The sequence below is a fragment of the Rhinopithecus roxellana genome, chromosome 7 (assembly GCF_007565055.1).
Source record: "Rhinopithecus roxellana isolate Shanxi Qingling chromosome 7, ASM756505v1, whole genome shotgun sequence".
In the NCBI taxonomy this organism is placed as follows: Eukaryota; Metazoa; Chordata; class Mammalia; order Primates; family Cercopithecidae; genus Rhinopithecus; species Rhinopithecus roxellana.
Window position 1 is genome coordinate 59,145,140 of NC_044555.1, and position 108,513 is coordinate 59,253,652.

Here is a 108,513-nt window from a genome sequence, read left to right on the forward strand (position 1 = left end):
GTGCTATCTCAGCTTGCCCTAGCTAGACAAGATGGCTCTCAAGATGACAGTTACCGCGTCCAGTACAGTGTATCCTAGCGACCAGGGCCCAGCCCCTCATTGGCTGGGGAGCCGAGACCAATGGGCACGCACGTCCGGTGACGGGCACGCACGCGGTGACGGGCACGCACGCGGTGACGGCCTCACAAGGGACACGTCCATCAGGTGACCTCGGCGCTTTCCCATTGGCCTCGAGGGAGCAGGCCTGGGCCTAGAAGTGGCTGGAGGGCCATGGTGGGGGGAGGGGGAATCCCGCTCATGACCCTCTCTCTGCCAGTGGGAACTCACCCTTTCTACCGGATGGGAACATTGTGGGAAAGACAGAGGGGTGGGCGAGGGGAGAGTGGGTGCCACGCCTTCACAATGTTGCACATCCGTCACAACCACCTAGTTCCAAAACATTTTCAACACTCCCAAAAGAAACTGAAACCCCTGCACCTATAAGCAGTCACTTGCCACACGTCTCCTTCCACACCACCACTACCAACCCCCACACCCCGCCACACACACCCCTCTCCCCCCGCCCATACGCACGTTCCCGATAGCCCCTGGCAACCACTTGTCAATCTGCTTTCTGTCCGTAGAGGTTAGCCTGTTTTGGAGATTTCCTATAGATGGAATCATACGACCAAATGTGAGGCCTTGTGTGTCTGGCTGCTTTCACTTAGCATAATGGTTTCATCAGGGTTCATCCATGTTATTCACTGCTAGGGTACGGAAATACCACTGATTGTTGCAGGTTGATCTTGGGTACTGCAACTTTGCTGAGCGTGCTCAGATAGGGTGGGCGTATTAGTCCGTTCCTACACTGCTATAAAGAACTGCCTGAGAATGGGTAATTCATAAAGAAAAGAGGTTTACTTGCCTCATGGTTCTGCAGGCTGTGCAGGCTTCTGCTTCTGGGCAGGCCTCAGGAAACGTGCAATCATGGCGGAAGGCGAAGGGGAAGCCAGCACCTTCTTCACATATTGGAGCAGGAGGAAGAGAGAGAGAACGTGCGCGAAGGGGGAAGGGCTGCACATTTTCAAACAATCAGATCTTGTGACAACTCTGTCACAAGAATGGCAAGGGGGAAGTCCGCCCCCATGATTCTGTCACCTCCCACCAGGCCCCTCCTTCAACAGGTGGGGATTACAATTCGACATGAGATTTGGGTGGGGACGCAGAGCCAAACCATCTCGGGTTTGTTTTGTTTGGTTTGGTTTTTGTTTTTGCCTTTTGATGGACTCTTTAGTGTCCTCTATATAAGAACATGCCATCTATGCATGTATGAATAGAGATGGTTTTACTTGTTCCTTTCCAATCTGGATGCCTTTTATTTCTTTTTCTCGACTAATTGCCCTGACTAGAACTTTGAGTACGATGTTGAATTAGAAGTGGCAAGAGAAGACATCCTTTTCTCATTCCTGATCTTAGGGGGAAGTCAACCAGTCTTTCACCATTAAGTATGATATTATCTCTGGGTTTTTCATGGATACCCTCTATCAGGTTGAAGAAGTTTCTTTCTATTCCTGGTTTGTTGAATGTACTTTCATGAAAGGGTATTGCGTGTTTTTGTCAGATGATCCTTTTTGTACATGATTAAGATGACCATGAGTCCCCCCCCCCCACGCCCCCCGCCGCTCCACCATGCATTCTGTTAATACGGCATATTATATAAATTGATTTTCACATGTTGAACCAACCATTGATACGGTGTATTATATAAACCGATTTTCACATGTTGAACCAACCTTACATTTGTGGGACAAATCCTGTTTGGTCATAGTGTATAAAGAGTGGTCAATAAACATTTCGTTGAAAGAACAGGGGTGGATCTGGCAAGCTTCTTGGAGGACAGTGTGTGTGTTAAAGAATCTGTAGCATGATGAGAAGCCAAGGCACTGGTGGGAAGAGGGGAGTTGCAACCAATTCATTAAGGCTGGAGAGTAGGATGCCAGTGGAGTAGCAGTGGTTGATGTGGCTGGGAAAGAGGTAGGCAGGAGCCGAGACATGGAGGCTCTATTATACCATGCTCAGGTTTTAGAATACCCTGTAGGCTACACTGAACCCACTGTGGTCTTTCAGCTTGGGAGTGACATGGTCTGATTTGCCTCTAGAAAGATCACTCTGGAAGCTGCGTGGAGAATTGAACAGAGAGGATTGCGTGTGGAGAATAGAACAGAGAGGACTGAGATTGGAATTAGAAAGCTGCTGTATTATACCAGTCAAGAAATGACAGATATCTCAACTAAGACAATGGCATTGGTAGATAAGATTAGGGGACAGAGTCCATGCAAAGTTTAGGTAGTAAAATGGCACACAGTAGGCACTCACTACATATTACTCATACTGGCGAACCTAGCTGGAGACATGATAATTCATTGGCTCATTCTTCAAAAAATATTGAAGGGTAGTGCCAGGCATACTGTGTTAAGCTTTGAGACAACACCAACGAGAAATATAGATCAGATCCCTGCATGCAGTCTGGTGGAACATACAGACAAGGAACCAGTGTATAATTACACTATACTGTGATAAGTGCTATGAGAGGGGAAGTTCAAGGTGCTGGTTATAGTTTAGTTTGTTTGACCCCTCCAAATCTCATGTGGAAATTTGAAACCAGTGTTGGAAGGTGGGGTCTAATGGAAGGTGTTTGGGTCATGGGGTGGATCCTTCATGAATGGCTTGGTGCCAGCCTCACAGTAATGAGTGAGTTCTCACTTGATTCATTCCCACAAGAGCTGGTTGTTAAAAAGAGTGTAGCACCTCCCCCTCCACCCGCAACCTTGATTCCTCTCTCACCATGTGATCTCTGCACTTGTCAGCTCCCCTTCACCTTCTGCCACGAGTGGAAGCAGCCTGAGACCCTCACCAGAAACCAAGCAGATGCCAGCACCATGTTTCCTGTACAGCCTGCAGAATCATGAGCCAGATAAACCTCTTTTCTTTATAAATTACCCAGTCCCTCAGGTATTCCTTTATAGCAACACTGATGGACTAAGAAATTGCTGTAGGAACACATAAGAGGAGTACTTTACACAGACTTTTGGGATTGGGGAAATGTTCCTGGAGAAATGGTGTCCAATATGAAGCTTGAAGAATGAGTACAAGTTAGCCAATTGGAAAAATGGGGCATTGGTTGGCAGGGAAGGGGCGTGAAGATGGGGAAGTGAAAAAGCTCTAGCATGACTCCACAGGGGTAGAGTGAGCTGACCACAGACTTTGGAGTCATTCCTGGACAAATGGGATGAAGGAAGAGGTCTGCATATGGGTAGGAAGATGAGTTCAGTCTCGAGCATGTGAAATTTCAAATGCTTGTGGGATATCCATATGGAGATGAAGGATATTTGGCTTAGGAGTTCAGGAGCGAAGTCAATACTGAAAATATAGATTTGCGACTCATCAGGGTAGTTCTTGAACCCATGAATGTAGTTGAGACCATTCAGAGAGAGCACATAGAATATATAAGGGGACCAAGGACAACTTCTTTTAAGGGGCAAGCAGAAGAGGAACATCATTGGAAGAAGACTAGAGGAGTGTCTCCACAGATAAAGTTGGTGTGGGGTGGGTGGGTGGGGGGGCATGCTGAAAGATAATCAAGCCCGAAAGAGATGAGAGCAAAGGTTCAGAAGGAAGCCAGAGGAACTGAACAAGAAGTGACAAACTCAGAAACATTTGCTGAGTTCCAAAATGATAAGCATTAAAACCTGTTCACTGAATTAAGCAATGCAAGTGTTGCTGGGGGCCTTGGCAAGAGCAATTTCAGTGGAGGGGTTGGAGGCAGAAACTAGACCAGACTTGTACTAGGAGCTCATGAGAAATTCCAAGACATATCTTCCCAATACTGGGCAGCATGATAAATGTCCACATTAGAGAGAACTGGTGAGCAGGTCATGCTCAGCCAAGGCATTTTACATGCCTAATGGAATCTCACGTAGAAACCTTCTCCAAGCGTAGAGGTAAGCGTAGGTCTGATGGCAACAATCTAACTTACTTTTCCTTCATCTGCGAATGTCTTGATTTCCCCTGCATTCCTGAAGGTAATTTCGCTTTGTAGACAGGGTTGCGGTTCTTTTGTTTCGCCACTGAGAAGTGTTATGCCGCTTCCTCTGGCCTCCATGGTTTCTCATGAGAAATATATTGCCATTCTATTTGCTTTTGCCATATAGGTAAGGTTTCCTTTCTCTCTCTCTCTCTGCTTTTGAGACATTTTTCCTAGGTCTTTAGTTTTCACAAGTTTGACTGGGATGCTTCTTAGTGTAAGTTCCTTTAAGATTATTCTTAAAGAAGCTGATGTTCACTCAGCTTCTTAAATGTATAGGCGTGTGTGTCTTTTGCCATATTTAGAATCTTCCAGCCATTATTTATTTGAATACTTTTTCAGTCCCACCCCCTTCCTCCTTTCCTTCTGGCACTACGATGACACAAAAGTTAGCTCTTTTGTCATATTCCCACAGATCCCCAAGTTTCCACTCATTTTTCCCCCCGTCACTTAGGCTTAGGTCACATGTTCTGACTGGGGGTTTTAATGTTAGTTCCACTTCAAAGCCTTTCCAATGGTATTTGGTTCTGTTAAGCATGATCAGCAGTCTTGGAACTGGCGAGGTCTATATCCCTTACTCAGTGCAGTTCTCAAAGTCCTTTGTATGTTGTATAGGATCACATCTGTACATACACAGCTTGGGGGTAAGCCCACAAGTTCATACACAGCTTCATGGGTTTACTTTCCCAAGCACTTCCTCCCTCCCTGCAATCTCCCCAGCACTTTCTGGTTCCCTCAGCTTCCCCTTTTTAACCTTCTAGCCAGAAAGCTGTTGCTATCGCTTTAGGTACTCTTCTCTGCCACACACTTCCTGTGCCTTTGCCTTCCTCTGGTGTCATTCGGCAGGAAGACCAAAGAGAGAAAAAAGAAGGCATGGGCACCCTCTTGGGACCTACAATCAGGGAGGAAGGTTACTTTCCTTCAGAGTTTTAATCACCTGAAGGCCCTGGCGGCTGCCACTGTCACTGTCTCTACCTCTGTCACCACCACTGCTGCCACAGGATTGCCTGTGGGCTAGAACATGAAAGTACGAAGAAAAGAAGAAAGAAAAACTGGGGATCCCCTTAACTATCGCTGAGGGTTAGTATTCCCTTTTCCCTCTTCTCAAGTCAGAACCAGAGCTCTCTCTGTTCACACCACTGTCTACTTCTAACTTGCAGGCTACATTGAGCCAAGGATACTAAAGGGGGAAAATGTCAAATTCACTGCTGTTTCAGTGGTGCTTCAAATTGTAGTCTTTCCCTAGTCTGCCTCCTTCCATTTACTTTTCAGAGTCTTCAAATAGCTGGCCCATGCACTGTGTCCACATTTTATAGCTGCATTCAGTAGAGTATGCATGCTTCATCTCGCCCAGGAGCAGAAACATTCTGGAGATGTTACATTTTACTTTTATATTTAAGTGGAACAAATTTGTTCCCTTGTAAGTAATTGATTGTGTGTGTGTGTGTGTGTGTGTGTGCGCGCGTGCGTGCTTAGGTGCAGAAACAAATTCTTTGTTTTTGAAGTACCATAACACAACTAGAATATATCTCAATATTGATTGTCCTGCATCAATTTTTCCTGGTAGAGACTTTGTCCTTTTGAGGAGCAGGTTCAATTCTTCCTTTATTTCTGGAAACTTTTCACATACAGCATCTGTGGATATTTTTCTATTCCATTTATTAGGCTCTTTACTTAAGGCATGTAAATTATCGTAATGTTGGATAAGCATTAGCGTGACCACCTAAAGTTCTTCCTCCATACGCTTGTTTTGATTTGTATGCATGTCTCTTCTGCATCTTGCTCTTCCTAATTTACTTCTTTGATCCACCATGTGGTACTTTGGGTTCTCGGTTTCTTTTCTGAGCTCAGTAATCTCCTTTTAAATCAAATTTGGTTACCAATCATCTGGTCTTTGAAACTTTGTTAAGTTGAAATCGTATTTTACATGGCTTAGAGAAGTCTAGGATTATTAGTTGCATCTGTTCCTTGTTTTATGCATTCTTCCAGTCTGTGATGGTTATCTGTCTTTTGTATACTATGATGATTTCTTTCCTACTCTTCTTTGTTTTCTTTCTTTCTTTCTTTCTTTCTTTCTTTCTTTCTTTCTTTCTTTCTTTCTTTCTTTCTTTCTTTCTTTCTTTCTTTCTTTCTTTTTCCTTCCTTCTTTGTTTCTTTCTTTCTTTCTTTGTTTCTTTCTTTCTTTCTTCTTTCTTTCTTTCTTTCTTTCTCTCTTTCTCTCTCTCTCTCTCTCATTCTCTCTTTCCTTCTTTATTTCTTTTCTTCTTTTTCTTCCTTCCCTCCTCCCCTCTTCTCTTTTTCCCTCCTTTCTTCCTTCTTTTTTCCTTCCTTCCTTCCTCCCTCTCTCTCTCCTTTTCCCTCTCCCTCTCTATCCCTGTAGATTGTTAGCATCATTGCTAAACCATTTATTTTTATTTCAATTATGGAAAACATTGTCAGACTTTCTATTTGCTCTAACATTCTGAGGCTGATAATTTGAGGGCAGGCGGGATGTTGATTTCAATCTACCCTTTTTTCTAAGATCTTGCTAAATATCGTCTATCATGCTCCACTCCATCCATGCAAGGGTGTGTCTTACTCTGAGGGTTTTGTTTTGTTTGCCCAACTCAGCACAGTGTCTCGGAAAATGGAAAGAATTGGGAGCCTTCCTACCACTGGTGAAATCTAGGAGTGGCAATTGAGGGCTTCTATTCCCAAAGGTATTTACTTAATTTTTTTCTGCTTATTCTCTCAGTCCATTTCTCCTCAAGTCAGAGAGTCTTACATCCCATTCTCAGGATCTAACTGGCTCACATTGTTTTTCCTCAGTATTGCTTCCAGGCGGTGGGGACAGAATCAGAAGTGTGCTAAACCAGCCATCCTCCCCACTAGTGTGTGTGTGTGTGTGTGTATACACACACACACATTCCTGGGAAGCCACTTTCCTCCCTCTCTCCTTCCTTCTCCTGCTTCTCCTCCTTATTCTTCTCTTCCTCTCATTCTGCTTTTTACCATTATTTATTTATTTATTTATTTTTTATTTAGTACGAGAGGGGAAGAGAGATTCTTTTATCTTTCTTCACTCTACCATCTTTTACAAATAAATTGTAACAGTACTGACTCCAAGTTAGATAAAACCTTGCGTGCCTGAATATGATTATTGCTTTGCTTGAGTTTGTAGATTATTCACTAAAAATAGCCTCAGGAAAACAGGACCTTCAACAGAGACAAAAGAAAACACGCCAACCAGCAACTCTGGGAAGGGGCTGACCAGCCTGGTAAGAATAGGCTGACGGTGCCTGTAGAAGGTCAGAAAACATTGACCAAGAAAGCAGTGATTAACTGCCCACCTGAGACTGAATACGTTTTAGAAGAATGTTTTGATCATTATTTCCCCTACTTTCCCTGAAAAACCCCTAATCCAGAGGCACAACTCAGAGAGGTGATCACTGAACTCTAGTTCACTGACTCCTCCAGGTTGCTGACTTCTCAAATAAAGCTAACTTTCCTTTCATCAAAGCTCCTCTCTTTGAGTTTTTGGCCTTCAGGTGATGAATGGCCTGGACCGGAGTTCAGTTACAAAATCTCTGGTTTTGGAGGGTTATTTTTTTTATTCCTGGGATATATTCTGGCTGACTTGGAGTTAGTTTTAGATAAATGTAACCTTTCTAGTGGATCTGAATCCACACTAAGGGATATGAAATTTTCAAGGTCTTTTTATTTTTAATCGCAAACACTTCATTTTATCAAATCTTAATCGTCTCCAATTTCACCACAAACAATACAAGGACCTTGTCTTACAAGTCAATGCTGTCCAGTATTTAGTTATAATTTGGTCAGTTATATGGTTTTCATGCAGTGTTTTTTTTTTTTTTTTTTTTTTTTTTTTTTTTTTGACTCATAGCCATGGTTACTAGTTTCTTTGTTTACCGTTCCTCTGTTGCATCTTGCTTTGTTCTTTTCGTTCAATTTCCTTTTAATGGAAGAACATCTTTAAGTCATTCTTTCAGTGAGGGTTTGTGAGTGGTCAGCCCTCTCAACCTTTGTTGAAGAATACCTTTACTGGCTGGGTGCGGTGGCTGACACCTATAATCCCAGCATTTTGGGAGACCGAGGCAGGAAGATCACTTGAGCTCAGGAGTTCGAGATCACCCTGGGCAACATACTGAGACTTTTTCTCTACAAAATAATAAATAAATAAATAAATAAAAATAAATAAATAAATAAATAGCCGGGAGTGGTGGTGCTCACCTGTAGTCCCAGCTACTCGGGGGAAAAAAAAAAATTAGCCAGGCATGGAAGTGCACACCTGTGGTCCCAGCTACTAGGGAGGCTGAGGCGGGAGGATCCCTTGAGCCCAGGAGATCATACCACTGTACCCCAACCTGGTCTGTGAGACCTTGTCTCAATAAATAAATAAATAAATAAATAAATAAATAAATAAATAAATATTTAAAAATATATCAAAAAGAATATCTTTACTTCACTCATTCTTGAACTGTAGTTTAGTTGGGTATGACATTTCCCCCCATTCCCGAATGCATTAGTGATGTGATTCCATTTTTATTGCAGTTGGTGAAAAGTCTGCTGTCAGTTTACTATCCCTTTGATAGCACTGTCACTTTTCTTTCTAGTTGATTTTAAGATCTTTCCCCTTCTCTTTGTTGACCTGCACCGGTTTCCCTGTGATTCAGTTTTATTGTTTCTTGCTGTAGCTCATGCTTTTAGAATATGAGGAACTATGTCTGTTTTCAAATCTGAAAATTTCCAGCCAGTATCCTTTTGATTATTGGTTTACCCCTATTCTCTTTATTCTCTGATTCTGTCATTCCTATTAGAGGTTTTTGGACCTTTGCATCATTCCTCTGTATCTCTTAACCGTTTATACATTTGCTATCTTTTCTTGCTGCCTTCTGAATAATTTCCTTACTTCTATCTTCCAGTTCACTAAAGCAGATGAATCTGCTTTTAAACCCATCCTCTGAGCTTTTGCTGTCACTGGAAATAATGTATTTCATTTTTCGAAGTTCTACTTGGTTCTTTAAAGAAAGAAACCGGCCTCTTCTTTTTCCATAGAGTCTTGATCTTTCTCATATGTTTGGATTACTTATTATTTCTAAGTATCTTACACAAACTTATTTTATACTCTCGGTTGGCTCTATTCTCTGAAGGTTTTGGTAGTCTAATCCTGCTCATCATTGTGTTTGCTGATACTCAATCACAGGCGACTTTTTTTTTCCTCAGGTGTTTTATAATTTTGTTTGTGAGTTCAGGGATTTGTTCAGATGACTTCATCTCTGTGACTTCAGTGAGGTTTGACTGGGTGTGTATCTCTGGCTGTTATCTTTTTGATGTTAATTTGTAAGCTTGGGGTTTTCAAGACCTAAATAAGAGGTATTAATTCCAACCCTAGACCTACATGACAATAGCCTTAGAGTTACAAATGACCAGGGGAAGCATTTTATTTTCTCCCACCAGAACCCATGAAGAAACAAACTCTCTTGTCATCTCACCATGGTGGTGGGAAGACTTTTTTTACCTCGTCCATCCTTTCATTGACTGTGTAGCCCTTGTGAGGTACCAAGGCTTTTCTCCTCTCCCTGGTGGTTATTGAATCCATTCCCCTACCAGCCTAACATAAATTCAAATGCTCGTTGAGCTGCTCTTTAGGTTCCTCTTTGTTTTTTGATACCTGAGGGTCAATTTCCACCGTAAGTTCATCATATGTGCATTCAAAGGAATATTTATTAAATTTTATCCTGCCTTTTAAAAGGTGCTTTGTAACAGGAGGGTTTTCAGGTTATCTAGTGTGCCCTGTTTTCAGAAATGGAAATTAATTTTCCCTTTAAAACTCCCAGAGCACTAAGAAGCTCCCACAAATTTTCTGGAAGAGGAATGTGATGGTGGGGAAGACTTTTCATGAATATGTAGCCTCAAAGAAAGATTGGTGCTTTGGGGTGCCAGACACTCAATGACAGCTTAAGATAAGTGAGGAAGGGCCTAGGAGTTGAAAGAGCCCTAATCGCTCAAAGCCACATGTCACAAGAAATTTTGGGAAGAAGAGCCACTTTATGAGCTGGTTACCTTCATGGATTTTTCTTCCCTAGGCTCAGAAGTGGAAAAATATGAAGATCCATTGCTGATGGGAATCCTGCCCTAAGCAAATGGTGGTGAGACATGGCTGCTTTTAGTGCATTTATTATATGTGACCATTTAAAAGCAGGTACTGAAGGCTGCGGAAGAGTCACGAGGTGGTACTCAAAATATGGTTATATAGGTAACTGGGTGTGACTCTTCCCTGAGGCACAAAGAACTGATTTTTGTGTACTCTTTGAAAGGAAATGTATAAAGTTGGTATTATGCTTTACTCAGAACACTTTTAAGAGGGTTGGGAGTGATGCAGTCACTTTAAAATGATATACAAGATTGAACACTCTGCTAAACTTAAGAGTATCCAATTGCCTCTTGGACTTCCCTGCCTGGATGTTCTGTTCCACGTGTGCCTCAAACTCAAATATATCCAAGACTGAAAACATCTTCTCTCCAAGCTCTCTCCTCTTCTAATATATGCCCTGTGTGAATAAGGTGTGCCCAGTTGACCAAACCAGTAACCTGGGAGTCATCTTGTCACCTTCCTCTCCCTCAACCCCTCTCTCGCAATTAATTGGACACCAAGTTCAGTGGACTCTACCTTCAAAATGCCTCTCAAATCAATCCATGTCTCTCCTTGGCATTGCTGTTGGGCAGCAGGGCCCACGTTCCCACTCCTCTTGGAAATGACAGAGGTCTCGCCTCTTCTGCACCTTCCCCCGAGCTTGAGGAACTATCCTGTCCAGAGGAAATCCTTTCCCTTCCATATTTCTATAGAATGCTGTCTAACACTTTGAATTCCCTTCAGGCTCTGGGTTTCAGAAATCAACACAGAAAGAATGCCAGGCTATTTGTTTCCCTCCAGGATGAAGTTAGAGTCTTGAGGGCAGCGAGGAAGGCAGGCATATGCATTGTTGCAAACCTTCTCAAGTGATTCTGATGTGCAGCTCCGGTCAAGAGCCACTGCACAACGTGGTGAGCTATTTGAACACAGGGACCATGCCTTTCAACTTGTATTCATCAAAACACAACACAGCCGATACCTGATATAGAATCAGTGCTCAGTAAATGTTCCAGTGAATGAGTGCATACAAGAACTAAAGAATGATATGGTGCAAAGAAATGGATGAAAGGGATCTTACGAGCTACTTAGTGCAACCCCTTCATTTTTTTCAGTTGCCGTAGTGTTGGGATTGCTTGAGGCTCCTGGATGTTCACAGGATGTCATTTTTGGCAACCACAGACCACTAGTTACCCAGCTTTTTTAGGTGTTGTGTAGCAAGGAGGGATTTCGGGTTATGTAATCTGCAATATTTCCAGGAATGGAAATTATTTCTTTTTCCTTTTATGACTCACACAACATCAGGAAATTTCCACAAAATTCCCAGAAGAAGAACATGATGGAGGAAACCACTTTCCCTATATATACATATTTTAATGGAACTGCCAGTGAAGCAGTAGATGTGGCCAGAAGATGCCACTTTCCTGGTGTCTCCTGAGAACTCTTTTCTCCCATTGGTTATTTTCACCTGCCTTCTTCTGCAGGTTCCTTTTTGTTTGGGCTCATTTTCCATTTTCTATCTAGGTTTGTTGAAAATGCAGGAGCGAGTGCTTCCCAACCTTCCCTACTCCAAACGCCTATGCACACGCACCCACTTGCATGCGTGCACATACACGTACACACATATACACCCACACGTACATGCGTGTGTGCACACACACTCCTGGACTCTTGAGAAACTTTCAAAAGGAACTTATAGATAGGGTGAGGACTTTTATTATTATTTATTAATTATTATTATTATTACTTATATCTGAAATATAACATTTTGGACACATGGAGGTGCTCTAACCCCCAGATTCCTGTTTGTCTCTGGAAAGGAGCAGGCAGTCTAGGATGGGCAGGGACACGCAAGACAACTTATCTTTTGCCATATGCATTAGGCCTAAAGTATTTACAAAGCAAGAGAGGCAGCTGTGGCAAGGCAGAAAAATCCTGGGATTCAGAATTAAAGCAGCCGGGTTAGAGTCCTGGCTCTGTCACTTGCTCTCTAACTCTCAGTTTCCTCATCTGTAAAATCGGGGCAATGGTACTACTTCATATTAATACAACTGCAGCTGCAAAAGACTGGTTTAGGCACCCTTGTTCTGAGCTCCCACAGACTCCTTGTGCTTACCTGGTGTTAACATTGGCTGTTAATACATCTGTCTCCCATGGTACAAGGAGATCTTGAGGGCAGAAATTCTATTTGTCTGGCCTCCACTGTGCCTGCCCTCAGTACACAGCAGAGTGGTCAATGAATGTTGGTTGAGTGAAGGAAGAACAACTGGACATTTGCGTGTTTTTGTGTGTATAATTCCCATTTTACTATCATCGGTAGGCTACCAGGATAGTACAAATCTATTTTTATTGTATGTAAATTTGACATATAGACATTCCAAATTAACAGGAGTTGATTCGCTCCCCATGTTACCTAACAACTACTTTTGGAAAGTTGTTAGATCCCTTTAGGAGGATATTTCAGTACATTTGCTCCCCTGGTTAGGGTTAGGGTTAGGGTTGTGTTCCCAGCACAAGTGTCTCCTCAGTAATAAGCCTTTACATGTGTGCACCGGTACTTTAAAGAGGTTTTTTTTTTTTTTTTTTTTTTTTAAGGTGTTTTCGTGTACACTGACTCATATGCTCCTCACAAGTACCCCATGAGATAGGCAGGAAAGGTGTTCCTGCTACCACTTGATGGATGAAGAAACCAATGTTCAGAGACGTTAATTGAGTCACTACATACCATATCAAGAGCAAGTTTGTTTCAGAGCTGGGCCTAAAACAGAATCGGGTTTCTCATTTCACAGTCTGGTGTTCTTTACACAATCCATTTGTTCAGCCTGGTTGCATTTTGTGATGTAGCTTCAGTGATATTTTTTGCATCTCATCCTATTCCTGCTTCGCAACTGCACCTCCTACTACTTGCCTCAGCATACTCTCAACCGGGGCTTCTCAGGTGCTCAACCAGGGCCTCTCCCTCTACCCTGAACATGTCCTCTTGCAATTTCCTGCCACTGGATCTTCGCATCTGTTTTCACCTCTTGGTGGGCACCCCCTCCCCACCCCCATGTCACTGCAGGTTGAAAGAAATCCTAGGCATCCTCTTGGTTTCAACTCAAAGACCACCTAACTTCATGAAACCTCTGCAGATGGGCCCTGCTGGATGAGATCTCTCTGCCCTTGCAGAGCAGTCCATGTCTTGTTCTATATCCATTTCCATATCTGCTTCATTCCCTTCTCTACAGTGTCCCTTGCTCTGTGTTCTCACAGCCCTCTGTGCTGAGTTTTCACGGCACACATTGCCCTATGTTGTGAGCCTGCTTTCGCCCTGTGACTGCGAGCTCCTTGAGGACTGGAACCTTGTCTGATTCATCTCGGTATCTCCAGCACCCAGCACAGGGCCTGGAACACAGTAGTTGCTCCGAAAAAATGTTGGATGAATGAGTGGATGGATGAATGAACAGTACCCCACACAACGCCTTGGATAGAGTAGCTGCAAAATAATAATGGATTGAACTGAGTCTATAACCAGATCTCATTTCTTTTCATCCTATCTCAGTGCGAGATGAAGGTTCTTTCTTCTGACTCAGGCTGTCACTTCCACTCCCGCTCTGGGTTCCATCCTATCCTGCCTCCCCAGGTGCCTCACTCCATCAATTACCTCTTCTCTCAAGAATCTGTAATCTCTCCGTCTTCTCTGCCTGGCTCCTTTCCTTGCAGTAACTAAAATGCTCAGGTCTCTCCTCCTACTCCAAAAATAAGTACGCTCAACTGAATGGGTGTCTTCTTCCTCACAGTATCAAACTATGTACCTCACTGGGGAGTAACCCAGCTGAGTGAGCCCTTTACTGGGGAGCCTTCAGTGTCAGTCTCCTTAGATCTTTTTCTCTCAGGTTGGTCAGATGGCTCACAGAAGACTCTTCCAGCTGCGAGAATTTTAGAGGCAGGGGCAGGGAAGAAGACTGGGGGTTCACAGCTTTCAGGACACATGCTTCCACTCAACACCCCTGTTTTCAGTACAGAACCCCAGCCCTCAACTAAGTCTGGGAACTCCCCATCCAGAGATCCTCTGCTTTACCCTCTCTAGGGAATAACACACCAGACTTCTGTCAGAGCACGGGAGGGCCAGCCCCTCACTGGCATTGACAGCAGGAGGGGATTTGGCAATGAATCTACTTCTTAAAAGAGTTTTCAAACAGCCTTCATTATTTTGATTCCCACCCCCCTTCACTTCCAGAGGGAACTCCACTTCCAGAGTTACCTTGTTACAGCCTTTGAGGATTTCTGGAGGTGGGGAGTAAATCAAGTTGGCTTTTTGCTTTTCCCACTAAGGTCTCAGAATTCCTAGTTTGTGGCCTTCTTGGATCTGCTAAGTCAGTTGCCACTCATCCATCTGTTCTTCAGCATCCAAAATTTAGTTGCTGCCTCCTTTCCTGTTCTTCAACCCTTTTTATTTCATCTTCAATCCCATCCTTCTAATCCTTTCAAGAATCATATTTGCAGCAGTTCCAGTGGGGGTATTGGGAGATGGTGAAGTTAGATGTGGAAGTATGTGCTCCACCTTAACTATGCATCATCCCCTGCATGGGTGTCTGCCTGCCTGTCTCATTGATTCTACATGCCTTTGTTACCACACCACTCTCCCTAAAACTCTCCAGACTCAGCTTTTCTCATCTGGCTCTCTGACCTGCTCTCTGAGCATTCTGTTCTTTCACCTCTCAGCCTTCGGACTGCCAAAACCCCAAACTAACTTCCTATCCAGGAACCCTCAGGCCTAGAAGTTCAGATGTCTTGCCAATATATCTGTGCTTCACAACTTACCTACTCTCTCTGACCCCTAATATTTTCACATATTTTTCCAATTCTGACTGTCATAAATTTGCTGCTTCCCTCTAAGTAGAATGTTGATTCCTGTCAAACACACAGGAATCACACAGCCCTGATTCCTCCTCTTCTCTCAAATACTGATATTGTCAACAATGATAAACAACTACTATGTAGATTTTTATGTGCTGCTCACACTTTATACACATGTATAGATTCATTCTTCATCATAGATTTTTCAGGTAGCTGACATTTATTAGCCCCACTTTGCATAGGTAGAAACACAGGCTCAAGGAAGGAAAGCAGCTTCCCAAAGTCAGAGACAGAATTCAAGCCCAGATCATTCCAAGTTTGTGCCCTTCCTATGACATGACACTGCCTCAGTCAAGGCATCAGAGAGGAAGCTAGAAAGCAGATGGTGAGAGGATACTGAGTACCTGAATTGGAGGGAGTGGCCACCATCAGTGGGTAGACGATGGAGAAAGATGAGGCTAACAGAGAAAAACCTTCACTGAGTTCACAGGTTTACACAGCATTAGCCCTTGTGATCTTCAGTTGTGCAGGGCACGAATCACCGTGCCTGTCTGCCCACACAGAAAGTAAGCTAAAACACCACCACTAATCTATATGATATACACCAACATGGCTTAAGATGATTTATTGCAACTGTAAAAAATGCCCCCCCACCCCGTTTTTTTCCAGAAAGGAAGTGTGGATTGCATTAATCTAGCTAAAGACTTTTATACTGCTTTACAGTCTGACACAGAAACAGACAGTCATAAAGATAAGCCCGAATCATCAAGAAAGTGCACAGTCGTATTTTGCCAACCCAATTGAGGGAATCAGGGAAGAGTAAAATCCACATGGAAAAGGTTTCCCCTGACTTCCCATTCATGATGGTACAGTGAGTGCATGTTGTGGAACGCTCACTGCTCCAAACACATGGCAATGATGGACAAAATATAAAAAGGTAAACTCAAAAAGGCATAGCCAAGACAAAACAAACAAAACAAAACAAAAACAAAAGATAATTGTCTCCATGTTGAAGTACTACACTTGTTGCTCTGGAAGCAAACCATGGTAGCCAGAAGCTAAGCTCCTGCAATGTATAGCATTTCCAAAGTACCCTGGACAAGATGGAAGACAAAAGCCAGGCTCACGGATTAAAGCCAAGGACTAGAATGGAGCTACCCACAAACCCACCAACCCCTGACTGTAAGTCTGACAAAAAGAACCACCGCCAAACTCTGCCAGGGTCTTTGGTTCTGATGAGCTGCAGGCTTAGGGAGGTGAGGATGCAGACATGTTCTGGCCTCATAACTAAGAGTTGAGCTAATCCACAGCTGGGCTAAGTGAGTGGATTTCCAATATTCCCAAGAGCACCCTGGGGCCAGTGATATGGGTATGTTCTATCAAAGGGTTTTGAGCCTAACAACTGACTGGTATTTTGCAAGAGAAAAAAAAAGTACTGAATAGGTTAATTTCCTTCCATTCTTGGAAGAGGCAAAATTAGAAATGATGATTTTTTTTTTTTTTTTTTTTTTTTCCCCCGAGACATGGTCTTGCTCTGTTACCCAGACTGGAGTGCAGTGGCGTGATCATAGCTCACAGTAGCCTCGAATTTCTGGGCTCAAGAGAGCCTCCCACCTCAGCTTCCCGAGTAGCTGGGACGGCAGGCACTCGTGACTCCACCTAACTAAGTTTTCTTTTAATTCTACTTTTTGTAGAAACGGGGTCTCACTTTGCTGCCCAGGCTGGTTTCAAACTCCTGACCTCAAGCGATCCTCCTGCCTTGGCCTCCAAAAGTGCTGGGATTACAGGCGTGAGCCACGGCACCTGGCCAGATTTTGTTTTTAAGTTTGAAATGCTTCATTTAGAGTTTATTAACCACTAAATCTCTCTCTCTCTCTCTCTCTTTTTTTTTTTTTTTTAACTTTTAAGTTCAGGGGTACAAGTGCAGGTTTGTTACATAGGTAAACTTGTGTCATAGGGGATTTGTTGCATAGATGATTTCATCACCCAGGCATTAAGCTTAGTACCCATTAGTTGTTTTTCTTGATCCTCTCCCTCCTCCCACCCTCTGTCCTCCGAAAGGCCCCAGTGTGTGTTGTTCCCCTCTATGTGTCCATATGTTCTCATCATTTAGCTCTCACTTGTAAGTGAGAACATGCAGTATTTGGTTTTCTGTTCCTGTGTTAGTCTGCTAAGGATAATGGCCTCCAGCTCCATCCATGTCCCTGCAAAGGACATTATCTCATTTCTTTTTTATGGCTGCATAGTATTCCATGGTGTATATGTACCACATTATCTTTCTCCAGTCCGTCACTGATGGGGATTTTGGCTGATTCCATGTCTTTGCTATTGTGAATAGTGCTGCAATGAACATACACGTGCATGTGTCTTTGTAATAGAATGATTTTTAGTCCTTTGGGTGTAGACCCAGTAATGGGATTACTGGGTTGAATGGTATTTCCGACTTTAGGTCTTTGAGGAATCACCACACTGTCTTACTGTCTTCCACAGTGGCTGAACTTGTTTACAATCCCACAGTGTATAAGCATTCCTTTTTCTCCACAGCCTCGCCAGCATCTGTTATTTTTTGACTTTTTAATAATGGCCATTTTGGCTAATATTAGTTGGTATCTCATTGTAGTTTTGATTTGCATTTCTCTACTGATCAGTGATGTTGACCTTTTTTTCTTCATATGATTGTTGGCCACATGTATGTCTCCTTTTGAAAAGTGTCTGTTCATGTGCTTTTCCCACTTTTGTATGGGTTTGTTTGTTTTCCTGTAAATTTGTTTAAGTTCCTTATAGATGCTGGATGTTAGACCTTTGTCAGATGCGTAGTTTGCAAATATTTTCTCCCATTCTGTAGGTTGTCTGTTTACTCTGTTGATAGTTTCTTTCACTGTGCACAGCTCTTTAGTTTTATTAGACCCCCATCTGTCAATTTTTTGCTTTTGTTGCAATTGCTTTTGGCGTCTTCATCATGAAATCTTTGCCCATGCCTATGCCCTGAATGGTATTAGAGTTTTCATAGTTTGGGGTTTTACATTTCAGTCTTTAATCCATCTTGAGTTAATCTTTGTATCTAGTGTAAGCAAGGGAGCCGGTTTTAATCTTCTGTATATGACTAGCCAGCTATCCCAGCACCATTTATTGAACCGGGAATCCTTTCCCCATTGCTTGTTTTTGTCAGGTTTGTCGAAGATCAGATAGTTGTAGGTGTGTGGTCTCATTTCTGGGTTCTCTATTCTGTTCCCTTTGTCTATGTGTCTGTTCTTGTACCAGTACCATGCGGTTTGGGTTACTGTAGCCTTGTAGTATAGTTTGAAGTCAGGTAGCGTGATGCCTCCAGCTTTGTCCTTTTTGCTTAGGATTGCCTTTGCTATTCAGGCTTTTTTTGTTGTTGTTGTTCTGTATGAATTTTAAAATAGATTTTTTTTTTGCTCGTTCTGTGAAGACTGTCAGTGGTAGTTTAATGGGAATAGCATTGAATCTATAAATTGCTTTGGGCAGTATGCCCATTTTAATACTGATTCTTCCTATCCATCAGCATGGAATGGTTTTCCATTTTTGTGTGTGTGTCATCTCTGATTTCTTTGAGCAGTGGTTTGTAGTTCTCCTTGTAGAGATCTTTCACCTCCCTAGTTAGCTGTATTCCTGGGTATTTTATTCTTTTTGTAGGAATTGTGAATGGGAGTTCATTCCTGATTTGGCTCTCGGCTTTACTGTTGCTGGTGTATAGGAATGCTAGTGATTTTTGCACATTGATTCTGTACCCTGAGACTTTGCTGAAGTTGTTTATCAGCTTAAGAAGCCTTTGGGCTGAGACAATGGAGTTTTCTAGATATAGGATCATGTCATCTGCAAGCAGGGATAGGTTGACTTCCTCTCTTCCAATTTGGATGCCGTTTATTTCTTTCTCTTGCCTGATTGCCCTGGCCAGAACTTCCAATATTACGTTGAATAGGAGTGGTGAGAGAGCATCCTTGTCTTGTGCTGGTTTTCAAGGGGAATGCTTCCAGCTGTTGTCCTTTCAGTATGATGTTGGCTGTGCATCTGTCACAGATGGCTCTTATTATTTCGAGGCATGGTCCTTCAATACCTAGTTTATTGGGAGTTTTTAACATGAAGGGATGTTGAATTTTATCAAAAGCCTTTTCTGCATCTATTGAGATAATCACTGTGGTTTTGTCTTTAGTTCTGTTTATGTGATGAGTCACATTTATTGATCTGCATATGTTGAACCAACCTTGCATCCCGGGGATGAAGCCAACTTGATCATGGTGGATAAGCTTTTTGATGTGCTGCCGGATTCAGTTTGCCAGCATTTTGTTGAGGATTTTTGCATTGATGTTCATGAAGGATACTGGCCTGAAGTTTTCTTCTGTTGTTGAATCTCTGCCAGGTTTTGGTTTCAGGATGATGCTGGCCTGGCCTCATAGAATGAGTTAGGGAGGAGTCCCTCCTTCTCAATTTTTTGCAATAGTTTCAGTAGGAATGCTACCAGTTCCTCTTTGTACATCTGGTAGAATTCAGCTGTGAATCCATCTGGTCCTGGGATTTTTTTGGTTGGTAGGCTATTTATTACTGCCTCAATTTCTGAACCCATTACTGGTCTGTTCAGGGATTCAGTTTCTTCCTGATTCAGCCTTGGGGAGGTGTATGTCTCTGGGGATTTGTCCATTTCTTCTAGACTTCCTAGTTTATGTGCACAGAGGTGCTCACAATATTCTCTGATGGTTGTTGGTATTTCTGTGGGGTCAGTGGTAAATATTCCCCTTATCATTTCTGATTGTGTTTATTCGAATCTTCTCTCTTTCCTTCTTTATTAGTCTAGCTAGTGGTCTGTCTATTTTATTACTTTTTTTCAAAGAAGAAAACAGCTTCTGGATTCTTTCCTTTTTTGAAGAGTTTTTCATGTCTCTATCTCCTTCAGTTCAGCTCTGATTTTTGTTATTTCTTGTCTTCTGCTGGTTTTGGGATTTGTTTGCTCTTGCTCCTCTAGTTCTTTTAGTAGTGGTGTTAGGTTATTAACTTGAGATCTTTCTAACTTTTTGATGTGCGCATTTAGTGCTGTAAATTCCCTTTTTAACACTGCCTTCGCTGTGTCCCAGAGATTCTGGTACTTTGTATCTTTGTTCTCATTAGTTTCATAGAACTTCTTGATTTCTGCCTAAATTTCATTATTTACCCAAAAGTCATTCAGGAGCAGGTTATTCGGTTTCCATGTAATTGCATGGTTTTTAGTGAATTTCTTAGTCTTGACTTCAAATTTGATTCTTCTGTGGCCCAAGAGACTGTTTGTCATGATTTCAGTTCTTTTGCATTTGTTGAGGAGTGTTTTACTTCTGATTATGTGGTCGATTTTAGAGTAAGTGCCATGTGGTGATCAGAAGAATGTATATTCTGTTGTTTTGGGGTGGAGAGTTCTGTAGATATCCACCAGGTCCATTTGATCCAGTGCTGAGTTCAGGTCCTGAATATCTTTGTTAATTGTCTGTCTCAATGAGCTGTCTAATATTGTCAGTGGGGTGTTAAAAAGTCTCCCACTATCATTGCGTGGCAGTCTAAGTCTGTGTGAAGGCCTCTAAGAACTTGCTTTATAAATCTGGGTGCTCCTGTGTTGGGTCCATATGTATTTAGGATAGTTAGATTTTCTTGTTGAATTGAACCGTTTACCATTATATAATGCCCTTGTGTGTGTGTGTGTGTGTGTGTGTGTGTGTGTCTGTGTGTGTGTGTGTTTTAATCTTTGTTGATTTAAAGTCTGTTTTGTCAGAAACTAGGGTTGCAACTGCTGCTTTTTTATGTTTTCCGTTTGCTTGGTAGATTTTCCTCCATCTTTTTATTTTGAGCCTATGTGTGTCATTGCATGTGCGATGGTTCTCTTGAAGACAGCATACCATTGGATCTCAGTTCCTTATCCAGCTTGCTACTCTGTGTCTTTTAATTGGGGCATTTAGCCCATTTACATTTAAGGATAGTGTTGGTATGTTTGGATTTGATCCTTTCATCATGATGCTAGCTGGTTATTTTGCAGACTTGCTTACATGTTTGCTCTACAGTGTCACTGGTCTGAGTGCTTCAGTGTGTTTTTGAAGTGGCTGGTAACCATCTTTCCTTTCCACATTTAGTGCTTCCTTCAGGAGCTCTTGTAGGGCAGGTCTGGTGGTAACAAATTCCCTCGACATTTGCTTGTCTGAAAATGATCTTATTTCTTCTTCACTTATGAAGCTTACTTTGGCCTGATATGAAATTCTGGGTTGGAGTTTCTTTAAGAATGTTGAATATTGACCCCCAGTCTCTTCTGGCTTGTAGGTTTTCCACTGAGACATCCGCTGTTAGTCTGAAGGGCTTCCCTTTGTAGGTGACCTGGCCTTTCTCTCTAGCTGCCTTTAACATTTTTTCTTCCATTTCAACCTTGGAGAATCTGAGGATTATCTGTCTTGGGGATGTTCCTCTCGTGGAGTATCTTCCTGGAGTTCTCTGGATTTCCTGAATTTGAATGTTGGCCTCTCTAGCTAGGTTAGGGAATTTCTCATAGATGATATCCTGAAATACGTTTTCCAAATTGGTTCCATTTCCCCCATCTCTTTCAGGGGCACCAATCAGTCTTAGATTTGCTCTCTTTACATGAGCCCATATTTCTCGGACATTTTGTTCATTGCTTTTCATTCTGTTTTCTCTATTCTTGTCTGCCAGTCTTATTTCAGAAAGCCAGTCTTCAAGCTCTGAAATTCTTTCCTCTGCTTTGTCTATTCTGCTATTAGTACTTGTGATTGCATTATGAAATTCTTGTAGTGTGTTTTTTCAGTTCCATCAGGTTGGTTACATTCTTCTCTATATGGGCTATTTTGTCTGTCAGCTCCTGCAATGTTTTATCATGACTTTTAGCTTGCTTGCAATGGGTTACAATGTACTCTTTTAACTCAGTGAAGTTCATTCCTATCCATATTGTGAATTCTACTTATGTCATTTCAGCCATCTCAGCCTCAGCCCAATTCCAAACCCTTGCTAGAGAGGTGATGAAGTCATTTGGAGGAAACAGTGCACTCTGGCTTCTTGAGTTTTCAGCGTTCTTGCACTGATTCTTTCTTATCTTTGTGGGCTTATCTACCTTTTTTTCTTCTTCTTCTTTTAACAGTCTGGCCATGTTTCTGTAGGGCTGCTGTAGTTTGCTGGGCTTCTTCCCCAGTTCCTAGTCGCCTTGGATTTTCCAGTACCTGGAGCTATCACCAGTGAAGGCTGTGAAACAGCAAAGATGTCAGCCTGCCTCTTCCTCTGGGAGCTCCGACCCAGGGAGGTACCGACCTGTTGCCAGCCCAAACGCACCTGTAGGATGAGGCTGGAGACCCTGGTTGGGAGGTCTCACCCAATCAGGAGGAATGGGATCAGGGAACTGCTTAAAGAAGCAGTCTGGCCATGCTTTTGCAGATCAGCTGTGCTGTGCTGGGGCACTGCTTCCACCCCTCGTCGGTGTGGGCTCTCCAAAGCCTGGAGGCTGGAACAGCTAAGTCGCCCAAACAGCAAAGACGGTGGCCCCTCCCTCCCTCCCGGAGCTCTGTCGCAGGGAGAATTCAAATCTCTGTCAGCCAGAGAACACCAGTAGGGGTTGCTGGAGGCCTTGGTTGAAAAGTCCCACCCAGTGAGGGGAAACAGATTGGGCACCTGCTTAAAGAAGCAGTCTGGCCATGCTTCTGAAGAGCAGCTGTGCTGTGCTGTTCTGGGGTACCACTTCTGGGAGCTCTGTCCCAGAGAGCAGCCTGCCCCTCCCCCTGGGACCTCTGTCCCAGGTAGGTGCAACACTGCTGCTGGTGGCTGGCTGGAACTCCAAACCAGTGGGTCTTATCCTGTGAGGTGCAGTGGAAGTGGGGCCCGCAGATCGTTGCTGCTTGGCCCCCTGGATTCAGCCTCTTTCCTAGGGGTATGTACAGGGGTCTAATCTCCCGCTTTGCAGGAGTTGCAGTTACTTTTGCTGGAGTATGTAATACAGCTCCTGGGTCTCTGCACGTGCTGAAGCGGCTGCTCTGCTGAGACTCCACGTATCTCTGTGTGTCAAGTCTGACACACAGGCCCTGGTGGATTGGGTTCACGAGGGGATCTCCTGACCCAAGGGTTGCAAGGATCCATGGGAGGAGCGTAGTTTCCCAGGATCGTACATTCACTCACTACTTCTCTGGGTGGGGGAGGTTCCTCTGTCTCCATGTTGCTCCTGGGTGGGCTGTCATCCTGCCTTGCTTTTCTTCATTCTCTGTGGATCGAGTTGTTTCCTTGATTAGACCCAATGCAGGTACCTGGATGTTTCAGTTGAAGGTGCTGTATTTACTTGCCCCTTTCCTTCCTCTCCGTGAGAACCACTCACCCTAGCTGCTTCTAGTCAGCCATCTTGGCCACTCCCTCCCCACGCCCCCTCCTTTTTTAAAAAGTGCTTGAAAACTATTTGCAAAAGAAACCTAGAGATTCCCATGGTTCTTTTAAGATCTTGTTGGATGGACTGTGAAAGTGGGATTATTGTCTATGAATGGTCAGCTAGACTGTGTGTGTTTGGAAAGGGTGAGGGAATTAACATTTATTGAGCAAAAGGGCATGCTAGTTAAAATCATTGTTGTCTCTGGGGACAGATTTTTCTGGGTTTTAATCCAAACTCTGACATGTATTAGCCGTGTGACCTCTATTTTTCATTTGTAAAATGGAGATGGGATTGTCGCAGGGATTAAAAGCACTTAGAACAGTCCAGGATATACAAAGCACTGTGTAGGAGTTGGCTGTCATTATTAGTCATCAGTCATCTTACTTAATAATCACAAAATTGTTAGAAAATCCTGTGAGGTAGATATTTTCCTTACCATACCCATATGAGAAAACTTAAGCAATGAGAAGTCAAACAAAGTTACCAAAGTCGCACAATTACAGAGTGACAGAGCCTTTAGACGCTGCCTAGTCCAAGGCTTTCATTTCGCAGAAGAGAAAATTGAAGTTCAAAATAGGAGAGGTACATGCCTCAAGTCATTTAGTGAGCCAGTGCCAGAACTGGGCCTAGAACTCAGCAGCAGGACTCTTCCTGTCAGTAGTTCTCAAACTTTGTCATGTGTTAGAATCCTGCAGAGGGCTTGCTAAAACAAACTGCTGGTACCCCTGCCCAGAGTTTCTTACTTAGTAGGCGTGGGGTGAGCCTTGAAAATGTGCATTTCTAAGGAGTTCTCAAATGATGCCGCTGCTGGTGGTCTGGGGACCCTACTTTGGGAATCACAACACACCATAATTCGTACATCTTTTGTTCTTTTCATCACGGACTACACAGTCTGTGACCTACAAACACTTTCAAAGAAATGGGAACCAGTGATGAAAACCAAAGAAAACTACATAGCTAGCAGCAAGAAGGTACGGTGACTGACCAGCAGTCCTGGTTCGTGTGGGACTCTCCCTAGTTTTAAAATGGAAAATCCTGTAGTTCTGGGCACAAGAGGATGGTTGGTTACTCTAGATGAAAGTGAACAAAAGCCAGTGTCGGCTAAATGCCAAACAAAAAAGGACATACGTACAGAGAATGTGGTAACTTCTGGTGACTTTGTTTGAAAAGGACTCATTCATTTATTCTTCCAACACATCTGTATTATAAAACTACTGTCCATAAGGCACTGTGTTAGGTGGTGTGTTCCTGACCCTACAGATCCCATTCCACCATAGCAAAAGGTAAAAGTGACTCTACAGTGAGCTTGGTAGACATAGACCCATGCTTATATACTCAGGGACACCTGGAAGAGACGTAAAAAAAAGAAACATCTCACATAGGAAGTTTTCAATGCATCGTGATCAGGACTCAAATAATTCCCTTCTCTTTTTCTTCAATGTACCAAAGGGAGTACATTGTTGAGAAGGATTGGTTGCAAATTTCCAGAAAGGAGGGTAAAACAATTAATGAGTCAAGGTGTCAGGAGAGACAGAAGGTAAGGGGAGTCCTTCAGTAAGTGGGGAAATTGATTTGTTTTGTGTCCTCATCTCTCCAGGGCCATGATCATGTCCTTTGCTGGCCGTAAACCAATGCTGACCTCAGTTATAGTGTAATCTTCAAGGCTAATTTACGCAAAACTTCAAAAATGGTAAACATCCTCATGAAGACTAATGATGACATATTTTAGGAGTGCATAATAGTAGGTATAGAGAAAAAACTTCAGGGGTAAAATGTTATTGCTGTTCTTATTGCTAAAGGGCATACTCCTTAAGAACCAAAGTTAATTATCAGTCCTTTGACCTATGAGGAAAACAAATTTCATGGACTCCCCTAAAGATTCCTATATAGTACAAATAAAATGCCGAAATATTTTGGGAACACATTTTGGAGCACTGGATGTGTCAATAAAATAATGTGTAAATTGCCAAATGTGATCTAGGAACTCCCTGCAAACATCAGATTAGGCTCTATTCTCTATCTGAATACTGACTTTGCTTTGATTTGTAACTCCTATCTTCACTAATAATGCCTTTTCCCCCCTCTTGTGTGCATCCTAGCCTATATTCTCTTTCATCATTCTACAGTGGTCAATGTGGTTATTGTACACCTTCACTTTCAATGAAAGCTGAGGGAAAAGAAGCCTCATAGCCTGCCCTCCCCCCATACATAAAAGAAGCCATTTAAAAATAAAAGCAGCAAGCTACTAAATTTGACTCATTCAAATCTTGGTAATTAACATGTATAGTATTTTATGAGAGAGACAGAGAGAGAAAGAAAAAAATTAGCAGAAATGGAGGAAAACATATTACATCCTAAATACCACCAAATTGCCAAAATACACATTTGGGTAGTAATCTCCAGAGAACTCTCCGGAGGCACAGCATCTATCATGCTGATTTCCCTGAATAATATTACAGGATAGTCCTGTGTACTTCTCTTGGTGGTGGTGGTGGTGGTGGTGGTGGTGTGTGTGTGTGTGTGTAAAGAATTATCATATGGAACCTCACAAGTCTTTAAAACCTTTCTGCAATTATCCCTCATAGGATTACCACACTGATGAGTTTGTTCAACAGGAGCTGTTGTGACTTCCTAATTTAACTCCTATAGAGATGATTTGTATCAAAGATAAAACACTATATTTGAACTCAATTCCCACCTTATCCCTGAGCTTATGCTACCAAGCAATTCTTATAATGTTTGGAGTTCTATTAGGCTATAGAGAAAAATCTAGGGTTTCAGCTAAACCCTTTAATCCCCAGGCCTATGTAAAGGACTGTCTCAAGGTAGTCGCTAGCCCATGGGTTCTCAAAGTATGGTCTGAAGACCCCTGGAGGAGTCCCTGAGGCCCTTTTAGTGGGTCTGCAGATTAAAAATTATTTTGTATAATAACACCAAGATGAGTTACATTCAATTAAGCATTTTTCTTTTGAAATTAAGCAGACTTTGGAAACCCAGATGTGCATAGCCCTGTAGTAGGCTAAGTGGAAGTTACAAAGGCAATAGTAGCTTTTTTTCCCCCTCTCAGTATCTCGTGAGGAGACAGAGGACTTTTCCAGAGGCTACATGACATATGGTTATGCCATCTCTCTGACAGCTGAGGGATGTGTGCTTCTGTGTTCTTGGGTTTTAAATATTTCCCAGTCTTAATACCTAAAACAATTAGTATCAATAGATAGAACCCACACCCAAGAACTCCTTGGGGCCTTCAACAACTTTAAAGAGTGTTAAGGTGTCCTAAGACCAAAAATTTTGCAAATTGTTGCTTTATCAGGATTTCTGTTATTTCTAGAATGCATTTCTTTCTAACTGATCTACTTGGGAAAAAAAAATCACTACCTCATGGCAATTATTGCTTTCCTATCAATATGGAGATTATATTTCTGAAGGAGATTGACCAAAATTATATTAAAAGGTTTAAATAAAACAAGTGGATCCATGTTATAACATGAGGAAGAGAGCTGCCCCACTAGAAGTCTGACATTAGATAGCTCAGAGTCCCCCCTCTCTAACAAGTCTCCCCTACTAGAGAAAGGGACAGCTTCTGTTTTGTGGGATGGGATAAGGAGACAATCTGAAGTAGAGTTTGACACAATATTATTCTGCCCATATGAAATTCTGGTAGCCGGGGTGCCAGGTGTATTCATAATCCCGATGCTGTCAATTTTAAGCCTGAAGCCCCAAGAGGCGAGCAGTGTTTAATACATCATCCCTTGTTAAATAGCAGCCACAGAGTTGGCGGTAGCCAGTGAAGCATTCCCTGCCATGTAGGACACGCCAGTTGTCTATAAATAGGACCTGTGAATGGGCAAAAAAGAAAAAAAAAAAAAAAGAGAGAAAACACTATCAGAAGAAGGACAGACCAAGGGAACCCTAAGTCAGAAGAGATCATTTAAAAGACAAGCTTTAGGTTGTTCTCTGGTTACATTAAATGAGGTATTTTTCTTTTGAAATTAAACAAATGTTTGGAAACTAAGATGTGTATAGCCCTGTAGTAGGCTAAATGGAAGTTAACAGAGGCAACAGTAGGTAATAGGCCCTGCAGTGGAAGAGCTTCTGTTTCTCAAGTAATTGTTCTCTTATCAAAGCAAATCAGATAATTGGTTTCTTTCTTTTTCTTTAATTCTTATTCTACCCTTTCTCAAAGGGTTAAATTATCTCATGACATTTTATGCTAAGCTGAAGGTATTTTTCATCCAGAGGAAATACCAAAATAAAACTACGGAATCATGAAGCTGGAAGGACCCTTGGGGGTCATCCAGTTAAACCCCCTCATCATACAAATAGAGTTACTGATGCCTTAGAGATGGGATGAGGCTTGCTTCCAGGGCATTCAGTGAGTGAGCCGCAGGACCATGACCAACACCAAGGACTCTTTCCTCTTTTTCCTTTGCAACATTGTGACTCACATATTAAGTAAGTACCCGTTCTTCACTGCTTCATTATTACAAGCTTGCTTGACATCTTTAGAGATTAGGACCCACCCTGCCAGGCTTTAGTTTGACCCAAAACTCATTCTCAGGTCTCCTCAACTCTATCGTTAGAGTCCGGTGTGCTGTATACCAGCGATGGACGACATCATAAGGAACGGTATTGATGACAGCCCGGTCATAGTTGTTGTACCTAACATGGAATCATGAGAAGAAAGATCTCAAACACATGTTAAAGACATCTTTTGTTTATTGAACAATTTTATATAAGGCTTCCCCTATGTTCAATACTTGTCCCAGAGACGAAGTGCAATAAGTCAATATTCTCTCAGGAATATCACATTGGAGTGAGGAGTTCCACTGCCTGTTGACCGTGTTTTGTTTTTCTTTGAATAATCGAAGGATACGGGATAGAAGTTAAGTTCCAGCTGGTTTCTCTCATCTTATGATATGATATTTTAAGTCTTTACTGGCCAAAGTTCATGGAAGCACTGGGGAAAGCTCTGAGCTTTCTCCTCACCAAACTGAGGTGGGGTGGACAAGAGAGGTTATACTAACAAAGCTTTCCTTTTAACAGGATGACTTACAATTTCTCAGGTGTCTCCCTTTGTGGGAGGAATCCCAGCTATAGCCTAGTGGACCATTCACCCAGGGATCTTCAATCATTCATTCAACCCTAACATTTATAGGCGCACCGGCTACATGTGGAGGAGGTAGCCAGGGGCTAGATCATGTATATATTGCCATGCAGGCCATGGTAAGGACTTTGGATTTTATTCTGAGTACCATGGGAAGCCACTGAAAAACCTTGCCTAAGATAATGGGTTTCTCTTTTGCCTAAGGCAAATTAACTTTTTACTGAAGTATACTATACATTACGGGAAAGTACACAAATCGTAAGCTTGATGAATTTTCATGATGTAATCGCATCCATATCACTAGCACCCAGGTCAATAAACAGATCATTACCAGAACCCCAGAACCCTTCCTTATGCCCCTTTCCAGTAATGCCGCTCCCCCCACCCAAGGGTAACTGCCATCCTGACTTCTATCACCAAAGATTAGTGTTGCCTGTTTATATAAAACTTTATATAAATGCAATCACAATATGTATTCATTTGTGTCTGGCTTCTTTTTCATTTAATATTATGTTTAGGAGTTTCATCATTGTTTAGCAATAGTTTATTGGTGCTATACAGAAGTTGATTGTGTGATCACACCACAATTTATTTATCCATTCTACCGTTGATGGACATATGAGTAATTTCCAGTTTGGAACTACTACAAACAGTGCTGTTATGAACATTCTATTACATGTCTTTGGTGAACAAATATATTCACTCCTGTTTGAAATAAACTTAAGAATGGAACTTATGGATCATAAGGTATGTGTATGCTCAGATTTACTAGATACTGCCAAATATATTCTTTCCAAAGATAAATTAACATCCAGTGGTGTCATTTTTGGACATCTCAGGCAATATTCCTTAGTGTTATATAGTACATGGCACAATCAGAGCCAATATTCTTAGTTTTGTTGCATATAAAATGAGCATAATAACATCTGCTTAGCTGATCTCACAGGGATACTGCAAGAATCAAATGAAAAAATAGGCCAGGTGTGATGGCTCACGCCTATAATCCCAGCACTTTGGGAGGCCGAAGCGGGCAGATCACCTCAGGTCAGGAGTTCAAGACCAGCCTGGCCAACATGGCGAAACCCCATCGCTACTAAAAATACCAAAAAAAAAAAAAAAAAATTAGCCAGGCGCGGTGGCACGCGCCTATAGTCCCAGCTGCTTGGGAGACTGAGGCAGGAGAATCACTTGAACCCGGGTGGCGGAGGCTGCCGTGAGCCAAGATTGCGCCACTGCACTCCAGCCTGGGCAACAGAACGAGACTCTGTCTCAAAGGAAAACAAAACAAACAAACAAAAAAAAAAATAGAAAGAAAAAGAAAAAGAATATAATAGTCCATCCTCCCAGGCTTCAAGGGGCCATGCCTGGAGGGAGAATGGAGTGAGGACGCACAGTCTTCACCAGGTTATTGACACCCATTGTCATTTCCAGAAACTTCTAGTGCTGGGTTAGGCATTTGCAAAAATATTTTTAAATTTACTTATTTCATCATCCCAGAAGGAAAAGTGTTATTAACCTTCTTTTACATTTAAGGCAACTGAAACTTAGACACCTGCCACAAAGTTTATAAGTAGCAGAGAGGTTTTGAAATCTGGTCTCCCTAATTCTTTAACTCATTGTTTATGCCAGAGAACAGAAAAATGATCGTAATTCCTGTGTACGCTTGTTCATGAGAGCAACATTTTTACAGATCACACTTGTAATCTTTTGACTTCAAATTGAGATTTACAGTTTAGAAATGTTTCCATATACAGTATCTCATTGACCCTCTGTATGATAACCCCGTGAGGTAAGTAGTACAGCTGTTATTATCTTACTTTATAGATAAGGAAAATAATGATAAGGCCCTGTGATTTGTCCAAGTTTACATGGAATTTGGTATTCACTGTTTATATTAGATGGCGGTGTTTTCTAAAGCCAACAGAGAAAGTAGCAGGAAAAGTCTATTACACATAAGCAAAATGGTTGTGCAATATTCTTTGGATTAGAATAAGACTGTTTCTGGACTCTGGCACAAAGTGATGCCATCATATCATTGTGCAGTTTTTCCTTTCTTTCCTGCTTTGATATGAAGCAAGAGAGACCTGGGAGTAGGGGAAAGCAAATAAAGCAGGCATTTATCTGACAAGAAAAGCTGGGAAGATTTAACAAGGTTATCCTTCTTCTTAGCTGACAGAAGTATTTCCCAAGACAGCTCCATAATTGAGTGGACAATGCATTTGATGGATTTGTGTATTGTGGTGTAAGTGAAAGCTGATGGGCTTTCAGATAGGTAGATAAATGGGCTTTCAGATAGATCACCATTACAATCTCAGTTCAGATGTGTGATCTTGGAGGAGCTATAGAAATTATAAAAATGCTAGAAGAAAACCTCGGGATGACTCTCCAGGATAATGCTCTGGGAAAAGATTTTATTGCTAAGACCCCAAAAGCACAGGAAACAAAACCCAAAAATAGATAAATGAGACTGGATTAAACTAAAGAGTTTCTGTGAGGCAAGGGAAACACTCAACAGAGTGAAGAAACAACCCACAGTATGGGGATATGGCCATTGTAGAATGGCCATTGTAGAATACCAAAAATAACAGATGTTGGCAAGTATGTGGAGAGGAAAGAACTCTTATAGATTCAATAAACGGTGCTGGGAAAACTGGATGTCCGCATGCAGAAGAATGAAATTAGACCCTTTTCTTACAACATATACAAAAATCAACTAAAAATGGATTAAACACTTACATGTAAGACCTGACACCATAAATCTACTAGAAGAAAACATATGGTATAACTCTATGATACTCGTCTATACAATTACTTTTTGGATATGATCCAAAAGTACAAGCAACGGAAGAAAAAACAGGTAAATGAAATTACATCAAACTGAAAAGCTTCTGCACAGCAAAGGAAACAAAAGAATACAGAGACAACCCGCAGAATGGGAGAAAGTATTTGCAAACTATACGTCTGATAAGGGGTTAATATCTAAAATATTTGAGGAACTCAAACAACTCAATAGTAAGAAAGCAAATAACCTGATTTAAAAATGGGCAAAGGATCTGGATAGACATTTTTCAAAAGAAGACATACAAATGGCCAACAGGTATATGAAAAAGTGCTCAACATCACTAATAATCAGGTAAATTCAAATTAAAACCACCACGAGATATCACCTCATACTCCTTAGGATGGCTATTATTAAAAGGACAAAAGATAACAATGTTGATGAGGATGTGGAGATAAGTGAACCCTTGCACACTGTTGGTGGGAATGTAAATTAGTACAGCCATTATGGAAAACAATATGGAGGTTTCTAAAAAAAAAAAAAAAAAAGCTAAAAGCAGAACTACTACATCATCCGGCAATCTCACCACTGGGTGTATATCCAAAGGAAATGAAATCAGTATGTCTGAGAGATATCTTCCATGTTCTTTGCAGAAATATTCACAGTAGCCAAGATATAAAAAATCAATCTAGGCAGAATACATGGGAGAGTATATACAGAAAATGTGGTATGTATAAAAAGTGGAATACTATTCATCCTTGAAAAAGAAGAAAGTCCTGTCATTTGTGACAACATGGATGAACCTGGAGAACATTAAGTGGAAATAAGCCAGGCACCATTAAAAAGTCAGGAAACAACAGGTGCTGGAGAGGATGTGGAGAAATAGGAACACTTTTACACTGTTGGTGGGATTGTAAACTAGTTCAACCATTATGGAAAACAATATGGCGATTCCTCAAGGATCTAGAACTAGATGTACCATATGACCCAGCCATCCCACTACTGGGTATATACCCAAAGGATTATAAATCATGCTGCTATAAAGACACATGCACACGCATGTTTATTGCAGCACTATTCACAATAGCAAAGACTTGGAATCAACCCAAATGTCCATCTGTGACAGACTGGATTAAGAAAATGTGGCACATATGCACCATGGAATACTATGCAGCCATAAAAAAGGATGAGTTTGCGTCCTTTGTAGGGACATGGATGCAGCTGGAAACCATCATTCTTAGCAAACTATCACAAGAACAGAAAACCAAACACCGCATGTTCTCACTCATAGGTGGGAACTGAACAATGAGATCACTCGGACTCGGGAAGGGGAACATCACACACCGGGGCCTATCATGGGGAGGGGGGAGGGGGGAGGGATTGCATTGGGAGTTATACCTGATATAAATGACGAATTGATGGGTGCTGACGAGTTGATTGGTGCAGCACACCAACATGGCACAAGTATACATATGTAACAAACCTGCACGTTATGCACATGTACCCGAGAACTTAAAGTATAATAAAAAAAGAGAAAAAAGAAAAAAAAAGAAAAGAAGCCAGGCACAAAAATATCAGTACTGCATGATCTCACTCATATGTGTAATGAAAAAAAAAGTTGATATCATAGAAATAGAGAGCAGAATGGTGGGTACCAGAGGCTGGTGGGTTGTGGAGTAGTGGTTGGGGATATGCTGCTCAAAGGATACATAATTTTAGATCAGAGGAATAAGTTCAAGTGATCTATTTTTCAACATGGTGACTATAGTTAATAACAGTGTATTGTAATTTGAAAATGTCTAAGAAACAATCAATCAATGGAGTGAAGAGGTAACTCACAGAATGTGAGAAAATGTTTGCAAACTATGCATCTACAAGAGATTAATGCCCAGAATATATAAGGAGCTCAAACTCAATAACCAAAAAAGACATAATCCCTTAAAAATGGACAAAAGTTCTGAATAGACATTTCTCAAAAGAAGGCAGACAAATGGCAAATGGGTATATTTTTAAATGCTCCGTATCACTAATCATTAGGGAAATGCAAATCAAAACCACAATATCACCTCACCCCAGTTACAAAGGCTATCATTAAAAAGACAAAAAATAGGCTGAAAGTCAGGATGGTTAATATGTACAAACACAGAGAGAATGAATAAGATCTAGTATTTGGCAGCACAATAGGGCAACTATAGTTAACAATAACTTATTGTATATTTAAAAATAACTAAGAGAGTAGAATTGGAGTGTTCCCAACACAAAGAAATAATAAAGGCTTGAAATGATAGATACCCCAGTTATCCTGATTTGATCATTACATATTGTATGCCTGTATCAAAACATCACATGCACTCCATAAATATATACAACTATTATTTACCCATAATAATTGAAAATTTTAAAATTAAAATTCAATAAAATAAAATATAATAAAGTGATCTTAAAATAAATTTGCCCGTGGTTAGATATTACTTATTTGTTACACTTTAATTGATGATTTCTATTATAATTTCATAGTACTTAGAATATATATATATATATATATATATATATTAGAAAATATCATCTATAGGATTTTTGCTTTCATGAAGGTAATGATATTTTAAGCCTAAAACATGAGAATTTTCAATAATTTTCTCTAGTGTTTGGAAATTATTTTAACCCTCTGTTTAGTGCTCAAAAATGCTGTTCATTTGTGACTGATTAAACTTTCTAATAAAGTGATTTTATACTCTTTATGTTAAAGAAACAACAAATGCTGGTGAAGATGTGTAGAAGGGGAAACCTTATACATTGTTGATGGGAAAGTAAACTAGTATAGGCAATAGGACAACAGTACTGAGGTTCCTCAAAAAACTAAAAATAGAACTAGCATATGATCCAAAGCACTCACTACTGGGTATATTAAAAGGAAATGAAATCAGTATGCTGGAGAGATACCTGCACTCTCATTGTGATGGTTCAGTTTACGGGTCAGCTTGACTGGACTGAGGGATGCCAACATGGCTGTTGAAGCATTGTTCCCTGGGTGTGTCTGTGAGGGTGCTTCCAGGGGAGCTTGGTGTGTGAGACGGTGGACTGCAACACTTAAGATCCACTTTCTTTTTTTTTTAATTATACTTTAAGTTCTAGGGTACATGTGCATAACGTGCAGGTTTGTTACATATGTATACTTGTGCCATGTTGGTGTGCTGCACCCATCAACTCGTCAGCACCCATGAATTCATCATTTATATCAGGTATAACTCCCAATGCAATCCCTCCCCCCTCCCCCCTCCCCATGATAGGCCCCGGTGTGTGATGTTCCCCTTCCCGAGTCCAAGTGATCTCATTGTTCAGTTCCCACCTATGAGTGAGAACATGCGGTGTTTGGTTTTCTGTTCTTGTGATAGTTTGCTAAGAATGATGGTTTCCAGCTGCATCCATGTTCCCTAGGGCAGGCACTGTCCTATTAGCTGGGAGCCTGGCTGGGACAAATAGGCAGAAGAGGAAGAACTCTCTGTCTCTGCTCATTCTATCTTCCTTCTGGAGCCAGATGCCTTTCCTCCTCCTGCCCTTGGGCATCAGACTGCAGTTTCTTCCACTTTTGCACTCTGGGACTTGCATCAACAGCCTCCTGTGGGCTCTTAGGCCTTTGGCCTCAGACTGGGGTCTGTACTGTCAGCTTCCCTAGTTCTGAGGCTTCCAGACTTGGAGTGAATCATGCTACCAGCTTCTTCGGTTCTCCAGCTTGCAGATGGCCTATTGTGGGACTTCTCCACCTCTATAATCAGCTGAACCAATTACACCTCATAAATCCTCTCTCATATATCCTATCGGTTCTGTCTCTCTGGAGAACCTTGACTAACACACCCATGTTTACTGCAGCACTATTCACAATAGCCAAGATATGGAATCAACCTAAGTGTCCATCAACAGATGAATGGATAAAGAAAATGTGGTGCATATGCACAATGGAGTACTATTCAGCCATAAAAAATAATGAGATCCTGTCATGTGTGACAACATGGATAAGCCTGTAGGACATTACATTAGGGGAAATAAGCCAGGCACAGAAAGACAAACTTTGCATGTTCTCACTTGTTTGTGTGAGCTAAAAATTAAGTAATTGAAATGAAGATAGAGAGTAGAAGGGAGGCTGGGAAGGTTAGTGGGAATGTGGGGAGGAAATGGGGAAGGTTAATGGGTACAAAAAACAGAAAGAATGAATAAGGCCTAGTATTTGCTAGCACCACAGGGAGACTACAGTAAAAAAATAATTTAATCGTACTTCTGAAATAACCAAAAGAGCATAATTTGGTTGTTTGTAATACAATGATAAATGCTTGAGGTGATGGATACCCCATTTACCCTGATGTGATTATTACGTACTGCATACCTATATTAGAACATCTCGTGTAACCCATAAATATGTACACCTATTATGTAACCACAAAAATAAAAAAATAAAAATAAAATAAATATAAATTTAAAAGCTGATGTTATAGAGGTAGAAATTAGAACAGTGGTTACCAGAGGCAGGGGAGGGGAGGAGGGAAGGAGAGATGGAAAGAGGTTGGTCACTGGGTACAAAGTTACAGTTATAGTTAGATAGGAGGAGGGTGACAATAGTCAACAATAATATGCTGTATAGTTCAAAATAGCTAGAAGAGATGATTTTGAATGTTCTCACTAAAAGAATAAGAGGGGGAATACTACAATCAATCTATGCCTATATATTTGATAGCTTATATGAACCAATTTCTTAAACACACATGATAAAAAAACTAATTCAAAGAAAAGTAGATAATCTGAATAGCCTGACATCTATTAAAGAAACTGAATCTGTAATTTAAAACTTTTCAAAAAAGAGAACTCCAGGCCAGACAATTTCACTCATGAATTCTATCCAACATTTATGTAAGATGTAATATAAATTTTACAGTCTCTTTCAGAAAATTAAGGAGAGAAAATGACCCCACTCATATTATGAGGATAGCATCATCCTAATACCAAACTCAGACAAAGATATTACAAGAAAAAAACTAAATAGCAATATCTCACATAAACATAGGTACAAATATTCTTACTAAGACATTAGCCAATCACCTCTAGCAATGTATAAAAAAGATAATAATACATCAAGATCAAGTGGAGTTTATCCCAGGTATTCAAAGGTGGTTCAACATTCAAAAATCAACCAATGTATTTTATTATATTGTCATACTAAATAAGAAACATCAGATGATCATATAAATAAATGCAGAAAAGGCATTCAATAAAATTCAATATTAATTAATGATAAAATTCCCAGCATGTTAGGAATAGAAGGAAATTTCCTTATTCTAAAAAAGGATATCCATGGAAAACCTACAGTGAACCACTGATTAATTTTCCCCTAAAATCAGAAATAAGTCAAGGATGTCCTTTCTCACCACTACTATTCACTGTTAGTCCTAGAAGTCCCAGCTAGTGCAATAACACGTGCACACACGCGCGCGCGCAAGCAGAGGGAGAGAGAAGTGAAAGGCATACATATTATAAGGGAGGCAAAATACCCCATTATGTTGAAAACCCCAAATAATGTACAATAAAACTCCTAAAGACCCTTCCAGAAGACTCCTAGACTTGATAAAGAACTTCAGTAAAGTTTCAGGATACAAAATCAATGTACAAAACACAGTAGCATTTCTCTACACCAATATCATTCAAGCTAAGAACCAAATGAAGAACCCATTTACAATAGCCACAAAAAATAAAACACCTAGGAATACATTTAATTGAGGAGGTGAAAGATCTCTACAAGAGGAACTACAAAACACTGATGAAAAGATTGTGTATGACACAAATAAATGAAAAAGCATCCCATGCTCATGGATCAAAAGAATCGATATTATTAAAATGACCACACCGCTCCAAGCAATTTACAGATTTAATGCAATCTCTATCAAATTACCAACACATTTTTTCACATAATTAAAAAAACTTAAAATTCATATGAAACCCAAAGAAGAGACTGAATAGCCAAACCAATCCTAAGCAAAAAGAACAAAGCTTGAAGTATTACATTCTGACTTTGAATTATACTACAAGGCTATAGCAACCAAAACATCATGATATTGGTATAAAAATAGACATATAGACCAATGGAACAGAATAGTGAACCCAGAAATAAAAGTACCTATTAACAACTGATCTTCTGCAACATCAACGAAATTAAACATTAGGGAAAGAATACCCTATTCAATATATGGTGCTAGGAAAACGGGCTAGCCATATGTAGAAGAATGAAACTGGACCCCTATCTCTCACCATATACATAAATTAACTCGAGATGGATTAAAGATTTATATTTTAGACATGAAACTGTAAAAATCCTGTAAGAAAATGTAGGAAAAATTCTTCTGGACATTGGCCTGGCTTAGGCAAAGAATTTATGACCAAGTCCTCCAAAGCAAATGCAACACAAACAAAAATAAACAGATGGGACTCAGTTAAGCTAAAAACCTTCCACACAGCAAAAAAAACAATCAACAGAGTAAACCTACCTAATGAGAAAAAATAGTTCCAAATTATGTATCTAACAAAGGCTAATATCCAGAATCTGCAAGAAACTCCAACAACTCAACAAGAAAAAAAAGAAAAAACAAACAAACAAGTAACGCCATTAAAAAGTAGGCAAAGGGCCATGAATGGGTGTTTTTTGAAAGACATACAAGTGGCCAACAAACATGTAAAAGATGCTCAATATCACTAATTATCAGAGAAATGCAAATTAAAACCACACAATACTATCTTACACCAGTCAGAATAGCTATTATTTAAAAATCAAAAAACAACAGATGTTGGTGAGGATGTGGAGAAAAAAGTAAAGCTTATGCACTGTTAGTGGGAATGTAAATTATCACAACATTTATGGAAAAAAGTATGGAGATTTCTCAAAGAACTAAAAATAGAACTACCATTTGATCCAGCAATCTCACTACTGCACATCTACCCATCTACATTTTACATATACATGGAATACTATGCAGCCACAAAAAATAATGAAGTCATGTGTTTCACAGTAACATGAGTGGAACTGGAGTACATTATCTTAAGTAAAATGATTCAGAAACAGAAAGTCAAATATCACGTATTCTCACTTGTAAGTGAGAGCTTAACAATGGGTACACATGGACATATAGAATAATAGACATTGGAGACTACAAAAGGTGGAGGGTGGGAAGTTGACAAGGGTTGAAAAATTACCTATTGGGTGCAGTGTTCACTATTCAGGTGAATGGTACACTAAAAGCCCAGACTCCACTACGATGCAATATATGCATGTAAGAAATCTGCACTTGTACCCTCTAAATCCATTTTTAAAATGGAAAAAAAAATCACCGTAGGATACCACTTCATAGCCGCTGGAATGACTATTATAAGCAAACAAAGCAAAGAGCAAGCAAGTTTTCGTAGGGCCCTGGTGGGAGGTGTTTTCATCATGGGGGCAGGTCCCTCATGGGTGGCTTGGTGCCACTCTCATAGTAATGAGTGAGTTCTCCCTCTGAATTCATGCAAGAGCTGGTTGTTTAAAAGAGTGTGGCATGTCCCCCCACCACTTTATCTCTTCCTCCCACTTTCATCATGTGAGATCCATGCTCCCACTCTACCTTCTGCCATGATTGGAAGCTTCCTGAGGCTCTCACCTGAAGCAGATGCTGGCACCATGCTTTCTGTACAGCCTGCAGAATCATGAGCCAATTAAACCTCTTTTCTCTGTAAATCACTCAGCCTCAAGTATTTCTTTATAACAAAGCAAAAATGGACTAACACAACATTTATATGAAATATCTAGAATAGGCAAATCCATAGGCACAGAAAGTAGATTACTGGTCGTCTGATGCTGGGAGTGGTAATGAAGACTGACTGCAAATGGGCAAGGAAGATGTCACTGACGTGATGCAAATGTTCTAAAATTAGATTGTAGTGATGGTTGCACCACCCAATAAATTTATAAAATCACTTTAAATACATGAATTTTAGGGCACGTTAATTATCCTAAACATGTTTTTAAACACATTCAGCATCAAGAAAAAAAAGAGAACATTCATCTCTTTACTTTGCCTATTTATTAGGGATCACACAGAGGTCTTTAGGCTGTTGTTGTTGCTGTGGTGGTGGTGGTGGTGACAGTAAGGGTTGTGGTTTTCTCATGAGCGTCAAAGGTCAAGCAACCATTTGGTCTTTTAAAATAAAAATTTTAAAATCAATTAAAAAAGAATGTTGCTGGCTTGAAATCTGGAGTAGCCATAGGGGCAAAGAGAAGCAGATGGATTTTTTAAATATTCAAGATGTAGAAGTGACAAGATTTTGTAGTGGTTAGATATAGGGAGTGGGGAAAGGTGAGGAGGCCTCAGACTGAGTATGCTTAAAGTTGAATTCCTGTTGTCCTCCCGAACTGGCTGTCCTCCCGTGCTGCCAATCTCAGTGAATGGATCAGCATCCTGGCACAGAGTTGACATTCATTGATTGCCTTTGGAGTGAACGAACAGAGTATGATGAATAGAGTAAAAATATGGCTAAACGAGGCAGACATCAGGTCCTGCCAAATAGCCAGTGCAAAACTCACCCTTAAGGTTGGCTCAGTAGATGTCCAGCACAATTTTCTTCTCACTTTTCAAACCATTTGGGGAATCATGAGGTCTTTCCCTCATCCAGAAGAACACTCACCTACATATCAGTCACTCCTTCCCTAGAACCTACAGGTATGGAGCAGGCTGAGTTCTTTCAAGAGTTTCTTATCCTGTAAATCTTCACACAGGGCAATGGCAGGTGCATGTACAGCCCATATGAGCATGGGGGATGCTTAGTGTTCTAGAAAGGGGACCACAGTGGTGCCCAACTGATGGATCTGCGTTCTGTTTTGCGCCAAGCAGGAAGAGACTCTTTCCACCAAAGAGGTTTGTTGTTCCCGGGGTCCTCCTCCCAGATCCTGGAGGCATCAGATACAGCTGTCAGAAACATTGCAGACACAGAGTGATCTGTTTGACTGGTTTTGCTGCTGTTCCCAGGGTTGACAAGCAGAAATACAGAACAAATGGTGGTTCCTGAAACAGACGCCAAAACAAGGAAGTGATCTGTTCCAGTCCAAGCTTCCAAGAAATAAAGAACTAGGTGGGGCACACTAAACAAGCCCCCAGACTCAACCACCCCAGTGAACATTCTCTGGTTGTAGAGAGAAGTGAAATTTGCAACCCAGAACAGAAATCTGGCTGTGTGAGCAGCAGAATTGGGGGTGGAAACATTTAATAAAGTACAATTTTTTAACCCTCTTTTAGACAGTATCATTGGATAAACATCCTTTTCAATAATAAAAATCCAAGTCATTTCTGGCCCTTTTCCTGGAAATGCTTTCAAGTTACAGGAACACCAATAAGAGGCCCTTTTCTGGGCATGGAGCCCAGGACTCAAAGGGAGGCTCTAGAGAACATCTGGTCTGCTTGATATATAGAAGCTAGCACTGCATGTGTGTGTTTGTGTGCATGTGTTTCTCCTATGCTGACTCATGGCATTGAAGCCTCTCTGGAAACACCCCCACCCTTCTAGCCAGCCAGTTTATACACAGCCCTTTGGCTCCTCCTTGATTTAAATGTTAGGTCAGGAGGAAGAAGGAAAACGAATTCAAGAGCTGCACTTAAGCATCTAGAATTTTCTGCGTCACACCTCTTGAGAGAAGAGACTGGCTCCAGGTCTGACTCAGTCCACTATAAACTAGACTCTCTTCTTAAAGCACCAACATTACTTGAGTCTTTGGATAAAATTGAGAAAAGAGTCTACAAGTATTGTGGACTCTACGGGAGGCAGGAGGCTGACAACTGGCAGTAAAGACAAAGATGTCAGGCCTGAGGCCCAGCACTCAAGTGGACCCTGAGATTGAGCTTTTTGTAAAGGTAAGTTTTCCAGCTATAATAACTGCATGTAGAATATATTAGTTTTTGACACTGAAGTCCAATGTTTTTTTAAAAATTCTCCACATTTGGGCTAGAGATAGGAAAGAATGTTGTGATTATTTTCCTACTCTGAGTTCTAGAAAAATGCCCGGGTGTGTGACTGTTCTTAGATGACGACAGGAAAAGAGAACTCTTCTGAAAAAGGCAAGGTGATATGGTGGAAAAGCACTAGACTGGTTTGTAGTGAGCAACTAACTTATATTCTCAATGGCTTCCTATATAACCTTAGAAAAATCCCTCCCTCTCTCCAGACCTTTGTTTCTCCATCTATATAATGAAGGAGCATGACAAGATGATCCTTAAGGGCTTTCCAAGTCTCAGAATCTGTGTTTTATGAGATAGGTTTTGAAAGGCCTGACTGGGTGGAGGAGAGGGTGGAGAATGACCTAAGAACTCCATTCCCACACATAGCCCAGACAGAACTTTCTAAACTTCTACAATGGACAAACATCACAGCAGGGTCACATGGACACTGTGGGAGAAAAAAACCAGGAGTCTATGTGCTTGTTATGTGAGGAGGGGGACATTTTAGAATGCTCTGCTTCTTCTTTTTGGTCTGCCATGGAGTTTTTTGTTTTGTTTTGTTTTTTTAACATGTCTTAACTTTTCAGAAAAGCACTTTGGAAAACCCCTAAATCAAGAGAAAGGAACATGTGTTTCCAAATTAGCTCATCAAGGAAGAAAAACTTATATGGGTTATTCCCAGTAGAAATTAAATAGTTACTAAATCCTTGCTTGCATTAACTGTTTAGCTTTTCCCTTTATTTTCATTGACTATTGGAAGTATTCAGGATAATAAGAACAATAACAAACTCATATTGTGCCTGGCTCTTTTCTAAACACTTTACATATGTTACCTAATTTAGTCCTAACAACTTAGGAGATAGGTTGTTATTAACGGTGCTTATATATTACTAGCATCATCAGTAGTAGTGGTGATAGTAGTAGTTATTACTACTTCATTACAACTTTTAGTTATTACAATATTATAATGTTCTCATCATTTCTAGATAGGTAAACTAAGGCAATAAAGTTTAAGTAACTTGCCTCTAAAACTATACAACTTCCTGATGGCTTACAAAGACATAAAATGAGATATACTTACCAAATGTTAAGTTAAATACCTATTGGCAAAAGTATGCGTTTACAGCCATTTAGATTATTTAACAGTTTGCCACATATATACACCAAGGACATCACCAACCTGTCTTTTCAAAATTGTAAGAGAAAGACCCTTGAATTCCTGCAGTGTTAGGTAATGCGATTAAGCGTTTGCTAAACTATCGGGCATAAGAGCGACTTCTCCTGTCTCTGGGTTGTAGCAAAACATATAACTGCTCAGATAGGATATAAATGAGCTGTAATTTCCTAACTAGATTTTTACATTTACCAATTCCAAATCAGAAGTAATGTCTCTTCACTGGGTAACTAAAGTGTTCCCTTTGTCCGAACTGTTCATTCAACTCAATTAGACACCTTAAATCAATTGTTGGCTTTGATGTATGTGTTTATCTTCATAGACTTTTTATATTTGGGTGGTAATCTGGACAGGAAATTTAGCAAGTCACACATGGATGAGAAAATATTGAATTAAATAATAACTTTCAAAGTAACCAATAATTCATTGAGTACTTAACTATATGGTAGGCACTGTGCTAAGTGTTTTATTATTAACCCTCTTTTATGAATACAGAAATTAAAGCAAAGAGCAGCTAAGTAACGTTGTCCAAGGTCACATAGCTAGTTAGTGGCAGAGTTAGAATTCCAACACTTTAAAATAACTATGTCTAATATTATTCAATTGTTTTCAGTTGTGTGAACTTTTTAGTAAACTATTCCAGAATTTTATCAGGTGGAGTGCTCTAGATGTAAGCTTATCTGATGACATTGAAACAAACTACAGATTTTCTGGAAGAACCTCAAATATCATCTGGTCCAGGTTTTTGTTTTATTTTAAGCTGTGTTCCACAGATCTCTAGAAGTTTCATGGAAGATACTGGGAGGGGAAATAGGGGTTGAGAAGGACTAAAAGTGCTAATGAGTAATTTTTAAAAGGCATTACTATAAGAGATTAAGCATTCTCCTGTCACAATTAAGAATTTATACCACAATATCTATGTGTTCTGTGTAGTCAATAAAAACATTGTCTTTTAGCTCTGAATGATTTGAGCAAGGTTTCTATCTAATAACTAAGAACAAAGGATTTGATAACACACATTTTATTTTCTCTAAGTGCAGGGATGAAATAATCTTAATGGTTTGTTGTTTGTTGTTATATGGAATGTTTGCATTCTGTACCAAAGACTCTAAAATTAAGTTTTAGTATATTTGTACATAAAATTATGGAATCTAATATTTGGACCAAAATTCTGAATGTGATAATTTTGTCAAAAAATTTTTTAATGTGTGGGGGAAAGAGGGAAAAGATGATACTCTTCTCTGAGTGTTCAGACCATTTCAAAGTATCTTATAGCTATTATAAATACTCATAAAGACTGATTAATATAAAAATTCAACAAAACTATTAAATGAGAGAAGGCAGTGTTTAAGAGTATAGTGTATGGAGGATATAGTCCTAGTCCTGAATTTGCTAAGTGAGAAGAGGATGTATGTCATCAATTCTTGATTAGCCGACTGTACTTGAGCAAGTCAGCCTCTCTGAGCCTCAGTTTCCTCACCTGTAAAACAAGAGTAATAACAGAGCCTACCTCATAGCATCATCCTATTTGTAAGCATTAAATAAAACGAGTATATAAAGCATAGTAGTTGGCAATGTAGTAAATACTATATAAATGTTAACTATTGTTACCATTATTATTTTTCATGTTTAAAAACTTAGATCACAAACACAAAGAGAAAAAAAATTGTTTTGGTGAATGGCCGCAGCCTGTCTTTGCCAGCTGAAGATAATTAAGAGGTCGGTAATTCATCAGTCAGGCTAGTGAATTTATATCCTAAAATTTTATGTGATGGCACTTTAAATCAGCATAACATTACAGAAAAAAAAAAAAAAACAATCTTCTGTTTTCCTGTAAAACTTTACTGCATTTCCCCCACACCTCAGTGTTTTGATTCTCCTTTTGCCAAAGGCGATCCACCCTTCCTGCTGTGTCTATTATCAGACTCCATTCTTCTTCCTGCCTCCCACCCTTAATCATGTTTCCCCTCACTAAACCTAGTTTTGATTGGATCCTTAGTCTGACTTCTATTACAAAACAAATGCAGCTGCTAAGGTTGGTTGCCTCTTCCCATACCTCTTCATACCCCGCCATCACAAAGATCAACAATATCATTTTCTTTGTCACATCCACTATCGCGGAAAGAAAATTTTGTCAAAAAATTGAAATTTTGTCCAGTGTTTCTGGACCTTAATAATGCCACGCATAATAGATCAGAGCAGCCGTAAGATGAAGTACCTTTTATTTCCTTGTATAGGCTACTCTCTCTAGTCTTTCTTATCATAATTCTTGGTGATTTTAATATCTACACAGATGATTTTTCCAACACTCTAGCCCCTCAGATCCCTGACTTTCCCTCCTCCAGGGATCTTAGTCCTTATCATTTCTCAGGTGCTTCTTCCCATAGTCATATCCTTACCTTTGTCATTGCAATGTCTGCAACCTCTGCATAATATCATTTATTTGGGGGTGTTTTTTGTTCTTCTTTTTGAATTTCTCTATATTCATATATTTTATCAAGGTAAAATTTACATAAAATAAAATGCATGCATGAAGTGTACAGTTCAATAACTTGACAAATGTATATGCACATATAACCACCATTCCAATCAAAATATGGAATACGTCCATCACCTCAGAAAGTTCCCTTATGTCTCTTTGCAATCTGTCTTCCCTACCCTACCCTTTACCTCTCTCCGCCACAGCCAAGCATTGATCTGCTTTCTGTTAGCCTTACATTTTCTAGAATTTTCTGTAGATGAAATTATATGGTATGTACGCTTTTGTGCCTACTATCTTTCACTCAGCATAATTATTTTAAGATGCACCCATGTTGTTGTGTGTTTCAATATCTCATTCCTTTTTATTACTGAAGCATTCCATTGCATGGATATACCATAATGTGTTTATTCATTCACCCATTGAAAGACATTTGGGTTACATATTTCTATGACCATATGCTTTCATTTCTCTTGGGTAAAGACCTAAGATTTGAATTGCTGGGTCATATAATAGGTACATATTTAACTTTGACAAAATATTTTAAAAAGCAGTTGTACCATTTTACACTTCACTTCATTATGTGAGAGTTCCACTTGCTCCACTTTCCTGTCCACACTTGGTATGGTCATTCTTTTTCATTTCAGTTATTCTAATGTGTTTATCATGGTATCTCATTGTGGTTTTAATTTGCCTTTCCCACATGTCTAATGATATTGGGCATCTTTTCATGTCCTTATTTATCATCTGTATATCTTCCTTTTTAAAGTGCTCAAATCTCTTCCCCATTTTAATTGTTTTTTAACTTTAATTTTTAATTTTTGTGAGTACACAGTAGGTATATATATTTATGATATATATTTATGGATTACATGGAATATTTTGATACAGGCATGCAACATGTAATAATCACATCAGGCAAATGGAGTATCCATCACCTCAAGCATTTATCTTTTGGGTTACAAACAATTCAATTAAACTGTTTTAGTTATTTTTAAATGTACAATTAAATTATTTTTCACTGCAGTCACCTTATTGTGCTAGCAAATACTAGGTGTTATTCATCCTTCCTAGCTATTTTTTGTACCCATTAACACTCTTCACTTCCCCACACACACCCCCTCACTACCCTTCCCAGCCTCTAGTAGCCATCCTTCTACTCTCTCTCTCTCTGAGTTCTATTGTTTTCGTTTTTAGCTCTCACAAATAAGTGAGAACATGTGAATAGTGTCTTTCTGTGCCTAGCTTATTTTCTGTAACATATGATGTTCAGTTCCTTCCATGTTATTGCAAATGACTAAATCTCATTCTTTTTTATAGTCGAATAGTACTCTGTTGTGTATATGCACCACATTTTCTTTATCCATTCATCTGTTGATGGGATATTTAGGTTGCTTCCAAATCTTGGCTATGTGAATAGTACTGCAATGAACGTGGGAGTGCAGAGATCTCCACGATATGCTGATTTCCTTTCTTTTAGGTAGATACCTAGCAGTGGGATTGCTGGATCATAAGGTAGCTCTATTTTTATTTTTTTGAGGAACCTCCAAACTGTTTTCCATAGTGGTTGTACTAATTTACATTCCCACCAACAGTGTATGAGGATTCCCTTTTGTCCATATCCTCACCAGCATTTGTTATTTCCTGTCTTTTGGATAAGGGCCATTTTATTAGGTTGGTGCAAAAGTAATTGCGGTTTTGCAATTGAAAGTAATGGCAAAACTGCAATTACTTTTTTACCAACCTAATAACTGAGCTGAGTTGATATCTCATTCTAGTTTTGATTTGAATTTCTCTGATTATCAATGACATTGAGCACCTTTTCATATGGCTCTTCACCACTTGTATATCTTCTTTTGAGGAATGTCTATTCACATCTTTTGCCCATTTGTCAAACACAGTATTAGATTTTTTTTTTTGTTTTTTTTTTTTTTTTGTTTGTTTGTTTTTTTTTTTTTTTGAGACGGAGCCTCGCTCTGTAGCCCAGGCTGGAGTGCAGTGGCCGGATCTCAGCTCACTGCAAGCTCCGCCTCCCGGGTTCCCGCCATTCTCCTGCCTCAGCCTCCCGAGTAGCTGGGACTACAGGCGCCCGCCACCACGCCTGGCTAGTTTTTGTATTTTTAGTAGAGACGGGGTTTCACCGTGTTCACCAGGATGGTCTCGATCTCCTGACCTCGTGATCCGCCCGTCTCGGCCTCCCAAAGTGCTGGGATTACAGGCTTGAGCCACCGCGCCCGGCCCACAGTATTAGATTTTTTCCTATAGAGTTATTTGAGCTCCTTATATATTCTGGTTATTTAATCTCTTGTCAGATAGGTGGTTTGCAAATACTTTCTCCCATTCTGTGGGTCGTGTTTTCACATTGTTGATTCCTTTGCTGTGCAGAAGCTTGTTAGCTTGATGTGATCCCATTTGTCCATTTTTGCTTTGCTTGCCTGTATTTATGGCATATTATTCAAGAAATCTCTGCCCACTCTGATGTCTTGAAGAGTTTCCCTAATGTTTTCTTTTAGTAGTTTCACAGTTTCAAGTTTTAGATTTAAGTCTTTACTCCATTTGTATTTGATTTTTTGTACATAGTGAGAGATAGGGGTCTAGTTTCATTCTTTTGCGTATGGATATCCAGTTTTCCCAGCACCATTTATTGAAGAGACTGTCCTTTCCCCAGTGTATGTTCTTGGCACCTTTCCTGAAAATGAGTTCACTGTAAATGTATGGACTTATCTCTGGGTTCTCTATTCTTTTCCACTGATCTATGTGTCTTTTTTTATGCCAGGACCATGCCATTTTGGTTACTTTAGCTCTGTAGTATAATTTGAAGTCAGGTATTCCTTAGGAAATAGCTTTGGCTATTCTGGGTCTTTCCTGGTTCCATATAAATATTAGGATTTTTAAAAATTTCTATGAATAATGTCTTTGTCATTTTGATAGGGATTGCATTGAATCTATAGATTGCTTTGGGTACTATGGACATTTTAACTATATTTATTCTTTCAATTCATATAGAGTATCTTTCCATTTTTGTGTGTCTTTTTTAATTTCTTGTATCAATGTTTTATAGTTTTCATGTAGCAATCTTTTAGTACTTTTGTTAATTACTAGATACTTTATTTCATTTGTAGCTATTGTAAATGGAATTACTTTCTTGATTTTTTTCAGATTGTTCACTGTTGGCATATAGAAATGTCACTGATTTTTGTACATTGATTTTGTAACCTGCAACTTTACTGAATTTATCAACTTTAAGAGTTTTCATTGGAGTATTTAAGTTTCTCCAAATATAAGGTCATATCATCTGCGAACAAGATAATTTGACTTCCTCCTTTCCAATTTGGATGCCTTTTTATTTCTTTATCTTGTCTGTTTGCTCTGGCTAGGACTTCCAGTACTATGTTGAATAATAGTGGTGAAAGTGGGCATCCTTGTTATGTTCCTGATCTTAGAGGAGAGGCTTTCAGTTTTTCTCCATTCAGTATAATACTAGCTATGGGTTTGTCATATATGGCTTTTATTCTGTTGAAGTATGTTCCTTCTATACCTGTGTTTTTGAGGGTTTTTTGTCGTAAAGGGATGTTTAATATTATCAAATGCTTTTTCAGCACAATTAAAATGATCATAAGGTTTTTGTTCTTCATTCTGTTGATATGATGTATCTCATTAGTTGATGTGTGTATGTTGAACCATTCTTGCATCACTGGAATAAATTGCACTTGGTCATGATAAATGGTCTTTCATTTTGGTTTTGTTTTCACTTTTAAGTACAGGGGTACATGTGCAGATTTGATATATAGGTCAACTTGTGTCATGGGGGTTTGTTGTACAAATTATTTCATCACCCAGGTATTAAGCCTAGTACCCATTAGCTTTTTTTTTTTTTTTTCTGATCTGTTCCTTCCTCCCACCCTCCACCCTCCAATAGGCCCTAGTGTCTGCTGTTTCCTTTTATGAGTCCATGTATTCTCTTCTTTTAGCTGCCACTTAAGTGAGAATGTGTGGTATTTGGTTTTCTGTTGCTGCATTAATTTGCTAGGGATAATGGCTTCTAGTTCCATTCATGTTCCTATAAAGGACATGATCTCATTTTTTTTTAAGTGACTTTATTTTATTTTAGTTACATAAATTACAAAATATCGCTAAGTGAAAATAAAATCAATAAAAATCATCCATGATACCACCCACTTTAACATTTATGTGTATAGCTTTTTATGCTTTATTTCTTCACATACATAGATAAATATATTCATCAAAAAGAGGTTATTTCATATATTAGGTTGGTACAAAATTAATTGCGCTTTTTGCCATTGCTTTTAATATATTGTTTTGTAAGCTATATTTATTTAACAATGTATTATGAATTTATTTCTATAACATTAAATATATTCTCTGGGTGTATGTGTGTCTTGTTTCTTATGACTAAAATTTTTTAAAGTTAAGGTGTTATGTTGAGATAGTTGAAGATTCACATGCCATTTTAATGAATAATACAGAGAGATTCTGTGTGCCCCTTACCAAGTTTCCCTTAATGATAACATCTTGTAAAACTATAGTACGATAAGAAAACCAGGACATTATTGACATTGATGCAGTCAGATACAGAAGATTTTCATCACTACACAGATCCGTGTTACCCTTTTAAAGCCATATCCACTTGTGTCTCACCCAATCCCTCAACCATTAATCTCTTTTCCGCTTTGATAATTTTATCATGTCAAGAATGTTATGTGGATGGAATAATACAGTATATCACCTTTTGGGGTTGTCTTTTTTTCCCCACTCAGCATAATTCCCTGGAACTTCATCCAAGTTGTTGTGTGTATCAACAGTTTGATCCTTTTAATTGCTGAGTACTGCTCCATGATACTGATAGGCCACAATTGGCTTAATTATTCAGCTGTTGAAGGACATTTTGGTTGTCACTAGTTTGGGGTTATTACAAACAAGGCTGTATAAATCCTCTTTTACAGGTTTCTTTATGAATATAAGTTTTCATTTCTCTGAGATAAATGCCAAAGGGTCTAGTTGTTTGGTTGCGTAGCAGCTGCATGTTTAGATTTGTAAGAAATTGCCAAAGTGCTTTCCAGTGTGGTCATAGTATTTTACATTAAACCCAGCAATATTTCTGTGCATTCTCACCAGCGTTTTGTGTTGTCACTATTTTTATCTTAACTATTTTGAAAGGTGTGTAGTGACATTTTACTGTTTAAATTTGCATTTCCCTAAAGGCTAATAAAATTGAACATTTTATGTGCTTATTTCTCATCTGTATGTGCAATGTCTCTTTAGTGCAATGTCTGTTCATGTCATTTGCTCATTTTCTTTTTTCCTTTTTTATTTTAGAGTATTTAATTGGTAAATAAAAATTGTATATATTCAATGTATACAACACAATGATTTTGTTTCTTTTTTTAAAAAATTTTTATTTATTTTTCAATGGGTTTTTGGGGAATAGGTGATGTTTGGTTACGTGAATAAGATATATAGTAGTGACTTAAGAGATATTGGTGCACCCATCACCCAAGCAGTGTACACTGTACTCAATGTGTAGTCTTTTATCCCTCACTCCCCCACCCCTTTCTCTGAGTCTTCAAAGTCCATCATATCATTCTTATGCCTTTGCGTCCTCATAGCTTAGATCCCAATTATGAGTGAGAACATACCATGTTTGGTTTTCCATTCCTGAGTTACTTCACTTAGAATAATAGTCTCCAATTCCTTCCAGGTTGCTGCAAATGCCATTATTTAGTTCCTTTTTATGGCTGAGTAGTATTCCATGGTGTGTGTGTGTGTCCATGTGTGTGTGTGTGTACACACATATGTATGTGTGTACACATATATGTATGTGTGTCTTGTTTCTTATGACTAAAATTTTTTAAAGTTAAGGTGTTATGTTGAGATAGTGACACATACGTGTGTGTATATATATACACATATGTGTGTGTATATATATACATATATATGTGTGTATATATATATCACATTTTCTTTTTTTATTATGCTTTCAGTTCTTGGATGCATGTGCAGAACATGCAGGTTTGTTACATAGGTATACATGTGCCATGGTGGTTTGCTGCGCCCATCAACCCGTCATCTAGGTTTTGGGCTCCACATGCGTTAGGTAATGCTCTCCCTCTCATTTCCCCCGACTCCGCAAAAGGCTCCAGTGTGTGATGTTCCCCTCCCTGTGTCCATGTGTTCTCATTGTTCAACTCCCACTTATGAGAGAGAACTTGTGGTGTCTGGTTTTCTGTTCCTGTGTTAGTTTGCTGAGAATGATGGTTTCCATCTTCATCCATGTCTCTGCAAAGGACATGAGCTCATTCTCTTTTATGGCTACATAGTATTCCATAGTGTATATGTGCCACATTTTCTTTGTCCACTCTATCACTGATGCCATTTGGGTTGGTTCCAACTCTTTGCTATTGTAAATAGTGCTGCAGTAAACATATGTGTGCATGTGCCTTTATAGTAGAATGATTTATAATCCCTTGGGTATACACCCAGTAATGGGATTGCTGGGTCAAATGGTATTTCTGATTCTAGATCCTTGAGGAATTGTCACACTGTCTTCCACAATGATTGAACTAATTTACCTTCCCACCAACAGTGTAAAAGCGTTCCTATTTCTCCACATCCTCTACAGCATGTGTTGTTTCCTGACTTTTGAATGATTGCCATTTTAACTGGTGTGAGATGTTGTCTCATTGTGGTTTTGATTTGCATTTCTCTAATGACCAGTGATGATGAGCTTTTATTCATATGATTGTTGGCCACATAAATGTCTTCTTTTGAGAAGTTCATATCCTTTGCCCACTTTTTGATGGGGTTGTTTGTTTTTTTTCTTGTAAATTTGTTTAAGTTCCTTGTAGATTCTGGATATTAGCACTTTGTCAGATGGATAGACTGCAAAAATTTTCTCCCATTCTGTAGGTTGCCTGCTCACTCTGATGACAGTTTCTTTTGCTGTGCAGAAGCTCTTTAGTCTAATTAGATCCCATTTGTCAATTTTGGCTTTTGTTGCCATTGCTTTTGGTGTTTTAGTCATGAAGTCTTTGCCCATGCCTATGTCCTGAATGGTATTGCCTAGGTTTTCTTCTAGGGTTTTTATGGTTTTAGGTCTTATGTTTAAGTTTTTAATCCATCTTAGTTAAGTTTTGTATAAGGTGTAAGGAAAGGGTCCAGATTCCGTTTTCTGCATATGGCTAGTCACTTTTCCCACCACCACTTATTAAATAGGGAATCTTTCCCCATTTCTTGTTTTTGTCAGGTTTGTCAAAGATCAGATGGTTGTAGATGTGTGGTGTTATATCTGAGGCCTCTGTTCTGTTCCATTGGTCTATATATGTGTTTTGGTACCAGTACCATGCTGCTTTGGTTATTGTAGCCTTGTAGTATAGTTTGAAGTCAGGTAGCGTGATGTCTCCAGCTTGGGTTTTTTGTTTGTTTGTTTTGTTTTCGTTTTTGCTTCAGATTGTCTTGGCTATACAAGCTCTTTATTGGTTCCGTATGAAATTTAAAGTAGGTTTTTTTTTTTTAATTCTGTGAAGAAAGGCAATGGTAGCTTGATGGGAATAGCATTGAATCTATAAATTACTTTGGGCAGTATGGCCATTTTCACGATATTGATTCTTCCTATCCATGAGCATGGAATGTTTTTCCATTTGTTGTGTCCTCTCTTATTTCCTTGAGCAGTAGTTTGTATTTCTCCTCGAAGAGGTCCTTCACGTCCCTTGTAAGTTGTATTCCTAGGTATTTTATTCTCTTTGTAGCAATTGTGAACAGGAGTTCACTCATGATTTGACTGTCTATTATTGGTGTATAGAAATGCTTTTTGCACAGTGATTTTGTGTCCTGAGACTTTGCTGAAGTTGCTTATCAGCTTAAGGAGTTTTTGGGAAAGAATGGTAGATCTCATGTAAATTTAAATTTTATATAATCCATGTTTTTAAAATTACATGTAACATGTATCACAAAGAGTTAATGTCTTTAATACGCAAATAATTTTTCCAAACAATAAGAAAAAGTCATTACCTTCATAAAAAAATTAAAAACTGTCATGAACAAACAATTAGCAAAATAAGGAAATGGTCAACATATGGAAAGATACCTTTCAGAAAGGAAATTTGGTAAGATCTATCAAATTGGGGAATGTGCATACATTTTACTCACCATTTTCATTTTAAAGATTAACCTTAAAGATATAATCTCAGAAGTGGAGGAAGCTATATGCCCAGAAATGTTTGTTTCTGAAGTACTTAGATTAGTAAAAATTTTGAAATATCTTAAATGTCTATCAACAGGAAAATTATATAAATTCTGATAATATATAAAAATTATTATTATTATCATGTACCCATCACAGTTGTAACTTTACATATAATGAAATTATTTGCTTCCCTATATCTCTCTGTCCATAGATGATGGAGTTCTTGAGATTGAGAATGTCCATGTTTGTCTCTAGCAACTAGCTCATTTCCTAGTAGGCACTCAATACATACTTATTGAACAAACAAATGAACTGAGGTCTCTCTTTATCTTAATAGGCTGGAAGTGATGGAGAGAGTATTGGAAACTGTCCCTTTTGCCAACGCCTTTTCATGATCCTCTGGCTTAAAGGAGTTAAATTTAATGTGACAACGGTTGACATGACCAGGTAAGAGAAATCAGGACATGTTAAATTCTAGGAATTGAGATTGGTACATACCAATAAAATATTGGTGTTTATTTAATGTGTACTTTATCTAGAGACCTAACTCTGCTTATTTTTAATAATCATAGAAAGCCTGAAGAACTGAAGGACTTAGCCCCAGGTACTAATCCTCCATTCCTGGTATATAACAAGGAGTTGAAAACAGACTTCATTAAAATTGAGGAGTTTCTAGAACAGACCCTGGCTCCTCCAAGGTACAGCACTTACAGGATACTATTTTGCTGAAGATAATCTATTTTACTGGCTTGTTTATTGCAGATTGAGTATTCTTACCAATTTAAGTACTTTTGGATTTCTGGGCCTACATGTCAAATGACACACATGCATAAACATCCCCCTCCAACTTCAAATACAAAAGGATCATATGTATAATATTTCAAATAATGTTTAAAAGCTGCATAACATACATAACACAAGAAGGTAAGTTCTCGGTGGTCTAGAAATAGAGTAGGAACATATAGTGAGATGGGAGTGAGGGAGTGGGGTACTAACACTATGTTATGCATAAGGATTGGTTATGACTGGTCCTTAACACCACTGATGAAATGAAAGAACATACCCAACACAAGGGTTAGTGGCCAGGAAATAGACTTCAAGCAGTTAACCAGAGGCCAGAACTGTACTGCCTACACTTGAATGACAACCGCACATCTCTGTCTACCCAGGATAGGTCTAGAAACAAGAAGCATGCTGTATTAATTTTCTATTGCTGTGTAACAAATTACCACAAACTTAGTATCTTAAAATAACACCTATTTATTATCTCACAGCTTCCATTGGTCAGTTGTCTGGGTATGATCTGCTGAGGTCCTCTGCTCAGGGTATCAAAAAGCTGCATTCAAAGTGTTGGACAGGAACACAGTTATTATTTGGGGCCCAGGTGACTCTTCCATCTTCATTCAGGTTTTTGGCTGAATTCAGTTCCTTGAAGCTATATGACTGAGGTCTTAGGTTATTGGGTAGCTGTTTGTTGGGGTTGGCATTCAGTTACTAGAGGCTACCCCTCTGTATAGGCATTTCACAACATAGCTGATTGTTCTCTTCCTCTAAAACCCACAGGAGAATGTCTCTCTGATGGTTCACCTTCTTTTAAAATGTTTTTATCAGCACAAATTATGGGATACATATGAAATTCTATTATGTATATGTAATGCATAGTGATAAAGTCAGGGTATCTATGGTGTCCATAACCCAAGTACAATACATTTTTGTAACTATAGTCACCCTACTCTTCTATCAAACATTGAATTTATTCCTTCTATCTTATTTATGTGTGTACTTTTTAACACACTTCTCTTCATCTTCCCTTCTCCTCCCAATCACCTTCCCCAGTCTCTGTTATCTATCTCTCCATTCTGTATCTTCATGTGACCAACTTTTTTAACTCTGACATATAGGTGAGAACATGCTGTTTTTGTCTTTTTGTGCCTGGCTTATTTCAGTTGACATAACAATTCCAGTTCCGTCCATGTTGTTCCAAATGACAAGATTTCATTCTCTTTTATGGCTGAATGCTATTTCATTGGGTATGTGTACCACACTTTCTTTATCCATTTATCTGTTGATGGACACTTAGGTCGATTCCATACCTTGTCTATTGTGAATAATGCAACAAGAAACATGAGCGTGCAGGTATCCCTTTGACATACTGATTTCTCATGCTTTGGGTAAATGCTAATTAGTGAGATTTTTGGATCTTAGGGTAGTGCTACTTTTGGTTTTTTCAGAAATCTCCATGTTGTTTTCCATAGTGGCTATATTTATATTCCCAAAAACAGTGTATAAGAGTTCCTTTTTCTCCACATCCTTGCCAACGTCTGTTAATTTTTTCATCTTTTTAATAATAGCGATTCTGACTGAGGTGAGATGATATCTCATTTTGGTTTTGGTTTGCATTTCTCTGTTGGTTAGTAAAGTTGAGCATTTCTTTATGTACATTTTGGCCATGCCCTTTGCCCATATTTTATGAGTTTTTTTTATTGTTGAGTTGTTTGATTTCCTTGTATATTCTGGATATTAGTCCCCTGTTGAATAGTTTGCAAACATTTCCTCTCATTCAAAAGGTTGTCTCTTCACTCATTTCTTTTGCTGTGCAGAAGCTTTTTAGTTTAATGGAGTCCTATTTGTCTATTTTTGTTTCTATTGCCTGTGCTTTTGACATCTCAATCTTAAATTATTTGTCTAGACCAATGTCCAGAAGAGTTTTCCCTAGGTTTTCTCTTTTTATTTTTATAGTTTTGAGTATTATGTTTAAGTCTTCAGTCCATTTTGAGTTGATTTTTGTATATAGTGAGAGATAAGGATCAAGTTTCATTCTTCTGCATATGGCTATCCAATTTTCCCAGTACCATTTATTGAAAAAGGTGTCCGTTCCCCAATGTTCTTGTGAAATTTGTCAAAAATAAGTTGGCAGCAAATATGTGAATTTATTGCTAGGTTCTCTATTCTGACCATTGGTCTATGTGTCTGTTTTTATACCAATAACATGCTATTTTGGTTACTATAGCCTGGTAATATATTTCAAAGTCAGGTACTGTGATGCCTCCAGCTTTGTTCTTTTGGCTTAGAATTGCTTTGGCTATATGGAATCTTTTTTGGTTACATGTGAATTTTAGTATTCTTTTTTTCTAATTCTGTAAAAAATGACATTGGTATTTTGACAGGGATTGCATTGAATCTGCAGGTTACTTTGGGAAAATTACAATGTTAACAATATTAATTTTTCTGAACCATGAGCATGAGATGTTTTTCCATATATTTTTTCATTTTCAATTTCTTTCATTAGCATTTTGTAGTTTTCATTGTAAAGATCTTCCACCTCCTTGATTAAAATTATTCTAGATATTTTAATTTTTAGCTATTGTAAATGGAATTGCCGTCTTCATTTCTTTTGTGGGTAGATCATTATTGGTGTATAGATGCTACATATTTTTTAGTGTTGATGTTTTTAACCTGAAACTTTACTGAATTTCCTTATCAAATGTAAGAATTTTTTGACGGAGTTTTTAGGTTTTACTAGATACAAAATAATGGCACCAGTGAAAAGAAACAGTTTTACTTCCTTTTTTCCAATTTGGATGCCTTTTATTTCTTTCTCTTGGCTGATTGCAATACCTAGGACTTCCAATACTATGTTGAATAGGAGTGGTGAAAGTGGGCATCCTTGTTTTTTTCCATTTCTTGGAGGAAAGGCTTTCAACTTTTCCCTATTCAGCATGATATCAGCTGTGGATTTACCATATATAGCCTTTATTATTTTGACATATTTTCCTTCTATGCCCCATTTGTTGAGAGGTTTTATTATGAAGGGGTGTTGAATTTGATCAAATGCTTTTTCTGTATCTATTGAGATGATGATATGTTTTCTGTCCTTTATTCTATTGATGTCATATATTGAGGTTATTGATTTGCACATGTTGAACCATTCTTGTATCACTGGTATAAATCCCACTTGATCATGGTGTATTATCTTTCTGATATGCTATTGGATTCAGTTTGCTAGTATTTTGTCGAGAGTTTTTGTATCTATGTTCATCAGAAATATTGGCCTGTAGTTTTCTTCTGTGTGTGTGTTCTTGTCTGGTTTTTGTATCAGGGTGGTGTTGGCCTCATAGAATGAGTTAAGGAGAGTTCTCTCCTCTTCCATTTTTTAGAATAGTTTCAGGAGAATTGGTATTAGTTCTTCTGGTAGAATTTGTCAGTGAATTCATCCAGTCCTGTGCTTTTCTTCATTGGGAGACTTTATTACTGACTCAATCTTGCTACTCATTATTGGTCTGTTCATGTTTTCCATTTCTTCTCAATTCAGTCTCAATACATTGTATGTTTCCTGGAATTTATCCATTTCCTCTAGGTTTATCAGTTTGTCAGCATACAGTTGTTCATAATGGTCTCTCGTGATCTTTTGTGTTTCTTACATGTATGACTTAATGTGTCATTTTTCATTTCTAATTTGTTTGTTTGAGTCTTCTACTTTTTTGGTTAGTCTAGCTGGCAGTTTATCAATTTAACAAAAACCAACTTTTTGATTCATGATGCTTTGTAGTTTTTAGTCCATATTTCATTTAGTTCTGTTCTTTATTACTTCTTTTTTCTGCTAATTTGGTGTTTGGTTTGTTCTTGCTTTTCTAGCAGCTTCACATATATTATTAGATTAATTTGTCATTTCCTACTTTTTTGACGTAGGCATTTATTGCTATAAACTTCCCTCTTAGTGCTGCTTTTGCTGTATCCCACAGGTTTACGTATGTTGTGTTTCAATTTTCGTTTGTTTCAAGAATTTTTTTTCTTCTTAAATTCTTTATTGGTCACTGGTTGTTCAGGAGCATGTTGGTTAATTTTTATGTATTTATGCAGTTTCTAAAGTTCCTCTTGGTGTTTATTTATAGTTGATTTCATTGTGGCCCGAGAATATCCTTGCTATGATTTTGATTTTGTTAAATTTATTGAGACATTTTGTGGCCTAACATGTGGTCCATCCTGGAGAATATTCCATGTGCTGATGAATGTATATTCTGTAGTTGTTGGATAGAGTGTTCTGTAAATGTCTGTTTCATTCATTTGGTCTAAAGTCCAGTTTAAGTCTAATGTTTATTAGCTGATTTTCTGTCTAGATTATCTATCTAATGGTGACAGTGGGATGTTAAAGTTTCTGCCTATTATTGCAGTGCAGTCTGTCTCTACCTTTAGATCTAGTAATGCTTGCTTTATGAATCTGGATGCTCCAGTATTGGGTGCATATATATTTAGAATTGTTATATCTTTTTTGCTGGGTTGATCTCTTTGTCATTATATAATGATAGTCTTAGTCCTTTTTTCCACTTTTTTTGATTTAATGTCTGTTTTATCTTATATGATTATAGCTGATCCTGCTCACTTTTGGTTTCCATTTGTGTGAAATATCTTTATCAACCCCTTTCAGTCTGTATGTGTCTTTACTATGAGGTGAGTCTCTTGTAAGTAATATGCAGTTGGATTATGTTTTTTAAGTTTAGTCATCCAGTGTATGTCTTTTAAGTGGAATATTTAATCTGTTTATGTTTATATGTGAAGACTTGTTTCTGTCATTTTGTCATTTTTTTCTGATTGCTTTGTATATTCTTTGTTTTTTTCTTTCTCTCTTGTCATTTATCATTACAGCTTGGTGGTTTTGTGTAGTGGTAACATTTGAGTCCTTTATTTTCTTTATATCCAGGCAAGAAGGATGGCCACTATTCTCACATTGGGAGCAGTGTGTAAGTGATTCAGCCTTTCCTTTCTTGTTGGACTCCTTACCCTTCAGAGAAATTCTACATATAGCATTTGGAATGACCTTTGGCTTGTACCCAGGAACTGACTTGGGCAGTACAGAACGTTTGGGACCATCTTTTCTTGGAGTGGCAGTTGTGTCTTTTGATTTCTGCCTTCCCTAGAAAGAGTCCTCCTGGCTGTCAGGAGAGCTTTCCCCTTCAGATTCATTGCCAGAGGAGCTGTCCGAAGTGCCTTTATTTTTCTGTTTCTCGTCACCTTAACCATTTTCGCCATCATCTGAATCACCGTCACTGTCTAGAGCAGGGAGCTTGGGATCCAGAGTGGGCTCGTACAGGGCTGTGTTTAATGGCAGATACCGCAGCTTATCTGGTGAGTACCTTTTATAGTATTCCTGGAACTGCCCGGGGATGAGAGCCGCTGGGTAAGAACTGACGTTTGTTCGCCCTGTTGGCAAAATTTCCTACTTCCCTTGAGGCACCTGGATAACGTGTATGCAAGTCAAAATAAGCTCTTCTTTCTTCCATGCGTTCCTGGTTTAAGTTGCTGCTTTTTTTTTTTTTTTTTTTTTTTGGCAGCTTTCTTTCTTTCTTATTTATTTATTTATTTATTGAGATGGAGTCTGGCTCTGTGGCCCAGGCTGGAGTGAGTGACGCCATCTCGGCTCACTGCAAGCTCCGCCTCCCGGGTTCCCGCCATTCTCCTGTCTCAGCTTCCCGCGTAGCTGGGACCACAGGCGCCGCCACCACGCCCGGCTCATTTTTGTATTTTTAGTAGAGATGGGGTTTCACCGTGTTAGCCAGCATTCCCCTTTAAAAGAGGCACAAGACAAGGATGCCCTTGTAACCACTCTTATTTAAAACAGTATTGGAAGTTCTAGCCAGAGCAATCAGGCAAGAGAAAGAAAGAAAGGGCATCCAAATACGAACATAGGAAGTCAAACTATCCCTGTTTGCAGACGACATGATTCTATATCTAGAAAACCGCATACTCGGCTGCACTCAGCATCGGAGCCAGGAGATAGTGGCCGCCGCCATGTCCCACCAGACCCGCATCCAAGCAAGTGAAGATGTTAAAGAGATCTTGCCAGAGCCAGAAATGGAAAGTACAGACTTCTGAAAATATCTATTGAAAATGAGTAACTTGTGATTGGGTCATATAGTCAGCCTTCAGATTCCTGGGATAAGGATTATGATTCCTTTGTTTTACCCCTGTTGGAGGACAAACAACCGTGCTATATATTATTCAGGTAAGATTCTCAGAATGCCCAGGGACATGAATGAATATTCATTGCATGGTTTCCAGATCATTCTCATGTTCGTCAAAAAAGGTTGTATGCAGCAACAAGAGCAACTTTAACAGCCTTAGTAAATTATCTAAGGCTCTGTGAAGCCAAACATTTATGTTCAGATTGAAATTTAAATTAATATCATCCAAAAGGAAACAAAAAATGTTGAGTTTTAAAAATCAGGATTGACTTTTTTCTCCAAAACCATACTTTTATAGGCAAATCGTGTTCTTTGTCACTTCTGAATAAATATTCAGATTTAAAATTAAAGTCCTAGTGCTTAACAGGCTAACACAGATAAATACCTTAATAATCTTCTTTCAATTAATATTGTATTTCAAACCACATTTAACTGTCTTCTAATGCTTTGCATTTTCAGTTACAACCTAGAGAGATTTTGATCCTCATATTTCTTTGATACTTGAAATAGAGGAAGCTAGAACACTTAGTGTTTAGTCTGTTAAACCTGCTATAAGAACCATAACTTTGAGGCATTTTCTAAATGAACTGTGGGGATCCAGGATTTGTAATTTATTGATCTGAACTTTATGCTGTGTAAATCAGTTATCAGAAATGCATATTTCAAAGGGTGAAGCACACATTTTTTTTTTTTTTTTTTTTTGAGATGGAGTTTTGCTCTTGTTGCCCAGGCTGGAGAGCAATGGCACAATCTCAGCTCACTGCAACCTCTGCCTCCTGGGTTCAAGTGATTCTCATGCCTCAGCCTCCCAAGTAGCTGGGATTTACAGGCATGCGCTACCATGCCCGGCTAATTTTGTATTTTTAGTAGAGATGGGGTTTCTCCATGTTGGTCGGGCTGGTCTCGAACTCCCGACCTCAGGTGATCCCCCCCGCCTCCGCCTCCCAAAGTGCTGGGATTACAGGCACGAGCCACTGCGCCTGGCCAAAGCACTCATTTCTAAACCTTATTATCTAAGGTAATATATGTACCCTTCAGAAATTTGTGTTCAAGTAAGTAAAGCATATTAGAATAATTATGGGTTAACAGTTTTTATATAGAATTTAGAATATTTTTGTGAGGTTTGGTTTGTTTACAAATAATCAGACTATAGTATTTAAACATGCAAAATAATTGACAATAATGTTGCACTTGTTTATTAAAGATATAAGTTGTTCCATGGATGCACACATAGACAGACACACATACACCCAAATTATTGCATTAAGAATCCTGGAGCTGTGTTGCAGACCATAGCTGAAGCAGTTATTTTCAGTCAGAAAGACTACCTGTCATGAAAGTATAAAATAATTTAGAAGTGAATATTTTTCTGTACCATCTAGACAGTGAATAACATATTCCCAATAGATTTATATAGCAGTGAAGAATTACATGCCTTCTGGTGGACATTTTATAAGTGCATTTTATATCACAATAAAAATTTTTTCTCAAAGAAAACCCCATACTCTCAACCCAACAGGCCTTCAGCTGATAAACAACTTTGGTAAAGTTTCAGGATGCAAAATCAATGTACAAAAATCACTAGCATTTCTATACATCAACAACAGCCAAGCTGAGAGCCCAATTGGGAAGGCAATCCCATTCACAATTGCCACACAAAAAAATTAAAAACCTGGGAATACAGCTAACCCAGGAGGTGAAGGATATCTACAATGAGAATTACAAAACGCTACTCAAAGAAATAAAAGAAGACACAAACAAATGGAAAAATGTCCCATGCTCATGAATAGGAAGAATCAATATCAACAAAATGACCATACTGCCCAAAGCAATCTAAAGATTTAATGTTATTTCTAAAAACTAACAATGACCTTCTTCACAGAACTAGAAAAAACTGTTTTAAAATTCATATGAAACCAAAAAATAGCCCGAATAGCCAAGGCAATTCTAAGCAGAAAGAACAAAGCTAGAGGTATCACATTCGCCAACTTTTAACTATACTGCAGGGCTACCTTAAGCAAAACACAGAATGGTACTGATACAACACCTGTAATCCCTACACTTTTGGAGGCCGAGGCAGGTGGATCACCTGAGGTCAGCCATTCCAGATCAGCCTGGCCAACATGGTGAAACCTCGTCTCTACTAAAAATACAAAAGTTGACCAGGCTTGGTGGCACATGCCTGTAATCCCACCTACTTGGGAGACTAAGGCAGGAGAATTGCTTGAACCTGAGAGATGGAGGTTGCAGCGAGCCAAGATCATGTCATTGCACTCCAGCCTGGGCAACAGAGTGAAACTCCATCTCAAAAATGGAAAAGAAAAGAAGAAAACAGGCACATAGACCAATGGGACATAATAGAGAGCCCAGTAATAAGGCCGCACACCTACAATCGTGTGATTTTTGACAAAGTTGACAAAAACAATGGGGAAAGCACTCCCTAGTCAATAAATGATGCTGGGCTGGCTAGCCCTATGCAGACGATTGAAGCTGGACCTGTTCCTTACACCATATACAAAAATCAAGATGGATTAAAGACTTAAGTGTAAAACCCAAAACTACAAAAACCTAGAAGACAACCTAGGCAATGCCATCCTGGACATAGGAACAGGCAAAGATTTCATGACAAAGATTGCCCAACAAAAGCAATTGCCCAACAAAAGCAAAAATTGACAAATGGAATTTAATTAAACAAAAGAGCTTCTACACAGCAAAAGAAACAATCAACAGAGTAAACAGACAACCTACAGAACGGAAGAAGATTTTTACAAACTATGCATCTAACAAAAGTATAATACCAGCATCTATATGGAGCTTAAACAAACTTACAAGAAAAAAATCGCATTCAAAAGTGGGCAAAGGACATAAACAGGTGAACAGATACACATGGGGCAAACAAGCATATGAAAAAAAAGCTCATTACTGATCATTGGAGAAATGCAAATCAAAACCACAATGAGATACCATCTCACATGAGTCAGAATGGCTAAAAATAAAAAGTCAAAGAATAACAGATGCTGGCAAGGTTGTGGAGAAAAGCAAACACTTATACACTGTTGGTGGGGTTGTAAACTAGTTCAACCATTGTTGAAGATAGTGTAGTGATTCTTCATAGAGCTAAAAGCAGAACTACCATTTAACCCAGCAATCTCATTACTGGATATATGCCCAGAGGAATATAAATCATTCTACCATAAAGACGCATGCGTGAGAATGTTCATTGCAGCACTATTCACAATAACAAAAACATGGAATCAACCCAAATGCCCATCAATGACAAACTGAATAAAGAAAAGGTGGTACATATATACCATGGAATAGTATGCAGCCATAAAAAAGAATGAGATCGTGTCTTTTGCAGGAACATGGATGGAGCTACAGGCTATTATTCTTAGCAAACTAACTAACACAGGAACAGAAATCCAGATACTGCATGTTTGCACATATAAGTGGGAGCTAAATGATGAGAACTCATGAACACAAAGAAGGGAACAATACACACTGGGGTCTACTTGAGGGTGGAAGGTTGGAGGAGGGAAAAGAGCAGAAAAGATAACAATTGGGTACTGAACTTAGTACCTTGGTGATGAAATAATCTGTACAACAAATTCCCATGACATGAGTTCACCTATGTAACAAACCTTCACATGTATCCAAAACCTAAAATAAATTTTTTTAATGAAATAAATATGGTTTTTGAGGGGCCTCCTCTTTCGGCTTTGGAGCCCTCCTCCCTCTGTCTCTGTATGGAGGAGCTTCTTCCTTCTGTCTTCTCCCTTCCTTCTTGCCTATTAAATTCTCAGCTCCTTAAAACCAAAAAAAAAACAAAGAAGAAAAGAGAGAAAGAAATATGGTTTTTATTTTTCTCACATAGGAAACTCAGAATGAACCTGGGATGATAGCTCCGTAATTTCATTAGGGATTTCAACTCCTAATCTTTCTTCTCTGCCATCCTTCAAGTGAAGCTTCCAGTCTCAAAGTTAACTCATGGTGACAATATGTCTGCTGGAACTCCAGGCAACAGATCTAATATACAAGCCAGCTCTAAGGATTTTTCACAGAAGCCACACCCAAAAATTTCCATTTACATCTCATTGTCCAGAGGTAATTCATGTGGTCATATCTAAGGAGTGGTATATAAGTGTGTTATCTGCCATAGTTTGCCCCTCTGACCACCCAAATAAATGTATGTATCCTTCTTCTCATATATGGAACACACAGTTACTACAGTCAGCTCAAAGTCCAGGACCTTTGGATGATGTGCGATATCTCCATTAGGTATTAATGGTCAAGCAGTCAAATATATTAAAAGTTATCTCCACCCACTCTTTGACACACCCATTTTTAAAAGTGAAGATTCGATAACACACAACAACCACTGGTTCATAATACTTCATAATAGTTACCATGACTTGAAAAAGGACTAAAATATTGTTTCTAAGTCAAAAAGGACTAAATATTGTTTCTAAGTTTTATTGTTACAAACACTGCTAAAAGGAATTGTCTATTTACAAGGCCCTCCACCGCGGTTGGTCTTCCATATTGCTGGATATGGGAACCCTTCCATATGAACTTTGTTTTATCTACTTTTTAAAAACCTTGTAAACACTCACATTAATGGAAATGGTGGAGTAGGGAACTCCAGAACTCCATTCTTTCATAAAAGCAATGAATAGGCTGGCAAAAACTGTCAGAAACAACTTTTTCAGCACTCTGGAATCTAAGCAAAAATTACAGCAGCCAGGAGAACACTTAATGAATAAAAATCTAAATTTCAGTGAGAGTTCTGTGGCATTTTTGGTTACCTTGATACCATCCTCCAACCCTCAGTCCATCAATAGCCTTAAAAATGGCAGCTTATATTGCAGGTGCAGGTTACTGGTACCAGAGGAAGTGATATTGACCTTACTTTCAATGAACTGTGATTGTGTGGTTTGACCTATCTGGTGGTTCCCTGAAGGATTACCTCAATGGTTTACCTTTTTGTCACCTGCACTAGAGCTTCCCCAGGGCTGAGTCACCTTCCCTGGTGGTGTTTGTGGAAAGCATTTTATTTTATTTATTTTTTTTTAATTTTTTTTATTATTATACTTTAAGTTCTAGGGTACATGTGCATAGCGTGCAGGTTTGTTACATATGTATACTTGTGCCATGTTGGTGTGCTGCACCCATCAACTCGTCAGCACCCATGAATTCATCATTTATATCAGGTATGACTCCCAATGCAATCCCTCCCCCCTCCCCCCTCCCCATGATAGGCCCCGGTGTGTGATGTTCCCCTTCCTGAGTCCAAGTGATCTCATTGTTCAGTTCCCACCTATGAGTGAGAACATGTGGTGTTTGGTTTTCTGTTCTTGTGATAGTTTGCTAAGAATGATGGTTTCCAGCTGCATCCATGTCCCTACAAAGGACGCAAACTCATCCTTTTTTATGGCTGCATAGTATTCCATGGTGTATATGTGCCACATTTTGTTTTTTTGTTTGTTTGTTTGTTTTGTTTTTATTATACTTTAAGTTCTAGGGTACATGTGCATAATGTGCAGGTTTGTTACATATGTATACATGTGCCATGTTGGTGTGCTGCACCCATTAACTCGTCATTTACATTAGGTCTATCTCCTAATGCTATCCCTCCCCCCTACCCCCTCCCCACAATAGGACCTGGTGTGTGATGCTCCCCATCCTGTGTCCAAGTGATCTCATTGTTCAGTTCCCACCTATGAGTGAGAACATGCGGTGTTTGGTTTTCTGTTCTTGTGATAGTTTGCTAAGAATGATGGTTTCCAGCTGCATCCATGTCCCTACAAAGGACGCAAACTCACCCTTTTTTATGGCTGCATAATATTCCATGGTGTATATGTGCCACATTTTCTTAATCCAGTCTGTCACAGATGGACATTTGTGTTGATTCCAAGTCTTTGCTATTGTGAATAGTGCCACAATAAACATATGTGTGCATGTGTCTTTATAGCAGCATGATTTATAGTCCTTTGGGTATATTCCCAGTAGCGGGATGGCTGGGTCATATGGTACATCTAGTTCTAGATCCTTGAGGAATTGCCATACTGTTTTCCATAATGGTTGAACTAGTTTACAATCCCACCAACAGTGTAAAAGTGTTCCTATTTCTCCACATCCTCTCCAACACCTGTTGTTTCCTGACTTTTTAATGATTGCCATTCTAACTGGTGTGAGATGGTATCTCATTGTGGTTTTGATTTGCATTTCTCTGATGGCGAGTGATGATGAGCATTTTTTCATGTGTCTGTTGGCTGTATGAATGTCTTCTTTTGAGAAATGTCTGTTCATATCCGTTGCCCACTTTTTGATGGGGTTGTTTGTTTTTTTCTTGTATATTTGTTTGAGTTCTTTGTAGATTCTGGATATTAGCCCTTTGTCAGATGAGTAGATTGCAAAAATTTTCTCCTATTCTGTAGGTTGCCTGTTCACTCTGATGGTAGTTTCTTTTGCTGTGCAGAAGCTCTTTAGTTTAATTAGATCCCATTTGTCGATTTTGGCTTTTGCTGCCATTGCTTTTGGTGTTTTAGACATGAAGTCCTTGCCCATGCCTATGTCCTGAATGGTACTACCTTGATTTTCTTCTAGGGTTTTTATGGTATTAGGTCTAACATTTAAGTCTCTAAGGTGGGAACTGAACAATGAGATCACTTGGACTCAGGAAGGGGAACATCACACACCGGGGCCTAACATGGGGAGGGGGGAGGGGGGAGGGATTGCATTCGGAGTTATACCTGATATAAATGATGAATTGATGGGTGCTGACGAATTGATGGGTGCTGACGAGTTGATGGGTGCAGCACACCAACATGGCACAAGTATACATATGTAACAAACCTGCACGCTATGCACATGTACCCTAGAACTTAAAGTATAATAAAAAAATAAAAAAATAAAAGAAAATCAACTGTCTTGACTATGTTTTAAAAGCTACAGAAAGCCAAAAAAAGTCTCAACAAATAAAGAATATCAATAAAAATGCAGAAATTATAAAAATAAGCCAAATAGAAATTCTGAAGCTGAAAAGTATAATAATGTTCAAAAAGTTCACTAGAAGTTTTCTTTTTTTAAATTTTATTTTAAGTTCAGGGGTATTTGTACAGGTTTGTTACATAGGTAAACTTGTATCTTAAGGGTTTGTTGCACAGATTATTTCATCACTTTGGTATTAAGCCTAGTACTCATTAGTTATTTTTCCTAATTCTCTCCCTTCTCCCACTCTCCACCCTCTGATAGGCCCCAGTATGTGTAGTTCCCCTCTATGTGTCTGTGTTTTCTCATCATTTAGCTCCCATTTATAAGTGAGAATATGCATTATTATTTGGATTTATCTTTCTGCATTAGTTTGCTAAGAATAACAGCTTCCAGCTCCATCCATGTCCCTGCAAAGGACATGATCTTGTTCTGTTTTATGGCTGCATAGTATTTCCTAGTGTATATGTACCACCTTTTCTTTTATCCAGTCTATCATTGTTGAGCATTTAGGCTGATTCCATGTCTTTGCTATTGTGAACAGTGCTACAGTGAACATACATGTGCCTCTGTCATTATAATAGAATGATTTATATTCCTTTGAGTATATACCCAGTTATGGGATTGCTGGGTCAAACTGTATTTGTTTTTAGATCTTTGATGAATCATCATACTGTCTTCCACAATGGTTGAACTAATTTACACTCCCACTGACAGTGTATAAGTGTTTGCTTTTCTCCACAACCTTGCAAGCATCTGTTATTTCTTTACTTTTTAGTAATAGCCATTCTAACTGGTGTGAGATGGCATCTCATTGTGGTTTTGATTTGCATTTCTCCAATGATCAGTAATGCACTTTTTTCATATGCTTATTTGTCGCATGTATGTCTTCTTTTGAAAAGTGTCTGTGCATATCCTTTGCCCACTTTTTAATGTGATTTTTTTCTTGTAAATTTGTTTAAGTTCCTTATAGATGCTGGATGTTAGACCTTTGTCAGATGCGTAGTTTGGAAAAATTTTCTCCCATTCTGTAGGTTGTTTGTTTACTCTGTTGACAGTTTCTTTTGCTGTGTAGAAGCTCTTTAGTTTAATTAAATTCCATTTGTCAATTTTTGCTTTTGTTGCAATTGCTTTTGGCATCATGAAATCTTTGCCTATTCCTATGTCCTGAATGGTATTGCCTATGTTGTCTTCCAGGGTTTTCATAGTTTTGGGTTGTACACTTAAGTTTTTAATCCATCTTGTGTTAATTTTTGTATATGATGTGAGGAAGGGGTCCAGTTTCAATCATCTGCATATGGCTAGCCAGTTATCCCAGCACCATTTATTGAACAGGGAATCCTTTCCCCATTGCTTGTTGGTTGCTGTCAGGATTGTCAAAGATAAGATAGTTTTATGTATGTGGTGTTATTTCTGGGTTCTCTTCTGTTTCATTGGTCTCTGTGCCTGTTTTTGTACCAGTACCATGCTATTTTGGTTACTATAACCCTGTAGTATAGTTTGAAGTCAGGTAGTGTGATGTCTCCAGCTTTGTCCTTTTTGCTTACAATTGCTTTGGCTATTTGGGCTCTTTTTTGGTTCCATATGAATTTTAAAATAGTTTTTTCTAGTTCTGTGAAGAATCTCAATGGGAGCTTAATAGGAATAGTATTGGATCTATAAATTGCTTTGGGCAGTATGGCCATTTTAACAACATTGATTCTTCTTATCCATGAGCATGGAATGTTTTTCCATTTGTTTGTGCCGAGTAGACTTTATCCCTGGAATGCAGGGTTGGTTCAACATACAAAAATCAACATATGTGATTCGTCACATAAACAGAACTAAAGACAAAAACCTCATGACTACCTCATTACATGCAGAAAAGGCTTTTGTTAAAGTTCAACATCCATTCATTAAAAAAAAACTCTCAATAAACTAGGTATTGAAGAAACATACCTCAAAATAATAAGAGCCATATATGAAAATCCTACACCCAACATTATACTGAATGGGCAAAAGCTGGAAGCATTCCCCTTAAAGATGAGCACAAGACAAGTATGCCCTTTCTCACTACTCCTATTCAACATAGTATTGGAAGTCCTGCCCAGGGCAATCAGGCAAAAGAAAGAAATAAAGAGCATTCAAATAGGAAGAGAGGAAATGAAAGTATCCCTGTTTGCAGGTCACATGATCCTATATCTAGAAAACCCCACGGTCTCAGCCCAAAAGCTTATTAAGCTGATAAACATCTTCACTAAAGTCTTGGGATACAAAATCAATATGCAAAAATCACTAGCATTCCCATAAACCAAAAACAGTCAAGCCGAGAGCCAAATCAGAAAAAAAAAAAAAAAAAAAAAAAAAAAAAATTCACAATTGCCACAAAAAGAATAAAATACCCAGGAATACAACTAACTAGGAGGTGAAAGATCTCTACAAGGAAAACTGCAAACCACTGCTCAAAGAAATCAGAGATTACTAGAGGTTTTCTACAACAAACGTGAACAGAGAAAAAAAAATCAGCAAAATGGAACATAGGTCAGTTGAAATTATTTAGTCTTCAGAAAGAGAAGATAAAGAATAGAACTTGAAACCTGTGGAGCACCACCAAATTTACCAAGCTGTACATAATGAGAGTCCCAGAGGGAAGGGATGAAGAGAAAGAGGTAGAAAGAATATTTGAAAAAAATTATGGCTGACAATTTGATGAAGGATCTTGCTCTACACATCCAAGAAACTCAATGAACTCCAAGTAGAATAAACTCAAAGTGATCCATAACAAGATGCACTACAATCAAATTATATAAAGCCAAAGCCAAAGAAAGGATTTTAAAAGCATTAAGGAAGAGGCAATTCGTCACATAGAAGGGATCTTCAATAAGATTAACAGAAGATTTCTCATCAGAAACCATGGTGGCCAGAAGAAGAGAGAAGACATATTTAAAGTGCTAAAAGAAAAAAAAAACCTGTCAACCAATAATTCTCTATTTGGCAAAAATGATCCTTCAAAAATAAAGGAGAAATTAAGACACTCTACATGAACAAAAATTGAGGAAATTTATTGCTAGTAGACCTGCCCTACAAGATGCTATAGGGAGTCCTCCAGACAGAAATGAGAGGACACCAGACAGAAACATGAAGCCATATGAAGAAATAAATAATACCAGTAAAAGACAAAAAGTACATGATTATCTCAATTGATGCATAAAAAAGCATTTGACAAACTCTAACACCATTTAATGATAAAAATACTTAACAAACTAGGAATAGAAAATAGCTTCTACTATCTGATAAAGGCCATATATGAAGAGCCCGCATTGCCAAGACAATCCTAAGTCAAAAGAACAAAGCTGGAAACATCATGCTACCTGACTTCAAACTATACTACAAGGCTACAGTAACCAAAACAGCATGGTACTGGTACCAAAACAGAGATACAGACCAATGGAACAGAACAGAGCCCTCAAAAATAATACCACACATCTACAACCATCTGATCTTTGACAAACCTGACAAAAACAAGAAATGGGGAAAGGATTCCCTATTTGATCAACGGTGCTAGGAAAACTGGATAGCCATATGTAGAAAGCTGAAACTGGATCCCTTCCTGACACCTAATTAATTAATTAATACAAAAATTAATTCAAGATTATTAAAGACTTAAATGTTAGACCTAAAACCACAAAAACCCTAGAAGAAAACCTAGGCAATACCATTCAGAATATAGGCATGGGCAAGAACTTCATGACTAAAACACCAAAAGCAATGTCAACAAAAGCCAAAATTGACAAATGGGATCTAATTAAACTAAAGAGCTTCTGCACAGCAAAAGAAACTACCATCAGAGTGAAGAGGCAGCCTACAGAATCGGAGAAAATTTTTACAATCTACCCATCTGACAAAGGGCTAATATCCAGAATCTACAAAGAACTCAAACAAATTTACAACAAAAAATCAAACAACCCCATCAAAGAGTGGGCAAAGGATGTGAACAGACACTTCTCATAAGAAGACATTTATGCAGCCAACAGACACATGAAAAAATGCTCATCATCACTGGTCATCAGAGAAATGCAAATCAAAACTACAATGAGATACCATCTCATACCAGTTAGAATGGCAATCATTAAAAAGTCAGGAAACAACAGGTGCTGGAGAGGATGTGGAGAAATAGGAATACTTTTACACTGTTGGTGGGACTGTAAACTAGTTCAACCATTGTGGAAGACAGTGTGGTGATTCTCAAGGATCTAGAACTAGAAATACCATTTGACCCAGCCATCCCATTACTGGGTATATACCCAAAGGATTATAAATCATGCTGCTATAAAGACACATGCACACGTATGTTTATGGCGGCACTCTTCACAATAGCAAAGACTTGGAACCAACCCAAATGTCCATCAATGATAGACTGGATAAAGAAAATGTGGCACATATACACCATGGAATACTATGCAGCCATAAAAAAGGATGAGTTCATGTCCTTTGTAGGGACATGGATGCAGCTGGAAACCATCATTCTCAGCAAACTATCACAAGGACAAAAAACCGAACACTGCATGTTCTCACTCATAGGTGGGAATTGAACAATGAGAACACTTGGACACAGGAAGGGGAACATCACACACCGGATCCTATTGTGGGGAGGGGGTAGCGGGAGGGATAGTATTAGGAGATATACCTAATGTAAATGATGAGTTAATGGGTGCAGCACACCAACATGGCACATGTATACATATGTAACAAACCTGCAGTTGTGCACATGTACCCTAGAACTTAAAGTATAATAAAAAAGAAATGAAAAAAATACATTGCACAGATGAAATATGATCAAGCATTTATAGCATTTAGCACAGTTTCTGACATAATAAAATACCCAATAAAACAACAACAAAAAAGAAAAACCCACAGCTGACATTGTACTCAACAGTGAAGGACTGAAGTTTTTCCCCTTAAGATCAGAAACAAGACAAGGATGTTCATTGTGGTTGGAAAAAATAATTGATATAATTTCAATCTTCTTAAGTGGTTAAGAATTGTTTTGTGGCCTAACATATGATCTATCCTGGTGAATATTCTGCATGCACTTGAAAATAATGTGTATTCTGCTACTGTTGCCCAAAGTCTGGGGTTGAAGAGGCCAGCTTAGTACTGGGTTGGACCTGAAGCCTAGGGCTGTGTGGGCCAGCCTTTTTTGGGCTGGGTTGGAGCCTGGTCTGGGCTTGAAGCCTGAGCTTGAATGGGCCAGCCTGAAATCTGGGGCCACCAGGATTGGCCTGGAGTCTGTACCCATAAGGGCTATATTGGAGGCTGAATCTTTGGGTGCTGACCTGGTACCTGAGGTCATGGGGGCCAGCCTGGAGCTGAGGTCCATGGGTGTCAATGTGGCACTGGGACAGACTCAAAGCCTGGGAGCGTGAAGGCCAGCCTGGAGCTGAGTTGGTCTGGATACTGGGTCTGTGGGTGTTTGCGTTAAACTGGGGTCCAAACATGCTAGTCTTGTGATGGAGAGGGTCTGAAAGCTGAGTCTGGGGGTACAGTGGCTGTCCTGAAGTGAAGGGGCTGTCTTGGAGGGGTGCAAGCCTGGAGGTATGACCTGCTGCTGAAGGAAGTCTGGAGTCTGGGGCTACTGGCCCAAGGATGGGAGACTACATCTGCAGGGATGGCCTGGACACTGGGGCTACAAGGGCTGGCCTAGTGCTCAAGTCTGTGGGGACCAGCCTAAAGTCTGGGATAATCATGGCCTGTCCAGGGCTAGACTTTACTGTGTTGGGCTCAGTGTTTGGGTCTGAGGCAAAGTCTGGTGTTCACTTACTTCTTCTTCTCCCAAAGAAAGGGCATCTCTCTCCATACTGTGTTGCCTGGGGTTGGGGAAGGCATAACACAGGTAATTTAAAACTGTCCTGCTAAAGAGAAAAATAGAGCAAAAGAGAGAAGTAGTGATATTATGGAAAGGAGTGATGTTGCAGTGTTACATTGAGCGTCCACAGAAAGGCTTTACTTAGAAAGAGATACCCATCAAAAAGACCTGAAGGAAAAGTGGGAGCAAGGCATGCACATATGTGAGAGAAAATGCATATGTCCCCCTCATCTAAGGGCAGACCAAGTTAAAAGGCTCTGGGGCCGGAGCTTTCCAGGCCTATTTGAATGATAGCAAGAAAGTCTGTGTCATAATTGAGCCAGTGAGGGATATGAGAGAAGTAAGGTGGGATCACATCATGTGGGTCCTTATAGGCTACTGTAATGAATTAGGCTGTGACTCAATAAGATAAGACAATTGCAGAGTACTGAGTAGGGGAAAGCCATCACTCTGGCTTCTGGGTGGTTAATAGACTGGGTGGGAAAGAAGGTGGCTCATATCATGTGGGTTCTTGTAGACCACTATGAGCACTTGGGCTCTAACTCTGAGATGAGGACATTGCAGGATAATGAGTAGGGGAAAGGCATGGTATGACTTACATTTTAACATGATTGCTCTATGGGTGGAGAATATTCCTGGTGTATGAGGGACAAGTATGGGAGTAGGGATATTAGTCAGGAGGATGTTACAGTAATGTAGGCTTTGGACTGGGCAGGGGCAGGGGAGGTGGACAGATTCTGAATACATTTTGAAAGGTAAGCTGACCAGAGTTGCTGATAGATCAAATGTCGAGTTAGAGGGAAAGAGAGGAATCAGGGAAGATACCTAAGTTTTTGACCTGACCATTTCTAGCTTGCAGTGAGTTTTTTGTGTTATGAAAAGGAATTGAGTGTTTTAGCCTTTGTTTGTATTGTATATATTTAAGGTATATCACATGATGTCTTGATATACATATACATAGTGCAATGATTACTACAGTCAAGTAAATTAACATATCCATCGCTTCATATAGTTACCCTTTTTATATGGTAAGAGTACCTAAAATCTATCCTTTGCAAATTTTCCGTATGCAATATTATTAGTCTTCATATTATACATTACATCTCTAGACTTACTCATTCTACGTAACTGCAACTTTGTACCCTTCGACCTACATCTCCCTATTTCCTCCCCCCACTGTCCGTGGTAATCACTGCTCTATTCTTTTTTTCTGTATATTTCACCTTTTAAAGATTCCACACATAAGTGAGATCATGGAGTATTTGTCTTTCTGTGCCTGGCTTATTTCACTTACCACAATGTCATCCAGGTTCATCCATGTCGTTGCAAATGACAGGATTTCATTATTTTTAAGGCTGATTAATATTCTAGTATATATATATCACAATTTCTATCTATATATCACAATTTCTATCTATATATCACAATTTCTATATATATATATCACAGTTTCTATCTATATATCACAATTATTTCTATATCCATCATGTATTGATGAGAACTTAGGTTGTTTCTCCATGTAAACATGGGAGCACAGATATCTCCATGAGGTGCTGATTTTTTCTTGAATACTTTTCCACATCTAGTCATTATCATATGGGTTTTCTTATTTGATTTGTTAATGTGGTGAATTATATTATTACATTATTTTATTTAATTATGCTAACTGAGCTTTGTATTACTAAGAGAGGATATCTTGGCTACTTTTTTCCCATTTTCTCCATCCAATTTATTCCATCATTTGTTTTATAAGTTGCAATATTTGAAATCATATTTTTCTTTTTCTTTTCTTTTTTATTGAGACTGAGTTTCACTTTTGTCCCCTAGGCTGCAGTGCAATGGCGCGATCTCAGCTCACTGCAACCTCCACCTGCCAGCTTCAAGCAGTTCTCCTGCCTCAGCCTCCTGAGTAGCTGGGACTACAGGCGCCCACTACCACGCCCAGCTAATGTTTGTGTTTTTAGTAGAGGCGGGGTTTCACTATGTTAGCCAGGCTGGTCTCAAACTCCTGACATCAGGTGATCCAGCCACTTCAGCCTCCCAAAGTGCTGGGATTACAGGCGTGAGCCACTGCGCCCAGCCAAAACAGATAAATGAGCTTTGGATTCCAGACAACTGATTTCCCCGTGAACTTTAGAAACTAAAGTGTTCTGAGATTGGAAAAAAATATAAACTTCTACTGAGAGACTTCTAAGGGTGTTTAGTTTCCAGCGCAATTTTCCAGAACTTCTATTTTCAGTATAGTGCAAGCTAGGGCACCTGGTTTCTGTCATGTTACGTGCAAATGATAGTTGACTCGTGTTTCTTTTTAAGGTACCCTCACCTGAGTCCCAAGTACAAGGAGTCTTTTGATGTGGGCTGTAACCTCTTTGCCAAATTTTCTGCATACATTAAGAATACGCAAAAGGAGGCAAATAAGAGTAAGATACCTTTCTTTAAATCTCTGTTTTTCCTCACTTTTCATACTCTCACTCAGCAAAAATAGAATTTTCCTGAATATATAGTATATTTGGGGGACTAGCCTAGTCTTCCCCTCATTGTCTGTTCTCTCCTCTGAAATTCCCTTGCATGAAGTTTTATTATATTTAGAACTCAAGATTCAATATAGCAATTACCAGGTGTGAGCTAACTGCAAGACTGTGTACCTTTAAGGTTTCTTAAACTGTGGCACCTACCATTTCCCATGAACATTCTTAAATAGGTTTATTGTCCTCTGAGTCACAAGAACTGTGTTTTTTCTTTCACTTTCTAACTCTTCTGAGTTGGATAACATGTGTCACTTTTCTTTCTTTTACTCTCCTGCCAATGCACCTCCCTAAGAAAAACCCAAAAGACTTACACTCACTATTTGAGCTTACTTTGTCGTATCAGTGAGTAGTTGAGCATTCTAAATAGTTAACTAGATGTTGAAGAGCCAGTGTAAGCAGTATGTATAGATAGAGGTGTCTAAATGTGAGGAAAGCATATTTAGAATGTATTTAGTCAAAAGACAATACATTTACAAGTACTTCATTGTCTCAGATTTTGAAAAATCTCTGCTCAAAGAATTCAAGCGTCTGGATGACTACTTAAACACCCCACTTTTGGATGAAATTGATCCAGACAGTGCTGAGGAACCCACAGTTTCCAGAAGACTATTCTTGGATGGGGATCAGCTAACACTGGCTGATTGTAGCTTGTTACCCAAGCTGAATATTATTAAAGTAAGTCTTTATAGGGCAGGCTGAATGGGTGGGAGGGGTTTGCCAGTTGCCAGCACAAAGCACAGTGACCTTCCAGTGCAGTATTATTATATTATAGCTTTCTCATTATCATCATCATCATCATGTGTAGTATCTACATCTCTTTTTTCTCTTTAGACAGGAAATCCATAATGATCTCTTCTGGGAAGTATTAAAACTTGTTTCTTTTTTTTTTTTCTTTTTTTTTTTTTTTTTTCTTTTTTGAGATAGGATCTTGCTCTGTCACCCAGGTTGGAGTGCAGTGGCATGATCAAGGCTTATTGCAACCCCCACCTCCGAGGCTCGAGCAGTCTTCCCACCCCAGCCTCTTGAGTAGCTGGGACTACAGGTGCATGCCACTACGGCCGGCTAATTTTTTGTACTTTTTGTAGAGACAGGGTTTCACCATGTTGCGCGGGCTGGTCTTGAACTCCTGGGCTCAAGTGATCCGCCTGCCTTGGCCTCCCAAAGTGCTAGAATTACAGGCATGAGCCACCGCGCCCAGCCAAAACTTGTTTCTTTCTTTCTAAATCAGAAGGTATTTGCCACTGTCTTGTCTTTATTTTATAAAGGATAATAATATTACCTATTTTACAGAATTGTTAAGAGAATTAAATAAATTAAAGCATTTAAAATGCTTAGAGCAGTGCCTAGATCATAATAGGGAATAACCAATTTGGGCTATTCATATTATGATGAATTAATCATAAATTTAACAAATATTTATTGCACAGACTTATGCAGAATTTGCTCTCTGACTCCTATGCCAAACACAGAGAATACGTAAAGAAATAAGACATAGGACTCTAAATAAAGTCTTAGTCTAGTGGTGGTGGATATGTGCTCATTTTCTGTGCTTCCTTCCACTAAATATAGTCACAATTAAATATGGAATCAATATAAACATGACTGTAAGCATATGGTTTTGTCAACATTTGTAGACAAAACATCAAAATAGTCCAAGATTCGAGTCTACTTCATAGTTTATTTTATAGTGCTTTTTGTGTCAGTAAGATGCCTTTGATAATCTTGACTTCTAAGATATATTTCTACATAGTAGACATATTACTGATGCCTTTCTTTTTCCTCTTTTTTTTGCAAAATTCTAGGTTGCTGCCAAGAAATATCGTGACTTTGACATTCCAGCAGAATTCTCAGGAGTCTGGCGTTATCTCCACAATGCCTATGCCCGTGAAGAATTTACCCACACGTGTCCTGAAGACAAAGAAATTGAAAATACTTATGCAAATGTAGCTAAACAGAAGAGTTAGGACAGCTCTTACAGGAGAAAAGGCTGTATTTGTGATCAGATTTTACTTAATGACATATTAGAAAAGTTTTTGCAAATAAGAATATGAAAAATACTGTTTCTTCTGTCCAACTCTCTTATGAAAAGGAACTCTGCATTTTCTGTTAGCCATAAACAATCTGTCCACTGTATTTTACAGGTCTTCACACTTTTACTTAATTTTCTTTATTTGTATGGCAAACCACTGCAATCCTGAATGACATGGAAAGCATCACGATCTTTTGCCCTTTGCTTGAATTCCTGGAATGCATACATATAAGCTAAACAGATGGCTGCAGTTATAAATGTCATAAGTAGAGGTACAATCTCACCCTGCTCCTTAGAAACATTTCCATATAAATTGCTAAAATAATTCCACATTTTTGTTAGTTTAATATATACATGAGTTTATTTCTGATACAAATAACAAATTCAGAGAGTGAGCATATCAGAGAGGCAGATTCTAAAAGAATGATTTTTAAAATCAGCTCCAGGAAGAGATCAAGATCAATTGGTCGTAGAACAGCATTTGACGCCTGGAACTATGACCATCTTATGGCCAGAGATGAGAATGTAGCCTTTGTGACCAGATTATATTATTTTTAAATGAAGAAGCACTCATTAAATAAAACGTAATTTTAAAACACCAGAAATGAAGTCAACTGAATCTTTTATTCATAGAAATGAAAAGGAAAATAAGAAATGTGGCTGACCAAAAGGTCTTGTTGTTGTCCATAAAAGGATAAGGTAAACAGTCCTTGGATAATTATAAAACTTTCTACAAAAGTTAAAATGTTACATTACTATACATATTCAGATTCACTTGTTAAAGTACCCTTAAATCTGGAAACAAAAGCTGAACTTAACTCTTGCTCCCTCAAAGGAGAAACACAAGCATAAGTGCAGCATTTAAAAAGGAAAATATGGGGTTATATTTAGTTTTTGGTTGATAACCTTTGAGATACATCCTCTCATCAGCATATTTCAGAATACATGCAATACACTAGCAAGTTACAATTGATAGAATACATTTGAAATAAGCCAGGCACAGAAAGATAAACACCACATGATCTCACTCATATGTGGAATTTTAAAAAGTTGATGTCACACAAGTAGAGGGTAGAATCATGGTTACCGGGGGCTGGGCAGAGAAAGAAGGCAGAGGCACTGAAAGATGTTGGTAAGTGCCCATTATACATTTAAAAATAAATTTTAAAAACCTTCAGTTAAACAACTCTTGATTTAAAGGAAAAATATAAACCAAAACTACAGTACCTCTAAAACAAATAATGATGATGTAAACACTTCATATCAGAATCCATGGGATAAATATAAAGCAGTGATCAGAGGAAATTTTATAACACGAAACACTGCTATTAGTAAAAATAAAAGATTGAAAATAAATTGATTAAATATTGAGCTAACAAAAATTTTTTAAATGTGCACAACAATGTGAATATACTTAACACTTCTCAACTCTCTGCTTCAAAATAGTTAAGATTATGAGTTTTAAGCTATGTGTTTTTAACACAACTTAAAAAAAATGTCCAAAGGGATGGTGGTAGAGCACCAGCAAAAAAACAAAAAGAAACTTATAATAAGTACAACAAATTAAGTAAAAAAAGTATCAATCCCCAGAGAGTTTCACAGGGAAATTCTACCAAACAACAAATTAAGTAAAAGAACACAAGAAATTAACAAAAAAAGTAAGAATTAACAAGAGAATCGAAATAGCATACACCTAGTTAATGAATCAAAATATAGTCTCAAAGTAACTTTGTGAAACAGTGTTTCTTCTGGAAAATATAAAACAAAACAAAATATAAAGAAACTATACATAAACATTGCACTCTAATTGGCAAAGTTGTTTCTCAACAATTCTGAAACAGCCATACATGTATACTAAGATTGAAAAAATAAGTAAATGATCTGTAGGTGGGAAGTACAAATAATCAAGAAAAGAAGGCTAGGATGAACTATGTGGTACTGGATTCGATTCAGAGACATCAGTATGTACTCATGTTTAACTTAATATTGACAGAAGTGAATAGATACAAAAATAATTACACATGTGTATGTACATGAGTCAGTATACATATGTATAGTTCCTAGCCCTGTGTCCTGAGAGGGCCTAGAAGCAATAGTACCCTAGTAGCAACTAGCACACCCAGTGCTAAGACCTTGGATTCTAATATCATTCTCCAATAAAAGGAACTAGAGCTCCTTGGAGAAATAACTGATTCTACGACCAGGACAGGGGAAATATGAGATGGACCTGGAGAATCTCATAGTACCAGAAAGTAAGGAATTAAAAAAAAAAAAATGAGGGCATGGCAAAGGGATAGAGGAGTCATCCTGAAAGATTGCCAAATTTGGGAAAATTCCAGCAATAAAATATAGATACTCCTCACCTTCTGATGGGGCTATGACTTGATAAACCCATCATAAGTTAGAAATATTACAAGTTGAAAAGGCATTTAATACCACAACAAACCCATCATAAAGTCAAAAAATCATAGGTCAAACCATAAGTCCAGATGCTCCTCAGCTTACCATGCAATTACATCCCAATAAACCCACCATAAACTTGAAAATTTGTAAGTAAGTCAAATGGTCATAAGCTGAGGTTTGTCTGTATTGCAGTATTAGATTATAACACAAAGTATAAAATAGATGAGTCCATAGGGACGCAAATGACTAAATAAATAAATGGAGGAAAAGAGGCAAATCTCCCATTACAGAGGAATTCCAAATAATGTATGTAGATCTTTCCCACTCAAGCTGGTGGAGCTTCACTTCTTAAGCTTAGAGTATGAGCTGTACTTAATGACTTGCTTCTAAAGAGTAGAGTATGACAGTTTGTATGGGGATGAGTAACTTTGCAGTAGAGAAACCTGGCAAACACTACCTCAAAACACGTGATCAAAGTCAATATCAACAGACAAGCCACATTGATAGTTTGTATCCTTGATATAATGTGATGAAAATAGCAGTGTACCTCTGATCTTTATGAGAAAAACAAAGTGACTTGAGAGTTCTTATCCCAAAGGACAGGTTTTAAAGAAATACTTTCTTCTTTGTAGTCAATTCTCAGTTATTTACAGCACAGTACCTCCAATGAATTATTCTTCACTGTTACCATCATATTGTTTGTTTTGTGGCCATGTTCCTGCTAATTAAAACTTTCTAACCAACATCAGAAGGCTGGCAAAGAAAAAAAGAAAAAAGAAGTAGAAACTAAGATTCGTGTTCATCGTTGAACATTTTTTGCAAAATTCTAGTAGAGAAGGTGTTGAGAGAAGGTGTCAAAAGTACTCTAGATCAGAATTTGAACATCTGCTGTCAAAACATCTGCTTAAAATCTTGGTAACATTGGTACTTGCCCATCGTTGTTCCATCGTTGTGTTTTGCAACAACTTGGATTAAACTGGAGTTGAAAATGTTCATTTTTTTATGGCTGAGTAGTATTCCATGGTGATAGATAGATGATAGATAGATGATAGATAGATAGATAGATAGATAGACTCTCACTATTTTCCTTATCCACTCATCAGCTGATAGACACTTAGGAACTTAGGTTGATTCCACATCTTTTTAGTTATAAATTATGCTGTGATAAACATAAAAATGCAGGTGTCTTTTTTATATAGTGACTTCTTTTCCTTTGTGTAGATACCCAGTAGCAGGATTACTGGACTCACTGGCAGATCTACTTTTAGTTCTCTGAGAAATCTCCATACGGTCTTCTGTAGTGATTGTACTAGTTTACATTCCCACCAATAGTGTATTAAGTCCTCCCTTTTCACTGCATCCATGCCAACATATATATATATATATATATATATATATATATATATATATATATATATAACAAATATATATATATATATATAACAAATATATATATATATATAACAAATATATATATATTTGTTATTTTTAGAGAGATGTTTATCATTCTTTAAGGATTGGCAACTCTACAGGAGTTGGCAATCTTCTACAGAGAAAAAAAGAATAATGTTTTTAACTTGATGGGTCAAGAGACAAAATTAAGAATATTATGTAGATGCCTATATCATAAGAAAGTTTTAAAATTCCACAAAATTCTTATTGATGAAATTCAAAATATAATAACAATCAAACACAATCTTTTATAATATGGGTCTACTAATGAGAAAGCTACAATTCTTTCTTGGGAAAACATTAAGTTAGTGTTTCCTATCTTCAAAATCAATTCAAATGTTTATCTGTTAATGCTGATCTATAATGAGATTTCACAGATTTCATTTTTCAAAATATATTCCTTAATGAATGGGTACTGTCAAATACTGATGTAAATCCACAAACACATCATTTTTATTAAAATAAACTTTATTTTGTAATATTTTTACATTTACAAAAAGTTGCAAAGATAGTACAGAGAGTTCTGTATCCTCCTCACCCAGTTTCTTTTATTGTTAACATCTTATATAATCTTGGCACATTTGTAAAAACTAAGGAAACAACATTAGCACATTACTATTAACTAAAGTACCTACTTTAATCAAATTTAACTACTTTTTCCCTAATTCTTTTTTCTGTTCTGAGACACCATCTAGGTACCACATTATTTTTAGTCATCGTGTTTCCTTAGCCTTCTCTGGTTTGTGACACTTTCTCAAATGTTCCATATTTTTAATGATCTTGACTATTTTCAGAAGTACTGGTCAATGATTTTGTAGAATATCTCTCAATTGGGATTTTTCTGATGTTTTTCTCATGCTTAGAGTGGTTAGGATTAGACTGGGGTATGGGTTTTTAAAAGATCACAGAGACTTCAAACTATACTATAAGGCAACAGCAACCAAAACAGCATGGTACTGATACAAAAACAGACACATAGACTAATGGTACTATATATATGTAACCAGTTAGAGGATGTATAGTAGAGAAAACACCACTTACAATAACAGCAAAGAAGATAAAATATTTAAAAATAAACAACAGGAAATATATAAAACCTATACAAAAAGAAGCTTAAACACTCCTGAAAGGCACACATTAAAACTTAAGCATATGGAAAGGCCTCCTTTGGTTCTTGGACAGGATGACTCAATTACATAATACATCAGTTCTCCATAAGTTAACTTATAAATGTATTGCAAACACAACAAAAATACCAACAAGCTTCTTTATGGACTTATATATGCCAAAACTAAGTTCATATGAAAAAAGACACATGAAAGAATAGCCAGGAAAACACTAAAAAAGAAAAATCATGAGGAGGAATTAGCCCTACCAGACATTAAAATATACAATGAAGTGTCTTTAAAACAGTGTAGTGCTAGTGTACAAATAGACAAATAGACTCGTGAAATAAATAAAAAGTTCCTAAGTAGGTCATTTGGTATGAAAATTTAGTTTAGGATAGACATCATCTTCAATCTCTGGAGCAAATATGGGCCTTTTAAGAAATAGTGCTGAGACAAGTGAAAAGCTATTTGTAGATGATAAAATTGAGGCAAAGAGAGGTTAACAAACGATTCAAGGTCATTCAGTTAGTAAGTGATATCAGTATAGCTGATATTTGAATCTAGGCAATCTGACTCCACAGTCTATGCTTTTGATCACTAGTCTATGATATTTTTGCTGTGCCACCCCTCTTATTCTTCAAAACTCAGATCAGAAGTTGCCCTGTTATAAACATACCTGTATCCTCACATAGCATTACTCGTCCATTCCTCAATATACCCTGTAATTGTACTTACTTATTTTGCTGAACCAGAGGGATAACTTGAACAATAACAGATATTGGGAAAGCAGATTGACTTCTGGCTAGTTTTGTTGGTGGCAGAGAGGGATAGAATATAGAGACCAGTTTTGGACATAGTAAGTTGAAGGTGATAGCTGAATATGCAAATACAAAAGACAAGGAATGCAAGGATGATTCAACATATGCAAATAAATAAATGTGATACATCATATCAACAGAATGAAAGATCAAAAACCATCTGATCATTTCAATTGATGCTGAAAACATTCAATAAAATTTAACATCACTTTATAATAAAAACTCTCAAAATACTGGGTGCACAAGGAACATACCTCAATATGATAATGCCTTATACAACAAACTCATAGCTAGTATATTGAACAGGGGAAAACTAAAAGCCTTTCTTCCTAAAATTGGGAACAAGACAAGGATACCCACTTTCACCACTGTTATTCAACACAGTGCTGAAAATCCTATCCAAAGCAATTAGACAAGAGAAGGCAATAAAAGATATTCAAATTGGGAAATAAGAAGTCAAATTATCCTTGTTTGCAGATGATATAATCTTATATTTACAAAAACCTAATGAGTCCACAAAAACTGTTAGAACTAGTAAGCAAATTCAGTAAAGTTGCAGGATACAAAGTAATACATACAAAAGTCAGTAGCATATGCCAAGAGGAAACAACCTGAAAAAGAAACCAAAACAGTAATCCCATTTATGATAGCTAAAAATAAAATAATAAACTTGACCAAAGAAGTGAAAAATTTCTACTATGAAAACTGTAAAACATTGATGAAACATTGATGAAAGAAAGAAAAAAAGAAAGGATATTGCATATTCATGGTTTGGAAGAATAAATATTGTTAAGATATCCATACTACCCAAAGCAATCTACAGATTCAATGCAATCCCTATCAAAATTCCAGTAACATTTTCACAGAAATATAAAAAATAATTCTAAAATTTATGTTAAACCATAAAAGACCCAGAATAACAAAAGCCATCCTGGGAAAAAGAACAAAACTGGAGGAATCACAGTACCTGACTTCAAATTATACTGCAGAGCTATAGTAACCAAAATAGCAAGGTACTGTCATAAAAGCAGACACACTGACCAACAGAACAGAAAAGAAAATCCAGAAATAAATCCATGCATTTACAGTCAACTCATTTTTGACAACAGTGCCAAGAACATACATTGGGAAAAGGACAGTCTCTTCAATAAATGGTGTTGGGAAAACTGGATATCCATTTGCAGAAAAATGAAACTACCCCATATACAAGAATCAAATCAAAATAAGTTAAATAATTAAATCTAAGACCTGCAATTATGAAACTACTACAAGAAGACATTGGGGAAACATACCAGGGCATTGGTCTGGGCAAAGATTTCTTGTTAAGACCTCAAAAGCACAGGCAAGCAAAGCAAAAATGGACAAATGGGATCACATCGAACTAACGAGCTTCTGCACAGCAAAGGAAACAATCAGCAACGTGACATAGAATGGGAGAAAGTATTTAAGAATACTCATTTGACAAGAGATTAACAACCAGAATATATAAGGAGCTCAAACAATTCAATAGGAAAAAAACAAATAGTCCAATTTAAAAATGGGTAAAAGAGCTGAATAAATGTTTCTCAAAAGAAGACATATAAATGGCAAACAGGTATATGAAAAAAAGTGCTCAACATCACTAATCATCAGAGAAATGCAAATCAAAACTACAATGAGATATCATCTAATCCCAGTTAAAATGGCTTTTATGCAAAAGATGGGCAATAACAAATGCTGGTGAAGATGGTGAAAAAGGGGGAGCGTTCATACACTGTTGATAAGAATATAAATTAATACAACCACTATGGAGAACAGTATGGTGGTTCCTAAAAAAATAAAAATAGAACTACCATATGATCCAGCAGTCTCACTGTTAGGTATATATCCAAAAGAAAGAAAATCAATATATTGAGGAAATATCTGCACTCCCATGTTTATTGCAACACTATTCACAATAGCCAAGATACAGAAGCAACCTAAGTGTTCATCAACAGATGAATGAATTTTTAAAATGTCTGACAGGTACACAATGAAATATTATTTGGTTATAAGAAAGAATGAAATCTTGTCATTTGCAACAACATGAATAGAACTGGAGTATATTATATTAAGTGAAATAAGCCAGGCACAGAAAGACAAAAATCTCATGTTCTCCTCATATGTGAGCACTAAAACAAAATTGAACTAATGGAGATAGAGAGTGGAATGATGTTTTCCAGAGGGTGGGAAGGGTAGTGGGAAGAGAATAAAGTGGGGATGGTTAGATAGAATGAATAACATCTATTCTTCAGTAGCACAATAGGGTGACTACAGTTAACACTAATTTATTATGTATTTCAAAATAACTAAAATAGTAGAATTCTAATGTTCCTATCACAAAGAAATGATAAGGGCTTGAGGTGATGGATACCCCAATTACCCTGATTCAATCATTACACATTGGATGCCTGTATCAAAACACCACACGTAACCCATAAATATATACAACTATTTTGTACCCATAATACTTAAAACTAAAAAATGAATCCAAGAAAATGTGGCACATATACACCATGGAATATTATGCAGCCATAAAAAAGGATGAGTTTGCGTCCTTTGTAGGGACACGGATGCAGCTGGACACCATCATTCTCAGCAAACTATCGCAAGAACAGAAAACCAAACACTGGATGTTCTCACTCATAGGTGGGAACTGAACAATGAGATCACTTGGACTCGGGAAGGGGAACATCACACACCGGGGCCTATCATGGGGAGGGGGGAGGGGGGAGGGATTGCAGTGGGGAGTTATACCTGATATAAATGATGAATTGATGGGTGCTGATGAGTTGATGGGTGCAGCACACCAACATGGCACAAGTATACATATGTAACAAACCTGCACGTTATGCACATGTACCCTAGAACTTAAAGTATAATAAAAAATAAAAAATAAAAAAATAAAAAAATAAAAATAAATTTAAAAAAATGAAAAATGGGAAAAAATGACTTCTCAGCAGAAACAATGGAGGCCAAAAACAATGAGGTAACATATTCAAAGTGATCAAAGAAAAAGAGTCACCCAAGAATTTTATATCCAACAAAGCTATTATTCAGAAAAAGAAAGCAAATAAAGACATTCCCAGATAAACAAATAAAAACTGAAGAATTTGTTGCTGGCATATCCACCTTACAAGAAATACTGAAGGAAGTTATTCAGACTGAAAGCAAGTGATCTCAGATGATAATTCAAATCCACAGAAACAAATAAAAAACCAGAACACCAGTAATTATGTAATTATAAAAGACTGCATAAATGTATATTTTTCCATTAATTGATTAACAAAGCAATTCCATAACATATGTATATAATGTATTATTCAGTCCATGACATAGAATGCAGTATATTTGCCAAAAGCAACACAAAAGAGGTGGCTGAGAGCAAAGCTATATTGGGATAAGGAAACAATGTATTGATAGGTTTCTAACATTAATAGACATAATATGCATAATAATAGTACCATAAAAAGACAGAAAAGACAATCAAACTATATAGGAGTCCAGGCATGGTGGCTCATGCCTGTAATCCCAGCACTTTGGTAGGCCCAGGCAAGTGGATCATTTGAGGTCAGGAGTAGCCTGGCCAATTTGGTGAAGCCCTGTCTCTACTAAAACTACAAAAATTGGCCAGGTGTGGTGGCGCATGCTGGTAGTCCCAGCTACTTGGGGGACTGAGGCAGGAGAATTGCTCGAACCTGGGAGCTGGAGGTTGCAGTGAGCTAAGATTGCACCACTGCACTCCAGCGTGGGTGACAAAGCTAGACTCCATCTCAAAAAAAGAAAAAAAAAGAAAAGAACTATATAGGAATAATGTTTCTATATGTCACTACAATAAAGCTAGTGTAAATCTGAAGGTGATTCTGATAAGTCAGGATATATATGGTAAGCTCTAAAGCAACCACTAAAAAATACTTCAAAATATAGTGAAAAATTTTTAATCAAGAATTAAGAAACTCAAATGGTACATCAAAAAATATTCGCTTAGTGCAAAAGAAAGCAATAAGAGAAGACTAGAGGAACAAAAATATTAAGACATACAGAAAAACAAATAAATGGCTGACATAAATCCCACTATATCAATAAATAACATTAAATGTGAACAAATTAAACAATCGGTTTAAAGAAAGACAAAGATTATATGGCTAGATGTTTTGAATGATACAACTATATGCTGTCTACAGCAGACACTTTATATTCAAAGATACAAAGTGATTGAAAGTAAAATGATGGAAAAATACCTATCATGCAATCACCAATCACAAGAAAGCTGAAGTGACTATACTAATAATGTCTTGTGGTAAATGGAAACATGAAGTCCATGCACTGGAACGAAGGACGTACAGCTACTAAAAAAGGACAAAACAAAACAGCTACTAAAAAAGGACATTTCATAATGATAAAAGGGTCAATCTATCAGAAAGATACAACAATTACAAACATATATGCATCTAACAATAGAGCTCCAAAATATATGAAGCAATAACTGACAGCTAAAGTGAAAAATCATTCTACAAGAATAGTTGGAGGCTTCATTCTCCATTTCCAATAATATGTAAAACAACCATACTGAAGATCAACAAGGAAACAGCAGACTTATGTCTAAGTCTTTATAAACCAACTAGACATAACAGATATATATATATAATATATATTTTATATATATATAAAACAGCAGAAGATATATTCTTTTCAAGTGCACATGGAGCATTACCAGAATAGACGATACACTATGCCAAAAAAACAAATCTCAAGAAATTTAAAAGGATAGAAATAATACAAAGTATGTTTTCTGACCACATGGAATGAAACTAGAAATCAATAGTAGGAAAAAGATATGAAAAACTCACAAATATGTGAGAATCAAACAAAACACTCATAAATAACAAATGGGTCAAAGAAGAGATCAAAAGGAAAATCAGAAAATAGTTTCAGATAAATGAAAATGACACAAGAAAGATACCAAAACTTATGGGGTTCAGATAAAGCAGTGCTCAGAGGGAAATGTATAGCTGTAAGTGCCTGTATTAAGAAAAAACATCTCAAATCAACAACTCAACCTTACAACTTAAGAAACTGGAAAAAGATGAGCTAACTAAAAGAAAATCAAGCAAAAGGAAGAAAATAATAAAGATTAGGGCAGAGATAAATGAAACAAAGGGAATAGATTAACAATAGAATCAATGAAACCAAAAGTTGGTTCTTTGAAAAGAACAACAAAACTGTCAAACCTCTTTTTTGGTTCCATGTGAAATTTAAGGTAGTTTTTTCTAATTCTGTGAAGAAAATCAATGGTAGCCTGACTGGTCATTAGAGAAATGCAAATCAAAACCACAATGAGATACCATCTCACGCCAGTTAGAATGGCAATCATTAAAAAGTCAGGAAACAGTGGCATGTGCCTGTAATCCCAGCTACTTGGGAGGCTGAGGCAGGATAACTGCTTGAGCCCAGGAGATGGAGATTGCAGTGAGCTGAGATCATGCCACTGCACTTCAGCCTGGCCCATGCAGCAAGACTCTGTCTCAAAAAAAAAAAAAAAAAGGAAACAACAGATGCTAGAGAGGATGTGGAGAAATAGGAACACTTTCACACTGTTGGTGGGTGTGTAAATTAGTTCAACCATTGTGGAAGACAGTGTGGTGATTCCTCAAAGATCTTGAATCAGAAATACCATTTGACCCAGCCATCCTATTCCTGGGTATACACCCAAAGAATCATAAATCATTCTACTATAAAGACACATACACATGTATGTTTATTGCAGCACTGTTCACAATAACAAAGACTTGGAACCAACCCAAATGCCCATCAATGATAGACTGGATAAAGAAAATGTGGCACATATACACCATGGAATACTATGCAGCCATAAAGAAGGTTGAGTGCATGTCCTTTGCAGGGACATGAATGAAGCTGGAAACCATCATTCTCAGCAAACTAACACAAGAACAGAAAACCAAACACCGCATGTTCTCATTCTTAAGTGGAATTGAACAATGAGAATACATGGACACAGGGAGGGGAACATCACACACCGGGGCCTGTTGGGGAGTGGGGGTGTAGGGAAGGGATAGGATTAGAAAAAATACCTAATGTAGATGACAGGTTGATGGGTGCAGCAAATCACCATGGTACGTGTATACCTATGCAACAAACCTGCACGTTCTGCACATGTATCCCAGAACTTACTATTTAAAATAAATAAATAAAAACTATTAGGACTAATAAGCAAGTTCAGCAAGGTTGGAGGATATAAAATCAATATACAAAAATTAAATTGCATTTTATAAACTTGCAAGGAGCAATCTAAAAATGAAAATAAGAAAACAATTCCATTCACAATAGTATCATAAGTAACAAAACACTTGAAGTACAAAACTTATACACTGAACACTATGAAACATTGTTAAAACAATTTTTAAAAACGTAAATAAATGGAATGATATCCATCTTGTGCTCATGGATGGAAACACTTAATTTTGTTAAGACAGCAATATTCTCCAAATTGATCTACAGAGTCAAATCAATACCTATCAACATTCCAATTGCTTTATTTGCAGAAACTGATAAACTGTTCTTAAAATTCATATGAAATTGCAAAGGGCTCCAAATAACCAAAACAATCTTTGAAAAGATTGGATCCTCCTCAGTAGGAGGACTCACACTTTCTGATTTCAGAACTTTCTACAAAGCTACAACAGTCAAGACAGTGTCATACTGGCATAAGGACAGATATATAGACCAATGTGTATTGGCCATTTCATTTCCTCTTCTGGGAATTGTCTCTTTATATACTTTGTATTTTTTATGTGTAATCTTTTATCACTGCGTTACTGTTTTAAAAAAAAAATCAGCTTTATTAGCATAGAAATAGAAAGTCCAAAAATACATCCATACGTCCATGGTCAATTGATTTTCCAGAGTGTCAAAATCATTCCATAGAGAAAGAATAGTATCCTCAATAGAGTGCTGGGATAGCTGGATATCCACATGCAAAGGAATGAATTTGAACCCCTTCGTCACACCATGCATAAAAAATGAACACAAAATAGATCATAGACCTAAATGAATGAATGAAAACTATAAAACTCTTAGAAGAAAGCATGAATAAATCTTCATGACCTTGGATTTGGCAAAGTATTCTTAGACATGACACCAGAAGCATGAGCAACAAAATGGAAACTCGATAAATTGTACTTCTTAAAAATCTAAAACTTTGTTTGGACACCCTCAAGAAAGTGAAAAAAAAAGAACACACCGAATTGGAAAAAATATTTACAAATCATATATCTGATAAAGGACTTGTATCTAGCATATATAAAGAACTCTTACAACTCAATAATACAAAGACTAGCAATCCAGTTTAAAAATGGGCAAAAGATCTAAGAATATTTTTCCAAGGAAGATACACAAATGGCCAATAAGAATGTAAAAATATGCTTGAAGTCACCAGTCATTAGGGAAATGCAAATCAAACTACAATAAGGTACCACTTCACATCCATGTTAGATAGAATGTGGAGAAATTGGAACCACATATGCTGCCAGTGGGATGTAATATGGTACAGCCACTGTGAAAAAGTCAGGCATTTCATCAAAGGGTTAGACATAGAGTTGCCACAGGACTGAGAAATTCCACTCTTAGGTATAAATCCCAAAAAATTGAAAACAGATATTTAAAAAAAAAACTTGTACATGAATGTTCAACGGTAGGATTATTTAGAATAGCCAAAAGGTGGGAACAATCCAAATGTCCCTCAATGAATGAATGGATAAACAAGATGTGGTCTATCCATACAATGGAATAGTATTCAGCCACAAAAAGGAATGAAGTACTGATACTTGCTATAGTGTGAATGAACCTTGAAAACATTATGCTAAGTGAAAGCAGCCAGTCACAAAAATGCACATATTATGTGATTCCACGTATATGAAATGTTCAGAATAGGGAAATTTATAGAGACAGAAAGTACATTAATGGTTGCCAAAGGCTGGAGGAACATAGGATAGAGAGATGATAGCTAAAAGGTTCTGGGTTATTTTTTGAAGTGATAAAAATGTTCTAAAATTAACTGTGGTGATAGTTGTACATATTTGTGAGCATATTAAAAATCTATGCTAAGAATTTTTCACTTTAAACGGTTGAATTCTACAGTATGTGAATTTCCATGTTAATAAGGCTGATTTTTTTAAAGAGTAAGGCAATGATAAAAGATTACACACAAAAAATACAAAGGATATGAAAAGACAATTCCCAGAAGAGGAAATGAAGTGGTCAATACACAAGACTTGGTATTGACCTCATCAGTAGTCAGAGAAATGTAAAATAAAGCAATGAGACGTATTTTTATTTAACTACATTCTATTGACAAGAATTAAGAAAGAATAAAACATACATATGATGCTTGAAATAATGCAGAGCAATGACCTTTTCACACATTGTTGGATAGAGTTTAAACTGCTAAATAGTTTTGGAAAGTAGAATGGCCATGTCCATTAAATTTAAAATACTCATACTCTTTGAATTCATGGCCCCTCTTTTAAGACTCTAGCTCATAGAAATAAAATACGTGTGACTACACTTTAAAGAATCTTTATTGCAGCATTGTTATGACAAAAGGGAAATTAGGTGGAAATGGAAAGATATTTATGATGCTTTATTAACTGCAGAAAGCAATTATTAATTGAAAGTAAGGCCTCAGTTTAATTTTTGTAAAAACAAACAGCAATAAATGTATATGGGAATACAAACACATATAATATTTCTGTGTTTACGTGAGCATGGAAACACTTGTAGACTAATATATAATTATATACCTTCCCTTTCTTGAGTAGTTTTGTATTGCTTTGCTAGTTTCAATGAAAAGGTATGACATTTGCAGTTTGAACGACAGAAAACATTTTTAATTAACAGAGGGTGGGTGGGGTAATTAGAAAGGGAGGGAACGCGCTAATTTTGCAGCCATTTTGTGTGCGCTCCTCTTACAGACAGTGCGGCGGCCCAGGCGTCGCGTCTACGCCGGGGATTACAGTAACCCGGTTGTCAGTGATGAGTCAGAGTGCGTGGTGCTGATGCTGCTGCCATTTCATCACCTTTGCGAGCGCAGCATCCATCCCTCCGCTATCCGGGCGCCTGGGCCTACCCAGCTTCGGGTTCCCAGGTCAGCGATGCGCTCGCAGCAGAGCTAGATCCTGCCGAGCCGCGCTCTCTGAGGCGTCGGCGGGGCGCCCCCTCCCGCCGTCCCCGGTCCGAGCCAAGGAGACCTGCAGAGCCGCGGCCATGGAGGCCATCTGGCTGTACCAGTTCCGGCTCATTGTCATCGGGGATTCCACAGTGGGCAAGTCCTGCCTGATCCGCCGCTTCACCGAGGGTCGCTTTGCCCAGGTTTCTGACCCCACCGTGGGGGTGGATTTTTTCTCCCGCTTGGTGGAGATCGAGCCGGGAAAACGCATCAAGCTCCAGATCTGGGATACCGCGGGTCAAGAGAGGTTCAGGTGGGAGCGCAGTCCGGGCCCGCAAGCAGTGGGAGGGTCTTCGGGGTTTACACAGCCTCTGGGGAGAGAGACCTTCCTGGTCCTAGTCGCGGTCCAGGAGGGCAACACTAAGGGTCTTGGGGATTCTACCGAAGCCCACCTTTGACTAACCCGGAGTTCAGTGCAAGGAAAGAAGCGCCCTGGCAGGGAAGGCCGGTCAATAACGCATATTGCTTGCACCACAACTCCACCAACCTGCCCCTTGGTGGCTAATAAACTAGCTGGAATTGATTTCTGTATCTGTAATTCATCAATCTCAGTCCCTATGTTATGTACTTTCAAAAATGTTCCCAGGTCCTCCTAACATAACTGACAGAGATTTAGATACATAAATACATGTGTATTATGTTTTATTTCCATATCTGTGTGTGTGCACATATATATGCTAACATATGTTCTAACATAAAGGAAATACATACGATTGATTCCTTCTTGCAACCAGCACACATTCAGTGATCATCTACTATGTGCCAGACTCCGGGCTTGTTTCTGGGAAAACAGTGTGAGGAAACTCACACAAGGGGATGCCATGTAATCAAAACAGACAAAGCCCCTTCACTCTTGGAACTTCTGTGCTAACATAGTTGAGGGAAATAGATAATCAGCAATTACAAAAATGTGTCTTGCTCATATTTGTATGCCCACTCCCTACTGTAACACTTGGCACATAATGAATATTCTTAATTTCAATGAATTCATTGAATAATCAATGAATATGTTTACTTTCACTCAAAACCCTTTGCTTTGCTTTTGTAGCATGTATTATTTGTAATTAAATGTATGAACACAGAGGAGGAAAGGTTAACTGGAGAAGATGAGACCGGATGAGTATGACTGCCCAAGCAAAGACAGGAAACGCCCAGGGATGGGAAACAGCATGAATAAAGACAGAAGTGAGAGGGAGCAGAGTGTACACAGAAAACTTTGCAGGGAACAATTTGAACTAAAGTAGAGCAGCAGGAACCAGATCAAGAAAACTCAATAGCCCAAGTTTATGATCATTTGCTCATTTATCTATTGAAAACTAAGCACAGAAGATACTGGTTGGGTAATTGAAGAGTGGTAAGGAGAAATAATTACAAATTTAAGTTGCCTCCAGCTCCTCACTTCCACAAACAACACTGTGGAAAATTCCTTGTACAGGTTCACTTTGAACTTGTGATTGCATTTCTCCTAAGCAAAGAAAGGTATCTTTTATGTGTTTGTCGGAATTTCTTTCTATATGAACAGCCTGTTCACATCCACTGCTTATTATTTATTGGGCAGTATGGACTTGTAAGAGTACTTTATAGATTAAGAATATTAACGCTTTCCTGTCATGTATGTTGTAACATATATTCCTAGTTTATCATTTGTCTTTTCACATTATTTAAGATTTTTTAATGTAAGGAGGAATTTAAGGTTTATGTAGCCTTATGTCCATGCTTAGAAGGCCTTTGTCACTTTCTTTGCTAAGTACTCACAAACAATTGATTTCTTGAATCAAGCTTTTCACAAATCAAAACCTTTGTTTGTTCATGTCTAATTTTCTGGTAAATCTACCATTCTCCATGAATATTCAAACCTAAGAGACAAGAAATGCTTTCAGTCCCCAGGGCTGATTTGCCTGATTCTGGAGACTTAAACTCATTTGTAAGTTTTACTTTTACCATCATCTAGCTTGGACTGTAGGTCCCTGGACAATGCTTGTTCTGTTAACACTGGGCCATTTTCCCTAAGCTATTGAGTCCTTCATTGTCTATCTTCTTTATCTGAGAAGACAGAAAACCTAAAAATAGACATAGATTAAAAAAATCACAGTACTCTAAAGCAAGTGATTGCAGAGACAAATAGGTCTGTACCCTGTAATAAGCTTTAATACACTGTAAGCAAAGTGCCATCATGTATATTTATAATGAGGCTCCTCAAGTCAAGAAGTTAAAACATGTGAAGTTTCTTCTGATGGCTCCTGAGTTGGCCTCTCTGAAATGTGTCAGGAAATAGGGCTGAGAGGCACATTGCCTGAACCCTTCACCATCTTTCTTTTTCCATTCCCACAGGCCTGGAAAATAAAAAATAAAATTGTGTTTCTCCTCACAGACGAGATTGAGGATCCCTGTTAGCTAATAGTAATAATTAATAATAATAATAATAATGGAAAGAGAAAAACATGATAAAGATAAATGGAAAAAATGGAGTATATAGCAAGATACCTACTTTAAATATTTTGTTAACTATCATAAATTCCTTTCTATGTTTTAAAAATCCTGTTTCAACTACTAGCATTTGTAATGAACTCTCTACGTCACAGAACACTTTAATATCCATTGTTTCATTTTGCCTCATGGTAACACTGTGACTTAGGTATCCTATTTTGCAGAAAAGGAAGTTTCTGTCAGTTATTCAGATTTGGGGGGTGGGAGAGTTAGTTGTAGTTTTACCTGAAGGCAAGAAATAGAACTAAGTTATGTCCCAGGGTCACTCTACCAGTGCTGAATCCATGGAAAATGCCTAAAAGTTCATGAGCGTTCATTTCTAGAAGATACCCATCTCAAAGTTTTACCCAATTGGAAACTCACATATTAGTATTATTATGGAGTGCCATTTGTATTCCCTTGTTTAAAAAAAAAAGAAAATCATTTTTATCAAAGGACTGTGTCAATAACCAGGAACACTTGAATATACTGAGTTCATTGACATGCAGAAGTTTGGGCACGGCCTTTATTCTTTACTTCTTTCTTGTGTTTTAGATCCATCACTCGCGCCTACTACAGGAACTCAGTAGGTGGTCTTCTCTTATTTGACATTACCAACCGCAGGTCCTTCCAGAATGTCCATGAGTGGTTAGAAGAGACCAAAGTACACGTTCAGCCCTACCAAATTGTATTTGTTCTGGTGGGTCACAAGTGTGACCTGGATACACAGAGGCAAGTGACTCGCCACGAGGCCGAGAAACTGGCTGCTGCATACGGCATGAAGTACATTGAAACGTCAGCCCGAGATGCCATTAATGTGGAGAAAGCCTTCACAGACCTGACAAGAGACATATATGAGCTGGTTAAAAGGGGGGAGATTACAATCCAGGAGGGCTGGGAAGGGGTGAAGAGTGGATTTGTACCAAATGTGGTTCACTCTTCAGAAGAGGTTGTCAAATCAGAGAGGAGATGTTTGTGCTAGTCAGCTCTTTTATTTCCAAAACATGCTCTCCTACTTGAACTGAAAAGTAAGAGAAATAAATAGAATCTTTGTGTAACTGACGAGAACTCAACCTCCATTTGGATACCAAGTGAGCCTCCTTCTCAGGGGGACTCTGACAGACTCATGTGCGGGTGGATGGGGGTGCCTGCGTGCTGTGACCAAGGGACTGAACTGTGGCCCATGCTAGGCAGTGGCTGCTCCATCAGCCCTTTGTGGACCACATGTTAAGGGCCTGGGGTTTAGGAAGCTAAGTCCCAGGAAAGCATACCTACAGACAGGACAACTATTACTTGGTATTTGAGCTCACCTACAGGCCATGAACATAAAGAAACACATAAAGGGGAAAAAAGTATCACATTGGGGACAAAGATTATGAGCTCTACTTATTCCATGAGAATACCCTGCACCAAAGGTGTTTTCTGGGTTTGGTTAAAAGGTACCAATTAGCTTTTAACAGCTTATCTGTAAAATGAGGAACATAGACCAAAAGGTCTGGTGTTCAAGTAAAGATGATGTGAATATGAAAGAAAGGCTATCTACACAGTTATTAGCACATTTGAACACACTTGTGATAGAATTACCAGCTGTATGAAACAAATCGTCCCATGCAAATTACCCTATAACTAGGAAAGGGACAAAGGTAAAGCCCATTCAGGTATTATTGACAAGAGGGCTTTAAACAAGTGAATAATTGCACAACTAAAAAGACATTTGAACTGTGTGGGCTATAAGTGTTCTTACCACCAAGACACTGGATTTTTATTGAAAAGAACCACATACAGCAATGGCAATGGGGAGTGGGATAGGGATAAAATACTCACCCCAAATGACCTTGGCCACCTGTCTGCCGTATATGTACACTGAGCTCCTGTCTACCCAAGAGAGTCAGCCCTTAATTCTCAGGTGAACAAACAGCTAACTGCATCAGCAAACTGGAATGGCTGGCTTGAAGTTTCCATTATTTTCTTGAAGAGAGGTGACGCTTTAAATTACTTTTTGGATTGTAGCCAGTTCAGCTAGGCAAAAGCCATACTTTTCACAATTAAAAAAAAAACTATTCTGATTAGAGTCAGGTTTCTCATATCCATTGTGATAGGAAGGCCTAAGAATGGCAAATCGCTTTGAGATATAATATTGAACTTCAGCATGAATGTGACTGAATCTGAAAGTTTGGGAATTTGCTTCAGCCAGAATAAAGAAGCCAAATCATGAAAATTATGGAAGACTGTTCTGCCACCTGTGCCCCAAGTTGGATGAGCAAACCACTTTGGATCAATTCACAGCATTAATTACAAGTGAACTGATCATCTTCTCTATATTCATTTCACAAGAGCTGGCTTAGGTGGGGTAATTAAATTGCCACCTTTATGGTTGTAAAAGACAAATAAAACATGGCAAATTTGATTAACACAAAATTTCATCAACTGCTATACTTAAGTATTTAGAAGATTCTGAAAGCAAGATTATCCAGTGGGTAAATGAGAGTTGAGTGGATTCTGTCAGTTCAAAAAAGGAAAGAAACAAAACTTCTCTACAATTTTCTTGACTAAAATTTATTGTATGTACACTATTCCCACTCCTGGCATTTTTTGGCAGGTTTAAAAATATTCAGCATAAATCCAGCAGAGGTGGCTGAGCTTAATTGCTTAAATAAGTTCTAGAAAATTTAAAAATCATTTTAGTAGAATTCAGTACCGTTGTCACTGCAATAAGTGGGTTTTAGAAAATAAGTGTGAAAAAAATCAGGTGTTAATATAATACTAAGGATAAAGCTTTAGAAGCTATTTTACTACATAGGTAAAGAAAAGATAAACTAACTTGTAACAAAGACCACAACTGCATGTTGGATTAGATTGTCTCATATTTCAGAATAAAATGTACTGTATACTTTTCCTCACTTTGTTGTGCACTGTAATGAAATGTGAACAATGCTTTATTTAGCTGTATGTGAATGAAAATATGCTTGTATTTAGTAAAATGATTGATTATGTGACTGTGAGATTCCAAGTGTGTGTTATAGCTATTTCCAGAATCTGTTACTACAGTGTAGCAACTCTACTACCAAGGATATCAATAAGATGTAACATATACCATACACAATCGTATTCACCATTATCTTAAAGTCAGAAAGAGAATGATTTTTGAAAGTTATCTGACCATTATATCAAAAGTCACTGGGACCTCAATACTTCCTGGTGAGCCTAGGCCACTTTGAGAAAAGTTGGTTCCGTCAAGCCTAAATCTTCATCGTGGTGATTTTAAATCAAGAGTCTTAATTCTGTTGCCAGGTAGTTGATTACAACTATTATATTCCCTGGAAAGCCTTCTTTTTTCCAGGCTAAGTTACCTCAGCTTTTTCAAATCCTACTACGGCATATTTTTTATGCCAGGATCACTTACAGTGTGGCACCGACATAAGAACACTATAGTTTAGCACATTTCCCAGGATTGATAGTACACATGTGGGTGGGGGGAGGGTAAGAAAAAAAGGAAAGATAATGGATTCTGAGTCTGGGCATAAGTAGATAGGTAGGCTAAGTTCTGTACAGCTTTATCACTTTCATAGTTAAGAGGGAATGGAAGGGAGGGAAGGGGAGAACAAGGAAAGAAAAAAGGAAAAAACAACAATGTAATATCCCCTTCTCCTTAAAATGCTCCCCAGGGCTTGATCATTTTTTCTTCATTTATATTAATTCTCTTGGTGGCTTCATTCAGTCCCATGGCTATAAATTAAATCTATAAGCCAATCAGTCCTGGATTTTTATCTTCAACTTGTCTATTTCCCATGGACTCCAGACCCTTATAACCAACTGCTTGCCTGACATCCCCACTTGAATGTCTACCAGGCATCACAAATTTAACATGTCCCAAATCAGGTTCCTAATCTTCCTCCCCAAATATGTCCCTCTCATAGTCTTCCCCTCCTCAGTAAATGGCAACTTTGTCCTTTCATCTACCTTTGCCAAAAATCTTGGTATCACCCTTGACTCCTTTCTTTCATAGTCCACATCTGATCTATCGGGAAATTATGCTGGCTCTACCTTAAAAGTATAACCAGAATATGACAGCCTTTCACCATTCTCAATGCTAACGCACTGGTGCTGTCCACTGTCATTTTTCTGAATTATTATGATAGCTGGTCTCCCTGCTGCCACTCTTGTCATCTCCCCTTCCCCACCCCTGCCATGCTTGCAGTCTATTCTCTACATAGCAGCTAGAAGGAGCCTAATAAAACATTAGTTATAAGCAATCATCTACTCATAATTCTCCAGTGGTTATACATTTTACTCAGCTTAAAACCCAAAGTCCTTCCAATGGCCTGCAGAAGAACCCTTGGAAATAAATTCTATCTCCATCTCATCACCTCTGTAACCTCATTTCCTAACCCTCTTTATTTTACTCCAGTTAAATGGGTTCCTTTCCTGTTCTTCAAACGCACTAAGCACATTCCCATCTCAGGGACTTTGTATTTCCTTTTCCCTCTGTCTAGAATTCTTTTTCCTGAGATATCTGCATGGATTGCTCTCTCACCTTCATCAAGTTCGGGAGCTAGCAGCTTCCAAGAGTTGGAAGCAGTTTCCTCATCCTAGGGAAGACGTGGCTCCAAAAGTCATTGCTAACAGCTCAACCTAGAGTCTTACTCTTTAGTCTTCCCTGGGTAACAATAAAGTGTAGGGCACACAGAAAAGGGAAAGGAAACGTACAAGGAGACAATGAAATCCTGGAGAGTACATTTTTACAGGATGGCATGAACAGTAGTATCAAAATGCAGCAGCGGATTCAGAAAGATAAAAACTAAAATGAATCCCCAGGATTTGAGAGAACAGGAAGTCATGAGTGGCCTTTGCCAGTATAGTGTTGGTGGGATGATTGCTGCCTATATCAAGCCTCTCAGGAACTTGGTGTTCTCAGTTCTGTCAGAGGACCAATTCTCTTCTCTCTTTCTTTTCTCTATCCTCTCCTCTCCCTAGACAATCTTACCTACTCTTGTGACTTCAGTTACCATCTTTGCATTGCTGATTCCAAAATCAGCAACTCTAGCTCACTTTTCTGCACGTTATACCAATACAGCCAACTTGACTACTAAACACAGCCACAAATTTCTCAAACTCAACATATCCAATACTAAAATCAGTGTCTATCAAAATGTGCTCCAACCACCCCAGTCTTCCTCAGCTCTATAAATGACACCACCTGACACTACCGTTCACAGAAATTGGGAGTTATTCTTAAGTCCTCACTCCCCCTCACTTCTCATATCAAATCTTTCATGTAGCACTGTCAACTCTAACTTCAAAATATGTGTCTGACCCTGGGCAACACAGTGAGACCCCATCTCTACTAAAAAAAAAAAAAATTAGCCCAGCATGGTAGCACATGCCTGTAGTCCCAGCTACAAGGGAGGGTGAGGTGGGAGGATCACTTCAGTGAGCTGTGATCACACCACTGGACTCCAGCCTGGATGACAGAGCAAGAACCTGTCTCATACATATATATATATATATAAAATCTGTGTGTATATATATGTCTGCCATTTTTTCTCCATCTCCATTGATATTACGTTTGTCCAGGCCACTATCAACTCTTACCTGAACTACTTCATTATCTTCCTAACTAGTCTCCCTACTCCTTGTTCCCACTCCCATGATATATTCTCAACATAACAGCCAGAGTGATCTTTTCACAACATAAGTCAGATCAAGTAATTCCTCTGCTTAAAACTCACTGGTGGTTTATTGTCACATTTAGAACAAAATCCAAATAAACCCTACATTTCTTAACATGGCTATAAGGCCCTGCATGATCTGGCCTGGGTCTACCTCCCCAACTCTGAGGTCTACAAAAGCAGGAATCTTACTCATCTTGTTCACCAGTATTTCTCCAACTTGTTGCAAGTTAGGTGCTTGAATAATCTATACATACTTGAATGAATGATTGTTTTCTTGCTCTACTTTAATCCAATGACCTTGAGTCTTACTTCACATCAGTAAAATACACACATGTCCCTATCTTGAAGCATTACCAAATTTTATACAGCCTCTAGAGTTCTGATTATAAGCTATGGTTGCTCACTCTCTCCTATGAGCCCTGCCTTTAAATGTCTTTAGGACGTTTTAGGCAATCAACCAGTCCCCATTGCCAGTCTATTAATGTACCCCTTGATTTTGTTTTCCTCCCCCTTTTTCCTGGCTCTTGTAGCCAACAGCATTCAACCATAAGTTCCTAAAGAAAATGACTGTTTAAAGCTTGGTCTATTTCTTTCTATATATTTTTATTTCCATTTTCAAAAGGTTGTTTAACATAGTGGCTAAGAGTATGGATTTTGGAATAAAACAGACATTGAGTTCAATTTCTGGCTACCAGTTATGTGTGATTCAATCTCTCTGAGTCCCAGTTTACACATATATAAAATTGGATAATAATAGTATTTAATTCATAGAGTTGTTGTGAGGATGAAATGAGATAATCCATATAAAGTACTTAGCACAGGCTCTGGCATTTGGTGAACATCACATAACAATCTTACTCAGAAAAGGTTACGTACTATAATATGTTTGCACCTAAATGAATCTTTTTCATAAAGGGTAACACATACTATGCCATTACCTTTTTCACATATTGTATATTCTCTTCAAATACACAAGGACAGAAGCTATGTCTGTTTTTGCTAACCATTATATCTTTACAGTTTATCAGTACCTGTACACATTTGCTGAATGTGATCAAGAGTTAGTTGACATACTAAAGATGACAGAGCAAAAATAGAAGAAAACTGGGTCCTTGATAATGTCATTGAGCTATAGATTTAACTACCCTGGAGTCACCCTATATTAACATTCCTTGCTACATGAGTAATAAATCCCATTTTAGTTTGTGCAATTTTTTTTCCACCTATAGCTGAAAGTCTCCTGATACGAAAGTATTCCACTGTATGGATATACAAGTTATTTAATCAATCCTCAGGTTATGTGCAAATTTTGCTGTTATAAAGCAATTCTAATTATGTCCTCAAGTCAAAATCCTACAAGTAGAATTTATGAATCAAAGAAAATATACATTTAAAATTTTGATATAATTGATTAGATCGATATTTTTAAATGTGCATATCTTGGTTAGTGGTTTTCTGTGGCTTGCAGCTGAAGCAGTCCTATTTATTAGTATGATCTCCTTATATATGTAAATTAGTTTTTTATTCATCACATATGTTGCAAATTTTTTTAGGTTTTTCTGATTTCTTAAACTTTCTGATGGTTGTTAATACAGAAGTCTCTCATATATAGGTGATTAAATCTGTTGTCTACAATAAACTGGAAACAGTCTTTGTCTCAGAATTGGGGAACTGATGCCTGGAAGACGAGCTGTGAGGAAGACTTAATTTCCATTGGATAACATTTGTATCTTTTGATTTTTGTGTCATGTAACTTATGTTCTCTTTCTTGTACAGTATGTTGTCTTAATGTTTTTTGGCAATAGTGTTAGGTTGAGATAGGCCTTCCCCACTCAAAACTAGAAAATGGTTTTCCTATGATTTCTTATAATGGATTTGGAATTGACTTAGGTATAGGAAGCAGAGATAGGGATAAGAACTATTTTCCCAAATGACTAGCTATTTGTCCCTCCACCATCTGACACTGATATATGGCAGGAACAAGTGTCTTTACAATATTTGCCCAAGAATATGTCATTCAATCTTTGTCTTTTTCCTGCTGTTATATGTTTCTGGCATTTTGACCTTAAATTATCTTTAATAGGCTATGGAACTTTTCACTGCATTATTATTTTACTAGGTGCTTTTAGAAAGAATGCATATTGACTTTTTCAAATGTCTTTCTGGTACCCACTGAGGAAATTAAATGGTTTTCTTCCCTTAACCTGTTAATGTAATTAATTATATTAGTAAATCTGTTTACGTTAAATCATATTTATTTACATTCTTGGAATAAACTCTACTTGTTCATAACATATTTTTAAAATACTGCTTAATTTAATTTACCAACATTTTATTTAGGATCTTTGCATTTAAATTCATGTTTCAGATTGGTTCATAATACCATTTTCAGAAATGTATCCCATGGGGATTACAAAGAATCTAGGTGTGTGTTGGGGCACCTACAGTCAAAACAAATTCAGAAAATTGTGGATTAAACAAAGCAAAATAGTATTCTGTAGGACTACTGAATACTATGGTATATTGGGACTCTCCATTGGGAGGTAATTTTATACAGCATCTCCTCAACTTATATGACAAAATAACTCACTTTCTGAAGCATCTTAACAGACATTTCAGTGAAAAACACATTGGGAAATGTTGATCTTTTGTGCTTTCTGTCAGGTTTTGGTATCATAGTTATGCTGGCCTCATGAAATGATGAAATGATTAGAAATCTGTCTTCTTCTATACCCTAGAATATTTTAAATAACGTGGGGTGGTCTGTTTCTTGAAGGTTTGATAGAATTCACTCATAAGAGCTTTTTGCTCCAGCATTCCTTTTTCTTGTGTGCGTGGAAAGGGATATAGATCTTTGACAATCCTTTCCACTTATTTCATGGTTATGGCTAGATTCCATTTTCAACCATAATATTGACTGTTTTCATTTATGTTCATTGCCCTTCCCTGAAACAGGATTATATTTTCCTCTAATGACGTAGGTTTGGCCATGTGACTGGCAATGTCGCAGCTAGAGGTTTTTCTACTAGCTTGGATTCAGGAGTAAAGTCAACATGGAGCAGAGCAATCCTTGACCTATAATGGACATGTAGCCACCAGGACTGGGAATGACTACCACAGCATGTCATAGCCTATCTAGATTAACACCTACATCTGGCTGGGTGTGGTGGCTCAAACCTGTAATCTCAGCACTTTGGGAGGCCAAGGCAGGAGGATGGTTTGAGGCCAGGAGTTCGAGACCAGCCTAGGCAACATAGTGAGACCCTGTCTCTACAAAAACAAAAACAAAAACACCGCATATATCCTCATGAGTAAATTTTGGTAATTTATGTTTTCCTTGAAAATTATCTATTTCATGTAGATTTTCAAATGCATTGGCATACAGTTGTACTTAGCATAATTTAAAAATTTCTGTAATGGTGGATAGACCTCTCTATCATTTGTAGTCTTGTGTGTTTTCTCTTTCTATTACTTATTTTGATCGGTATTTTCAAATAACCAGCACTTAGTTTTATCAATTTTACTTTCTCTGCATTCTAATTTATTGATTTTTAATGTTATCTACATAAAGTCATACTTTGTCCTTTTTTGTGTGAATGAATATTTCCCTGGTTCTTCATATGCCAACTAATTTTTACTGTACTCTGAACATTTTGAATATTATGAGATTCTGGGTCTTGTTTAAATCCTATGTAGGATTTTGATTTTTTGCTTTAGCAGGCAATCAACCTGAGTAAATTCAAGTCACACGTTCCAACCTGCAGTGGTCTATCCTTTTGTTCACTTCTTAGTCTTCAATATACTAATTAGAAACACATCCAAGCTTGTGCAGCTATGGGGTTGCTTTTCAGAGCTCCTCCCTCTCCTTGTCCTCCATCTCCAGCACTTTCCACTTCCCTGAAAATTCCCTTTTGGGTGCTCTAGGCAGAAATCTTGGGCTTTAGCTATCCTGCTCTGCTGTGCTGTGTCAGGGGCCATGCGGCAGGAAAACTAAAGGAAAAACTTACCGGTTAACTCACTGTGGGTTCATTGGTACTCCAAATTCAGTTGTTCTTTCCTTATAGCCTACTGGTATTTTATTTTCCCTGTCTTTAAATAGCTGTTCCATGCATTCTGCCTAGGTTTTATAGCTGCGCTGAGCAGGGGAGACAGGATGAAGTGTGCTTCCTCCATCCTATCCACAAGTCAAATTTTACTCAGTGCATTTTTACAAAGGTGCCAAGGTATTTATTAACTTAATGGGGAAAGGATAATATTTTTAACAAATAGTGTTGAAAGAATTGGACATACATATGCAAATAAATGAATCTGAACCCTTACTTCACACCATACACAAAAATAAACTAAAAGTAAATCACGCACCTAAATATGGGGGCTAAAACTTTTTTTTATTTTTATTTTACTTTAATAAAATAAAGTAATAAGCATACTAATAAGAAAATTGGACTGCCTTATTGTATATGCCTCATAGGGTTAGTTATAATGATAAACAAGATAAGCAAACAGCAGTAAATACATGTGCAGAACGTGCAGGTTTTTTACATAGGTATACTTGTGCCATGGTGGTTTGCTGCACCTATCACCTGAGTTTTAAGCCCTGCATGCATTAGCTATTTGCCCTGATGCTCTCCCTCCCCTGCCCCTACCCCACAGGCCCTGGTGTGTGTTGTTCCCCTCCCTGTATCCATGTATTCTCATTGTTCAACTCCCACTTATGAATGACAACATGCGACAGTAAAACTAAACTTCTAGAAATTTAGGATGAAAACTTAAAAAGTTTTTAAAACTGATAATATGATTTCATCAAAATAGGAAACTTTTTGCTTTTCAAATGACAGTTAAGAAAATGAAAAGTCAAGCCACTGACCTGGAGAAACAATCTGCAATATCTGATAAAAGACTTACATGTCTAGATTATCTGAAGAACTCTCAAAACTCAATAATACAAAGATAAACAGCCCAATCACAGTACATGATGAGTATTAATAGGAAGGCCCTAGAAGAGACAGGTATACTTCTTGCCATTCACTAAAAATGCAATTTTCTTTCACAGCTATATTAATATATATATAGCACTCCCTATGCCATCAAATGCTTTTCCCTTTCTAACGTTTTAAGCAAATTGCTCTTCAAACTATAATACTCAATTCAAGCATCACCTTCTTAGAAAATTTATCCACCTGATTTAAGTAACATCAAAAGGTCTCTGCTTTGTGGAGATTATATATGGAATACAAACACATATTTCTCTGTTAAAGCAGATATCACATTTTTTTACAATCGCATCTACTATACATCTGATTTTCTTACAAAAACACAAGTTCCTTGAAGGTAGAATCTTACTCTTAATTGGGGAAGTCATAGAGCCGAAAGCTGAGGCACTGACAAACCACAATGGAAATAATTAATTTTGATTTGTAAGAGTCTCACCTTTTCCTTGGGACATAATGTAGTATCAATGAAGCATCACATCTCAGAGCAATTATTGAACTTCTGCACTTTAAATCTCCACTAGTTTCCAACAGCAACTTCGCAAATATGTTTTTTTCACACCAATAGCAATTTCGAAGACATCTGTCCTCATAAACTCTTCTTAAAGAGGTTAGACTTATTTTTAAACATTTGAGCATATTTTATCATGAAAGAACAGATTTTGCTGGGGGTGGTGGTTCACACCTATAATCCTAGCACTTTACGAGGCTGAGGTGGACAGATTGCTGGAGCTCAGGAGTTTAAGACTAGCCTGAGCAATATGATGAAACCCCTATCTCCACAAAACATACAAAAACTAGCTGGGCATGGTGGCACGTGCCTATGGTCCCAGCTACTTGGTAGGCTGAGGCAGGAGGATCACTTAAACCCGGGAGATGGAGGTTGCAGTGGGCCAAAATTGCACCACTGCATTCCAGCCTAGGTGACAGAGGAAGACTCTGTCTCCAAAGAAAAAAACAAGAACAGATTTTTAAACAATTTTTCAAATTAGTATGCTTTATTAGTAATAAGCATACTAATAAGATGCATGCAATATATGAATCCTCACTGTATGCAAAGCACTGTTGTAGGTACTACAGATAGGTGAAGATTAGAACAAAAATTTCTGCCCTTATACAACTTCAAGTTCTAGGGTAGCGACACAGACAACGAGTAATATAAATATATAGCATGTAAAATAGTGATGAGGAGACTAACAACATAGTTTATCGTCCAAGCTGGGCTTCTACTGAAAGTACAAAGAGGAGCTAAAAATAATTAATAGTTGTGAACAACACAAATAAACCAGACTGTCCCATGGCATACAATTACCCTAGAGTTAAGCACTAAAGGGAAAACAAAGCAAGGAAGAAGGATAATGATATGCATTTGTGTGAGGGAGGGGGGTAGTAATGAAGCTCATATTTGAAGTTATATTTCAGTGAAGACCTGAAAGTGTTAAGGCGTAAACCGTGTAGATATCTGTACATTCCAGGAAAAGAGAATAACAAGTAGAAAAGTCCTGTGGCAGGAGCAAAACAAGTATGTTTCAAAAACAGCAAAGGAACTGGTGTGCTAGAGCAGAATGAGCCAGGAAAGAATGAAAGGGGGGTAAATGAAGAGAGAGAGAGTGGGTGCAGGGGGCTGAGTCACGTAGATTAATTTAGAGAGGGGGTGTGGGACCCAGATCAGGTAGGGCTTGTACATCATTGTAAGGACTCTGGCTTTGCTCTAAGACAGAAGTCACTGAAAAGAGACACTTGATCTGACTTACAATATCAGAATTCCTCTGGCTTCTTGTAGAGACTGAAGAGGAGCGACTGTGGAAACAGGCCACATCAGGAGGCTGTTGCAGTGATCCACATGAGAGATGTTGGTGACTTGGACCAGGATGGTAGCTGAAGAGGTGATGAGAGGTGGTCAAATTTTGGATACACCATGAATTTAGTCAGGAATTGCTGATGAACTGAATATGATGTATAAGAGCATGGGTGGGATTTGAGGTGAGGAGAGGAAGGAGGAAGAATCAGTTTAGTTTTCAACACATTCAGTTTGAGATGCCTATTAAGTTTCACATATGGAGATGTCAAGTAGGCAGTAGGATATGAGAGTCTAAAATTCTGAGGTTTAGAGGTCCAAGCTGGAGATAAAAATCTGGGCATTATCAGTGCAGGGAGGACAATCATTTACATGAGATTGGATGAGTTCCTCAAATACACAGAAAAGAGGTCTGAGGAGTAAACCTTTGGGAACACTAGAATTTAGAGGTCATAGAAGATAGAACTCCTACATGAAACTGAGAAGGAGCAGGCGGGGAGGTGGGAGGAAAACCAGGCAATATACTAGAAACCAAGGAGGCAGAGTTAAAAGGAGAGAGCAATCAACTGTGTCAAATGCTGCTGATAGATCTAATAAGATGAAGATGAAGACTGACCATTGGATCTCACAATGTGCATGTCTGGAGACCCTGCCAAGAGCAGTTTCTGTGGAGTATAGCATAGAAAAACCTGGTTGGAACAGGAGGGGAAAAAAGGAAAGTGAGTACAGAACACTTCCAAGGAATTTTCTGTGAAGAAGACAAGTAAGGATGACAGCTTGAGGGGATGACAGGCCAAGAGAATTTTGTTGTTGTTGTTGTTTGTTTTTTAAGATAAGAAAGATTCAGTGGAGAAAGACTGAGGATTCAGGAAAGACAAGTTCATGGGAGAACCTTTCTTCTCTTTAAGATTGCAGGGACACTTTATCAATGCAAACAAAAAGTAAAGTACAGAGTGTTCCGCTGTGTACTATAATGCAATGCATGTGCTCCTAAAACTTTAAAATTCTGCAAAATTGCACAGCAGCTAAGTAA

General features: G+C 38.3%; 3 protein-coding genes and 1 long non-coding RNA gene across 6 annotated transcripts in view; 2 read left to right on the top strand and 2 right to left on the bottom strand.

The window, feature by feature from the left end:
- LOC104653730 (histone H2A-Bbd type 2/3) overlaps positions 1 to 1,608 on the bottom strand; it is a 2,144-nt gene extending 536 nt beyond the window's left edge. Inside the window, exon 1 of one of the 2 annotated variants that reach the window (XM_010352811.2) lies at positions 1 to 555. This exon is cut by the window's left edge and continues 536 nt beyond it. Coding sequence is in view for 1 of the 2 variants with exons in the window: in XM_030933741.1 (XP_030789601.1) it covers positions 574 to 663 (90 nt within the window). In the remaining variant the exon portion in view is untranslated. The other variant, XM_030933741.1, reaches the window with a different exon arrangement.
- A 24,060-nt stretch (positions 1,609 to 25,668) lies between these two features.
- Positions 25,669 to 28,464, bottom strand: LOC115898658. Its single transcript, XR_004058318.1, has 2 exons — positions 27,942 to 28,464; positions 25,669 to 27,255 (listed from the first exon to the last, which is right to left on the bottom strand). It is a non-coding gene; the product is annotated as an uncharacterized LOC115898658 (long non-coding RNA).
- Positions 28,465 to 40,907: 12,443 nt separating this feature from the next.
- Positions 40,908 to 79,305, top strand: CLIC2 (chloride intracellular channel 2). Of its 2 annotated transcripts, XM_010385217.2 has the most exons (6): positions 40,908 to 41,218; positions 53,496 to 53,605; positions 53,731 to 53,856; positions 75,266 to 75,372; positions 75,974 to 76,155; positions 77,283 to 79,042. In XM_010385217.2, the coding sequence occupies exons 1-6, from the start codon at positions 41,162 to 41,164 to the stop codon at positions 77,442 to 77,444; spliced, it is 744 nt and encodes a 247-aa protein (XP_010383519.1). In that variant the 5' UTR covers positions 40,908 to 41,161; the 3' UTR covers positions 77,445 to 79,042. The 2 variants fall into 2 exon arrangements, with proteins under 2 accessions (XP_010383519.1, XP_010383520.1); XM_010385218.2 differs by lacking the exon at positions 53,731 to 53,856 and having other exon boundaries at positions 40,919 to 41,218; positions 77,283 to 79,305.
- Positions 79,306 to 92,290: 12,985 nt separating this feature from the next.
- Positions 92,291 to 98,015, top strand: RAB39B (RAB39B, member RAS oncogene family). The gene is made up of 2 exons (XM_010385216.2): positions 92,291 to 92,806; positions 95,575 to 98,015. The coding sequence occupies exons 1-2, from the start codon at positions 92,592 to 92,594 to the stop codon at positions 95,999 to 96,001; spliced, it is 642 nt and encodes a 213-aa protein (XP_010383518.1). The 5' UTR covers positions 92,291 to 92,591; the 3' UTR covers positions 96,002 to 98,015.
- Positions 98,016 to 108,513: the final 10,498 nt, after the last annotated feature.

Coding starts and splice junctions, on each gene's coding strand:
- CLIC2 (XM_010385217.2), top strand. CDS start 41,162: ATGTCAGGCCTGAGGCCCAGCACTCAAGTGGACCCTGAGATTGAGCTT. Junction 53,606..53,730: donor ACAACGGTTGACATGACCAG/GTAAGAGAAATC, acceptor TAATAATCATAG/AAAGCCTGAAGAACTGAAGG. Junction 53,857..75,265: donor CAGACCCTGGCTCCTCCAAG/GTACAGCACTTA, acceptor TTTCTTTTTAAG/GTACCCTCACCTGAGTCCCA.
- RAB39B (XM_010385216.2), top strand. CDS start 92,592: ATGGAGGCCATCTGGCTGTACCAGTTCCGGCTCATTGTCATCGGGGAT. Junction 92,807..95,574: donor GCGGGTCAAGAGAGGTTCAG/GTGGGAGCGCAG, acceptor CTTGTGTTTTAG/ATCCATCACTCGCGCCTACT.